Raw genomic sequence first — 144,179 nt, 5'->3', positions numbered from 1 at the left:
TAAAAATCAGCTCCTCTCCATGTCTGACAGCCATTCCATTCCAGTGTCAGTTTAATTCCAAATAGAGGACATCTCATTCTACTTAATGTGCTACTGATTAGGTGATCACCTGAACCAAATCTTATGTAACAAAGGAAAGTATAAAAAACCCTGCTCTGGTGTTCACAATCCTCTTGCAATAGGACAAGCTGGATGGCAAAACAAGTGCTGTGCTAGTATCCCAAAATTAATATGAATGAAAAAAAAATAACTTTCAGCCATGCCAAACGAGTTGAAAAGTCTTGAGTGAGGAAAAGAAGGGCTCAATTCTGGCTTTACTAGCAGAGGGATACAGTGAGCATTATGTTGCCTCCATCCTTAAAATTTCTAAGACGGCAGTCCATTACAACAATGTCATGCAGCAGACATTAAGGACAACAAAGCTACAGACCGACAGAGGGCGAAAACGACTCTCCACTGACCGGGATGAACGTCATCTTATTTGAAAACACTCAGCAACCACAGGTTGACATCAAGTGAAGAGCATGGTAAGAATAGTTTGTAACAGGCTCCTAGAGGCAGGGCTGAAGTCGTGTAAAGCTAGAAAAAAAGCCTTTCATCAATGAGAAGCAAAGGAGTGCCAGGCTGCAGTTTGTCAAAGACCATAAGGATTGGATCATAGAGGACTGGAGTCAGGCAATCTGCTCTGAGTCTAATATTCAGATTTGCCCAACATCTGGTTGTCTAATGGTTAGACGGAGACCTGGAGAAGTGTACAAGTCACAGTGTCTTGCACCCACTGTGAAATTTGGTGGAGGATCGGTGATGATCTGGGGATGCTTCAGCATGGCAGGAATTAGGCAGGTTACCCTTTGCGAAGGACATAAGAATCAAGCCGCATACAAGGTTATCCTGGAAAAACAGTTGATTCCTTCTGCTCATGCAATGTTCCTCAACTCTGAGGACTGGATTTTCCAGGAGGACAATGCACCATGCCACACAGCTATATCAATCAACACTTCTGTACTTCTGCACAAATTATTTACATTAGATACTGCGCTTTTGCATTTTTTCATATATCATCACTTTGTCCCTTCTACTGGGTTAAATGTGATCTTGTCCGCAATCTCTTCCTAAAAATGTTTGTTTCCTTGTGTCAGTATGTGTCACAACACAGCTGTCTGGTGACCCGTGATCAGTGACTCCTTCCCTGTCCCAAACACTAGGAGGCGCCTTAGCTTGCCCTACTTCCCGTGATACTTCTGAAGGTGAAGATGCCAGGGCCTCCACCCTTGCCTTATCTCCTGAGTTGGCCCCTCCGTCTGTTCTCTTCTCCCACCCAGGGAAGAGGGGGCGCTACTGTACACTGTAGTACACAAACCCGACAAACAAGGCAACACAAGCAAGGGTAAACAGAATACTCCAGGCATGCAAAATATTCACTCACATATAACAGGGGAATGCATCGGGGCATAGAGGTAGGGGAATAAACCAAAATAGAAAAGGATAGGGAATTACAACAGTCACAGATAACTCCTCCAACTCGCCTTCTCATATGAACTTTTCTCCATGCAGCAAATGCTAGCTCATACAACGATTTGTAACAGGACCCAGATTATAAGGGGGAAAGGAGTGGCTAACCGAGCTCAGCTGTGAGCACAGGGATTTATAACAAGGCCTATTAACCCCTGTTCTGCCAGAAGGAATAAACACCTTTAAAATGAAGGAGTGCTTTTTCTCAGTGCCGGAGTAGGAGTAATCAGACGCTGTGGTCTTCTGGCTCCGCACTGTCGCGGTAACCCCGTGACAGTATGTCCGGCTTGTCATGCCGTTGCTGCCGCCGCCTCTCCCCACTGCAGCTCGCCGGGTGCGCGCGCGCGTCGCATTCAGCTCTGCGCGTGCGCACATCTGATTCCTCTGTTTGCGCTCTTTCCTGTCCTCTCTGTCATCCTGGAGGACTGTAACCCGGAAGTAGCTCCCATGCTGCTATGTAAACTGCTTCCTGCTGCTTCTCTGTGCCTGATGTTCATTTGTGTTTACAAGTGCTTCTGGCCACCTGTGGTCTCTGAGCGTTCCTAGCTCTCTGACTTTGGGTCTCCTCCGCCCTCTGCAGTGCCTGCCTGTTTCCTGTGTTCCTGCCTTGTTCCCTCAGTTCCTTTTCCTCTGCGGTACCTGCCCGGCTCCTATATCTTTTCCTTGCTCCCGTCAGCCTCGGTGTCTCCATATTGTCCTGCCAGTCTCCGTGCCTCTGTAGCGTTCCCATCTTCTCCCTTGTCTCAGTATTTCCTTTCTGTTCCCTCTTTCCCTTTGTGCCTGCTGTGTTCCCATCTGTTCTCAGTCGACCCTCCAGCTTCCGTGGCGATAGTCCCTCATGGGCCTGCCCCTAACTCTCCCTGTATAGGGGGCGGTCCACCTGGTCAGCTCGTCCGAGAGGGGTTCGTCATCACGGTCCAGTGGGTCCACTCTCCGTTTGAATCTACATGCTCTAATCGGACTGCACTCGGGTGACATCCGAGTGCAGCCAGATTCTTACAGCGTCACACGGCTTTTGTGGGGTTTGGCTCCACCTGAGTTATATCTGATTTTTTTTTACTTTTAAAATATCTGGTTTTCTTGGATACACAAAGGGCGGTGATGGAGGGTGCAGAAAATTCACTTCTACTTCTTCATTAATCTTTGGAGAGTCCATTAGCTGCCAGCGGTGCTGATCATATTCACATATCACATCACTAGTTATGTCATCCATTGCCAATCTTGTGCCACCTCCAATCCCTTCATGGACCTCACTGTTGAATGAAAAATTCATTGTTATTTTTTCTTTTCCACTACATGGGATGACAGTTCGGTATTGCTGAGTCTCACTGATGGGTTCTGCTTACAGAAATCAATGTTTTAACAAACTCTCCTCTTCTTCATAGTCCTGGTTTGTACAGTACATGATCTGGATGTTAGGAATAATTTTTAGAATTGAGAGTCCTCAGTGGTTGATACATTTTAATGGCTAACTGAAAAGATGGTAACAAATTTGCTGCTTTCGAGACTACACAGGTCTCTTCATCAGGCAAAGACTAAAAGAAATTCTGAAGAATCACATATTTATGCACAACATAGCATAGAAAAAAAAAGGAAAAACCATGGATAAGACAGGTGACATGAAGTAGAATTACCATGAGTGATAAACAGTTATGTCCATAAATATTGGACCAGTTCTTAGATAAGGAATATTTTATTGTCCTCTGATTGGGGTCTGGTTCTGTTGTGATGACCCCTCATAGTCTGAGGGGCAAGATCCTCAGTTGATGTAAAAAGACATAAATCCATGCAAACCAATCGACCGTCCAACTTACCTTAAATGGGACAGTTTCCATCCAAAACACATAAAAAACTCCATTGTCTACAGCCAAGCCATCAGATACAATCGTATATGTTCCAACCCAATGGATAGGGATGAACACCTTGGTCGCCTCAGAAAGACATTTTTGAATCAGGGCTACCATCCAAGAACAATTGAAAACCAGATTACAAGAGCCACCAGAATATCAAGGAATCACCTGCTACATTACAAAGCTAAAGAATAAAATAACCGGGTGCCTCTAGTAGTTACCTACAATCCAAATCTGGAGGTGCTAAGGGGAGCTGCATGGAAATTACAATCTTTACTGCAAAAAGATGCCCGATTACAATCCATATTTCCAGACCCCCCCACAACTGTGTTTTAGGCAGCCCCCAAATCTAAGAAGCATCATTGTAAAGAGCTCCCTGTCCTCTCCAACAGCTACAGGTACCTTTTCTGCAATCAGAAAAAATGTAAAGCCTGTCCATTTATAATGACCATGGACAAGATAAAGATCCCCAATTCACATCAGGACTACAAGATCCCAGGTACTTTCAGCTGCGTCACTTCTAATGTGGTGTACTTAATTATTTGTACTAAAATGTCCAACTGGGGGTCTGTATGTAGGGGAGACAGGGCAAAAGCTTAGAACAAGAATGAATTCTCACCGCCACACAGTAAGAGAAAAAAGAATGGATCTACCTGTGGCAATACATTTTTGTCTCCCAAATCAACACATTATGGACATGAAATTACTTGTGTTAAAAGGTAACTTCAAATCTCAGAAAGACAGAAGAGTCTGGGAATATAAACTGATGACGACCTTTGACAGCCTTAGTGCAGGAATGAATGTGTCCCATGGATTTGTCTTTTTACATCAACTGAGGAACTTGCCCCTCAGACTATGAGGGGTCATCACAACAGAACCAGACCCCAATAAAACAATCCTTATCTAAGAGCTGGCCCAATATTTATGGACATAACTGTCCATCACTCATGGTAATTCTGCTTCATGTCACCTGTCTTATCCATGGGTTTTTTTTCTGTGCTATGTTGTGCATAAATATGTGATTCTTCAGAATTTCTTTTAGTCTTTGCCTGATGAAGAGACCTGTGTAGTCTCGAAAGCTTGCAATTTGTTACCATCTTTTCAGTTAGCCATTAAAAAGGTATCAACCACTGAGGACTCTCAATTCTAAATATTTTTCTATCAACTGGCTAACACGGTACCAAGATATATATCTTTCCTGTAGGAATAATTTTCTCACTCCAGTTGAAAAGTTGTAAGGGTGATAAGATTTGGTCTGATTATGTCCTCTGGAGGCTGGCCCAAGCTACAAAACGTTTCACGGGGCATCCTAAATCATCACATACACATTTGCCATGAGCTGTTGCAAAAAAGGGCCATTCGGCTTCCACTCCAAAATCTTTCTTGTGATGGCAGGCATTTATAAAGTATTTCTTATTTTTATAATGTGCAGAAGAGGCATCCGAGAAGTAGTAGACCTTGCTCAAGCATGGCAGGATGTCAGTTTTTATCACTGAAATCATTTTTTGGGGGAACAAATGAACAGCTATGAATTATAAAGTAAGCACTCCAATATTCTAAGTACACTGTTGTATTTTATTTCTGACTGTAAGCAGAGTCGGCTTATTAGTATTCAGCTAAGCAGATAACAGACCGGACGCTGCTCTCATCACACAGGGCACTGGGGGAGAGATTGCACAAGGGAGGCACTCCAGGGACCAGCCCACGAAATGAGCGTGACTGATAATGCTTTGTTTCAGGGCGGCAAACTAAGTAAGCGAAGTGTTGGGATGTCCCAGCACCCTTCAATGATGCTACATTCCAGGGGAGTGACAGCAGTTTCAGCCAGCAGATGATGAATTGTTTGAATATCCCATCATGCACTGAGGATTCTCAAACTAATCATCATAGGAAGTGGGTTTATCAGCAGAACCCTAAGTTCAGTACAGAGTGAATGGTGTGGAATTAAAAAATGACTTGAATTACAAAAGTTATTAGCTTTTAAAGATTTAATAATTGAAATTTACTTTTTTGGTTTTCGACTAATCCTTTAAGGATTATCAGCTGGTCACAAAAACGTTCTACAAAGCCTTCTGCACTTTTAGAAACAATGTCAAGAGTCCATCTGTCACCAGTTATCCACTGTTCATAAGTTATACTTTCTATCATAGAATCTTCAAAATGATTTAGTATATTTTCTTGGAGAGCCATTACTGGAGGACATTTTTTGCAGATATTTAGGGAACAGATTGAACTCTTCTGGACACATTATTTGAGACACATACTTTGTAATCACCACGGTCGGACTCGCCAATCTTAGTGTGTCATGATCCAGGTCGGGTTTTGCCACCTCACCTGTTATCTTTTTCCCGGCCCAGTCATGTGTGGGTTAACTTTCTCTGCCTCTCTTTGGTTTCTGTTTGGCTATCTCTCCCCACCGCTGCCGGCAGGCTTTGTCAGTTATAGTTCCTGCCTCTGGCTAGAGCGGCTGACCCCATTATAAATGATTCATCCTCTGCCCTGTGCTGTATTCCTGTGCCCATCCTCACCTGGTATCCTGCCCCGACTTAGTACTAATCCTCCGTGCGTTGACCCCCTGGTGTATGACTCAGCTTGCATTCTGACCTGTCTTGTTGTCTCCCGTCTTGGCGTTCTTGCTCCCGGCCAGATCTGACTTCTTTGGCTTGCTTCTGACTTTGTGTACTGTTGATTCCCTCTGATACTGCGTTTACCAACTGTTACTTACCCGGCTTGTCTGACACTTCTGCCATCTAGTTGTGACTGCGTGACATTACCTCAGGTCCACCTTTGTGAGTGCTATCTCCTCTCCTATCCCCTGGTGGTGGTTGCACGCAGCAGCCCTGCTGTTGCATTACAGTATCTTTCAGTTGACCTCCTTCAGTCATAAGCTTAGTTTTCTGGTGTGTGGTACATACGCATACTGAGTGAGCGCTACATCCCCCAGCCAGGACACAATTCTTAGGTCGTAGGGCAGCACATTGTGAAAATCCTACTTTGGCAGAAGTTGAATTTTACTTTAATTTTTAGATCTCTTTCAAATTGGCAAGAAGCAGCGTCATATGGAGATGCGTTTTGTCACGGTTCTCTTTCATAGACGCACAGTCTTTCCTGTCAGGTATAACCCGGCTCATGGCATCACTATTGTAAACACCTGTCACGTATCCACTATAGATTTATCTAATGATTTCCTGATTTACCATCAAGACAAGTCAGGAAGCAAGCTGAGCAGATCTGAATTCAAGATTTTCAATTTGACACTGTCCATATAGCCATTTTTTGAAGTATTATTCCTTTGAGATCCCAACTTGAATTTTTGTACAGATGTGGCTAGGAGCGTAGGAGGCGCATGGGAATTTTGTTACATTTTTATATTGTATAGTTTCTTTGGAAATGCTTCTCAAAATGTTGCACTTGATTCCATGTGAAATATTAATATTAATAATACCTTTTTGCTTTGATGACGGCTTTGCACACTCTTGGCATTCTCTTGATGAGCTTCAAGAGGTAGTTACCGGGAATGGTTTTCACTTCACAGGTGTGCCCTGTCAGGTTTAATAAGTGGGATTTCTTGACTTATACAGTTAGGTCCATATATATTTGGACAGAGACAACATTTTTAGAATTTTGGTTATAGATATTGCCACAATGAATTTTAAACAAAACAATTCAGATGCAGTTGAAGTTCAGACTTACAGCTTTCATTTGAGGGTATCCACATTAAAATTGGATGAATGGTTCAGGAGTTTCAGCTCCTTAACATGTGCCACCCTGTTTTTAAAGGGACCAAAAGTAATTGGACAGATTCAATAATTTTAAATAAAATGTTCATTTCTAGTACTTGGTTGAAAAACCTTTGTTGGCAATGACTGCCTGAAGTCTTGAACTCATGGACATCACCAGACGCTGTGTTTCCTCCTTTTTGATGCTCTGCCAGGCCTCCACAGCGGTGGTTTTCAGTTGCTGTTTGTTTGTGGGCCTTTCTGTCTGAAGTTTAGTCTTTAACAAGTGAAATGCTGCTCAATTGGGTTGAGATCAGGTGACTGACTTGGCCATTCAAGAATATTCCACTTCTTTTCTTTAATAAACTCCTGGGTTGCTTTGGCTTTATGTTTTGGGTCATTGTCCATCTGTAGTATGAAACGACAACCAATCAGTTTGGCTGCATTTGGCTGGATCTGAGCACACAGTATGTCTCTGAATACCTCAGAATTTATTCGGCTGCTTCTGTCCTGTGTCACGTCATCAATAAACACTAGTGACCCAGTGCCACTGGCCGCCATGCATGCCCAAGCCACCACACTGCCTCCGCCGTGTTTTACAGATGATGTGGTATGCTTTGGATCATGAGCTCTACCACGCCTTCGCCATACTTTTCTCTTTCCATCATTCTGGTAGAGGTTGATCTTGGTTTCGTCTGTCCAAAGAATGTTCTTCCAGAACTGTGCTGGCTTTTTTAGATGTTGTTTAGCAAAGTCCAGTCTAGCCTTTTTATTCTTGATGCTTATGAGTGGCTTGCACCGTGCAGTGAACCCTCTGTATTTACTTTCATGCAGTCTTCTCTTTATGGTAGATTTGGATATTGATACACCTACCTCCTGGAGAGCGTTGTTCACTTGGTTGGCTGTTGTGAAGGGGTTTCTCTTCACCATGGAGATTATTCTCCAATCATCCACCACTGTTGTCTTCCGTGGGCGCCCAGGTCTTTTTGCATTGATGAGTTCACCAGTGCTTTCTTTCTTTCTCAGGATGTACCAAACTGTAGATTTTGCTACTCCTAATATTGTAGCAATTTCTCGGATGGGTTTTTTCTGTTTTCGCAGATTAAGGATGGCTTGTTTCACCTGCATGGAGAGCTCCTTTGACCGCATGTTTACTTCACAGCAAAACCTTCCAAATGCAAGCACCACACCTCAAATCAACTCCAGGCATTTTATCTGCTTAATTGAGAATGATATAACAAAGGGATTGCCCACACCTGTCCATGAAATAGCCTTGGAGTCAATTGTCCAATTACTTTTGGTCCCTTTAAAAACAGGGTGGCACATGTTAAGGAGCTGAAACTCCTAAACCCTTCATCCAATTTTAACGTGGATACCCTCAAATGAAAGCTGAAAGTCTGAACGTCAACTGCATCTGAATTGTTTTGTTTAAAATTCATTGTGGTAATGTCTATAACCAAAATTAGAAAAATGTTGTCTCTGTCCAAATATATATGGACGTAACTGTAAATGGGGTTGGGACCATCAGTTGTGTTGTGCAGAAGTCTGGTGGATACACAGCTGATAGTCCTACTGAATAGACTGTTAAAATTTGTATTATGAAAAGAAAAAAGCAGCTAAGTAAAGAAAAACAAGTGGCCTTCATTACTTTAAGAAATGAAGGTCAGTCAGTCCGAAAAATTGGGAAAACTTTGAAAGTATCCCCAAGTGCAGTGGCAAAAACCATCAAGCCCTACAAAGAAACTGACTCACATGAGGACCGCCCCAGAAAAGGAAGACCAAGAGTCACCTCTGCTTCTGAGTATAAGTTTATCCGAGTCACCAGCCTCAGAAATCGCAGGTTAACAGCAGCTCAGATTAGAGCCCAGGTCAATGCCACACAGAGTTCTAGCAGCAGACACATCTCTACAACAACTGTTAAGAGAAGACTGTGCAGCAGGCCTTCATGGTAAAATAGCTGCTAGGAAACCACTGCTAAGGACAGGCAACAAGCAGAAGAGACTTGTTTGGGCTAAATAACACAAGGAATGGACATTAGACCAGTGGAAATCTGTGCTTTGGTCTGATGAGTCCAAATTTGAGATCTTTGGTTCCAACCACCGTGTCTTTGTGCGACGTAGAAAAGGTGAACGGATGGACTCTACATGGAAGAGGTGTGATGGTGTGTGTGGGGGGGGGCTTTGCTGGTGACACTGTTGGGGATTTATTCAAAATTGAAGGCACACTGAACCGGCATGCCTACCACAGCATCTTGCAGCGGCATGTTATTCCATCCGGTTTGCGTTTAGTTGGACCATCATTTATTTTACAACAGGACAATGACCCCAAACACCTCCAGGCTGTGTAAGGGCTATTTGACCAAGAAGGAGAGTGATGGGGTTCTACACCAGATGACCTGGCCTCCACAGTCACCAGACCTGAACCCAATCGAGATGGTTTGGTGTGAGCTGGACCGCAGAGTGAAGGCAAAAGGGCCAACAAGAGCTAAGCATCTCTGGGAACTCCTTCAAGATTGTTGGAAGAACCTTCCCGGTGACTACCTCTTGAAGCTCATCAAGAGAATGCCAAGAGTGTGCAAAGCAGTCATCAAAGCAAAAGGTGGCTACTTTGAAGAACCTAGAATATAAGATATAATTTCAGTTGTTTCACACTTTTTTGTTAAGTATATAATTCCACATGTGTTAATTCATAGTTTTAACATAGTAACATAGTTAGTAAGGCCGAAAAAAGACATTTGTCCATCCAGTTCAGCCTATATTCCATCATAATAAATACCCAGATCTACGTCCTTCTACAGAACCTAATAATTGTATGATACAATATTGTTCTGCTCCAGGAAGACATCCAGGCCTCTCTTGAACCCCTCGACTGAGTTCGCCATCACCACCTCCTCAGGCAAGCAATTCCAGATTCTCACTGCCCTAACAGTAAAGAATCCTCTTCTGTGTTGGTGGAAAAACCTGCTCTCCTCCAGACGCAAAGAATGCCCCCTTGTGCCCGTCACCTTCCTTGGTATAAACAGATCCTCAGCGAGATATTTGTATTGTCCCCTTATATACTTATACATGGTTATTAGATCGCCCCTCAGTCGTCTTTTTTCTAGACTAAATAATCCTAATTTCGCTAATCTATCTGGGTATTGTAGTTCTCCCATCCCCTTTATTAATTTTGTTGCCCTCCTTTGTACTCTCTCTAGTTCCATTATATCCTTCCTGAGCACCGGTGCCCAAAACTGGACACAGTACTCCATGTGCGGTCTAACTAGGGATTTGTACAGAGGCAGTATAATGCTCTCATCATGTGTATCCAGACCTCTTTTAATGCACCCCATGATCCTGTTTGCCTTGGCAGCTGCTGCCTGGCACTGGCTGCTCCAGGTAAGTTTATCATTAACTAGGATCCCCAAGTCCTTCTCCCTGTCAGATTTACCCAGTGGTTTCCCGTTCAGTGTGTAATGGTGATATTGATTCCCTCTTCCCATGTGTATAACCTTACATTTATCATTGTTAAACCTCATCTGCCACCTTTCAGCCCAAGTTTCCAACTTATCCAGATCCATCTGTAGCAGAATACTATCTTCTCTTGTATTAACTGCTTTACATAGTTTTGTATCATCTGCAAATATCGATATTTTACTGTGTAAACCTTCTACCAGATCATTAATGAATATGTTGAAGAGAACAGGTCCCAATACTGACCCCTGCGGTACCCCACTGGTCACAGCGACCCAGTTAGAGACTATACCATTTATAACCACCCTCTGCTTTCTATCACTAAGCCAGTTACTAACCCATTTACACACATTTTCCCCCAGACCAAGCATTCTCATTTTGTGTACCAACCTCTTGTGCGGCACGGTATCAAACGCTTTGGAAAAATCGAGATATACCACGTCCAATGACTCACCGTGGTCCAGCCTATAGCTTACCTCTTCATAAAAACTGATTAGATTGGTTTGACAGGAGCGATTTCTCATAAACCCATGCTGATATGGAGTTAAACAGTTATTCTCATTGAGATAATCCAGAATAACATCCCTCAGAAACCCTTCAAATATTTTACCAACAATAGAGGTTAGACTTACTGGCCTATAATTTCCAGGTTCACTTTTAGAGCCCTTTTTGAATATTGGCACCACATTTGCTATGCGCCAGTCCTGCGGAACAGACCCTGTCGCTATAGAGTCACTAAAAATAAGAAATAATGGTTTATCTATTACATTACTTAGTTCTCTTAGTACTCGTGGGTGTATGCCATCCGGACCCGGAGATTTATCTATTTTAATCTTATTTAGCCGGTTTCGCACCTCTTCTTGGGTTAGATTGGTGACCCTTAATATAGGGTTTTCATTGTTTCTTGGGATTTCACCTAGCATTTCATTTTCCACCGTGAATACCGTGGAGAAGAAGGTGTTTAATATGTTAGCTTTTTCCTCGTCATCTACAACCATTCTTTCCTCACTATTTTTTAAGGGGCCTACATTTTCAGTTTTTATTCTTTTACTATTGATATAGTTGAAGAACAGTTTGGGATTAGTTTTACTCTCCTTAGCAATGTGCTTCTCTGTTTCCTTTTTGGCAGCTTTAATTAGTTTTTTAGATAAAGTATTTTTCTCCCTATAGTTTTTTAGAGCTTCAATGGTGCCATCCTGCTTTAGTAGTGCAAATGCTTTCTTTTTACTGTTAATTGCCTGTCTTACTTCTTTGTTTAGCCACATTGGGTTTTTCCTATTTCTAGTCCTTTTATTCCCACAAGGTATAAACCGCTTACACTGCCTATTTAGGATGTTCTTAAACATTTCCCATTTATTATCTGTATTCTCATTTCTGAGGATATTGTCCCAGTCTACCAGATTAAGGGCATCTCTAAGCTGGTCAAACTTTGCCTTCCTAAAGTTCAATGTTTTTGTGACTCCCTGACAAGTCCCCCTAGTGAAAGACAGGTGAAACTGCACAATATTGTGGTCGCTATTTCCTAAATGCCCAACCACCTGCAGATTTGTTATTCTGTCAGGTCTATTAGATAGTATTAGGTCTAAAAGTGCTGCTCCTCTGGTTGGATTCTGCACCAATTGTGAAAGATAATTTTTCTTGGTTATTAGCAGAAACCTGTTGCCTTTATGGGTTTCACAGGTTTCTGTTTCCCAGTTAATATCCGGGTAGTTAAAGTCCCCCATAACCAGGACCTCATTATGGGTTGCAGCTTCATCTATCTGCTTTAGAAGTAGACTTTCCATGCTTTCTGTTATATTTGGGGGTTTGTAACAGACCCCAATGAGAATTTTGTTACCATTTTTCCCTCCATGAATTTCAACCCATATGGACTCGACATCCTCATTCCCTTCGCTAATATCCTCCCTTAAAGTGGACTTTAGACAAGACTTTACATAGAGACAAACCCCTCCTCCTCTACGATTTTTACGATCCTTTCTAAACAGACTGTAACCCTGTAAGTTAACTGCCCAGTCATAGCTTTCATCTAACCATGTCTCGGTTATTCCCACTATGTCAACGTTACCTGTAGATATTTCTGCTTCTAGTTCTTCCATCTTGTTTGTCAGGCTTCTGGCGTTTGCGAGCATGCAGTTTAGAGGATTTTGTTTTGTTCCAATCTCCTCACTGTGGATTGTTTTAGAAATGTTCTTACCTCCCTTCTGAATAGGTTTTCCTGGGTCGTCTTTGTTCGAGTCTAATGTTTTTCTTCCCGTCCCCTCTTCTTCTAGTTTAACGCCCTCCTGATGAGTGTAGCGAGTCTTCTGGCGAATGTGTGTTTCCCAGGTTTGTTGAGGTGTAGTCCGTCTCTGGCGAGGAGTCCATCATACCAGTAATTCACACCGTGGTCCAGGAATCCAAATCCTTGTTGTCTGCACCATCGTCTTAGCCAGTTGTTTGCATCAAGGATCCTGTTCCATCTCCTGGTGCCATGCCCGTCTACTGGAAGGATAGAAGAAAAAACTACCTGTGCATCCAGTTCCTTTACTTTCTTCCCCAACTCTTCAAAGTCCTTGCAGATTGTCGGTAGGTCCTTCCTTGCCGTGTCATTGGTGCCAACATGTATCAGAAGAAATGGGTGGACGTCCTTGGAGCTGAAGAGCTTTGGTATCCTATCGGTCACATCCTTGATCATCGCACCTGGAAGGCAGCATACTTCTCTTGCAGTTATGTCCGGTCTGCAGATGGTTGCTTCTGTGCCTCTCAGTAGTGAGTCTCCCACCACCACCACTCTTCGTTGCTTCTTGGCTGTACTTTTTGCTGTCACTTGTTGCTGTGTGCCCTTTTCTTTTTTGCTTGCTGGTATTGCTTCATTCTTAGGTGTGCCATCTTCATCCTCTACAAAGATTTGATATCGGTTCTTCAGTTGTGTGGTTGGTGATTTCTCCATGGTCTTCTTGCTTCTTTTGGTCACATGCTTCCACTCATCTGCTTTTGGAGGTTCTCTGATACTTTTTTCACCTTCTGTGACCAGTAGAGATGCTTCTGTTCTGTCTAGAAAGTCTTCATTCTCTTTGATGAGTTTCAAAGTTGCTATTCTTTCTTCCAGACCCCGCACCTTTTCTTCTAAAAGGGCCACTAGTCTACACTTCTGACAGGTGAAATTGGATTCTTCTTCTGGTCGATCTGTGAACATGTAGCACATGCTGCAGCTCACCATGTAGGTTGTCACATCTGCCATGTTGCTCCTAGATCCTGCTGACTTGCTGTGTGTTTTCCTTCTTGTGTAATCTACTCAGCCAAGCTCTCTTGCAATAATGTCCTACAGGCAAAAATTCGCGCGCCTTACGGCGCGCAGTTTGGTGATGCTTTCGAAGCAGCTGGTCCCGGCTGTACCCAACGATCTTCTAGCTTAGGGAGACTTCGCTTCTCCCAGAAGGCACCTGGAATATGCAAATTAGCCTCCTGAAGCTTGAATCCCTGGTTTGGTGATGCTTTCGAAGCAGCTGGTCCCGGCTGTACCCAACGATCTTCTAGCTTAGGGAGACTTCGCTTCTCCCAGAAGGCACCTGGAATATGCAAATTAGCCTCCTGAAGCTTGAATCCCTGGTTTGGTGATGCTTTCGAAGCAGCTGGTCCCGGCTGTACCCAACGATCTTCTAGCTTAGGGAGACTTCGCTTCTCCCAGAAGGCACCTGGAATATGCAAATTAGCCTCCTGAAGCTTGAATCCCTGGTTTGGTGATGCTTTCGAAGCAGCTGGTCCCGGCTGTACCCAACGATCTTCTAGCTTAGGGAGACTTCGCTTCTCCCAGAAGGCACCTGGAATATGCAAATTAGCCTCCTGAAGCTTGAATCCCTGGAAGTTTTGATGCCTTCAGTGTGAATGTACAATTTTCATAGTCATGAAAATACAGAAAAATCTTTGAATGAGAAGGTGTATCCAAACCTTTGGTCTGTACTTTATATATAAACAAAATAAAAATAAGATGTGAAAAAGAAATCAGAATAAGGTGTAAAAAAATCATTAATTGAGATACAGCATCTATCTATCTATCTATCTATCTATCTATCTATCTATCTATCTATCTATCGGTATACCTATCTATTTATCTATGTATGTATCACATATCTATCTATCTGTGTGTAAACATTATTCTTCAATAGAGAATGTAAAAGAAAAGGTTAGATAAGGAAATTACATCACAATTCTTTCTTTTTTTGTTAAATAATATCTCTCTATTTAGTTTACAAAAACGCATACAAACCTGCATGAAAAAAACGGATCAAGTCCGCACGGATTTTCAACTGCGTTTTCTGATGAGAGGAAGAATCCGTGCAGAAAATTCCACAAGCAAATCCGCAATGTGTGCACATACCCTAATACTGATTTCTTTATATTTCTATATTTTACAGAAAACATTGTTATGAGTGTATACACTTCCCAACAAACACTTTTCCATATATTTTATTATCCATCGCTGTTTTTTAAGCTGCTTTTATCCTTATAACTTTAGCCTATCACTTTATTCTGCATTTTTCACCCGTTGCACTGTCACTGGTGGTCTCACATCTGGCACTTTTCACGTGCATTGTTTTGTTTCCTGACAGCCCTCACTATCACTTTACCTGACTGATCGCTATCAGATGGCTCTATGACGCATTATTCATATTATTCATCTTGGTCTTACCAACAGGTTTTCAGCCTGAACCTCCTGCTTCACTTGGGATGCTGAATGCTCGCGTGGTGTGGGCCCGTCCAGTCTCCATCCAGTGTCATTCCGGACACTCCCCTTCGGTGACGCCATACAATCGGAGGTGCCCAGAGGCGGAGTTACCCGGGATGGCGTGCGACGCTGTTTCCTGGATCCCGCACATGACACACCACCCGGGGGGTCACAGATGCATTTACCCACGTGGGGTATACTTGCTCCCTGGGAGCTCTGATTGGCATTTGCCCCAGGTCATTCGGTTTACACCAATAAGCCATCAGCGGTATGTCCCAACCACTATTAGGTGTCACACCAATAACATGACCCTGTATAGGACAGGGCGGTATAAACAATAACCACCAATGTGATTGGCTTACACTGGCAGACTCAGTCATGTGTTCTATAGATGTGACCCGGACACAGCCCCAATTAGAAACACTCCCACTGTATCACAGAGTTACTCACCTTGCCTGGATTAGTGCAGGACCTTGGTTTGTTGGAAACACTTATCCATACCCTCTGAGGAAGCTGACGTGGCGAAACGCACGTAGGATGGAATAGTGGTAAATATTTCATCCTTATCTGTATACCACTGGCATGTCGTCTATAGGATTTGTAATCTCCATCTCTTGTTGGGATGTTTACTCCTTTACACTATATGGGCGGTACTGTATTCCTGGAATATTCCATATAGCACTTGCTGCACTTTATATCTCCTATTATTCCAGGAATGTAATGCACTGTTAGCGCTTTATTTTCTTACTATTTATACCCTTTGCTCTGTGTCCTCTCATTATAGAAGCTATTCATTTATAAGTGCACAGTATCTATTGACCTTATTAACTAATATCAAGTGATATATCTATAATTCATTAAAATATATCTATGTATTTATCTTATACTCAATAAATACGGTGCACTTAAAGGGAAGATGTCATAAAAAGATTTAAAAAAAATTCAGCAATTGAAAAAGTGTAAAGAATTAATGTTTAAATTTTCTTACAAAAATATAATTTGTTTATAATTTAGTAAAATGTGAAAAATAATTTGAAAAGGTTTGGTATTTCCACTTTTAAACACTAGGGGGAGAAGCTACTGAAATTTGACAAAAACCAAGTGTACAACTAGCTCACATTACTGCACTGCAGTAAATATGGGCGGGGTCTGCCGACGTGTGTGATGTCTCCTCTCCACCCCTTCTGGGTGTTTGCTAAGGGATAAGAGAGGACGACATTTAGGAACAGAGTGCGGAACCATTTTGTTGGTGACAGCAAAGTGAGGATAGCAGGCAGCAAGGATTCTGTTAGCTGGTGCTGCTCGCCTTATCACACTCACGCTGACACACTCATGCGCTTTCCGGCTCACATGCTGATGCTCTCACGCTGACGCTCACATTCACGCTGACGCTCACACTCATGCGCTCGCTCACATGCTGATACTCACTCGCTCTCTCTTATGCTCACACACACACACACACACACACACTCAAGATGACGCTCACTCACACACTGACGCTCACACTCTCCCGATGTGACTGGTCTACATGTGAGATGGCCGTGGGACACTCGGATTACCTGGACTACGGCGGACAGGGAGTATATGTTGGTTATTATTTTACATTATTTCTAGGAGACGAGGGCATTGGGGATTTAGTGTGAGGTGAGTATAGTGGGTATTGTTATGTGAATGTGTATGTAATTTTACTTTCGTTTTTGTTTTTAACTGTGAGCACAGGCAACCGCAAATTATACTACTCTCCCATCAGCGGCACCTGTGGTCACTGTTATGTGACACCAGACATAGCCCGATGGGAGCAGTAGCCTCATCTGTTTGTGCCTGCTTCAACTCTGTGGGTCACAGTCAGCTGCGGAATCACGCTGACATCTGTCAGCATGATCCCGCAGCGCTGTTACCGAAAGTACCAGTGGTAGCATTACCGCGGGTGGCAGTTACAGCTGTGGGGTCACGCTGACATCTGATAGCATGACCCCGCAGCGCTCTGAACGGCGGTCTTACCGGCAGCTCCTGTCATCGCACGCACTGAGCATTGTCCCATGCACAACCTCCATATGCCAGCTCCCCCTGTATATGCCACGCACAACCTTCTTATGCCAGCTCACCCCTGTATATGTCATGCACAACCTCCATATGGCAGCTCCCCCTGTATATGCCATGCACAACCTCCATGTCAGCTCCCCCTGTATATGCCATGCAAAACCTCCATATGCCAGTTCACCCTGTATATGCCATGCCTTACCTCCATATGCCAGCTCCCCCTGTATATGCCATGCGCAACCTCCATAAGTCAGCTCCCCCTGTATATGCCACGCACAACCTTCATATCCCAGCTCCCCCTGTATATGCCACGCGCAACCTCCATGTCAGCTCCCTGTATATGCCACGCGCAACCTCCATGTCAGCTCCCCCTGTATAAGCCACGTGCAACCTCCATATGTCAGCTCGACCTGTATATGCCACACAACCTCCATATGCCAGCTCCCCCTGTATATGCCATGCAAAACCTCCATATGCCAGTTCACCCCGTATATGCCATGCCTTACCTCCATATGCCAGCTCCCCCTGTATATGCCACGTGCAACCTCCATATGTCAGCTCGACCTGTATATGCCACACAACCTCCATATGCCAGCTCCCCCTGTATATGCCATGCAAAACCTCCATATGCCAGTTCACCCGTATATGCCATGCCTTACCTCCATATGCGAGCTCCCACTGTATATGCCACGCGCAACCTCCATGTCAGCTCCCCCTGTATATGCCACGCGCAACCTCCATATCCCAGCTCCCCCTGTATATGCCATGCACAACCCCCATATGCTATTTCCCCCCTAACACATACCATCAACCACCTCTCATATTTTCGCCTCTGTTCTAAAAGCAGTATTCCTGGCCCTTCACCTCTGCAGCCCTAATAGTTACCAATGGATGATGTCACCACCCCACTCCTGTTGTCACTGCAGCATCCCTGGTATACAGCAGGTCGTCTTGTCTCCAGTAGCTCATCGGGTCTACAGCAGGCAGCAGCTCATCGGGTCTACAGCAGGCAGCAGCTCATCGGGTCTACAGCAGGCAGCAGCTCATCGGGTCTACAGCAGGCAGCAGCTTGTCAGGTCTACAGCAGGCAGCAGCTTGTCGGGTCTCCAGGAGCTCGGCAGGTATCCTGTCCTGATCTCCTGCAGCTCCTCAACTATGCACAGCAAGACCATCCGAGACCTGTTATGCCGGAAGTGAACAGTACAGCATCCGGCATAACAGGGCTTGCAATAGAGTGTAAATGGACCTCTAATAAAATGGCGCCTGGCCACAAATACAGATGTGAATTGAGCAGCCCAGAGGCGTGCCCAGTTCACAGCTGATGTGGCTGCAATGTTAGAGATAGGGTGGCATCCGACCACTGTCTCCTAGGCCCAGGGACTGCCGTATTTGAGGATGGAAAGTGTCGTTCAGCAGCCATTACAGAGTTACGCTTAGGTGAAAACATCTTTTTAGATAATTTATTGTAAAAATGAAAATTATCAAAAATCACGGCACCTTCCCTTTAATCTCATTTCAACGTTGATCGTGACAATCTCTTAGGATACATTTTACTGTATGATTGCACTTTTGCACATAGCCACTAGATGGAGCGACATTTGCCTGAATTTTTATATCTACGTATGGTTTACACAAATTATATTTTCTTGTCTTAACGATATACTATTTATCATTATAAGCTGTGTATTTCTGTAATTATTTGTATGTATACATAATTGATTACCACTTCTATCTCTGTAAAAACAAGAACCCCTTTCCGACATCAGCCATAAATGTACGCCGATGTCGGACTCTCACCCTTTGATGTTGGCTCCAGCGCTGGGTCCACATCTTTGCTGGCACATGTCAGCAAGTGCGCCAGAAATCCTGCCCATCAGTGACCCTGTCACATGATCGTGGGTCACTGATGGGTTGGCATGACAACCAGAGGTCTCAAACAGAAGTCTATTGTTGTCACTACCTGATAGCTATGAGCACTACCCGCTAGACAAAAATGCAGGGATCGTCTTTCCGAACTCCCGCTCTCCTTTTAACATGAGCAAAACTCTACTCAGGCAACACAGGGTGAGGATAAAACAGTGTGGCAAAGCTTTATTGTACCACAAAACAGGCAGATAACACTGAACAGTCCCAGCACAGTACTCAAGATGGTGCACATTAGAGTCTCACTCTTCCACTGACTCTCCGGGATAATAGCAGCTGTGACTACAGATCTTCCAGGGTCGCTACCTCACCTGTTGCACGCACAGAGGAGGTAACGACAAGCGTAGGAAGATGTCAGTCCATACAAGGCCAGTTGATCCAAGGATCACAACCTGGCTTCATATTCCAGGGTCGGTTACTCTACCTGTGGCATGCACACAGAGAGGTGGTAACGATTGTAGGAAGATGACAGTCCATTGAGTCCATACAAGGTACAAGGACAGTTGATCCGAGGATCACAACCTGGCTTCTCCAAATGTATCCATGGTTCAGCAATGGTCAGTGCAGCTGATCTGTATTCCTCCAACCGAGGCTGAAACCCCCTAGGTTGTTTCCTATAGAATGATAGATCCGTGTCCCTCGTGATGGAGCCATGATGTGAAATGGCTGCTGTCCTGTCTCTGGTCCTTTTGAGATGTATAGATGTCTTGGCAGAATCTCTCTGGCTGTTTCTTTCTCTCTCAGTTTCTTTATACAGAGGCATGTAACCTATTTTTAGACTTAACAAGTGTCCCTCATTCAGTATTTACATAAAGGGTAAGAATGGAGATGTGATCAAGTAGCATTACCTGAATATTTAAACAACTCGATGGTGGCCTGATTCTAATACATCGGGTATTCTAGCATATGTATGTAGTTTATTTATGAAGTTTTCAGAATAATGCAATTTATACACAGTATTAGGCCGGCCGCGACCAATTAGCGAAGCGTGGTTCAAATCCCACGCCAATTCGCGGGCGGACTGCGACTGTCGCTGATTGGTCATTCCCAACCAACCGCGAACAATCAGTGAAGCCAGGGCCGGCTCTAGGTTTTTGAGGGCCCCGGGCGAAAGAGTCTCAGTGGGCCCCCCTCTTTAACACATACCTCGATTCATGATGCACAGATACAACAGAGAAATATAGCACAGGCAAGTAGAGTATAACACAGCCCACGTAGTATATAGCACAGCCACGTAGTATATCACACTGCCCATGTAGTATATAGCAGCCACGCGGTATATAACACTGCTCCAGCAGTATATCGCACAGCCCCCGCAGTATATCACGCAGCCCATGTAGTATATAGCAGCCACGCGGTATCTAACACAGCCCCCGCAGTATATCGCACAGCCCATGTAGTATATAGCAGCCACGCGGTATCTAACACAGCCCCCGCAGTATATCGCACAGCCCCCGCAGTATACCAGCCAGGATTCCGAGTACATATTAACAAAACCTGGGAAAGAGAACTAGTATGTGTGGTAATAACCCAGACACACATATACATATATTATATATATATATATATATATATATATATATATATATATATATATATATATATTCGCTCCAAATACTAAATTTAAGAAAAAGGAGGAGAACCAGGAGCAAATAGTAAGGATATAAATAAGATGATCTTTATTAATACAAAAAGATTAAAAAATCATTGGACATCAGTAATAATCACATTGTAAACCACGACATAGCATAGAAAGGGGGAGAAAAACACCCTACATCTCACCACCCCAGCATAATGTAACAGATGGTCATAATACAGCTGTAAACAACATATGGTAGAGGATAGGTACATGGGAAAGAGAGGTCACAACTATGACAGGGCCTAGCGGAAGGTAAAGAGCAGGTGCACGCTAACGGCTAGGGTAACCCCTGTGACAGCGGTGACGCCTGACCCATGTATGACAGACCGTACACAGGACCTAGCAAAAGGTATGGAGCGAGTACATAACAGCCGTAATGGCCCCTGTGGCAACGGTAGAACCTAAACTGTGTACAGCATACCATATGGCAAAAAAGGTAATGGCATGGGAAGAGGAAGTCACAACTGTGACAATACCTAGCACAGGGTATGGAGCCAGTGTGCACTGGCAGCTAGGGTAACCCCTGCTACAGCGATGAAACCTAAATTAATGCTTACCCATGCAGATGGGGGAGGGAGGTGAAGGGGTCCCGCCGGTGGGTACGCCCCGACGCGCGTTTCGCAGCATAAACACGCCGCTTCCTCAGGGGGATATGTGATCTAGTGGAGCAGGACCTGCCTATAACCTCCCTGACCTCGGTCACGTCGGGTGACCACCAATCCCAGTAGCGCTGTCGGTGCATGCGCACTGCAGCGGGGAAGCCCGACAGGAGGACCTGGCGCACAGCCAATCACGGGGGCCAGGAAAAAGTTCCATAGGGCAGCAAACTGCAGCGCCAAAACATGCAAACTTGAAAACACGAAATTTGAACTGCATTACTGCACTAGAAATATGAAAAATGAGAGCTTTTAGCACATAAAAATGGCCAATTTTATGTGTACCTCGTAGCCACTTTACGGCATCTCTTATAGCAGGTCCAATACCCCTCCACAGAGAGAGAGAATTTGAGTCCAAGAAGAGGTTTCACATGTACCCATTCAGATGGAGACGTTTATTCTCAGCGAGGTAGGTCAAGCGTAGGACCTCGTATAAGAGAGATGCCGTAAAGTGGCTACGAGGTACACATAATATTGGCCATTTTTATGCGCTACAAGCTCTCATTTTTCATATTTCTAGTGCAGTAATGCAGTTCAAATTTCGTGTTTTCAAGTTTGCATGTTTTGGCGCTGCAGTGTGCTGCCCTATTTACTTAACTATATACGAGTTGCCGACTCTGGGTTCAGCACCTGTTCACACTCAGTCTATGTTTGGATGTGCAGGTCAGGTTTTTGAAAGGAAAAAGTTCCAGACCTGCGCACAAGACGAGAAGGGCGCCAGCCCACATGTCAGAGCCGCCCGCACGCAGGGCGATGCGCACGGCCACAAGGGGGCGTGCCAAAAGGTAATGTGATAGAAGGAAATACGATAAATAGTAAGACTAAATAATAAATGTAACATCAGCGCCACAAGCCCACAGATAAATATAGCCATACTACTACAATATACAAACACCTGTGACAAAGTATATCCTGGTGTACACAATGAAAGTAACAAATCATAGACTGGTCCATCATAAAACCGGGGTCACATGACGTGTGCTGCAGATCATTCCGTAGGCTTTAAGGAGAGGCGCATGGTGATCAGTATCCTTCAAGCATGGTCCACACATATAGCAGGCACGGATGGTGATGGCAGTAGTTAAGTAACGCGAGCAAGGACAAGGAGGACCACAGAACAGGGCTCACATAGGAGTACTTACTGATAATAAAAAGGAAAATAGAACAAATTAAAAACAGAATAAAAACAAAACAGATAGCCCACCGGTGGGACTCAAATAAACAATAGAGATGGGACACACCACTAAGGGTACCGTCACACAGTGGCACTTTGATTGCTAAGATGGCACGGTCCGTGACGTTGCAGCGATATCCATACGATATCGCTGTGTCTGACACGCAGCAGCGATCAGGGACCCCGCTGAGAATCGTACATCGTAGCAGATCGTTTGAAACTTTCTTTCGTCGCTGGATCTCCCGCTGACATCGCTGAATCAGCGTGTGTGACGCCGATTCAGCGATGTCTTCACTGGTAACCAGGGTAAACATCAGGTTACTAAGCGCAGGGCCGCGCTTAGTAACCCGATGTTTACCCTGGTTACCAGCGTAAACGTTAAAAAAACAAACACTACATACTTACCTTCAGCTGTCTGTCCCCGGCGCTGTGCTTCTGTGCACTCCTCCTGCATCAGCGCCGGTCAGCCGGAAAGCACAGCGGTGACGTCACCGCTCTGTTTTCCGGCTGACCGGCGCCGACAGTGCAGAGGAAAGCAGAGCGCCGGAGGACAGACAGCTGAAGGTAAGTATGTAATGTTTGTTTTTTTAACGTTTACGCTGGTAACCAGGGTAAACATCGGGTTAATAAGCGCGGCCCTGCGCTTAGTAACCCGATGTTTACCCTGGTTACCGGGGACCTCGGGATCGTTGGTCGCTGGAGAGCTGTCTGTGTGACAGCTCTCCAGCGACCAAACAGCGACGCTGCAGCGATCGACATCGTTGTCGTATCGCTGCAGCGTCGTTTCAGTGTGATGGTACCCTAAGAGAGAAAGGCACGGTAGACTAGAGGTAGGGAGCGAAACTAAGGGACTCGTTAAGACCTTTAGGGGTCACAGTGTCAAGCATAACGATCCACCTAGTTTCAATCTGTGTTAATCTTTTTTTATTATCCCCACCTCTGACACCCAGATGGAGCACATCAATCCCCCGCACCTTAAGTAATTTCTCGTTACAGTTGTGGTGCAACTTAAAGTGGCGGGGGATAGTTTTGAGATCCGCCAACGCGGACACATGTCCCGCACATGCTCCCGTACGCGAATTCTGAGTTCACGAGTAGTAACACCAACATATATCCTGGGGCACGGATAGGTCGCATAATATATGACATTCGTAGTGCCGCAGGATATACGCTGTCTGATTTGAAATGTTCTAGATCCATCGCTGGAGGTAAAGTCAGAGCAGCACAGGACACTGGCGCAGGCAAGACAGTGCCCGCACGGGACGCATCCCAAACGAGGGCCACCAGTACCAAAGAAGTTTTTTTCGGGGGCTGGGATGTAATGGCTCCTCACCAACATATTACTAAGATTGGTGCCTCTCCTGGGGGTCATGAGGGGAAAGGAACCCAGGGCAGCACACAGGGAAGGCTCGACCTGAAGAACAGGCCAATGCTTTTTCAAAATAGACCTCATACTCTCCCATTCATGGTTGTAGGTGGATATGAATCTGATACGCTCATCTCCACCCACGGTACGACGTCGGGCATTAGAGTGCAAAAGGTCACTGCGTGGTGTATTACGAGCCCGATCCATATCCAGCTTTGATGGACCTACGGCTGTACACGCGGGCCACGAATCTATCCCTTAGGTCCGTGGCTTGCAACTCAAAGCGGGCCTCAGTAGAGCAAATCCGCCGCACCCTGAGGAACTGTCCGACCGGGACGGCCCTAATGGTGGCTCAATAGTGGACAGAGGAGGCATGTAGTAAAGAGTTATCGGCGGTCGGCTTCCTGTACACATCCGTCTGTATGCGCCGGTCAGGATCGACCTCCAGACGGATATCCAAGAAGTTGACCGCGGCCTCACTAAAATTATAAGTGAGCTGTATATTAAACGGGTTCTCATTAAGACTCATCATAAACTCCTCGAGCTGGTGGGCGGACCCCCCCCACAAAAACAGAATGTCATCGATGTAACGATGCCAGCACAGCACATGGGCAGCAAGCGGTGGGCCCGTCGCCAAAAATCTCCCTCTCCCAGGCGCCAAGGAAGAAGTCCGCATTTGAGGGCGCACACGCCGCGCCCGTGGCTGTGCAACGCTTCTGAAGGTAAAAATTGTCTTCAAAGAGAAAGAAATTGTGGGTGAGGATGTACCCCCCCAGCTCGAGAATCAGCTCACACAAAGGGCCGCCCAGGTCGGAGGCCCCCAGGAAGCGGCGGACAGCCGCCAAACCATGGGAGTGGTCTATGCAGGTATATAAGCTTTCGACGTCGGCCGTAACAAATATAGTGCCCTCGTCCACAAGGATGCCATCGACCCTAGCCAGGATGTCCGTCGTGTCTTTAACAAATGACGGTAACGTCTCTAGTAATGGTTTAAGGTAGTAGTCAATGAAACGACATACAGGATCACATACTATCGATCCCAGACACGAAAGGACGCCCCGGGGGGGGGGGGGGTCGAGGGCATCCTTATGGACCTTGGGCAACAAGTAGAAGGTTGGGACCCTCGGTGACCTAACCAGCGGGCCGTCAAACACTTGCTTGGTGATGACATTTTCATCAAGGGCCCCAACCAGAATGTTCTGCAGTTCCCGTAGGAAGGGAGCCGTGGGGTTGGAGGACAGCTTGAGGTAAGTATTTGAATCTTTGAGCTGCCGGAAAGCTTCCCGCTCATATTTAGCACACGGCCAGATCACCACGTTCCCCCCCTTGTCCGCTTATTTGAAAACGACGTCCTTCATAGACTTAAATTGTTGTATAGCTTGGCGCTGCCTGAAAGTTAGGTAGTCGAATGTCCGCCGTGCAGACAATTTCTTGAAGTCCTCACCAACCAGTCTGTTTATACCAAGGAAGGTGACGGGCACCTTTGCGTCTGGAGGAGAGAAGGTTTTTCCACCAACATAGAAGAGGATTCTTTACTGTTAGGGCAGTGAGAATCTGGAATTGCTTGCCTGAGGAGGTGGTGATGGCGAACTCAGTCGAGGGGTTCAAGAGAGGCCTGGATGTCTTCCTGGAGCAGAACAATATTGTATCATACAATTATTAGGTTCTGTAGAAGGACGTAGATCTGGGTATTTATTATGATGGAATATAGGCTGAACTGGATGGACAAATGTCTTTTTTCGGCCTTACTAACTATGTTACTATGTTATTGCCGGAGACAGGGACAAGGGGGGAAACTTGGTTGATCTGGGACGGGTGGAAGGAGGGAATTTACTTACATATGGTGTCTGTTGTTCCTCAAGCAAGTCGTCCAAATCACGAAGGGTCTCCCTCTCTATTTCGCTCATCCCCACAGTCGGGTCTCTACTGGAATGGAGTTTCTTGAGGATGAGTTTACGGGAAAATAAATGGAGGTCTTTTAACGCTGAAAAATAATCAAAAGAATTCGTGGGAGAAAAAGTCAGACCCCTACTGAGGACATATAATTGTTCCTCAGAGAGTATGGGTAGAAAGATTGAGCACTTGTAAACATCCCTGTGTACCAACCTGGGCGGCCCTCCCTGCAGAGGTCTGGGTCTTATTATACTGTCTTGTGGCCATTCTTCTGTCACCAGATCCCGAGATAACAGAACCACTGGATTGGGAGGCGGGAATGGCATCTTCATCACAGGTGGATTTGTTGGAACGGGTAGAGGTGGACCTGGATTGGAAGCCGTTTCTAGACCTGGTACGGGCCCGTCCAAACGGATTCTGCCACCTATACACCCTAGAGTGTTGCTTGTCTTGGATGTCACGCTGGAATTTTTTGGCTTTAGAGGCCTGAATCTCTTTGGCCCATCTCTGGAGCTGCACATCAACCTCGTCATTTAATTTTTTCAGGGCATCACCCATCATGTCTTTATGTAACGTGGCCTGTAACCCACAGTCTCAGCCTGTAACTCTCAGTCTCAATCAGGTCCAATGATTTTTGATTTGACTGTTTGGGGAGAACCATAAACCCCTTAGAGCAGGTGTTCATAAGGTCTTCCCATTTGCCCCAGAACTCCTCATCATCAATCGGAAAAGAGGGGAAGACTTGGATACGAAGTCCCCTCGGGATGAGATCTTTTTGAATATATTTATCAAGGAATTCATAATTCCACCAAATACGCGTTCTTTTACGCAACAAATCTTTGAACCGTATGATGACCTCCTGTAGCTCTCTGGTGAGCCCATCACTGCCCCCTTCAGTGCTGTCATGGAATACCTCATTAAGTTGTGCACGCCAGTCCATTATAGCGACGGAAAAAAACTGTGAAACACACAGAAACAATTAATACCAGCCAGGATTCCGAGTACATATTAACAAAATCTGGGAAAGAGAACTAGTATGTGTGGTAATAACCAAGATATAGATATAGATATATTCACTCCATATACTAAATATAAGAAAAGGAGGAGAACCAGGAGCATATAGTAAGGATATAAATAAGATGATCTTTATTAATACAAAAAGATTAAAAAATCATTGGACATCAGTAATAATCACATTGTAAACCACAACATAGCATAGAAAGGGGGAGAAAAATACGTACGCTACTCACCTGGTAGCAGTGTTTTTTCAGGAGCCATGACAGCACAACGAGAGAGGGGATCCGCCCTTCAGGGACAGGAAACCTCAGACACAAAAAGGGCGGCACCTCACTCCCCCGCCAGTTGGTTTACAGAGTATGAAAGGACCTTCTAGGTTAGTAGCACATAAACAATATTAATATATGGTACAATTCACCCAGTGAATAAACTTAGGAATTTTCTAAAGGAAGTGTTGAACCCATAAGCAAAGAGGGTAGGGAATATAAGGGTGCTGTCATGGCTCCTGAAAAAACACTGCTACCAGGTGAGTAGCGTACGTATTTATTCAGTCGCCATGACAGCACAACGAGAGACTTTCAGAGAAGTGAATAAAGTGACTAGGGAGGGATAATAGCCTCCAGCACCCTTCTCCCAAACGTGAGGTCGGAGGAGCCACCTAGATCTAACCTATAGTGTCTAAGAAAGGTGGATGGAGAAGACATGTGGCCACCTTACAGATGTCTTCAATCGACACTTCTGCTCTCTCAGCCCAGGATGTGGCTACCGCACGAGTGGAGTGGGCCTTTATACCTTCTGGAATTTCCACGCCACCTGTGTTATAAGCAAGAGATATCGCCTCCCTAATCCATCTGGCTAGCGTATTTTTTGATACCCTAAGCCCCTTCCTAACTCCCTGGTAGGATAAAAATAAGGAGTGATCTTTTTTCCAGGCGTCTGTTACTGAAATGTATTTGAGAAGACACCTTCGTACATCCAAACAATGAAATCTCTGTTCCTTATCGTTAGAGGGATTAGGACAAAATGAAGGTAGTACCACCTCCTGGGATCTATGAAATTTGACGCAACCTTTGGAAGATAAAGAGGGTCAGCCCTCAACACCACCCTATCTTCCCTAAATTGCATATATGGATGTTGTCTGGACAATGCCTGCAGATCACTAACCCTTGTTGCCGATGTGAGGGCAACTAAGGCTACGTTCACATTGGCATTCCGCCAATGTGCGTCGCTGTTGCGCCGGCGACGCAGCGGCGACGCGCCCCTATGTTTAACATAGGGGACGCGTGCGTTTTTTGGGTGGCGTTTTTCGACACGTGCGTCGGACGCAAGAAAATGCAACAAGTTGCATTTTCTGTGCGTCCGATTTTCGTCAAAAAACGACGAACGCGTCGCAAAACGCGCGCGTTTTTGCGCGTTTTTCGTGCGTCACGCGTTGCGTCGCCGACGCAGGGCGGCGCAACGCTAGTATGAACGTAGCCTTAGAGGGCTGTTTTGACCGACAGAATCTTGATTGGGACAGAGTCAATAGGCTCGAACGGGGCTTGTGTTAGAGCCGAGAGCACAAGATTTAGGTCCCATGGGACTATTTTTTGTTTAATAACCGGCCTGGATCTGGTAACTGCTTTGAAAAACCTTGTTATCCAGTGATTACTGGCTAAGTTAGAATTATATAGCGCCCCTAGAGCTGAAACCTGAACTCTAAGGGTGCTGGTGGCTAAGCCTAACTCTAGGCCCTTCTGTAAAAATTCTAAGATTTGAGTAATATCAGGTTTTTGATCAATTTGTGCCCCTGAACTCGATAGGAACTTCCTCCATACCCTAACATAAATGCTAGTCGTGGAGGCTTTCCTACTTTTAAGCAGAGTATTTACAAGATTTTGAGAGAATCCCTTCCCTTTCAGAAGTGACCTCTCAAGTTCCACGCTGTCAGGTGCAAGTTGGTTACTCGTGGATGCAAGACTGGACCTTGGGAAAGGAGGTCTGGAATTTCTGGGAGGATCCATGGCTGGGAAATGGACATGCTTCTCAACCATGGGAACCATGACCTTCTGGGCCAAAACGGAGCTATTAATATCACTCGGGCCCTGTCTTCACGAATTTTCCTCAGAACTATAGGAATTAGATTCAGAGGGGGAAAAGCATAGGCGAGACTGAAGTTCCAGGAGATCAGAAGAGCGTCGATTGCATACGGGTTGTCCTTTGGATCTAGGGAACAGAATTGATGAAGTTTCTTGTTTCCTCGACTGGCAAACAGATCTATCGCTGGACATCCCCACAACCGTACGATCTGATTGAAGACAGCTGGTTTTAGAGACCAGTCCCCTTGTTTGAGCTCGTTGCGGCTTAAATAATCGGCCATGGTATTTAGTTTTCCCTTTATATGAAGGGCCGTAAGGGAGAGTAGGTGATTTTCGGCCATCTGAAAAATACGATTTGTAACGTTCATTAATGACCTAGACTGTGTACCTCCTTGGTGGTTCACATAAGCAACGGTCACCTGGTTGTCAGAGAGTAGTCTAACATGTCTACCCTGCAGAGGTACAAGGAAACTATCCAAGGCGCGTTCTACCGCCATCAATTCCTTCAGATTGGAAGACGTGTCCCGCTCAGATTGGGACCACAGACCCTGAATGCAATCATCTTCCCAGTGTGCCCCCCAACCCGTGGGGCTAGCATCAGTTGTTATTACTCGTGTTATCTGATTTGTCCAAGGTACACCTCTACGCAGATTAGGGATGTGCGTCCACCAAATTAGTGAACCCGTGGCCTCTACGGATAGGGAAAAATTTTTATCAAGGTTAGCGCCCAGCCGCCGAAAATTATGCAGAACATCCCATTGCAGAGACCTGGAGTGAAACTGTGCCCACATCACCGCCGGAAAACAAGAAGTAAGTGAACCCAAAAGTGACATAGCACTTCTTAAGGAGACTACGGGATTATTAATTGCTCTGGAGGCCAGCCGATGAATAGTATCAACTTTTGAGTCTGGCAGGCGACATTCCTGCTGACCCGAAGCCAAAATAAGACCCAAAAACTGCTGTGATGTTGAGGGCTGAAGACGCGATTTTTTGAGATTGATAATCCATCCTAAGTTATGCAATGCTGCCATCACTTTCTCCAACTGCTCTTTACAGTGTAACTCTGAACGCCCAACGATCAATAAATCATCCAGGTAGGGAATTATTAGTATGTTTTGCTCATAAAGGTGCGCCATAACCTCTACCATAATCTTAGTAAAAACCCGGGGTGCGACTGCAACACCAAAGGGGAGTGCCCGATATTGAAAGTGCTCTACTGTGTCGGCAAGAGAAACCGCCACCCTGAGAAAGCGCTGATGAGTTACATGTATCGGGACATGGTAATAGGCGTCTTTCAGATCTAAGACAGCCATGAAGCAATTGTGAAAAAGAAGCTTTATTGCCGACTTCACAGATTCCATCTTAAAGGATGGGACCAGCAGGAATACATTCAGGCCCTTCAGATTGATGATGGTACGATACATCTGGCTTCTTTACCAGGAATAAAGGGGAGTAAAACCCCGTACCTTGTTCTTCCGTAGGTACTTTAACAAGAACCCCCTTTTTTGGAGATCTTGAACCTCTGACTCCAACGCCAACTGTTCTGCAGGAGAAGAACGGATAGGAGTTAATTTAAATTTGTCCTGAGGGATATGCTGGAACTGGAACTTTAACCCCTCTTTAATGATACTGAGTATCCATGGACTATTGGTGATTTTCAACCAGGCTGGGTAGAAGGCCAACAGCCTACCGCCCACCTGGGCCGCCAGTCATTGAGGCTTTTTAGAGTCTCTAGAAGAGTTAAACATATAACCTCTACCTCTTCTTCTGTAAGAGTTATATCTAGTCGATTCTCTATTTGAATCTCTGTCCGATCTTCGGCGATACGGCCCTCCTCTGTTGTAATCCCGCCTATAGAAGGGTCTTGTCAAAAGAGGGAATCGTTTTTTGCTGTCACCCGCCTTTTCTAGAAGTTCATCTAGTACTGGGCCAAACAAATGAACACCCTCACAGGGGATGCCACATAGCTTCGATCTGGCCTGTAAGTCTCCTGGCCAGCATTTTATCCAAAGAGCTCTGCGGGCTGCATTAGACAAGGCTGAGGACCTTGCGGCCAGCCTAACGGAATCTGCTGACGCATCCGAAAGGAAGGCTGCTGCATCTTGAATCATGGACATAGACGATAGGATCTCGTTCATAGGAACTTTATCCCTGAGTTGGTCTTCTAGGTGACCCAGCCACACCATCAACGACCGGGCTGTGCAGGTGGCCGCAATTGCCGGCCTTAGGGATCCCGCTGACGTCTCCCAAGCTCCTTTAAGGAACACCTCAGCCTTCCTGTCAAGCGGGTCTTTTAAGCTTCCCAAATCCTCAAATGGGAGAGAAGTTTTCTTACATGCTTTCGCCACCGCTGCATCCAATTTCAGGACTTTGTCCCATGAGGATGAAGCTTCCTCCTCAAAGGGATACCTCCTTTTAAATGCTGGTGGGAGTGATCCCTTCCTTTCGGGTTTCTTCCATTCTTTTGTAATCAGCGTTTTAATTTTATCAACTACAGGAAAGACCCTTCGGGACTTGCGATCTATGCCTTTAAACATTATGTCCTGGATGGAAAATTACGTCTGGGTTTCCTCAATGCCCATAGTGTTGTTGACGGCTTTGACTAGGTGGTTAATCCTATCCAGAGACAGACAGGCTCGGCTAGAATCCATGTCCTCTGATGATGATGATAGACGAGAATCTGAGCTTACACCACCTGTGTCTGAATCTACATCTGAGGCTGGGGATAATATCTCCTTCCTCTTTCTGGAAACTGTCTTCTGAGACCTCATGGAATCTTTGACCTCCTGTCTAACAAAGTCCCTAAGAGTAGACGTAAGGTCAGGGGCCTGCTCCTCAATTAAACGTTGTATGCAGACGCTGCACAACTTCTTTTTATGTCCATCTGGAAGTGGCTCCGTACATATGGCACACTCCCTATGTTTGGACTTGGACACAGATTTCCTCCCCTAATAAGGAGAGAGGGAATACAAGGAGGGACAGCAATCAGAAAGCGTACTTTCACGAAGCTCACTTACCCATCTCTGTAGCGAATGGTACCGTGATCGGGGGGTCCTTCCTAGCCGGAGATTCCTTACGGCCTGAGGACTTGGTTGATTTCTGAGCCACTTTAGCTCCACCAGCGCGACTACTGCCACTAGAACGTCGCTGGGAGCTTCTCAAAGGCTGCTCAAGTGGTTGCTGCTGTTCACCGCACAGCTGCGGTGTTCCCTCCAGTGACTCCATACCGGAAAAGGTGGACAGGAACAATGCTGAGGCCTCAGTGCAACGTTTAAATACATCCCCCTGGGTACCACCCCCGGATGGGGGTCAGCAGGGACATTCCTCGGTGCACCGCTGATTGGTACTGCCCCGCTTCCGACCGCTAGCCGCCTGTAGAGCGCCGGACACCCCGAGGCCAAAATCCCACCCCCGACGCCGGGCGCCGCCATTAGCCGGAACAAGGCGCCACCGCGCATGCGCGGCCGCGTCATCGCCCCGCTCGTCGCGTAATCCGGACACGCCCCTTCCGGACGCAGCTGCGGAGCTGAGAGCAGACGCGCCGAACAAGGACGGCAGCGCTCCCCAGCCACCGCAGACCCCAGCGGCGGACCGACCCTGGAGGCTCCAGCAGATGCAGCACCATGGGGCCTTACGTACCAGGTATACAGCGGCACCCTTAGAAGCCAAGCCCTCTGCTTAGGGCTGCTTCCTCCTGCTGTCACCTACACAGACAGTCCCCCTGCCGTGTGGTGCTTCCATCCTCCTGATCAGGCCGAGGTAGGGGACCCCCGCTACCTGCATCGGCCTGTCAGGAGTAGGATAACTTCTATCTTCGACCCTCTTCTCTGGGCCTGTCTGAAGAGGTTCCACTGTCAGGGACAGGAAACCAACTGGCGGGGGAGTGAGGTGCCGCCCTTTTTGTGTCTGAGGTTTCCGGTCGCTGAAGGGCGGATCCCCTCTCTCGTTGTGCTGTCATGGCGACTGAATAAACACCCTACATCTCACCACCCCAGCACAATGTAACAGATGGTCATAATACAGCTGTAAACGGTAAACAACATATGGTAGAGGATAGGTACATGGGAAAGAGAGGTCACAACTATGACAGGGCCTAGCGGAAAGTAAAGAGCAGGTGCACGCTAACGGCTAGGGTAACCCCTGTGACAGCGGTGACGCCTGACCCATGTATGACAGACTGTACACAGGACCTAGCAAAAGGTATGGAGCGAGTACAGAACAGCCGTAATGGCCCCTGTGGCAATGGTAGAACCTAAACTGTGTACAGCATACCATATGGCAAAAAAGGTAATGGCATGGGAAGAGGAAGTCACAACTGTGACAATACCTAGCACAGGGTATGGAGCCAGTGTGCACTGGCAGCTAGGGTAACCCCTGCTACAGCGATGAAACCTAAATCAATGCTTACCCATGCAGATGGGGGAGGGAGGTGAAGGGGTCCCGCCGGTGGGTACGCCGCTTCCTCAGGGGGATATGTGATCTAGTGGAGCAGGACCTGCCTATAACCTCCCTGACCTCGGTCACATGTCCGGTGACCGCCAATCCCAGTAGCGCTGTCGGTGCATGCGCACTGCAGCGGGGAAGCCCGACAGGAGGACATGGCGCACAGCCAAGCACGGGGGCCAGGAAAAAGTTCCAGACCTGCGCACAAGACGAGAAGGGCACCAGCCCACATGTCAGAGCCGCCCGCACGCAGGGCGATGCGCACGGCCACAAGGGGGCGTGCCAAAAGGTAATGTGATAGAAGGAAATACGATAAATAGTAAGACTAAATAATAAATGTAACATCAGCGCCACAAGCCCACAGATAAATATAGCCATACTACTACAATATACAAACACCTGTGACATTTCAAATCAGACAGCGTATATCCTGCGGCACTACGAATGTCATATATTATGCGACCTGTCCGTGCCCCAGGATATATGTTGGTGTTACTACTCGCGAACTCAGAATTCGCGTACGGGAGCATGTGCGGGACATTGGCGCGGCCAGGACGGTGTCCGCGTTGGCGGATCTCAAAACTATCCCCCGCCACTTTAAGTTGCACCACAACTGTAACGAGAAATTACTTAAGGTGCGGGGAATTGATGTGCTCCATCTGGGTGTCAGAGGTGGGGATAATAAAAAAAGATTAGCAGATTGAAACTAGGTGGATCGTTATGCTTGACACTGTGACCCCCAAAGGTCTTAACGAGTCCCTTAGTTTCGCTCCCTACCTCTAGTCTACCGTGCCTTTCTCTCTTAGTGGTGTGTCCCATCTCTATTGTTAATTTGAGTCACACCGGTGGGCTGTTTTGTTTTTATTCTGTTTTTAATTTGTTCTATTTTCCTTTTTATTATCAGTAAATACTCCTATGTGAGCCCTGTTCTGTGGTCCTCCTTGTCCTTGCTCGCGTTACTTACCCGTTAACTACTGCCATCACCATCCGTGCCTGCTATATGTGTGGACCATGCTTGAAAGATACTGATCACCATGGGCCTCTCCTTAAAGCCTACGGAATCATCTGCAGCACACGTCATGTGACCCCGGTTTTATGATGGACCAGTCTATGATTTGTTACTTTCATTATGTACACCAGGATATACTTTGTCACAGGTGTTTGTATATTGTAGTAGTATGGCTATATTTATCTGTGGGCTTGTGGCGCTGATGTTACATTTATTATTTAGTCTTACTATTTATCGTATTTCCTTCTATCACATTACCTTTTGGCACGCCCCCTTGTGGCCGTGCGCATCGCCCTGCGTACGGGCGGTTCTGACATGTGGGCTGGCGCCCTTCTCGTCTCGTGAGACTGCTAAGTCTTCTGGGTAATTTCGCAATGCATCTCTAGGAACGGAAGATGGCGGCCGGCGTGAGCGCATCGTCAGACGACAGAGGGTGAGAATAGCAGATTTTTTTGTTTTTTTATTATTTTTAACATTAGATCTTTTTACTATTGATGCTGCATAAGCAGCATCAATAGTAAAACGTTGGGGACACACAGGGCTAATAGCAGCGATAACGGAGTGCGTTACCCGCGGCATTAACCCTGTGTGAGCGGTGACCGGAGGGGAGTATGCGGGCGCCGGGCAGCGACTGCGGGGAGGAAGGAGCGGCCATTTTTCTGCCGGACTGTGCCCGTCGCTGATTGGTCGTGGCAAAACAGCCACGACCAATCAGCGACTTGGATTTCCATGACAGAGGCCGGGACCAATGAATATCTGTGACAGACAGAAGGACAGACAGAAAGACGGAAGTGACCCTTAGACAATTATATAGTAGACTAGATGGTGGCCCGATTCTAACGCATCGGGTATTCTAGAATATGCATGTCCACGTAGTATATTGCCCAGCCACGCATTATATTGCCCAGCCACGCAGTATATTGCCCAGCCACGGAGTAGATTGCCCAGCCACGGAGTAGATTGCCCAGCCACGGAGTATATTGCCCAGCCACGGAGTAGATTGCCCAGCCACGGAGTAGATTGCCCAGCCACGGAGTAGATTGCCCAGCCACGGAGCCACATAGTATAGAGACTTAAAAAAAATAAACATACACTCACCTATAGCCCGTTGAAGTCCTGCTATTCTCACCATCCGCCGCCTTTCTCGCTCCTCTCCACGCTCCCGGGACCACTCCATTGCCAGCGGCATCTTGTGGTCCCAGGGCTGGTGTGAGCAGGACCTATGATGACGTCACGGCAGGTCCTTGTCGCACACCAGCCCTGGGAGCGGAAGCTGCCGATTGAAATGGAGTGATTCCGGGAACGTGGCGAGGAGCGGGAAAGGCAGAGGAGGGTGAGTATAGCAGTTTTTTTTTTTTTTTTAAATTATTTTTAACATGACCTATTTTTACTATTGATGCTGCATCAATTGTAAATAGTTGGGGACACACAGTGTTAATAGCAGCAATAACGGAGTGCGTTACCCGCGGCATTAACCCTGTGTGAGCGGTGACCGGAGGGGAGTATGCGGGCGCCGGGCAGCGACTGCGGGGAGGAAGGAGCGGCCATTTTTCTGCCGGACTGTGCCCCTCGCTGATTGGTCGTGGCTGTTTTGCCACGACCAATCAGCGACTTGGATTTCCATGACAGAGGCCGGGACCAATGAATATCTGTGACAGACAGAAGGACAGACAGAAAGACGGAAGTGACCCTTAGACAATTATATAGTAGACTAGATGGTGGCCCGATTCTAAAGCATCGGGTATTCTAAAATATGCATGTCCACGTAGTATATTGCCCAGCCACGCAGTATATTGCCCAGCCACGCAGTATATTGCCCAGCCACGCAGTATATTGCCCAGCCACGCAGTATATTGCCCAGCCACGCAGTATATTGCCCAGCCACGTAGTAGATTGCCCAGCCACGTAGTATGTTGGCCAGCCACGTAGTAGATTGTCCAGTCACATAGTAGATTGGCCAGCCACGTAGTATGTTGCCCAGTCACGCAGTATATTGCCCAGCCACGTAGTAGATTATCCAGTCACGTAGTAGATTGGCCAGCCACATAGTACATTGCCCAGCCACATAGTATATTGCCCAGCCACATAGTACATTGCCCAGCCACATAGTATATTGGCCAGCACAGAGCCACATAGTATAGAGACTTAAAAAAAATAAACATACACTCACCTATAGCCCGTTGAAGTCCTGCTATTCTCACCATCCGCCGCCTTTCTCGCTCCTCTCCACGCTCCCGGGACAACTCCATTGCCAGCGGCATCTTGCGGTCCCAGGGCTGGTGTGAGCGAGCAGGACCTATGATGACGTCACGGCAGGTCCTTGTCGCACACCAGCCCTGGGACCGGAAGCTGCCGCTTGAAATGGAGCGATCCCGGGAGCGTGGTGAGGAGCGGGAAAGGCAGCGGAGGGTGAGTATAGCAGGTTTTTTTTTAATTATTTTTAACATGACATTTTTACTATTGATGCTGCATCAATAGTAAATAGTTGGGGACACACAGGGTTAATAGCAGCGATAACGGAGTGCGTTACCCGCGGCATTAACCCTTTGTGAGCGGTGACCGGAGGGGAGTATGCGGGCGCAGGGCAGCAACTGCGGGGAGGAAGGAGCGGCCATTTTTCTGCCGGACTGTGCCCGTCGCTGATTGGTCGTGGCAAAACAGCTACGACCAATCAGCGACTTGGATTTCCATGACAGAGGCCGGGACCAATGAATATCTGTGACAGACAGAAAGACGGAAGTGACCCTTAGACAATTATATAGTAGACTAGATGGTGGCCCGATTCTAACGCATCGGGTATTCTAGAATATGCATGTCCACGGAGTAGATTGCCCAGCCACGGAGTAGATTGCCCAGCCACGGAGTAGATTGCCCAGCCACGGAGTAGATTGCCCAGCCACGGAGTAGATTGCCCAGCCACGGAGTAGATTGCCCAGCCACAGAGTAGATTGCCCAGCCACGTAGTAGATTGCCCAGCACAGAGCCACATAGTATAGAGACTTAAAAAAAATAAACATACTCACCTATAGCCCGTTGAAGTCCTACTATTCTCACCATCCGCCGCCTTTCTCGCTCCTCTCCACGCTCCCGGGACCACTCCATTGCCAGCGGCATCTTGCGGTCCCAGGGCTGGTGTGAGCAGGACCTATGATGACGTCACGGCAGGTCCTTGTCGCACACCAGCCCTGGGAGCGGAAGCTGCCGCTTGAAATGGAGTGATTCCGGGAGCGTGGCGAGGAGCGGGAAAGGCAGGGGAGGGTGAGTATAGCAGGTTTTTTTTAAATTATTTTTAACATGACCTATTTTTACTATTGATGCTGCATCAATAGTAAATACTAAACATACTGATCCACTAAGCAGATATTAAGCTGCATGTCGAATCAAAAAGAGTGCCATATTTTTATTAATAAAAAGTTAGAAATTTATTGACACGAACAATACACATAGTAAAACAATGCCTCAAAACCATACACAATATAATAGAAATAGGCGTTTTATAGAATTATAGAAAAGCACTAGGTAATATATATCTAATTGAACATAATATATTTGGCACTAAAGCATGCTAAGAAAATTCTTAATAAAGTTCAATATTTATACTTTATTGCCTGATAATACCAATCCATATATTAATTCCATATCTCTAAATAATTTAATGAAGATATAGATTGTATCATTTGTATTAAAGGTATGCTAAAGAACCAACACAGGCACTTAAAAGCGCTACAGCAAAATAATGCATACAGGCACTGGGCACACTATTGCAAAACTCTGATTCACGGTATAGTTTATATCAAAATCGATACTGCCAATAGAGTGCTGCTTAATAATAACATGCATACACCATCGGAAAATCCCCTACTTCAACCCCAGCTGGTACAATAACTAATGGACTAAAGATTATATCGTCAGGACAGTCTATTATAAATAGGCATTAATTGCCATATGGGGAAATACTCCTATAATGTCATACCAGCTATTCTCAATACCGTGACCACTGAATATATACAGTTAGGGCCAGAAATATTTGGACAGTGACACAAGTTTTGTTATTTTAGCTGTTTACAAAAACATGTTCAGAAATACAATTATATATATAATATGGGCTGAAAGTGCACACTCCCAGCTGCAATATGATAGTTTCCACATCCAAATCGGAGAAATGGTTTAGGAATCATAGCTCTGTAATGCATAGCGTCCTCTTTTTCAAGGGACCAAAAGTAATTGGACAATGGACTCTAAGGGCTGCAATTAACTCTGAAGGCGTCTCCCTCGTTAACCTGTAATCAATGAAGTAGTTAAAAGGTCAGGGGTGGATTCCAGGTGTGTGGTTTTGCATTTGGAAGCTGTTGCTGTGAGCAGACAACATGCGGTCAAAGGAACTCTCAATTGAGGTGAAGCAGAACATCCTGAGGCTGAAAAAAAAGAAAAAATCCATCAGAGAGATAGCAGACATGCTTGGAGTAGCAAAATCAACAGTTGGGTACATTCTGAGAAAAAAGGAATTGACTGGTGAGCTTGGGAACTCAAAAAGGCCTGGGCGTCCACGGATGACAACAGTGGTGGATGATCGCCGCATACTTAATTTGGTGAAGAAGAACCCGTTCACAACATCAACTGAAGTCCAGAACACTCTCAGTGAAGTAGGTGTATCTGTCTCTAAGTCAACAGTAAAGAGAAGACTCCATGACAGTAAATACAAAGGGTTCACATCTAGATGCAAACCATTCATCAATACCAAAAATAGACAGGCCAGAGTTAAATTTGCAGAAAAACACCTCAAGAAGCCAGCTCAGTTCTGGAAAAGTATTCTATGGACAGATGAGACAAAGATCAACCTGTACCAGAATGATGGGAAGAAAAAAGTTTGGAGAAGAAAGGGAACGGCACATGATCCAAGGCACACCACATCCTCTGTAAAACATGGTGGAGGCAACGTGATGGCATGGGCATGCATGGCTTTCAATGGCACTGGGTCACTTGTGTTTATTGATGACATAAGAGCAGACAAGGGTAGCCGGATGAATTCTGAAGTGTACCGGGATATACTTTCAGCCCAGATTCAGCCAAATGCTGCAAAGTTGATTGGACGGCGCTTCATAGTACAGATGGACAATGACCCCAAGCATACAGCCAAAGCTACCCAGGAGTTCATGAGTGCCAAAAAGTGGAACATTCTGCAATGGCCAAGTCAATCTCCAGATCTAAACCCAATTGAGCATGCATTTCACTTGCTCAAATCCAGACTTAAGACGGAAAGACCCACAAACAAGCAAGACCTGAAGGCTGCGGCTGTAAAGGCCTGGCAAAGCATTAAGAAGGAGGAACCCCAGCGTTTGGTGATGTCCATTGGTTCCAGACTTAAGGCAGTGATTGCCTCCAAAGGATTTGCAACAAAATATTGAAAATAAAAATATTTTGTTTGGGTTATGTTTATTTGTCCAATTACTTTTGACCTCCTAAAATGTGGAGTGTTTGTAAAGAAATGTGTACAATTCCTACATTTTCTATCAGATATTTTTGTTCAACCCTTCAAATTAAACGTTACAATCTGCACTTGAATTCTGTTGTAGATGTTTCATTTCAAATCCAATGTGGTGGCATGCAGAGCCCAACTCGCGAAAATTGTGTCACTGTCCAAATATTTCTGGCCCTAACTGTATATAGAGCCGCCTGAAAAAATTTTTTTTAACACTAGCCGCCGTATGCATGGATAGATTTAAAGATGACAAACTGGCTACTATTGATACCGCAACTATAAGATTAATAATTGTAGCTACAGGGCAATTTGTTATAGATATACACCTGCTGCCATATGGATACACGGTTACTACTGATGTAGTAACCGCTTACAGTGAGGGTAAAACAGCTCTAGAATATCAAAAGCCCAATTTGGCCACACAGAATACACTAGATAGATATATCCAAACACATACCATGAGTTGATAGCATTAGCTGCAATAGACCAACCATGCAGAGCCGCTGCACACCCTAATTTCAACACCGCATGAGGTAAGTACACTCTATATCAAAGATATCCATCTATTGCTATAAACAGGCTAACAGATGATACTCAAAACTCTCTAATTTCTATAATTCTATAAAACGCCTATTTCTATTATATTGTGTATGGTTTTGAGGCATTGTTTTACTATGTGTATTGTTCGTGTCAATAAATTTCTAACTTTTTATTAATAAAAATATGGCACTCTTTTTGATTCGACATGCAGCTTAATATCTGCTTAGTGGATCAGTATGTTTAGTGTTGTATCGGAGTGTTACCCATCCTAAGTGTGTGGTAATGGGTTTGGGTTATATGTTTACATATTGTTTTTCTGCCTGCAGGCAGTATACCCGATTCCTTATAATGGATTTTTCAGCCAGAGAATCTAGCTGGCGGCAAAAAGCTTCTAATATTTTTTGTTCCAATGCTTCTCAACCCATGACTGATGCTTCTAGTACTGAAAGAGATGTGATGAAACAGTATAAGAACTTTATTCACAAGAAAACTAAAATATGGTGGACTAAGACAACTTTGGAGAACTATGTAAGTCAGAAAATAATTCCACGTGGTTTGCGGGTGCAGCTTTATCCCACGTTTGATTTGGGTGAACAACATTTAATTGATCGCTGGATGACAGCTGCTTCTGCTTGCTCTTTGGAGTTCCTCCAGATAATTATAGAGAGCAACACCTTATCTATAAAGAAAATTGAAGAGGAAATAAGTAGATTGGAACTTTCCCTTAAAAAGGATATGAAAAATGATCAATTAGAATCTTTTTTAAAAGAGATTGAAAAAGACCTCGAAAAATGGGAAAAGGATATTTGTGTGATTAAAACCAAGAAATATTTGAGGGATGTTGCTGATTATAACAGTAAGAAAATCTATAGATGGCAAAACCCACGATCTAATGATGTGAAACGTAAAGCCAGATCTGAATCATTGAGCTCAACGTCATCAGTTTCTGATGCAGGGTCATCTAATCAAGACAATGACGCCATTCCTTGGAATAAACGCACTAGATTTGGAGGAAATTCCAAGTCCAATGATTTTTTCAAAAAAAGGAACTATCAGAGAGACGATAAAATGAAGGTGATTAATCTGTCTGAACATGTTTTGACTGATATGCAGACGTCAATCCTTGAAAAAGGTCTTACTTTTTGTCCATCCTATTCCCTAGATGCCTTCACATCGGTAAAGGATGTGCATTTGTTTTCAAGGAAGTTAATACTAAAAAAATTACATTTCAAGGGGCAAACTGATGACAAGTTTGATACTGAGGAGGAGAGAGAGGCCCTTGCTAATCTGGAGGCTTTGGAGCGTGAGAGTAATTCGGTTGAGGTGAGTGGCTTTCCTGACCATCTGGTTAGCAAGTCTAAGAAATTTCCAGCATTTAGTTTATGTCCGGCCGTGGAAGTTTTCACTAGGCTGGTTACTAAGGATATAGAAGAATTATCAGCTAAGGGGTTCGGTTTGTCCAATTTTGGGCAACAGGAAAAGCAAGCATTGCAAACCTTAAAAGAATGGGATGACGTAGTATACAAGGCAGCCGATAAGGGCGGAAATCTAGTCATCTGGCCTCGCGCTCTTTATGAGAAGCAGGCCTACAAATTATTGAATGATAGAGCATGCTACAAAAAACTTGCTTTGAACCCTATGGATTCTTTTCAATCCGAACTGATTGAGATCTTAGAAAGGGCCTTTGATGAAGGCACTATTCCAAAAAGATTGCTTGAATTGATTAGAAATATGCAACCTAGGATGCCGACACTATACCTTATTCCCAAAATACACAAAAACCCCAAGGACCCTCCTGGTAGGCCGATCGTGTCCGGTAATGGTGGTTTATGTGAAGTGATTACTCAGGTGTTGGATCATTACCTCAAACCTTTAGTAAATCAACTTCCATCATTTATCAAAGACACCACGGCTGCCCTGCAGAGGTTGGATAACCTCCAGTTGAGTCCCAACAGTGTAATGGTGACTGCCGATGTGGAGGCACTCTACACCTCCATCAGACATGCTGATGGTGTTACGGCTGTGGCACTATATTTGAGCGCAAGCAATCTTGACAGTAACTTGGTTCAACTTTTGCTGGAATTGCTGGAGTTTGTGTTGTCTCATAACGTGTTTATATTCGGGCAGGGCACGTATCTGCAGTTACAAGGTACTGCGATGGGGGCTTGCTGTGCCCCCTCCTATGCAAACCTCTTTCTGGGGGCTTGGGAGAGGGAGATTTTCATGAGTAATCCCATCCCCCAGAGTGATCTCATCCAAGGTTGGATGAGATATATTGATGATGTTTGGTTTGTATGGGAGGGGGGCATCAATGATCTACATAATCTCATGGCTGACCTCAATCGCAATAATCTTAACATCAAATTGACCTTCAAATACGGAAGGTCGGTCGATTTTCTCGATTTGCAGATACGTGCCCTGCCTGAAGGGGACCTTGTTACTAATGTTTTTCGTAAGCCCACTGCCACCAATTCGCTGCTTCATGCAGAATCCGCCCACCTGCCGTCCACAATTAGAGGAATACCTGTAGGACAGTTTTTGCGGGTTAGACGTATTTGTTCCAACGATGATGATTTTTCTGTGCAGGCGGATGACCTTGCTGAGAGGTTTTTGCAGCGAGGTTATAGCCAAAAAATTATACGAAAGGGTCGAATAAGGGCCGAAAGGACTCCAAGAAACACCTTATTGTATGGCAACACCTCGAGGTTGAATAAGGATGGGGACCAAGTCAGATTGATCACCGGATACCACAATAAGTGGTTTCAATTTAAAAACATTATAGAGAAACATTGGGCTGTGTTACACACTGATCCAGTTCTCAAACAATGTTTGCCTTCTAGACCATCAATAGTAGCAAAAAGGTCGAGAAACATTCGAGATGTTTTGGTCCATAGCCATTATGAGCCACATGATCGGAGTAAGGGAACCAAACGGGATCTTATTGGCTTTTTTCCTTGTGGTCGCTGTAAAGCTTGCGCTAACTGCGTTAAAGCTAAAAAATTTTCTAATTTTGATGGATCCAGAATTTATGAGATCAGGAATTTTTTGTCATGTGGATCTAAAGGTGTGATTTACCACTCTACGTGCCCATGTGGCAAGATCTATATAGGCCTCACAACGAGGGAGTTAAAAGTTCGTGTTCGGGAGCACTGTCTTGATATAGAAAAATCTAAGGGTGTTCAGGATTTGGCCAGCCTCAAAACGCTCCCTAGGCATTATAGGAAATTTCACAACAGCGACCCAAGGCTTATGAAGGTTATGGCCATAGATCTTGTCAACATGGGGCCTAGAGGGGGTGACTTGGCTAAGAGATTGGCCCAGGTTGAAAGCCGATGGATCTATCGATTGGGAACATTAGCACCACAGGGCCTTAATGAAAACTTTGGCTTTGGGGCCTTTTTGTGACTTACATAGTTCACCCATCTCTTTCGGTTTAGTTGTATTGGTCATTTTTAATTTATTTTTGTGTCTTTGAGGTGTCTGTATATTGTTTTGTTTTAACTTGTTTTAATCCAGTTTTTACTTTTTCATAGAGCCTTGGTCCCACTGATCTTTAGAGGATGTGTGTTTTGCGGATACAGATGGCTTGTTCTACCGTGTGCCCGGGATAAAAGATGAGATTTAAGAGATGCCTTTATTTATGTGGTTGCTTACTCTTCGATGGAAAATACAGTTGTGTCACAAGCAAGCTCTCTAATTTTCATCCACGGAATTTTGGATCTGCTCAGCCATCGGAAACATTGGGTGCACTTTGAACTTTGTGGCCAATGGATAAGGAAGAGCCATTTTTGGACTGGCTAAGACTCACTTTTTGCGGGTCATACGTAAAGCAGGGCCACTCTGGACTTGTTATAATTCATGATGGGTGGTTCATGATTAAATAGGAGCCATGACGGACCTTTAACAACTTATAATGCATCCTTATTAGTGGAAATTGTTCATCTGGACACTGGACCACAATTATTGTGAAGAAGATTGTTTCACTGCTTTATTGGCTTTTATTATATAATGCACTATAAACACTTTAATTAGTTATGGATGTGTTCCACTGTCTTTAGTCTTATTTATTTTTTCTTAATTTGTTTCAATTTGTTCTTGTGATTTTCTATCACTTTTTTACTACATGAACTTTTTATTATTTGGTTGTGGATATCGGCAGATGGTCCCCACCATTGTGATGGGCTCTCTGTTGATTTTCACGGCCATTTATGGTACGTTTTTTATATTTCCTTTTGGAAATTATTTTTTTATTTTTTGTTGTTGTTTCTATTAATGATTGTATTTCACTGATCAATATTAGGTTTGGCCGTCCGGTCTAATTTTGTTAGTTGTTCACCTATGCGGGGGTTATGATGGTAGTTGGTTGCCCCTACCTGCAGTGGGAGGCTCCAATCTCCTCATACCTACCTGCACGGGTGTTCATTGTAACTATTATGGTTTATGTTTACACAGTGACATTTTATGCCGCTATGTTCACTTTTTCGTTTCAATATATATTTCTTTTCATTTTACTTCTTGGTGGATGTGAATTGGTGTTATCTTACATCTTTATTAAGGTTTATATTTACGGCATTTACTATGAATGGCGTAATTTACTCCTCAGTTCTTCTGTACTGAGTACTTGGTGGCCATGTATTTGGTATATATACTTTTTTCAATGTCTGGTTGCTATGTATTGTATATTTATATTTTTTCAGGTCTTCTCTTATTTGACACTTGTATTGATAGTGTCATTTATAAGCGATCATGGTTATTGCTGGTCTATGTGTTGTTTGTGTTTAGTTAATATTTTGTAGTCATACCTCTTCTTTGAGTCCTGTGTTCAGTTTATTATAGTCCGTTATCAGTAAGTAAACCTGGCTATAAATATTTCTGCTAACAAATACAACTGGCTTATGGATATCTCTAATACAATGAGGTTATCCAATGATGCGGTGATGTACCCGGGAATTTACTTGTATTATTGGTTCCGCGGTTGCAGTGGGCTCAGCTGATTGTCCTAATCAACACTATGTGTCGACATGGTCCGCCCCTCTAAGATTTGATTGGTCGACATGGTCCGCCCCTCTAAGATTTGATTGGTTCTTTGGTATTTAAAGCTCTATGATGCCTCTCTGTAGACACGCCCCCAGGAGGAAGCTGTCGCGAAACGCGTGTCGGGGTTTGTGGAAAGTGGCGTGCCATGTGCGTCTGGAAGGGATCAGCACTTCACATTTAGGTAATATGTATATTTGTGGGATCTGCTGTACCTATCATTTAGGCATGTATTAATGCATGCAGGTGACTGATCATACGGCAGTTCAACCTATTTAGGACCGGCTAATGGGCACACTGTCTGTTTATGTATTCATGAGTGGCTATATCGCTCTAATTAGAGTTTTGAGTATCATCTGTTAGCCTGTTTATAGCAATAGATGGATATCTTTGATATAGAGTGTACTTACCTCATGCGGTGTTGAAATTAGGGTGTGCAGCGGCTCTGCATGGTTGGTCTATTGCAGCTAATGCTATCAACTCATGGTATGTGTTTGAATATATCTATCTAGTGTATTCTGTGTGGCCAAATTGGGCTTTTGATATTCTAGAGCTGTTTTACCCTCACTGTAAGCGGTTACTACATCAGTAGTAACCGTGTATCCATATGGCAGCAGGTGTATATCTATAACAAATTGCCCTGTAGCTACAATTATTAATCTTATAGTTGCGGTATCAATAGTAGCCAGTTTGTCATCTTTAAATCTATCCATGCATACGGCGGCTAGTGTTAAAAAATTTTTTTTCAGGCGGCTCTATATATATATATTCAGTGGTCACGGTATTGAGAATAGCTGGTATGACATTATAGGAGTATTTCCCCATATGGCAATTAACGCCTATTTATAATAGACTGTCCTGACAATATAATCTTTAGTCCATTAGTTATTGTACCAGCTGGGGTTGAAGTAGGGGATTTTCCGATGGTGTATGCATGTTATTATTAAGCAGCACTCTATTGGCAGTATCGATTTTGATATAAACTATACCGTGAATAAGAGTTTTGCAATAGTGTGCCCAGTGCCTGTATGCATTATTTTGCTGTAGCGCTTTTAAGTGCCTGTGTTGGTTCTTTAGCATACCTTTAATACAAATGATACAATCTATATCTTCATTAAATTATTTAGAGATATGGAATTAATATATGGATTGGTATTATCAGGCAATAAAGTATAAATATTGAACTTTATTAAGAATTTTCTTAGCATGCTTTAGTGCCAAATATATTATGTTCAATTAGATATATATTACCTAGTGCTTTTCTATAATTCTATAAAACGCCTATTTCTATTATATTGTGTATGGTTTTGAGGCATTGTTTTACTATGTGTATTGTTCGTGTCAATAAATTTCTAACTTTTTATTAATAAAAATATGGCACTCTTTTTGATTCGACATGCAGCTTAATATCTGCTTAGTGGATCAGTATGTTTAGTGTTGTATCGGAGTGTTACCCATCCCAAGTGTGTGGTAATGGGTTATATGTTTGCTTATCAATAGTAAATAGTTGGGGACAAACAGGGTTAATAGCAGTGATAACGGAGTGCGTTACACCGCAGCCATTAACCCTGTGTGAGCGGTGAGTGGAGGGGATTACGGAGAGGGCGCTGGGCAGTGAGTGCAGGGGAGGGACTAATCGGACTGTGGCCGTCGCTGATTGGTTGCGGCAGCCATGACAGGCAGCTGCCAAGACCAATCAGCGAAGGAATAACCGTGACAGGACAGACAGACGGAAGTGACCCTTAGACAATCATGTACTTAGATAAAGCACAAACACAGCAATTCAGACAGGACATGAACAATCCGCCACATATCAGAGTAATACATAAGACCGAGCAGCAGGGGGCGCGGGTCACAGGAGCGAGCACTGAGGAGACAGCAATGTGTGTCCTGCTTCACTGAGGCCTCACTGTACAGACCTGGAGCGAGGACTGGGCAAAATATAGAGCCGGACCGCCCATCGCTACGGGAACCGCTCCGTCTCGCGGTGTTTGCTACCACTGCTTCCCGCGTTACCCGCACGTGGCACTCAGGAAGCGCTAAACAGGGAACGCTGGGAAATGTAGTCCGGCGACTCTGTCAGCGCCACGTGACGGCAGGGGGAGGGGCCTCCGGCGGCTGCGCAGTACGGGGCAGCACACTAGCTGGTGAGAGCTGGAGCCGCACAGTGCGGTCAGGACGCGACAGGGTTCTGTGCTCTCCCGGGTGAGGCTGCGCTGTATGACCGCTGCCTGCCCGTGTAATGGCGGCTTCTCTGCCTGTACTGAGTCAGGGCACGCCCCCACTGTGACACGCCCCGGAAATGACGTCACACCTGGGAGGAGCCGCACAGTCTAGAGGCTCCTTTCTCCCCGTTGATTATTCCCGGTGTGCGGCTCTGCAGGTGGAGTCTGCGCAGTCCTCGTCTTCCTCCATGTGGGGGATTCCTCCTCCTATATCGCCTCCATACTCCGCACCCTCAGTGAAGGGTGAGTGAGTCTTTTTCTTTCTTTCTTGGCTGGTGCCTGCATGCTTACAGCTTATCAGATTCAGCTAGTGAAGTGTGACTGGGAGGAGCAGTGAGGAGAGAGGGAGCTGTGGACTGTTAACCCTTAAGAGCCCTCAGACTGCAAGGATTAGTGTTAGGCTAGGTTCACATTGCATTAATGGGTTAACGCTAATGGACTGCGTTGCACGGTGAAAATATCGCAATTAACGCCGTGCAACGGGTCTGTTAGCGCACCCATTGACAGCAATGTGATTTCTGCCTGTAGCGCATCGCTAGCGATGTGCCGTTCTTTTGTGACGGACCTCGGACGCTGCTTGCAGCATCCGAGGTCTGTCCCTCGCTACCGCAGGTCGGGGATCTGTGCTAGCGGGAACGCCGACCCTAAGCAAACATTGCGTTTAACGGATTGCCCTAACGCAATGTGAACCTAGCCTTACACCATCCTTCAGTGCTGGAGTCAGGATTTGAGTTACCATAGTCCCAAATAAAGATATACTTTACTGGCCTCATCCATGGCATTACATACTGATATATATATATACACTAGATGGTGGCCCGATTCTAACGCATCGGGTATTCTAGAGAATATGCATGTCCATGTAGTATATTGCCCAGCCACGTAGTATATTGCCCGGCCACGTAGTATATTGCCCGGCCACGTAGTATATTGCCCGGCCACGTAGTATATTGCCCGGCCACGTAGTATATTGCCCGGCCACGTAGTATATTGCCCGGCCACGTAGTATATTGCCCGGCCACATAGTATATTGCCCGGCCACGTAGTATATTGTCCGGCCACGTAGTATATTGCCCAGCCACGTAGTATATTGCCCAGTGTCAGGATTCCCCTGACCGCTGCCACCAATTTGTCACGATTCACACCGTGACCGTCACCCCTACGTCACAGGTTGGGGTGACTTTAGGCCAACAGACGGCTATCACATGTGCAGGGGGGCTTATCTTAGTTATCCCTCCACTGCTAACAATGTGATGAGAAAACACACCCAAGGCTATTGACCTCTTAGTTTACAGCAGGGGCTTATTCTAGGTATCCCACTGCTTTCAATATACCACGAACTGCAGGGATTTATGTATATCCCGCTTACAGTTCCACTTAACACTTGCAGCTCTCTGGCGCCCCCCTTACTCTCAGGTCAGATTAGGTACTGCACCCTGGCTAATTAGTCGCCAGACAGACTGCCTGCTATGTACTGGCTATTGGGCACGCTGCAGCGACGCGATAACTACTCCCACTCAGGCAGGAACAATAATTATTAACGCCGCAGCCGCTACAACATAACCCAAAAGTCTGCACACTATCGGTATCACTGCCACCAGCTTCGATTAAACGGGTCCGAAGCTAATCCAACACAGTAGCGTATTTCCCTTCAGAAGACAGGGTAAGTTTAGAGCAGGATGAACGAACTAATATTAAATATTATATCCCATAAAAATAATTAGGCAGTGCTTTATCAAAAATATTTTATAAAGATGTTACAAATGAGACAATTGCAAATATGTACAAGGGTAATTGTGAAATAAACAGGGATTAAATGAGGAAAGGTAACACTCACATGTTCAAAGAATGGCAGGCAACCATACGTCCCAGCTCATTTGGACGTGCTGCTTGGCTTCAGGAGAAGTCCAGAAGAAGAAATCAAGCAGAAGAACTGAGCTGGGGATGTGTGCAGACAGTTATAGCTAAGCCTGTAGCATCCCAGAAAGGGGTTGGATCACCTCGTCCCTCCTACCTCTTCAGTTAACTCATTTTATTCTTATCTATATCTAAGTTCGATAACTCCGCTACAAAACATGTCGTAGTCCTAACAAACTCATCATTCATCTCAGATTAACGTGGGCATTCTAATGAGATCAAATATGTCCTATCTGGGATACATATTTACAGAGAAATCCCTACTACTTTACCAGATGGAGTTAGAAGCCCGAGTTTCAAGGGATGGGTAGATACACCGAGTGGGAATACGAATATATATTTTCGTGTTCTTAACGTAAACATGGTGCATAATATCGTACAAAAACCAAACAAAGAATCTTTCATGAATTTTGGAGCCATTTTTCCAGTTACAGCTGGAGGAAGATTCTAACCTGGTCGTAAATTCCTTTCGGCAATAAAACCTCTGTTCCCCCATACATTGGCAAAGCAGCTCTTGGCTGAGTGAATTGGAAGGAATTTGAAGCTACAAACTGTTGCAGCATCACTCCAAGAAGGGGGGCTTAGCCCACGCAGGCTAGCAAGAGAGCTACTTATGATATTTCATACCATATCGTGACAACCAGCCACGTAGTATATTGCGCAGCCACGTAGTATATTGCCCAGTCACGTAGTATATTGGCCAGCCATGTAGTATATTGCGCAGCCACGTAGTATATTGCGCAGCCACATAGTATATTGCCCAGCCACGTAGTATACTGCACAGCCACGTAGTATACTGGCCAGTTACGTAGTATGTTGCCCAGTGACATAGTATATCGCACAGCGACGTATACAGCACAGAGCCATGTAGTATATTGGCCAGTGACGTAGTATATTGCCGAGTGACATAGTATACAGCACAGAGCCACGTAGTATATTGCACAGCGAAGTAGTATACAGCACAGAGCCACGTAGTATATTGGCCAGTGACGTACTATACAGCCGAGTGACGTAGTATACAGCACAGAGCCACGTAGTATATACAGCACAGAGCCACGTAGTATATACAGCACAGAGCCACGTAGTATATTGCCGAGTGACATAGTTGTTATGATCTGGTGATTCAGAACCACAATGGGCCTAGTGGTTAAGAGCACACAAAGTGACCTGACAGTTACCAATAACATCGGACGAGCTCTGAGACGTGGGAACTCTGCTGACCGCAATCCCTAATCCTATCAAACCACAGTAGAGGTAGCCGTGGAGCGCTCCTGACCAGTCCTAGGCGCCTCGGGCACAGCCTGAGAAACTAGCTAGCCCTAAGATAGAAAAATAAGCCTACCTTGCCTCAGAGAAATTCCCCAAAGGAAAAGGCAACCACCCATATATAATGACTGTGAGTTGAGATGAAAATACAAACACAGAGATGAAATAGATTTTAGCAAAGTGAGGCCCAACTTACTGAACAGACCGAAGATAGGAAAGATAGCTTTGCGGTCAACACAAAACCCTACAAACAACCACGCAGAGGGCGCAAAAAGACCCTCCATACCGACTAACGGTACGGAGGTGCTCCCTCTGCGTCCCAGAGCTACCAGCAAGCGACACTAACAAATATAGCAAGCTGGACAGAAAATATAGCAAACAAAAATAACACAAGCAAACTTAGCTTATGCAGGATTGACAGGCCACAGGAACGATCCAGGAGAGAGCAAGACCAATACTGGAACATTGACTGGAGGCCCGGAGCAGAGCACTAGGTGGAGTTAAATAGAGCAACACCTAACGACTTAACCTCGTCACCTGAGGAAGGAAACTCAGAAGCCGCAGTACCACTCATGACCACAGGAGGGAGCTTGACCACAGAATTCACAACACATAGTATACAGCACAGAGCCACGTAGTATATTGCCCAGTGATGTAGTATATTGCCGAGTGACGTAGTATACAGCACAGAGCCACGTAGTATATTGGCCAGTGACGTAGTATACAGCCGAGTGACGTAGTATACAGCACAGAGCCACGTAGTATATTGCCCAGCCACGTAGTATACTGCGCAGCCACGTAGTATATTGGCCAGTTACGTAGTATGTTGCCCAGTGACATAGTATACAGCACAGAGCCACGTAGTATTGCACAGCGAAGTAGTATACAGCACAGAGCCACGTAGTATATTGGCCAGTGACGTAGTATACAGCCGAGTGACGTAGTATACAGCACAGAGCCACGTAGTATATTGCCCGGCCACGTAGTATATTGCCCGGCCACGTAGTATATTGCCCGGCCACGTAGTATATTGCCCGGCCACGTAGTATATTGCCCGGCCACATAGTATATTGCCCGGCCACGTAGTATATTGTCCGGCCACGTAGTATATTGCCCAGCCACGTAGTATATTGCCCAGTGTCAGGATTCCCCTGACCGCTGCCACCAATTTGTCACGATTCACACCGTGACCGTCACCCCTACGTCACAGGTTGGGGTGACTTTAGGCCAACAGACGGCTATCACATGTGCAGGGGGGCTTATCTTAGTTATCCCTCCACTGCTAACAATGTGATGAGAAAACACACCCAAGGCTATTGACCTCTTAGTTTACAGCAGGGGCTTATTCTAGGTATCCCACTGCTTTCAATATACCACGAACTGCAGGGATTTATGTATATCCCGCTTACAGTTCCACTTAACACTTGCAGCTCTCTGGCGCCCCCCTTACTCTCAGGTCAGATTAGGTACTGCACCCTGGCTAATTAGTCGCCAGACAGACTGCCTGCTATGTACTGGCTATTGGGCACGCTGCAGCGACGCGATAACTACTCCCACTCAGGCAGGAACAATAATTATTAACGCCGCAGCCGCTACAACATAACCCAAAAGTCTGCACACTATCGGTATCACTGCCACCAGCTTCGATTAAACGGGTCCGAAGCTAATCCAACACAGTAGCGTATTTCCCTTCAGAAGACAGGGTAAGTTTAGAGCAGGATGAACGAACTAATATTAAATATTATATCCCATAAAAATAATTAGGCAGTGCTTTATCAAAAATATTTTATAAAGATGTTACAAATGAGACAATTGCAAATATGTACAAGGGTAATTGTGAAATAAACAGGGATTAAATGAGGAAAGGTAACACTCACATGTTCAAAGAATGGCAGGCAACCATACGTCCCAGCTCATTTGGACGTGCTGCTTGGCTTCAGGAGAAGTCCAGAAGAAGAAATCAAGCAGAAGAACTGAGCTGGGGATGTGTGCAGACAGTTATAGCTAAGCCTGTAGCATCCCAGAAAGGGGTTGGATCACCTCGTCCCTCCTACCTCTTCAGTTAACTCATTTTATTCTTATCTATATCTAAGTTCGATAACTCCGCTACAAAACATGTCGTAGTCCTAACAAACTCATCATTCATCTCAGATTAACGTGGGCATTCTAATGAGATCAAATATGTCCTATCTGGGATACATATTTACAGAGAAATCCCTACTACTTTACCAGATGGAGTTAGAAGCCCGAGTTTCAAGGGATGGGTAGATACACCGAGTGGGAATACGAATATATATTTTCGTGTTCTTAACGTAAACATGGTGCATAATATCGTACAAAAACCAAACAAAGAATCTTTCATGAATTTTGGAGCCATTTTTCCAGTTACAGCTGGAGGAAGATTCTAACCTGGTCGTAAATTCCTTTCGGCAATAAAACCTCTGTTCCCCCATACATTGGCAAAGCAGCTCTTGGCTGAGTGAATTGGAAGGAATTTGAAGCTACAAACTGTTGCAGCATCACTCCAAGAAGGGGGGCTTAGCCCACGCAGGCTAGCAAGAGAGCTACTTATGATATTTCATACCATATCGTGACAACCAGCCACGTAGTATATTGCGCAGCCACGTAGTATATTGCCCAGTCACGTAGTATATTGGCCAGCCATGTAGTATATTGCGCAGCCACGTAGTATATTGCGCAGCCACATAGTATATTGCCCAGCCACGTAGTATACTGCACAGCCACGTAGTATACTGGCCAGTTACGTAGTATGTTGCCCAGTGACATAGTATATCGCACAGCGACGTATACAGCACAGAGCCATGTAGTATATTGGCCAGTGACGTAGTATATTGCCGAGTGACATAGTATACAGCACAGAGCCACGTAGTATATTGCACAGCGAAGTAGTATACAGCACAGAGCCACGTAGTATATTGGCCAGTGACGTACTATACAGCCGAGTGACGTAGTATACAGCACAGAGCCACGTAGTATATACAGCACAGAGCCACGTAGTATATACAGCACAGAGCCACGTAGTATATTGCCGAGTGACATAGTTGTTATGATCTGGTGATTCAGAACCACAATGGGCCTAGTGGTTAAGAGCACACAAAGTGACCTGACAGTTACCAATAACATCGGACGAGCTCTGAGACGTGGGAACTCTGCTGACCGCAATCCCTAATCCTATCAAACCACAGTAGAGGTAGCCGTGGAGCGCTCCTGACCAGTCCTAGGCGCCTCGGGCACAGCCTGAGAAACTAGCTAGCCCTAAGATAGAAAAATAAGCCTACCTTGCCTCAGAGAAATTCCCCAAAGGAAAAGGCAACCACCCATATATAATGACTGTGAGTTGAGATGAAAATACAAACACAGAGATGAAATAGATTTTAGCAAAGTGAGGCCCAACTTACTGAACAGACCGAAGATAGGAAAGATAGCTTTGCGGTCAACACAAAACCCTACAAACAACCACGCAGAGGGCGCAAAAAGACCCTCCATACCGACTAACGGTACGGAGGTGCTCCCTCTGCGTCCCAGAGCTACCAGCAAGCGACACTAACAAATATAGCAAGCTGGACAGAAAATATAGCAAACAAAAATAACACAAGCAAACTTAGCTTATGCAGGATTGACAGGCCACAGGAACGATCCAGGAGAGAGCAAGACCAATACTGGAACATTGACTGGAGGCCCGGAGCAGAGCACTAGGTGGAGTTAAATAGAGCAACACCTAACGACTTAACCTCGTCACCTGAGGAAGGAAACTCAGAAGCCGCAGTACCACTCATGACCACAGGAGGGAGCTTGACCACAGAATTCACAACACATAGTATACAGCACAGAGCCACGTAGTATATTGCCCAGTGATGTAGTATATTGCCGAGTGACGTAGTATACAGCACAGAGCCACGTAGTATATTGGCCAGTGACGTAGTATACAGCCGAGTGACGTAGTATACAGCACAGAGCCACGTAGTATATTGCCCAGCCACGTAGTATACTGCGCAGCCACGTAGTATATTGGCCAGTTACGTAGTATGTTGCCCAGTGACATAGTATACAGCACAGAGCCACGTAGTATTGCACAGCGAAGTAGTATACAGCACAGAGCCACGTAGTATATTGGCCAGTGACGTAGTATACAGCCGAGTGACGTAGTATACAGCACAGAGCCACGTAGTATATTGGCCAGTGACGTAGTATATTGCCGAGTGACATAGTATACAGCACAGACACATAGTATATTGCACAGCGAAGTAGTATACAGCACAGAGCCACGTAGTATATTGGCCAGTGACGTAGTATATTGCCGAGTGACATAGTATACAGCACAGAGCCACGTAGTATATTGCACAGCGAAGTAGTATACAGCACAGAGCCACGTAGTATATTGGCCAGTGACGTAGTATATTGCCGAGTGACATAGTATACAGCACAGAGCCACGTAGTATATTGGCCAGTGACGTAGTATACAGCCGAGTGACGTAGTATACAGCACAGAGCCACGTAGTATATTGCCCAGCTACGTAGTATATTGCCCTGCCAGGTTCGTCACAGGTGAAAAAATAAAAAATAAACATATACTCACCTTTCCGAAGGCCCCTTGTAGTCCACGGCAGCTTCCGGTGCCAGCGTTGGTATGAGCGCAGGACCTGTGATAACGTCGCGGTCACATGACCGTGACTTCATGGCAGGGCTTTCTAGCGCAGGCGCGCAGGGCCTGTGATGACGCCGCGGTCACATGACCGTGACGTCATGGCAGGTCCTTGGCGCGCAGGGACTGTGATGACGTCGCGGTCACATGATCGTGACGTCATGGATGGTCCTTCTACCATACCATCTTTGCCACCGGAGACTGCAGCAGAAGACGGCGGCCGGCGGGAGCGGCTCAGTGGACTACAGAGGGTGAGTATAGCAGGTTTATATATTTTTTAAAATTATTTTTAACATTACGTTTTTTTACTACTGATGCCACGGAGTGTGTTACCTGCGGCATAACGCAGTCCGTTACCGCCGGCATTAACCCTGTGTTAGCGGTGACCGGAGGGGAATATGCGGGCGACAGGCACTGACTGCGGGGAGTAGGGGGCGGCCATTTTTTTCCGGACTGTGCCCGTCGCTGATTGGTCACGGCAGCCATGACAGGCAGCTGGCGAGACCAATCAGCGAATGAATAACCGTGACAGATAGAAGGACAGACGGAAGTGACCCTTAGACGATTATATAGTAGATGGAGGGACTCAGCAGATTGTTTGGTAGCATAGTATGTCAGGACTGAGGAGGATTCAGGACAGGAACATACAGGGAGGAGGATGGATGATGTCGTTTGTTGCTGCTGAGGGTAATATAAAGTGAATTTAGGCAGAACCTGTGGAGAGATCTAGCACAGCTCCAATCATTATATAGTGTTACGCTGGTTTCACACCTGCATATTTCGCATTGCGTGTGACAATGGCTGCACACGGATCCGTTTTGGTCTCCATTGACTTTCAATGGTGATGGATGGGACTTGCGTGTGCATCCAGTTGTCACCGGTTTCCCACAGATCCGTGTGTCTCCATATTTTACCAGACGCAGAAAAATGCAACTTGTTGCAGCTTTGTGTCATCTGAAAAACACGCAGACATAGGGACCCGCACGGACTCGTGGCTACACGTCTGGAGTTACCATGGAGCTCTATTTAGCACGGGTCCGTTATGTGGGACTGAGCATTCTCGGAAGCAAGGGATGTGTTGTATGGGGAAGTGATGACCCTGTATGGGAACAGTATGCAGACATAATGGAGACTATGCCTGCTGTGCCCTATGTTATAGTGTGACAATGGTAATAACATGGATTGGGGGCCTGTATATAACATCGGGGCACCTGGTTAGGGACTGCACGGGTGGCTCTGCGTTCACACTAGCGCTTTGGTACGGTGCGTTGTGATGTGGATCAATCCTGATCTAGATTGCATCTCTATACTTAACATAGGGACGCATGGACCTGCGTCTGCATCAGGATCAAGATGCATCAGGATTTGTCATGTGCTCCCAAAACGCAGCTTGTTGCGAATTTTGGGTGTTAAAAAATCTGCAGACATCCTGGTACGTGGCAGCGCATCCAAAAAACATATAATTGTCAATGTAGACGCCTCCGAATCAGGATGACTGCGTCCAATCTGTATATGGATGTCATGCTACGCAGGCTCCGAGCCTAATTTTTCTTTTCTTTCACTTTCACCAGTGCTTGTAACATGCCTTTATTTTTATGAATTATAATCTCATACAGCGCCAGTACATCACAGGACTTAGTAATTCAGAAAGGACAGGTACAAAAAAATGCCACATATTAGAAAGTAATACATCAGACTACAACCGAGTAGCAGGGCCCTGTTCATAAGAGCGAACAATCTGAGGAAATAGCAATGCTAAAAAACAGTCTGTACTGCTTCACTAGATCCGTATACAGGGGTATAATGAGGCCTCACTGTACAGGGAAACACCTGGAGCGAGGACTGTGGAAAACGGATTTTTATTTTGAAGAAGAGCTGGTTCGCGAGCCTAAAGAGCCGACTCTTTATGGTGAGCTGAGCCGAATGAGCCAGATCACCAAAAAGAGTCGGACTGCCCATCACTAGTCAGTGACTTGTACGGAGCATCTTATGGGGCCATAACACTTGTGCAGCACTATATAGGGCAATATCTCTATGAAGCATCTTATGGGGCCATTATTAACCTTTATGCAGGATTATATGGGGCATATTTTAATATGGAGCATCTTATGGGCCCATCAAACTTTATGGAGCATTATATGGGGCTCCTGATTCAATATGGATATTCAAAAACACTTAACCTACTGATGTCTCAATTAATTTTACTTTTATTGGTATCTATTTTTACTTTGGAAATTTACTGGTAGCTGCTGCATTTTCCACCCTAGGCTTATACTCGAGTCATTAAATTTTCCCAGTTTTTTTGTGGCAAAATTAGGGGGGTCGGCTTATACTCGAGTATATACGGTAACTGGATTTGCACTGCTAGGTTTTGTTTTTTATTATAAAACTCCAGGGTCAAGTGCCCGCCCTCCTCCCTCCCTCCTTCCCGCCCCCCTCTCCAGCAGGGAGGCTAGGTTCACCCCTGGCCCCCATATATTACTACTGGCCCCTGTGTACCCCCATATATTACTACTGGCCCCTGTGAGCCCCCTTATATTACTACTGACCCCTGTGTGCCCCCATATATCACTACTGGCCCCCGTGTGCCCCATATAATACTACTGGCCCCTCTGTGCCCCCATATATTACTACTGGCCCCCGTGTGCCCCCATATATTGCTAATGGCCCCCGTGTGCCCCCATTTATTACTACTGTCCCCCGTATGCCCCCATATATTAGTACTCTCACCTGTGTGCCCCCATAGATTAGTAATGTCACCTGTGTGCCCCCATAGATTAGTAGTGTCACCTGTGTGCCCCTATAGATTAGTAATGTCACCTGTGTGCCCCATATATTGTCACCTGTGTGCCCCCATAGATTAGTAATGTCACCTGTGTGCCCCATATATTGTCACCTGTGTGCCCCCATAGATTAGTAATGTCACCTGTGTGCCCCATATATTGTCACCTGTGTGCCCACATAGATTAGTAATGTCACCTGTGTGCCCCATATATTGTCACCTGTGTGCCCCCATAGATTAGTAATGTCACCTGTGTGCCCCATATATTGTCACCTGTGTGCCCCATAGATTGGTAATGTCCCCTATAGATAGAAGATTTCAGTGGCGGGAAACCTAGACGGCCGGTGGTGATGGAGTCAGTGACCGACTCTGGCCAAATATGTTTCTAGAGCCGTAGTTGCATGCAAATATTTCCTTGAAAAGAACAATCTAGCCACAGAACCAACACTGCAATTTATCAGCAGTGTATGGGCCGCTCCATGGGAAGCAAAATGTCCCCTCAATATGCTAACCTATTTATGGCGAAACTGGAGGAAGAATTTTTGTCACCTTGTTCTGTTAAACGCTTGCATTCTTCCGCTACATTGATGATCTGCTAATAATATGGACAGGCTCGAAAGCTGATCTACTCACCTTCCACAATAACTTCAACAAGTACCACCCAACCATCAAGCTCACCCTCAACTTTTCAAAGACCCAAATACAAATACATTTTCTGGACATGACCATAAACATCAAGGACAATGCCATACAAACATCAATTTACCATAAGCCCACCGGACGTCCGTCTTATCTCAGATGGAACAGCTTTCATCCAAGACACACAAAAAAATCCATCATCTACAGTCAAGCTCTGAGGTATATTCGGATCTGTTCAGACAGCAAAAACAGGGAACTACAGCTCCGATCACTGAGGAACATATTCCTATAACAAGGATCCCATCCACTGGTAATAGATGAGCAGATCCACAGGGCTACAAGGATCCCAAGAAACAGCCTCCTGGATTACGAACTGAGAGAGGATAACAACAGGGTACCTCTTGTGGCCACATACAACCCCCACATGGGCATCCTAAGGAAGATTGGTGCTGATCTCCAACCCATATTCCACAGAGACCACAAATTGAAAGACCTTTTCCCAGAACTACCACTTCTCTCCTATAAACAGCCCCGTAACTTAAGGAATCTCCTTGTCAGAAGTGTCCTCTCATCACCATCAGTGACTGGCACACTCCCCTGTAACAATAAAAAATGCAAAACTTGTCCCGACATATTATCAACAGATATAGTCCGTGTAACAAACACAAATCAGGACTATAAGGTCACGGGTTCCTTTTCTTGTACATCCTCCAACGTGGTGTACATGATACAATGTACGAGGTGCCCTGGAAGTATCTACAGTACAGAACAAAAGTTTGGACAACTCATTTAAAGATTTTTCTGTATTTTCATGACTATGAAAATTGTACATTCACACTGAAGGCATCAAAACTATGAATTAACACATGTGAAATTACATACTTAACAAAAAAGTGTGAAACAACTTAAATTATGTCTATTCTAGGTTCTTCAAAGTAGCCACCTTTTGCTTTGGTGACTGCTTTGCACACTCTTGGCATTCTCTTGATGAGCTTCAAGAGGTAGTCACTGGGAATGGTCTTCCAACAATCTTGAAGGAGTTCCCAGAGATGCTTAGCACTTGTTGGGCCTTTTGCCTTCACTCTGCGGTCCAGCTCACTCCAAGCCATCTCGATTGGGTTCATGTCTGGTGACTGTGGAGGCCAGGTCATCTGGCGTAGCACCCCATCACTCTCCTTCTTGGTCAAATAGCCCTTACACAGCCTGGAGGTGTGTTTGGGGTCATTGTCCTGTTGAAAAATAAATGATGGTCCAACTAAACGCAAACCGGATAGAATAGCATGCCGCTGCAAGATGCTGTGGTAGCCATGCTGGTTCAGTGTGCTTTCAATTTTGAATAAATCCCCAACAGTGTCACCAGCAAAGGACCCCCATGCCATCACACCTCTTTCTGGCTAACACGGTAACATAATGCAATTTGTTATTGTGCATCGCGGAAAGCAGGGCCGTGGAGTCGGAGTTAGTTTTGGTCGGAGTCGGTAGAAATGTACCGACTGCGGCTTTAAAAAAAATATTAATATTTCATAATTGAACTTTCATATGCATTTTATAAATGTTACTCAAATATATATGTTCTATCAAACTATGAACAACAGTGATAAGCAGTTCTGCTGGAGATAGAAAAATATTTAGAATTGAGAGTCCTCAGTGGTTGATACCTTTTAATAAGGCTAGGTTCACATTGCGTTAATGGGTTAACGCTAATGGACTGCGTTGCACGGCGAAAAAAATGTCGCAATTAACTCCGTGCAATGGGTCCGTTAGCGCACCCATTGACAGCAATGTGAATTTTATCTGTAGCGCGTCGCTAGCGCATGCCATTTTCGGCACGCGCTAGCGATGTGCCGTTCTTTTGTGACGGACAAAAATGAAATAGTTACCAAGACATTGGCAGTAAAAGACACCAAAGCTCATCACACCAGTGATTTTCCCCAGGTCTTGGTGGAAAAGGTTCTGCAAGACTATGAACTTAAAAAAGAGCAAGTTTTTTTCTGTCGTAACTGACAATGCTTCAAATATGATAAGTACTATTAAGCTAATGAATGAGAGTAATGATGGTGACCAGCAGCTAGAAGAACATTCTGGGTCCACAGACACAGAAATGTTTGAAATAGAGGAACACAGTATTGTAACTGAGGAGCAAACTGAAGTTGCTTCAGATGAACAGCAACATGATAGTTTAGATGATCTTGTTGAAACTGTGTCAATATGTTCTTTCATTCATCACATGCGCTGTGTTGTGCATACGCTACAGCTGGCTATAAGAGACAGTCTGCAAGAAGGACATGCTGCTGCACTGATTGGCAAGATGAGAACATTGCCTACTGTTGCCAGAACCCCTAAAGTTGACTCAATTTTGAAGAGACGTGCTGGAAAAAGGGGCAATTATTGATCAAGCCACACGATGGGGCAGTACTTAATGATTCAGCGCTTGGTTGAACTGAAAACCTTTCTTGTAGACATGGCTAACTGTTGTGAATTCCGCTCTTGGGCTCCCTCCGGTGGTTGTAAGTAGCATTTTTGGGAGTTCTGCTCTTGGGCTCCCTCCTGTGGTTTTGAGTGGTATGGCTGCTTCTTGGATTTAGCTTCAGCAGCTGTTTTCACTGATCGTCTTTCTGGCTTGGCTATATTAGTCTGGCCTTATCCCTCATTCAATGCCAGTTGTCAATTGTTCCTGCCTGGAGTTATTGCTCTTTGGATTTTCCTGACACTCTGACCAGTTCAACAAAGCTAAGTCCTTGCTTGTCTTTTTGCAGTTCACTTGTTGTGGACTTTTGTTGTTCAGCACTTTCTATGTTTTGCTCATTTGTCCAGCTTATCAGTATGGATCTATTCAGCTAGGCTGGAAGCTCTGGGCAGCAGAGTTTGCCCTCCACACCTTTAGTTAGGTGTGGGGATTTTTGCATTCGTCTGCGGTGGACTTTTTCTAGGTTTTATTACTGACCGCACAGTGCTCTGTCCTGTACTATTTCTATCTAGCTAGAAGTGGCCTCCTGTGCTAAATCTTGTTTCATACTACGTATGTCATTTCCTTCTCCTCTCAGTCATTATATGTGGGGGGCTAATCTATCCTTTGGGGATTTTCTCTGAGGCAAGATAGTTTTCCTGCTTCTATCTTTAGGGGTAGTTAGCTCTTAGGCTGTGACGAGGTGCCTAGGGAGAGTTAGGAGCATCCCACGGCTACTTCTAGTGTTGTGTTGAGCTTAGGGACTGCGGTCAGTATAGTTACTACCTGCTCAGAGCTAGTCGCATGTTGCTCCTTAATCACCAGATCATAACCGCTAACCCTCAACTGACGCTAAATGAAAGTCAGTGGAATCAGGTGACTGAGCTGGAAAAATTGCTAGAGCACCCATTTACAGAGACTAAAAAATTACAAGCAGAGGAGTTAACTCCAGGTATTTTCTTAAAGGAGTGGAAGAACCTGATGTTTCGCCTGTCCCAAAGAGGAGGGTTAATTGCAAGTGGCATTGCTACATCAATGAAACGGAGAGAGGAGCTCCTATTACAAAATAACATTCTTTTGGCAGCTGTTTATGTAGACCCAATGCATCGGATTCTTCTAGATCAGTGTTCCCCAAGTCCGGTCCTCAAGAGCCACCAACAGGTCATGTTTTCAGGATTTCCTCAGTATTGCACAGGTGATAATTGCATCACTTGGACAGGCAAGCATTCATTGACCTGTGCAATACTAAGGAAATCCTCAAAACATGACCTGTTGGTGGCTCTTGAGGACCGGAGTTGGGGAACACTGTTCTAGATGATCAACAGCTAACTAAAGGAAAAGAATAGCAGTAAGGATGAAAGGGTTGCAGAACAGTCAGGAGGAACAAGAAGAATTTGGTCGTCCTGCCACATCTTCACCCTCATCAACTGATGAAGAATTTAATTTCGAAAAATATTTGGATCACAAGGACCGTGCAAAGCGTTCCTGCATAGAAGAGTCATCCCCATCAAAGAACACAGCCAGGACATTTCAGAAGAATTTTTCATGTGCACTAAAAGAAATTGAGAAATTTGACCGTTCATCAAAAATAACAGTGCAACAAGCGATTCCTCTGTATCCGGACATTGTCAGAGATGTTGCCCGAGTGGTTACTGCTTTGCCTCCAACCCAAGTTAGTGTAGAGAGGTTGTTCTCTGCTCTCAAAATAATTAGATCAGATGAGGGCATCCATGAAGGAGGATCTGACAGAGGCAATACTTTTTCTGAGGACAAATTTATAGATTTCTTCTTATTATCTGCATAACAGTGTTTATTGCATATTTACTTACAAGAGTTTATAAAAGTTATTTGCTATATTCTAATTGTATTCTAATAAATATAGTTTTCGCTCTAAGTGGTCTGATTACTTATATGATGGTGAGAAACTGAATAAGCACAATGTTAATATTTTATAACAGTAAATTTATTGTTATGAATTGGCCATTTATGAAGGAGCCGGAGTCGGAACCTGATAAAATCCAGGAGTCGGAGTCGCAACTGTGGCTTACTGACTCCACAGCCCTGGTGGAAAGGGAAAGAAATGGAGTACGTTTATTACCAGTGGTTAGTCGTACCTTCTGTTCACTTCTGGCATATTTCTGCTGTCATCCTTTTAGAGCCATCCTTACAGAGACAGACCTGCGGCTCTGAATTTATAACAGGCTAAGTGCACATGAAATAGGCAACGTGTGATCAGGAGGGAGGCTAATCACAGACACAGGAGGGGAGAAATTAGAAGTCAGAAGGGAAAATGCAAAAGGAAATAGAATCAAATGGAAAGATAAAGCCAACTGTGTGTTGGCATCAAAGAATTATGGTGGGAAAACATGCAGGAAGGAAAAGAAATACCAGGAATAGCAGACAGATACAGGGCAGGAGGGATCAGGAAAGATGGGTGATGGTGATGATATTACAGCCACTGAACATACCAGGAATAGCAGACAGATACAGGGCAGGAGGGATCAGGAAAGATGGGTGATGGTGATGATATTACAGCCACTGAACATACCAGGAATAGCAGACAGATACAGGGCAGGAGGGATCAGGAAAGATGGGTGATGGTGATGATATTACAGCCACTGGACATACCAGGAATAGCAGACAGATACAGGGCAGGAGGGATCAGGAAAGATGGGTGATGGTGATGATATTACAGCCACTGAACATACCAGGAATAGCAGACGGACACAGGGCAGGAGGGATCAGGAAAGATGGGTGATGGTGATGATATTACAGCCACTGGACATACCAGGAATAGCAGACAGATACAGGGCAGGAGGGATCAGGAAAGATGGGTGATGGTGATGATATTACAGCCACTGGACATACCAGGAATAGCAGACAGATACAGGGCAGGAGGGATCAGGAAAGATGGGTGATGGTGATGATATTACAGCCACTGGACATACCAGGAATAGCAGACAGATACAGGGCAGGAGGGATCAGGAAAGATGGGTGATGGTGATGATATTACAGCCACTGGACATACCTGAGGATGAAGCAGATCGATTGTCAGAATGATAGCAATAATGAAGCATAATAATGATGCATCTATAGCAGGGGGTTATTTTTCTGGCATATTTCTGCTGTCATCCTTTTAGAGCTATCCTTATATAGACAGACTACGGTGTCATGAAGTACCGTAGTTATTTCTCATGTCGCGTGTAATGAATATCTCCTGCAGTATTGCTAATGCCGATTCCAGGGTCGGTAAATGAGACGAGAATTAGCGTTATGGAAGATGAGTCTATGAGAAACGTATTCAGCTGCCGACTCCGAGGAAGAAACTGCTTGTTGTCTGTGGCCTAAATATATAGGATTTATTAGTAGATGTAAAGAAGGAAACTAAATACCGTATATACTCGAGTATAAGCCGAGATTTTCAGCCCAAATTTTTGGGCTGAAAGTGCCCCCCTCGGCTTATACTCGAGTCACGGTAGTGGTGGGGTCGGCGGGTGAGGGGGTGAGGGCGCTGAGGTATACTTACCTAGTCCCAGCGATCCTCGCGCTGTCCCTGCCGTCCCACGGGCTTCGGCGCTGCAGTTTCTTCCTCTCTTCAGCGGTCACGTGGGACCGCTCATTACAGAAATGAATAAGCGGCTCCACCTCCCTTAGGGGCGGAGCCGCTTATTCATTTCTCTAATCAGCGGTGCCGGTGACCGCTGATAGAGAAAGAAGCTGCGGCACCGAAGACAGGAGGGGACAGCGCGAGGATCGCCAGGACTAGGTGAGTATAGCATATTCACCTGTCCTCGTTCCAGCCGCCGGGCGCCGATCCATCTTCCCGGCCGGCGCCTCCATCTTCCCGGCGTCTCTGCTCTCTGACTGTTCAGGCAGAGGGCGCGATGACGCATACAGTGTGCGCGGCGCCCTCTGCCTGATCAGTCAGAGCAGAGACGCCGGGAAGATGGAGGCGCCGGAACGAGACGCCGGGAGCTGCAATCAAGGGAGGTGAGTATGTGTTTTTTTTTCTTTATTGCGGCAGCGGCGGCACAAATTTATGTGGAACATCTATGGGGCACAGTGAACGGTGCAGAGCACCGTATATGGCACAGCACAGCTATGGGGTACAGTGAACGGTGCAGAGCACCGTATATGGCACAGCACAGCTATGGGGCACAGTGAACGGTGCAGAGCACCGTATATGGCACAGCACAGCTATGGGGCACAGTGAACGGTGCAGAGCACCGTATATGGCACAGCACAGCTATGGGGCACAGTGAACGGTGCAGAGCACCGTATATGGCACAGCACAGCTATGGGGCACAGTGAACGGTGCAGAGCACCGTATATGGCACAGCACAGCTATGGGGCACAGTGAACGGTGCAGAGCACCGTATATGGCACAGCACAGCTATGGGGCACAGTGAACGGTGCAGAGCACCGTATATGGCACAGCACAGCTATGGGGCACAGTGAACGGTGCAGAGCACCGTATATGGCACAGCACAGCTATGGGGCACAGTGAACGGTGCAGAGCACCGTATATGGCACAGCACAGCTATGGGGCACAGTGAACGGTGCAGAGCACCGTATATGGCACAGCACAGCTATGGGGCACAGTGAACGGTGCAGAGCACCGTATATGGCACAGCACAGCTATGGGGCACAGTGAACGGTGCAGAGCACCGTATATGGCACAGCACAGCTATGGGGCACAGTGAACGGTGCAGAGCACCGTATATGGCACAGCACAGCTATGGGGCACAGTGAACGGTGCAGAGCACCGTATATGGCACAGCACAGCTATGGGGCACAGTGAACGGTGCAGAGCACCGTATATGGCACAGCACAGCTATGGGGCACAGTGAACGGTGCAGAGCACCGTATATGGCACAGCACAGCTATGGGGCACAGTGAACGGTGCAGAGCACCGTATATGGCACAGCACAGCTATGGGGCACAGTGAACGGTGCAGAGCACCGTATATGGCACAGCACAGCTATGGGGCACAGTGAACGGTGCAGAGCACCGTATATGGCACAGCACAGCTATGGGGCACAGTGAACGGTGCAGAGCACCGTATATGGCACAGCACAGCTATGGGGCACAGTGAACGGTGCAGAGCACCGTATATGGCACAGCACAGCTATGGGGCACAGTGAACGGTGCAGAGCACCGTATATGGCACAGCACAGCTATGGGGCACAGTGAACGGTGCAGAGCACCGTATATGGCACAGCACAGCTATGGGGCACAGTGAACGGTGCAGAGCACCGTATATGGCACAGCTATGGGGCACAGTGAACGGTGCAGAGCACCGTATATGGCACAGCACAGCTATGGGGCACAGTGAACGGTGCAGAGCACCGTATATGGCACAGCTATGGGGCACAGTGAACGGTGCAGAGCAACGTATATGGCACAGCACAGCTATGGGGCACAATGAACGGTGCAGAGCACCGTATATGGCACAGCTAGGGGGCACAATGAACGGTGCAGAGCACTATATGGTTCACACCTATGGGGAAATATGAACGGTGCAGAGCACTATATGGCACAGCTATGGGGAAATAATGATCTATTTTTATTTTTGAAATTCACCGGTAAATGCTGAATTTCCACCCTAGGCTTATACTCGAGTCAATAAGTTTTCCCAGTTTTTTGTGGCAAAATTAGGGGGGTCGGCTTATACTCGGGTCGGCTTATACTCGAGTATATACGGTACTGCAAAATAATAAATCTCCTCATATGTTTCCCTTATTATCTCCAGTAATTGTATTATTACAGGATTCTTATGATGTTACATCGGCTCATCTTCTCATTCAGGTCTCTACAATATCGGATTCTCTCAGTGAAGATCTTCTACAAAAGAACATTTCCTGATTTACCCATCAAAGATGGATATGGACAGAGACAAGATGGCGGAGAGGATATTACACCTCAGCCTAGAGATCCTCTTCCGGCTTACTGGAGAGGTGAGAGATTCTGATGACGTCACATTACATCATTCTTATCTATGGAATAACAGATGGACAGAACTGGAGAGGTGAGGACTCTGGAAATGTCTGTAGTGAGATTTATTAATTTGTCTCTCCATTACCAGGATTACACAGTGGTGAAGAAGACCTCTAGTGATCGCTGTCAGGACCCTGTGTCTGAGGGATGGGGAAGACCCCTGAGCCCAATCACGGGGCCTCCACCTCACCCCCTGATCCATGAGGACATCAATGACCAGAAGACCCTAGAACTCATCTACAAGATGATTGAGCTGCTGACTGGAGAGGTGACACTGCTGGGAATGCTGGGACATTATACAGTAACACTATGAAGGGATCGGGGGATGACGGTATCATTGTATGTGTCAGGTTCCTATAAGGTGTCAAGATGTCGCTGTCTACTTCTCCATGGAGGAGTGGGAGTATTTAGAAGGACACCGAGATCTGTACAAGAACGTCATAATGGAGGTTCCCCAGCCCCTCACATCTCCAGGTAATAGACAGGACTAAATACACACGGCCTATAATTATCTGTATGTAAAGAATGAATTCACTCCCTGTATGTGTTTCCTCCAGATCTATCCAGTAAGAGGACAACACCAGAGAGATGTCCCCGTCCTCTTCTTCCACAGGACTGTAACCAAGAAGATCCCAATGCTCCTCAGGATCATCAGGTAGATGGAGAGAAGGTGTCAGGAGATCTCCCCTATGATGTGTAGACGCCGGTGAAGGTCTTGTGCTCAGTCTTGTTTTATCCACCAGTATTATATGTTTTATACTTGTGTAATGAGAGCGGTGGAGATGGCAGGATTAGAGCTAATCATAGATGGGACTTCTCCATCTGTCGGTGACTTTTATAATATTTGTTTCACACAGTATAATGTTTCCACAGTACTGGGATCACTCGTAAAAAAGGTATTTTCACACTACCGCCATACCCCCACACACAGTATAATCTTCTCATAATACCGCTATACCCCCACACACAGTATAAAGTTCCCACAATACCATTATCCCACCACACAGTATAATTTTCTCATAGTGCCGCCATACTTCCACACACAGTATAATGTTCTCATAGTACCGCCATACCCCCACACACAGTATAATGTGCTCATAGTACCCTTTTACCCCCACAGACATAGTATAATGTCTCATAGTACCCTTTTACCCCCACACACATAGTATAATGTTCCTACAGTACCTCCATCCCACCACACACAGTATAATCTCATAGTACCGCCATACCCCTACACACAGTATAATGTTCCTACAGTACCTCCATCCCACCACACACAGTATAATCTTCTCATAGCACCGCCTTACCCCCACACACAGTATAATCTCACAGTACTGCCATACCCCCACACACAGTATAATCTCACAGTAGCGCCATACCCTCACACACACAGTATAATGTTCATACAGTACCGCCATACCCCCACACACGGTATAATCTTCTCACAGTACCGCCATACCCCCACACACACAGTATAATGTTCGTACAGTACCGCCATACCCCCACACACAGTATAATTTTCTCACAGTACAGCCATACCCCCACACACAGTATAATGTTTCTACAGTACCTCCATCCCACCACACAGTATAATCTTCTCCTAGTACCACCATACCCCCACACACAGTATAATATTCTCACAGTATTGCCATACCCCCACACACAGTATAATGTTCTCATAGTACCCTTTTACCCCCACACACATAGTATAATGTTCTTACAGTACCACTATACCCCCACACATAGTATAATCTCACAGTACCGCTATTTGCCCCACACACAGTATAATGTTCCTACAGTACCTCCATCCCACCACACAGACTTATATTATGCATTTTCCTCACAACTCCCCCTTTTGGTCTGCGCTACGGAGGCAGAACCCCTCGGTATGCCTCCATGCGCACCTCAGCAGGTTCCCCCTGGCGGGACAGTCCATCTGCATTTCCATGCTCCCTGCCCGTCTTGTGTTCAATGGTGAAGCCATACTGCTGAAGGGCAAGGCTCCAGCTTAGCAACCTGCCATTGGTTCCGCACATTGCGTTTAGCCAGCGCAGAGGGTTGTGGTCGGTCACCACGGTGAATGTGCGACCGTACAGGTAGGGCTGCAAGCGCTACAGGGCCCAGACAATGGCAAGGCACTCCTTCTCGATGGTGGAGTAGGCCACTTCCCTCGGCAAAAGTTTCCGGCTCGGGCGTGGCCTAGCGAGCGATGTGAGCGGACGTGCGACGGATCTCTCTCCCCGCACCGCTCCTTAATACTCACCTTTTGAAGGCGCCGCCGAGCGCCGAAAACCGGGCGGAGACGTTCCGCAGGACCCTTGGGCACGGAGGAGAGTACCGAGGCAGCGAGAAGAGAAGGGCGGCGATGCCGCGCCGAAAACAGTCGGCGCCCCCGGCTGGCGCGAAAATCCAAGATGGCGCCGTGGCAGAGGAGGAGGCGGCCAGAGCCAGAACTGCATACCGCCGGAGGCTTGAGGTAATCGCCCGGCTGGAGCGGTTTGCTCGGACGGAGGAGGGGGGTGCCCTGCTGCTGGGCTCTGAAGGGCCCAGAAGAGGAGGAAGTCCTGCAGAGGCAGAGGAGAGGAAGGGAAGATTCCCTCAGTGTGGTGGAGGAGCAGCTGTCTCCAGGGAGGATGCAGGAGGTGCACGGTGCTAATAATGACACCTGCTGCCAGCCCAGTACAGGCTAAGGACTCTGAGGGTGCACAGCAATCAAACGTGGGGGAACCTACATTGCAGGACATTTTCTCAGTCGTTATACACTGCAAATCTGCCCTGGCCGCGCTAAATCTAAGGGTGGACGATTTAACAGTTGAAATGAAGTCCCTTAATTCTGCTATGCGTAAAGTGGAGAAAAGAGTGGAGGTGGTGGAGGAGCGCGTGAGCAGTGTGGAAGATCAGACAAATGAACTGTTAAAAAGAGAAAAGAGATACATTCAGCGCATTGCGGAACTGGAATTTAAAACAGATGACCTGGAAAACCGTTCCCGAAGGAACAATCTAAGAATAATTGGGGTGCCGGAGAAGGTGGAGGGGAATAACCCTACTGAATACATTGAGGCATGGCTTAAAAACTCGGTGGGAGGAGCAGACCTTACTAACCACTTCTCCATGGAAAGGGCCCATAGAGTCCCCACACGACCCCTGCCGCCTGGATCTCCCCCTCGAGCCCTGCTGGCAAAAATCTTGGACTATCGGGATCGGGAAACCCTACTAAGGAAGGCCAGGATTAGTGACGGCCTGAGTATAGACGGAAATCGGATCTCCATTTATCCGGATTATTCGGCATCGGTGCAAAAACTAAGAATGAAGTTCGGGGAAGTCAAGCGACGGCTCCGAGACTTGGATCTAAAATATTCGATGCTAAACCCGGCCAAGTTCAGGGTGGTGGCGCTGGACCGTGTTCATTTTTTCCAGAACCCAGAGGAGGCTATGCACTGGCTGGATACTAATACCAAGAAAATTGGCGCGGATCGGAACTGATGAGACTGACGCTGAGATTTCGTCACTCGTCTGGCTATACCCCCTGATTGTGATTTTTGAACTTGATTTGTGTCTTTAGACAGAATGCACCCAAAAGTTTAAAACAGTGTGCTCGGCGGCGCAAAAAATATTTCATGTTGTTAGCGGTGGGAGGGGGAGAGATGGACTGCAAAGGGCTTAGTTCTAGGTTGTATCAAGAGCTCTCAGTTCTCATACAGAGAAAGAAAGTTTGTTTTAGTTGAATTCCATTGAGTTTCAGATGGGGGAGTTGGGGAAGGGGGAGGGGAGGAGGTGGGGGGGATCAGGGGAGACCTGAAGGAGACTGCTCTAACTTATTATTTTGTTTCTAGGAAATGGGAGGGGATGTTAAGATTATAAGCTGGAATGTTAGGGGACTAGCGGATGCCACTAAACGCGCGGCAATATTTCAGTATTTATTGAAACAGAGGCCCTCGGTGATCTGCCTGCAAGAAACCCATCTAGTGGAGGAAAAAGTTGATATGTTACAGAAACGATGGGTGCGCAAGGCGTATCACGCGACGTTCTCTGGGTACGCGAGGGGAGTGTCAGTCTTTTTTTTTTTAATCAAATATTTTTATTAAACAGTAAGAAAAATATAAGTAGATTACATTACTGTAAACAGTACATACATATGTTCTGCATTTTCAATAAACTTTTTAATCCCAAACCAGCTTCCCTCCCCTCCCCTCCCCCCCATCCCCGGAGACCCAAGAAGAACCACTCCGATCCTCCCAAACGTCTATCCTTAACCAAGAACAAGAAGGTGTCATGTCAATACTGCTCCCACGGGGGCAGAGTACCCAAAAAACTAGAAAACAATCTCCAGATCACGCCGACTTGAGCCAAGGATTCCACAACTTGTTGAAAAGGTCCATCTTGTTTCTTTTAGAATAAATGCTCTTCTCCAATGCCACGATATAGTCCACTTGTGTCATGAAATCTCTTCTCGTTGGTGGCTCTACCCTTATCCAAAACTTAGCGATCAACTTTCGAGCAATAAACAGCAATCTTGCAATGACTGTTTTGTACGAGTTATCAGTTACAATCTCCTCTACGTAACCCAATATGCATACCAAAGGATCCCGTGGTATCGAACATTTGTATGTTAGTCCCACTTTATTTAGCACCACGATCCAAAACGAGGATAACCTGGGGCACTGCCACATCATATGGAGGATACCCGCCTCGGACTGCGAGCACCTAGGGCATTCGGAGTTAGGTCTTAGACCAGCTTTATACAACATGTCCGGAGTTCTATAAGCCCTATGAATGACCAACAGCTGTGACAGCCTCCCAGGCTCACTCATCGAGATCCTGGGCACGTATTCCAATATTGAGTCCCACTGATCGCCGTCAATCACCCCCAGGTCTGCCTCCCACTTTGCTCTAGCTCTGATAGGGTGCCCCTCTAAAAAGGAAAATAGAAGAAATTCATATATTCCTGAGATCACCCCCTTCGTGCCTTCCCCTATGAGGATAAAATCTAGCATTAGATCCACCTGGATCTCCATAGGCCCCTTCTTACATTGTGCCCGATATGCATGAGAGATGCGGTTGTATTGGTACAATTCAGAGCTTGGCAGCTGAAATTCCTCCTGTAGTGTTTCAAAATTCTTAATTCTACCTTGGTGCAAAACTTGGCTTATCCGAGAAATTCCCGCTCCCTTCCAAACATGGAATCCCTCCATCTGTCTAAACTCCTGCAAGAGACAATTATTCCATATGGGCGAAAACCTAGTAAGTGCCCTCACACCCCTAATTCCTTTAACTTTGTCCCAAACCTTATGGATGAGCCTAACAGTGCAAAATTTAGTCCCCTTCTCTCGGAAATGCCCACCCTCCAAACCCTCAACTAGTACCCTTGACCCAATCAGTTTCCTCAGACTGCAGGGTGTCCGCTCCCAACCCGATTCCACACCCCATCCCCTAAAATGCTGACATTGTGAAGCCAAAAAATATAACCATGGGTTGGGCAGTGCCACTCCCCCCTCCGTCTTTGGTCTTTGTAGGATTTCCTGTTTAAATCTAGGACTTTTCCCTCCCCAAATCAGCTCGCCAAATAGAGATCTAATCCTCCGAAATCTATTCTGCGATATCCATATAGGGGAGTTGTGCAGCACGTAGAGAAGTTGCGGCATCACAATCATCTTTATTAGATTTATTCTACCAATGACCGATAAGTGTAACTTTTTCCACGCCTGAACCTTAATACGTATCTTCCGCAATAGTGGCGCCAAATTTAGTTCCTCAAAACTCGTCAGAGGCAACGCAATCTGAATCCCCAAATATTTAAATTTATCCACCAACCTCAACTTTGCATGAGATTCCCTCATAGCACTATTCTCATAATCCCCATCCACTAACATCATATTGGACTTTTCCCAATTGATTCTCAGGCCAGAGTAGCTCCCAAATTCTTCAATAATGGCCTCCGCCCCTGTCAGGGACTCCCCCGAATCCTCCAAGAAGAGCAAAATATCATCTGCGTATAACGCTACCTTCTCTTCCGAATCCCCGTACATAAATCCCCTCACCTCCCGGGAACCTCTAATTTTTGCAGCAAGGGGTTCCACCGCCAGGGCAAAAAGCAGTGGGGACAAAGGACAGCCCTGTCTAGTCCCCCTAGACAAAGAGAAAGTCTCAGAGAGGACGCCATTCACCCTTACCTTTGCCACCGGGGAAGAATACAGCAGCCGCACCCATGAGATGAACCTAGGTCCAAACCCCAAACGTTCCAACACTGTCCACAGATAACTCCACTCCACACAGTCAAAGGCTTTGTGGGCGTCCAAAGATGCCACAACCCGTTTGCCAGCATTATCTGAAGGGATTTGTAAATTTAAGAACAACCTTCTCAGGTTGATTGCCGTTGACTTGTTAGGCATGAAGCCTGACTGGTCAGGGTGCACCAATTTGTCTATCACCCTACTCAACCTATTTGCCAAGGCTTTTGCCAAAATCTTAATATCGGCAGTCAATAGTGAAATTGGTCTATAGGATTCTGGCATCAGTGGATCTTTATCAGCCTTAGGGATAACCACCACTATAGCCTCTCTCATCGACAAAGGCAACTCCCCTCTTTCCAGCGAGCTATTGTACACCCCCACCAGCCTGGCCAACAGAGTTTCTTTCAAGGTCTTATAAACCTCAGCTGGAATGCCGTCCGCTCCCGGGGCCTTACCCCCCGCAACACCTGCCAAAGCCACCCCCAATTCCTCCTCCCCAATCGGTTCCTCCAATAATTCACACTCCTCTCTACTCAACCGGGGCATATCAATTTCTTCCAAGTACCTCTCCATATCCTCGGATCCCTTCTCCACACTGGACGTATATAATTTTCCATAAAATTTCCTGAACACTTCCAGGATCTGCTCCCCCTGAGTAACCAACGTTCCCTCCTCCGTCTTAATAGAGTAAACATGTGAAGAGTCTCTTTGCGCGGATGCCACTACCGAGAGCAAGTGCCCCACTTTCTCCCCCTCCGAGTAGAAAGTTTCTCTCTGGAAGGCCCTCAACCTCTCCGCCTTTTTCAAAAATAACTGATCGACCTCCCGCTGAGCAGCCCTCATACGACTCTGAGATTCCCCGGTACGATGTTCCCCCAATGCCGCCTCTGCTGCTTTCAACTCCTCTAAAACGCCCTGATCCCGCTCTTTGGTCCTTGTCTTATGTCTTGAGATATCCCTAAACAAAATTCCCCTTAAATAAGCTTTCATGGTGTCCCACACTACATGGCATTCCGCGCTCCCTTCATTAATTTTGAAAAATTCCTCTATCTCTACTCCCACCTTTGCCATGTCCAAAATTTGTAGCCAGACTGGGTGAATTTTCCAACCCGCCCTCCTCAAACCAACCTGACCTGACAACTTTAGAGAGACCCGAACTGGGCTATGGTCTGATAAAATCCTGGGATTATATTCCACCCCGTTTAACAGTTCGTTCATCCTATCGTTACCCAAGGCAACATCAATTCTTGACATCGAGCCGTATGTAGTCGAGTAACAGGAATAGGAATATGTATTGGCATTGCGGACCCTCCATAAATCAATCCAACCAATTTCTCTGAGATAGTTACCAAAGGGAGTGTCATTACCGTCCCTGCGCTGTGATGCGTGGTTACTCTTGTCCCAGTGGTCATTTGCTATATTGTTTACATCACCCACCACCAGAAGGGGGATCCCATCCCAACCTCTTATAGCCTCCAATATGTCCTGGATCTTCCTTCCAGAGTATGGCGGAGGTATATACAATGATACTATGCACATTAAACAGTCAAAGATTTTACACACTAGCAAAACGTATTAACCATCCGTATCAATTTTAACCTCAACTTCCTCAAATGGGGTATTAGTGTGAATTAAGACTGATACTCCCCTCGCGTAACTAGAGAACGTCGAATGATACGCCTTGCGCACCCACCGTTTCTGTAATATATCAACTTTTTCCTCCACTAGGTGGGTTTCTTGCAGGCAGATCACCGAGGGCCTCTGTTTCAGAACATACTGAAATATTGCCGCGCGCTTAGTGGCGTCCGCTAACCCCCTAACATTCCAGCTTATAATATTAACGTCCCCTCCCATTTTCTAGAAAAAAAACAATGAGTTAGAGCAGTCTCCTTCAGGTCTCCCCCGACACCCCACCACCACCTCCCATCCCCCTTTCCCAACTTCCCCATCTAAAACTCAATAGAATTCAACTAGTACAAACTTTCTTTCTCTGTATGAGAACTGAGAGCTCTTGATACAACCTAGAACTGAGCCCCTTGCAGTCCATCTCTCCCCCTCCCACCGCTATCAACATGAAATATTCTTTGCGCCGCCGAGCACACTATTTCAAACTTTTGGGTGCATTCTGTAAGACAAGTTCAAAAATCACCATCAGGGGGTATAAACAAATGAGTGATGAAGTCTCAGCGTCAGTCTCATCGGCTCCGATCCACGCCAATTTTCTTAGTATTGGTATCTAGCCAGTGCATAGCCTCCTCCGGGTTCTGGAAAAAATGAACACGGTCCAGCGCCACCACCCTGAGCTTAGCCGGGTATAACATCGAATATTTTAGGTCCAGGTCTCGGAGCCGCCTCTTGACCTCGCCGAACCTCATTCTCAGTTTCTGCACCGATGCCGAGTAGTCCGGATAAATGGAGATCCGATTTCCGTCTATGCTCAGTCCGTCACTGATCCTGGCCTTCCTTAGTAGGGTTTCCCGGTCCCGATAGTCCAAATTTTTTGCCAGCAGAGCTCGAGGGGGGGATCCAGGCGGCAGGGGCCGGGTGGGGACTCTATGGGCCCTTTCCACGGAAAAGTGGTTGGTAAGGTCTGCTCCTCCCACCGAGTTTTTGAGCCATGCCTCAATGTATTCCGTAGGATTATTCCCCTCCACCTTCTCCGGCACCCCAATTATTCTTAGATTGTTCCTACGGGAACGATTTTCCAGGTCATCTGTTTTAAATTCCAGTTCTGCAATGCGCTGAATGTATCTCTTTTCTCTTTTCAACAGTTCATTTGTCTGATCTTCCACACTGCCCACACGCTCCTCCACCACCTCCACTCTTTTCTCCACTTTACGCATAGCAGAATTAAGGGACTTCATTTCAACTGTTAAATCGTCTACCCTTAGGTTCAGCGCAGCCAGGGCAGATTTGCAGTGTATAACGACTGAGAAAATGTCCTGCAGTGTAGGTTCCCCCCCGTTTGATTGCTGCGCACCCTCAGAGTCCTTAGCCTGCACTGGACTGGCGGTGGGTGACATGTTAGTTGTCTCTTGCATCTCCTGCCTCTTCCCTGGAGAAAGCCGCTCCTCCACCACACTGAGGGTGTCATCCCCTCCTCTCTCCTGTCTCTGCGGGACTTCCTCCTCATCTGGCCCCTCAGGGCCCAGCAGCAGGGCACCCCCCTCCTCTGTCCGAGCAAACCGCTCCAGCCGGGCGATTACCTCAAGCCTCCGGCGGTATGCGGTGCTGGCTCTGGCTGCCTCCTCCTCTGCCACGGCGCCATCTTGGATTTTCGCGCCAGCCGCGGGCGCTGACTGTCTCTTGCGCGGCATTACCGCTCTTCTCCTTTCGCTGCCTCCGGCACTCTCCTCCGTGCCCAGGGGTCCTGCGGAGCAACTTCGCCCGGTTTTCGGCGCTCGGCGGCGCCTTCAAGGGTGAAGATTTAGGAGCAGTGCGGGGAGAGAGATCCGTCGCACGTCCGCTCACATCGCTCGCTAGGCCACCAGTGGGAGTGTCAGTCTTAATTCATACTAATACCCCATTTGAGGAAGTTGAGGTCAAAATCGATAAGAATGGTCAATATGTCTTGTTAGTGTGTAAAATCTTTAATCGTTTAATGTGCATAGTATCACTGTATATACCTCCGCCATACTCTGGAAGGAAGATCCAGGACATATTGGAGTCTATAAGAGGTTGGGATGGGATCCCCCTTCTGGTGGTGGGTGATGTAAACAATATAGCAAATAACCATTGGGACAAGAGTAACCACACATCACAGCGCAGGGACGGTAATGACACTCCCTTTGGCAACTATCTCAGAGAAATAGGTTGGATTGATCTTTGGAGGGTTCGCAATGCCAATACATATTCCTACTCTTGTTACTCGACTACATATGGTTCGATGTCAAGAATTGATGTCGCCTTGGGTAACGATAGGATGAACGAAGTGATAAATGGGGTGGAATATAATCCCAGGATTTTATCAGACCATAGCCCTGTGCAGGTCACTCTAAAGTTGTCAGGTCAGGAGGGGTTACAGTCTGCTTACAAATTTTGGACATGGTAAAGGTGGGGGCAGAGATAGAGGAGTTTTTTAAGATCAATGAAGGGAGCGCAGAATGTCACGTAGTGTGGGACACCATGAAAGCGTATTTAAGGGGAATTTTGTTTAGGGACGTCTCAAGACATAAGACAAGGACCAGAGAGCGGGATCGGGATGTTCTAGAGGAATTGAAGGCAGCTGAGGCGGCATTGGGGGAACATCGTACTAAGGAATCTCAGAGTCGTATGAGGGCGGCTCAGAGGGAGGTTGACCAGTTATTTTTGAAAAAGGCGGAGAGGTTGAGGGCCTTCCAGAGAGAAACCTTCTACTCGGATGGGGAAAAGGTGGGGCACTTGCTCTCGGTAGTGGCGTCCGCGCAAAGAGTCTCTTCACATGTCTACTCTATTAAGACGGAGGAGGGAACGTTGGTCACTCAGGGGGAGCAGATCTTGGAAGTGTTTAGGAAATTCTATGACAAATTATACACGTCCAGTGTGGAGAGGGGATTCGAAGATATGGCAAGCTATTTGGAAGAGATTGATTTGCCCCGGTTGAGTAGAGAGGATTGTGAATTATTGGAGGAACCGATTGGGGAGGAAGAACTGGGGGCCGAATTGGTGGGTGTTGCGGGGGGTAAGGCTCCGGGAGCGGATGGCATTCCAGCTGAGGTTTATAAGACCTTGAAAGAAACTCTGTTGGCCAAATTGGTAGAGGTGTACAATAGTTCGTTGGAAAGAGGGGAGTTACCTTTGTCAATGAGAGAGGCTATCGTGGTGGTTATCCCTAAGGCTGACAAAGATCCACAGATGCCAGAATCCTATAGACCAATTTCACTCTTGACTGCCGACATTAAGATTTTGGCAAAAGCCTTGGCAAATAGGCTGAGTCGGGTGATAGACAAATTGGTACACCCTGATCAGTCAGGCTTCATGCCTAACAAATCGACGGCACTCAACCTGAGAAGGCTGTTTCTAAATTTACAAATCCCTTCTGACAATGCTGTTAAACGGGTTGTGGTATCTTTGGACGCCCACAAGGCTTTTGACTGTGTGGAGTGGAGCTACCTGTGGTCAGTGTTGGAACGTTTGGGGTTCGGACCTAAATTCATTTCATGGGTGCGGCTGTTGTACTCTTCCCCAGTGGCAAAAATCCGGGTGAACAACGTCCTCTCTGAGACTTTTTCTTTGTTTAGGGGAACTAGACAGGGCTGTCCTCTGTCTCCACTGCTTTTTGCCCTGGCGGTGGAGCCCCTTTCTGGGAAATTAGAGGTTCCCGGGAGGTTAGAGGATTTATGTACGGGGACTCGGAAGAAAAGGTAGCGTTATACGCAGATGATATTTTGCTATTTTTGGAGGATTCGGGGGAGTCCCTGGTAAGGGCGGAGGCTATTATTGAGGAATTTGGGAGCTACTCTGGTATGAGAATCAATTGGGAAAAGTCCAATATAATGTTAGTAGATGGGGATTACGAAAATAGTGAAATGAGGGACTCTCCTACAAAGTTGAGGTTGGTAGATAAATTTAAATATTTGGGGATCCAGATCGCGTTGCCTCTGACGAGTTTTGAGGAGCTAAATCTGGCGCCACTTTTGTTGAAGATACGAATCAAGGTTCAGGCGTGGAAAAAGTTGCATCTATCGGTTATTGGTAGAATAAATCTAATAAAGATGATTGTGATGCCGCAACTCCTCTACGTACTGCACAACTCCCCTATATGGATATCGCAGAATAGATTTCGGAGGATTAAATCTCTGTTTGGCGAGCTGATTTGGGGAGGGAAAAGTCCTAGATTTAAACAAGAAATTTTACAAAGACCAAAGACGGAGGGAGGAGTGGCATTGCCTAACCCATGGCTATATTTTCTGGCTTCACAATGTCAACATTTTAGGGGATGGGGAGTGGAATCGGGTTGGGAGTGGACACCCTGTAGCTTGAGGAAATTGATTGGGTCAAGGGTACTGAGCGAGGGTCTGGAGGGTGGGCATTTCCGAGAGAAGGGTGCTAAATTCTGCACTATTAGGCTTATCCAAAAGGTTTGGGACAAAGTTAAGGGAATTAGGGGAGTGAGGGCACTTACTAGGTTTTCGCCCATATGGAATAACTGTCTCTTGCAGGAGTTTAGACAGATGGAGGGATTTCATGTTTGGAAGGGAGCAGGAATCTCTCGGATGAGCCAAGTCTTGCACCAAGGTAGAATTAAGAATTTCGAAACATTACAGGAGGAATTTCTGCTGCCAAACTCTGAACTGTATCAGTATAGCCGCATCTCTCATGCATATCGGGCACAATGTAGGAGGGGGCCTATAGTGATCCAGGTGGATCTAATGCTAGATTTTATCCTCATGGGGGAAGGCACGAAGGGGGTGATCTCAGGAGTATATGAATTCCTTCTATTTTCCTTTTTAGAGGGGCATCCTATCAGAGCCAGGGCGAAGTGGGAGGCTGACTTGGGGGCGATTGACTGCGATCAGTGGGACTCAATACTGGAGTATGTGCCCAGGATCTCGATGAGTGAACCTGGGAGGCTGTCACAACTGTTTGTTATACATAGGGCTTATAGAACTCCGGACATGTTGTTCAAAGCTGGTCTAAGACCTAATTCCGAGTGCCGTAGGTGCTCGCAGTCCGAAGCGGGTATCCTCCATATGATGTGGCAGTGCCCCAGGTTGTCCTCGTTTTGGATCGTGGTGATAAATAAAGTGGGACTAACATACAAATGTTTGGTACCACGTGATCCTCTGGTATGCATATTGGGCTACGTGGAGGAGATTGTAACTGATAACTCGTACAAAACAGTTATTGCTAGATTGCTGTTCATCGCGCGAAAGTTGATCGCTAAGTTCTGGATTAGGGTAGAGCCACCAACGAGGAGAGACTTCATGATGCAAGTGGATCATATTGTTGCATTGGAGAGGAGCATCTATTCTAAAAGAAACAAGATGGGCACTTTCAACAGGCTGTGGAATCCCTGGCTCGAGGCGACGTGATCTGGAGACTTTGCTCTTGTTTCTGGGTCCTCTGTTCCCGTGGCAGCAGTGTTGATATGACACCTACTCGTTCCTGGTTATTGATGGTCATTTGGGTAGATCGGAGCGGTTCTTATTAGGTCTCTAGAGGTTGGGGTGAGGGGGGGGGGGCGGGAGGCTGGTTTGGGGCTAAAAAGTTTATTGAAAAAGTAAACACATATATGTATTGTTTGCAGCAATGTAATCTGCATATATTTTTCTTACTGTTTAATAAAAACATTTGATTAAAAAAAAAGTTTCCGGCTCAGGTACAACACGGGGTGCTCTTGGTCCTCCGAGTCAACCTGGCTGAGCATAGCACCGAGGCAAAACTCGCTGGCGTCGGTCTGTACCAAGAACGGTTGACTGCTTTCAACACAGGGGCTTTGCACAGTGCTGTTTTCAACGCCTAGAAAGCCCCCTCACAGCCATCGGTCCAGTTGACGATGTGGGGTAGCGTCTCCCTGTTGAGGTCCGTCAAGGGATTTGCCCGGCTACTATAGTGCTGTACGAAGCGCCTATAGTACCCTGCAGTGCCCAGGAAGGACAGCACCTGTTTCTTGGTCCCGGGAGTGGGCCAGTTCACGATCGCTCCCACTTTCTTAGGCTCTGGCTTTAGGGTGCCTCCGCCTACCCGGTGCCCCAGGTAGTGGACCTCACTCATGCCCATCTGGCACTGTCCCGGCTTGATAGTCAGTCCAGCTCGGTGAATTCGCCTGAGCACCTCCTCGAGATGCTGCAGGTGTTCCTTCCAGGAGGAACTGAAGATGGCAATGTCATCCAAGTACGCCACTGCGTACTTCTCCAGTCCCTGAAGCAGGAGGTTGACCATCCGCTGGAAAGTGGCTGGGGCATTCTTCATGCCGAAGGGCATGACCGTGGACTCATACAGTCCAAAGGGCGTGATAAAGGCAGACTTCTCCTGCGCCTCAGGGCTCAGGGGAATCTGCCAGTATCCTCGACTCAGATCCATTATTGTTAGGTAATCTGCGCCAGCTAACCTCTCCAGCAGCTCCTCGATGCGCGGCAGTGGGTGCGCGTCAGAGGCTGTGATGGCGTTGAACCCCCTGTAGTCCACGCAGAACTGGGTGGTCCGATCCTTCTTTGGCACGAGAACTACAGGTGAGGCCCACGCGCTCTTTGACCGTCGAATCCCCCCCAGATGTAACATCTCATCGTTCGCTTGGCGCATAACCTGCTGCAACTGGTCGGAGATTCGATAGGGTGTTCGACGTAGTGGGGCATGATTCCCTTGTGGACTGCTAACTCTGTCCTTCCAGGTCGGTTGGAGAAAACGGCTCGGAAGGGTTCCAGCTTGGTACGCATCTGCGACCGCTGGGGTTTGGTTAGTGAGGCGCTTACCTCCACGTCTTCAATGGACCCACCGGCCTTTGCTTGGGCCAGCATGTCCAGGAGGGTGTCTTCCTCCCCATCTTCGGGTAAGCTGAAGACCGGTAGGACAAAAGGTTCACGTTCATGATGAGCCTTCATCATGTTGACGTGAAAGGCCTTTCGCCTACCCCGAGCGTGGCCAAGTGTGACCATGTAAGTGACCGGGTTGAGCTGTTGGTGGACGACGTACGGGCCCTCCCAGGCTGCCTGAAGCTTATCCGTTGGCACGGGGACCAGCACCCACACCTTTTGACCCACGTGGTAGGTCCGCTCCCGAGCGTTCTGGTCGTACAAACCAGTGCTTCTGATCAGCCTGAGCCTGTGTCATGTTGTCATGCACCAACTGCGTCAAGGTCTGCATCTTGTCACGGAAGCCCATGACATACTCCACTATGGACACTTCAGAAGGGTTCAGCTCCTCTTCCCAGGATTCTCTTACCAACCCAAGGGGTCCCGGACTTGCCTGCCGTACAGGTGCTGGAAGGGGGAGAACCTTGTCGAGGCCTGCGGAACCTCTCGGTAAGCGAATAGCAGGTGTGGGAGGTACCGCTCCCAGTCACGCCCTTGGGTCTCAACCAGCATACGTAGCACCTGTTTGAGGGTACCATTGAAGTGTTCACACAAGCCATTGGTCTGTGGGTGATACGCACTCGATACCAGGTGCTTCACCTGCATTCTCTTACAGAGAGCCTCCATTAGGTGAGACATTAATTGGGTCCCTTGATCAGTAAGCATCTCCCTGGGAAATCCTACACGTGAAAAGATAGCCAACAGGGCATCCGCCACCTTATCTGCCCTAGTTGACGACAGAGCTACTGCCTCTGGGTACCGGGTAGCGTAGTCTACCACAGTAAGGATGTATTGCTTTCCAGAGTTGCTGGGGATGGCCAGCGGGCTCACAATGTCCACCGCGATCCTCTGGAAAGGCTCCTCTATCACTGGCAAAGGGATCAGGGGAGACTTAAGAGCAGGCCCGCGCATTGCCCACTCTTTGACAGGTGATACAGGAGCGGCAGTAGTTTGACACATCTGTCCCCATCTTAGGCCAATAGAAGTGTTGAGACAGCCGGGCCTTAGTTTTGCTGATCCCCAAGTGTCCAGCTAGCAGGATCTCATGGGCAATCCATAACAACTCACCCCGGAATTGCTGCATGACGACCAGCTATCTTTCCCTCAACCACTCCTTTTGCGATTCTCCGGGTACTGTCTCCCGGTACAACCTTCCTCGTTCCCAGAACACCCTCTCCTTATCAGTCACGGAGGTGGATGTCTCGGCGAGTTATCTCAAACTCTCTAGGCTCGCATCTGTGCGCAGAGCGGCATGAAACTCCTGGCTAGGGGAATCCAGAAGTGATGTCAGGGTCCCTTCCCCACAGGCACCCTCTTGGACCTGCTCTGGGTCCACCTCTGGTTCAGTCACAATGATGACTGAGGAGGGTCCGGAAGGCAGACTGTTATCTGCGTTCCGGGCACTCTGACTGCGGGTGACAGCAGCTACGTAGGCTGTCTCCCCAGGGATTTCTACAGACCCATCAGCCGGCGCTGCTATGGGCTCTACCTCCCCATCCATCCCCAACACTCCAGGGGCAGTGCTACTTATGGGCCAGGTACCTTCCTCTGTGACACTGGTCAATTTCATAGCATCACCTTTCTCACGGTTCCAATGCTTCTCCCCATTTCCTGTAGCACCGAGACTTGCCCTTGCTAGGGGTTCCTCAGCCGTCTCACTCCGCAGAGCGACGTGGCTGAGCACTCCTGTACTTATGGACACATTAACCTTTGCAGAAAAATCATTATTAGGGTCAGTTGGCACAGGTATAACATTTTCACCATCAATCCTAGGGAAAAAATGGTTATTAGATGCATCATTACATGATAAAGCATGGTCAGGTAACACATGCGATTTCCCATCATCATCATCAGGGTTAACGTTACCCTCATTAGCAGAATGTCAGGAACGTAGTATGCAACCATCCTCCCCAAATCAGTCCCCAACAAAACATCAGTGGGCAAATTTTCAGACAGCCCCACTTCCTTCACCCCGCTCCCGGCACCCCAATCAATATAAACTCGGCCCATTGGCAAGGGACAGCTGATGCCCCCAAACCCAATGACAGTTAGGGTTTTCCCCGGAATGATTTCTTCAGGGGCCGCCAGTTCGGGTCGGATGAGGGTTCGTTCAGCCCTGGTGTCCTTGAGGCCTGTAGCGACATGGCCTCCCACGGTGACGCTGTACGTTGTCACACACCCTCCCAGCCACCCCACCCACCAAAAGAACTGCTGTGTTAGGCCCTGGGGCCTTGGCTGCGGGGTTCTTCTGCTTGTCTGGACAGTGGGGACTGATATGACCAGTCCGCTTGCAGAAGAAACACTGGCAAGGTTCGGTGGTAGGTCTGGTGCTGTTGGCCACGGGGACAGGACCTCTGGTGTGTTGGCAGGCAGGGGTACTGGCGTTGGTTGCAGGCTTACTCCCTCTCCAGCTGGTGGTGACTAGCTTCCGCACTTCCGATCTAATGTTGGCCTCATAGGCATCGGCAATCTGCGCTGCTTTGGGTTCTCTGTCCATCACGAACTGTCGCACCTCAGCTGGGCAAAGATGTAAGAACTGGTCTTTGATCATCAGGTCTCGCAGCTGTGCAAAGGTGGTCACTGACAGTCCTTGGATCCACTGGTTAAAGTGGGTCCTGAGTCCATGCACCACATCGCCGTAGCTGTCGTGTGGGCCACGTTGGAGGTTCCGGAACTTTCTACGGTAAACCTCAGGTGTAAGCTGGTACTTTATCAGGGCCTGCTTGATGGCCTCATAGTCACCATCTTGTCCTTGAGGGAGGGCAGCAAACGCCTCCAGAGCTTTGCCTCGCAGCCCTGGTGTCAGGTATCGTGCCCATTAATCTGTAGGCAGCTGGTACTGTCTGCAGGCTTTCTCAAAGGCCCGCAGAAAAGTGTCCAAGTCCCCGTCCTTTTCCATAACAGGAAAGTGATCGGGCCGGGGCTTCGGTATCTGAGCGCTGCAGGGCTCACGGCTCCGGACGGTGGAGGGCATCCCCCCCCTGCCAGAGCATCTCCCGTTCATGTTCTCGCTGGGCTTGGCGCTCTGCTCGCTGGGCCTCCCGCTCGGCTCCCTCAGCCTCTTCGAATTGCAGGACCAGCTGCAGACGTCTCTGTGTCATCTGCGGAGCATTGTTGCAGAGCCAGCTGCAGGCGGAGATCTGCGCTCCCCTGGTTGCAAGTAGGGCTGGCATTCAGTGGTTGAACCTCTGCGGCAGCACAACCTCTGCTTGTGCTGGCTTCTGCGGCCTTTGGGCTCTGTGGCCTGGCTTGGTCTGCTTCAAATTGCACCAGTTCAGCGACCATTTGAACCTTGGACTTGCCATGGGAGTTCAGGCCATGGTACGTGCATATCCCAGCAAAAGTGTCCTCCTTCTGCTGGGCGTACCAGGCTTCTCCTTTAGCAGCCATGGTTGCCAAATAAAAGATAGGATAGAAAGACGTAGAGAAAGGGAAGGGATAATTACACCAGTACACACAATTGTCTCAGGGCTAATAAACACTGAGTCCGTTCTCCAAACTTATTTGCGCAGAGTCCTCGCAAGATCTTTGCAAGTTTTTAGTGAGAGGAATGATCACTCAAACCAAATCACTAATGCTCTAAGATCCCACCGCTTTGCCACCAATATGTCACGATTCACACCGTGACCGTCACCCCCATGTCACGGATTGGGGTGACTTTAGGCCAACAGATGGCTATCACGTGTGCTGGGGGCTTATCTTAGTTACCCCTCCACTGCTACATTGTGATGAAAAAACACACACAAGGCTATTGACCTCTTAGTTTATAGCAGGGGCTTATTTTAGGTATCCCACTGCTCTGCAATATACCACGAACTGCAGGGATTTATGTATATCCCGCTTTACAGTTCCGCCTGAACTTGCAGCTCTCTGGCGCCCCCTTACCCTCAGGTCAGATTAGGTACTGCACCTAGGGTAATTAGTCGCCAGAAAGGCTGCCTGCTATGTACTGGCTATTGGGCACGATTCAGCAAGGCGATATAACTACTACCACGCAGGCAGGAACAATAATTATCAACGCCGCAGTCGCTACAACGACTCCAAAAGGCACAGCACACGGTATGCTGCCACCAGCTTTGATTAAACGGGTCCGAAGCTAACCCAAAACAGTAGTGTAATTCCCTTCAGAAGACTTAGGGTACGTTTTAGAACAGGAAGAACGAAACTAGTATTTTATGTATTTTACTCCGTTAAAATTAAGGCAGTGTTTATAAAAAGATGTTACAATATGAGACAATTAAAATATGTACAAACTAATTATAAAATAAAGGGATTAAATGAGAAAAGGTAAAACTCACATGTTCTCAGGTCATTTCAGGCAAAACCATGCTGATAGGCAGTGCTCCAAAATATCCCAATGCATAGTACAGCTCCTCAGGCAAAAAACTCAGACCAAATTCGGACTGCAGGCTGGGTTAAGGGTAGCGACTTTTAAACCCCAGCCTCGTGACCTCACAAAAGGGCTGGTTAATGATATTCCCTGAGGTCAGAGATCTTTACGTTCTCAGACCCTGGAGACAAAGAAATTCCTGACTGAGAAGAGAGAGACGACAGGTGGCTTTGCAGGATTGGTCACCTGCAGTTTAAAGCCACACCCTGCTCACACACAAGCTTCAGGTTACCCAGTGTCTGCCATAGGGCTGGTTTGTTGTATTCAGGGGGGGGGGGGGGGGGGGAGAGGGGGTGTTTTACAGCTGCTATGTGTTTTTCAGGACCATGGTTAGAAGTGCAAAAATCCCTCAGCTAAACACAGAGTGAAGGGGGGTCAACGCCCACCCTATGGTGCTAACAGGCAGAGAAACTAAAACTTATATTATACATTTTCCTCACAACCACTATACCCCCACACACAGTATAATGTTCTCATAGTACCCTTTTACCCCCACACACATAGTATAATGTTCTCACAGTACCACTATACCCCCACACATGGTATAATGTTCTCACAGTACCGCTATACCCCCACACACAGTATAATGTTCTCATACTACCGCTATACCTCCACACACAGTATAATGTTCCTACAGTACCTCCATCCCACCACACACAGTATAATCTTCTCATAGTACCGCCATACCCTGACACACAGTATAATGTTCCTACAGTAACTCCATCCTACCAAACACAGTATAATCTTCTCATAGTACCGCCATACCCTGACACACAGTATAATGTTCCTACAGTAACTCCATCCCACCACACAGTATAGTCTTCTCATAGTACCGCCATACTCCCACACAGTATAATGTTCTCACAGAACAGCTAAAGCCCCACACACAGAATAATGTTCTCATAGTACCCTTTTACCCCAACACGCATAGTATAATGTTCTCACAGTACCGCTATACCCACCACACACAATATAATCTTCTCATAGTACCGCCGTACTCCCACACATAGTATACTGTTCTCATAGTACCGCCATACCACAACACACAGTATAATCTTCTCATAGTACCGCCATACCCCCACACACAGTATAATTTTCTCATAGTACCGCCATACCCCCACACAGTATAATGTTCCTACAGTACCGCCATACCCCCCCACACAGTACAATGTTCTCATAGTACCGCCATACCCCCACACACAGTGTAATGTTCCTACAGTACTGCCATCCCACCACACACAGTATAATCTTCTCATAGTACCGCCATATCCCCCCACACAGTATAATGTTCCTACAGTACCTCCATCCCACCACACACAGTATAATCTTCTCATAGTACCGCCATACCCCCACACAGTATAATGTTCTCATAGTACCTCCTTCCCACCACACACAGTATAATCTTCTCATAGTACCGCCATATCCCCCCACACAGTATAATGTTCCTACACTACCGCCATACCACTACACACAGTATAATCTTGTCATAGTACCGCCATACCCCCACACACAGTATAATGTTCCTGCAGTACCTCCATCCCACCACACAGTATAATGTTCTCATAGTACCGCCATACCCCCACACACAGTATAATGTTCCTGCAGTACCTCCATCCCACCACACACAGTATAATCTTCTCATAGTACCGCCATACTCCCACACAGTATAATGTTCCTACACTACCGCCATACCACTACACACAGTATAATCTTCTCATAGTACCGCCATACTCCCACACAGTATAATGTTCTCACAGTACCGCTATACCCCCACACACAGTATAATGTTCTCATAGTACCCTTTTACCGCCACACACAGAGTATAGTCTTCTCATAGTACTGCCTTCCCCCCACACACAGTATAATCTTCTCATAGTACCGCCATACCCCCACACAGTATAATGTTCTCATAGTACCTCCTTCCCACCACACACAGTATAATGTTCCTACACTACCGCCATACCACTACACACAGTATAATGTTCCTACAGTAACTCCATCCCCACCATACACAAGTATAATCTTCTCATAGTACCGCCATACTCCCACATAGCATAATGTTCCTACAGTACCGCCATACCCCCACACACAGTATAATGTTCCTACACTACCGCCATACCACTACACACAGTATAATCTTCTCATAGTACCGCCATACTCCCACACAGTATAATGTTCTCACAGTACCGCTATACCCCCACACACAGTATAATGTTCTCATAGTACCCTTTTACCGCCACACACAGAGTATAGTCTTCTCATAGTACTGCCTTCCCCCCACACACAGTATAATCTTCTCATAGTACCGCCATACCCCCACACAGTATAATGTTCTCATAGTACCTCCTTCCCACCACACACAGTATAATGTTCCTACACTACCGCCATACCACTACACACAGTATAATGTTCCTACAGTAACTCCATCCCCACCATACACAAGTATAATCTTCTCATAGTACCGCCATACTCCCACATAGCATAATGTTCCTACAGTACCGCCATACCCCCACACACAGTATAATGTTCCTACAGTACTGCCATCCCATCACACACAGTATAATCTTCTCATAGTACCGCTATACCCCCACACACAGAATAATGTTCCTACAGTACCTCCATCCCACCACACACAGTATAATCTTCTCATAGTACCGCCATACCCCGACACACAGTATAATGTTCCTACAGTAACTCCATCCCACCACACAGAGTGTAATCTTCTCATAGTACCGCCATTCCCCCACACACACACAATATAATGTTCGTACAGTATCGCCATACCCCCACACACAGTATAATTTTCTCATAGTACCGCCATACCCCCACACAGTATAATGTTCCTACAGTACCGCCATACCCCCACACACAGTATAATGTTCCTACAGTACCGCCATACCCCCACACACAGTATAATGTTCTCATAGTACCGCCATACCCCCACACACAGTATAATGTTCCTATAGTACCTCCATCTCACCACACACAGTATAATCTCATAGTACTGCCATACTCCCACACATAGTATACTGTTCTCATAGTACCGCCATACCCCCACACACAGTATAATGTTCCTACAGTACTGCCATCCATCCCACCACACACAGTATAATCTTCTCATAGTACCGCCATACCCCCACACACAGTATAATGTTTTTACAGTACCTCCATCCCACCACACACCGTATAATCTTCTCATAGTACCGCCATACCCCCACACACAGTATAATGTTCCTACAGTACCGCCATACTCCCACACACAGTATAATGTTCCTACAGTACCTCCATCTCACCACACACAGTATAATCTCCTCATAGTACCGGCATACTCCCACACAGTATAATGTTCTCACAGTACCGCTCTACCCCCACACACAGTGTAATGTTCTCATATTACCCTTTTACCCCCACACACATAGTATAATGTTCTCACAGTACAGCCTCCCCACCACACACACTATAATCTCATAGTACCGCCATCCCACCACACACAGTATTATCTTCTCATAGTACCGCCATACCCCCACACACAGTATAATGTTCCTACAGTACCGCAATAACCCCACACACAGTATAATCTTCTCATAGTACCGCCACACCCCTACACACAGTATAATGTTCTCATAGTACCTCCATACCCCCACACACAGTATAATCTTCTCATAGTACTGCCATACCCCCACACACAATATAATGTTCTCATAGTACCGCCATACCCCCACACACAGTATAATGTTCTCATAGTACTGCCATACCCCCACACACAGTATAATGTTCTCATAGTTCCGCCATACCCCCACACACAATATAATGTTCTCATAGTACCGCCATACCCCCACACACAGTATAATCTTCTCACAGTACCGCCATACCCCCACACACAGGATCATGTCCCCACAGTACTGCCATCCCCCCACTTTCTAATGTTCCCACAGTACTGCCCCCTACATGCACAATATGGTACCATCAACCTCACTGACTACCTCCGACCACCGACAATTAATAAATTCTCACTTAGCCTCATTCTTGGTGCAAATACTAATGAACCCAGGATCTATGAGATATTTCCATACGATAGTTGGATAGGCAGGAGTGTATCATCCATAAAGGTAGCCCACTCGGTTGCTATGGTGCCTATGAATTGACAGGGCTCGGTGGGGTGTGGTATTGGTCGCCCTCTCCTTCCCATCATCACAATGTCAGCGATATCCACATTCCCATGACGGTGATACCGCTGAATAGATTAGTGAATCAGGGAGTGGAAAGCTCCTGATCCACCATTCAGCCATATACCGATCATACATCCTCCATCCCATAGTCCAGTGCCCATATACCCATCACACATTTTCCATCCCATAGTCCAGTGCCCATATATCCATCATATCCTGCATCCCATAGTCCAGTGCCCATATACCCATCACACATCCTCCATCCCATAGTCCCGTGCCCATCAGGAGGGCGTTAAACTAGAAGAAGAGGGGACGGGAAGAAAAACATTAGACTCGAACAAAGAAGACCCAGGAAAACATACTCAGAAGGGAGGTAAGAACATTTCTAAAACAATCCACAGCGAGGAGATTGGAACAAAACAAAATCCTCTAAACTGCATGCTCGCAAAAACCAGAAGCCTGACAAACAAGATGGAAGAACTAGAAGCAGAAATATCTACAGGTAACATTGACATAGTGGGAATAACCGAGACATGGTTAGATGAAAGCTATGACTGGGCAGTTAACTTACAGGGTTACAGTCTGTTTAGAAAGGATCGTAAAAATCGGAGAGGAGGAGGGGTTTGTCTCTATGTAAAGTCTTGTCTAAAGTCCACTTTAAGGGAGGATATTAGCGAAGGGAATGAGGATGTCGAGTCCATATGGGTCGAAATTCATGGAGGGAAAAATGGTAACAAAATTCTCATTGGGGTCTGTTACAAACCCCCAAATATAACAGAAACCATGGAAAGTCTACTTCTAAAGCAGATAGATGAAGCTGCAACGCATAATGAGGTCCTGGTTATGGGGGACTTTAACTACCCGGATATTAACTGGGAAACAGAAACCTGTGAAACCCATAAAGGCAACAGGTATCTGCTAATAACCAAGAAAAATTATCTTTCACAATTGGTGCAGAATCCAACCAGAGGAGCAGCACTTTTAGACCTAATACTATCTAATAGACCTGACAGAGTAACAAATCTGCAGGCGGTCGGGCATCTAGGAAATAGCGACCACAATATTGTACAGTTTCACCTGTCTTTCACTAGGGGGACTTGTCAGGGAGTCACAAAAACACTGAACTTTAGGAAGGCAAAGTTTGACCAGCTTAGAGATGCCCTTAATCTGGTAGACTGGGACAATATCCTCAGAAATAAGAATACAGATAATAAATGGAAAATGTTTAAGAACATCCTAAATAGGCACTGTAAGCGGTTTATACCTTGTGGGAATAAAAGGACTAGAAATAGGAAAAACCCAATGTGGCTAAACAAAGAAGTAAGACAGGCAATTAACAGTAAAAAGAAAGCATTTGCACTACTAAAGCAGGATGGCACCATTGAAGCTCTAAAAAACTATAGGGAGAAAAATACTTTATCTAAAAAACTAATTAAAGCTGCCAAAAAGGAAACAGAGAAGCACATTGCTAAGGAGAGTAAAATTAATCCCAAACTGTTCTTCAACTATATCAATAGTAAAAGAATAAAAACTGAAAATGTCGGCCCCTTAAAAAATAGTGAGGAAAGAATGGTTGTAGATGACGAGGAAAAAGCTAACATATTAAACACCTTCTTCTCCACGGTATTCACGGTGGAAAATGAAATGCTAGGTAAAATCCCAAGAAACAATGAAAACTCTATATTAATGGTCACCAATCTAACCCAAGAAGAGGTGCGAAACCGGCTAAATAAGATTAAAATAGATAAATCTCCGGGTCCGGATGGCATACACCCACGAGTACTAAGAGAACTAAGTAATGTAATAGATAAACCATTATTTCTTATTTTTAGGGACTCTATAGCGATGGGGTCTGTTCCCCAGGACTGGCACATAGCAAATGTGGTGCCAATATTCAAAAAGGGCTCTAAAAGTGAACCCGGAAATTATAGGCCAGTAAGTCTAACCTCTATTGTTGGTAAAATATTTGAAGGGTTTCTGAGGGATGTTATTCTGGATTATCTCAATGAGAATAACTGTTTAACTCCATATCAGCATGGGTTTATGAGAAATCGCTCCTGTCAAACCAATCTAATCAGTTTTTATGAAGAGGTAAGCTATAGGCTGGACCACGGTGAGTCATTGGACGTGGTATATCTCGATTTTTCCAAAGCGTTTGATACCGTGCCGCACAAGAGGTTGGTACACAAAATGAGAATGCTTGGTCTGGGGGAAAATGTGTGTAAATGGGTTAGTAACTGGCTTAGTGATAGAAAGCAGAGGGTGGTTATAAATGGTATTGTCTCTAACTGGGTCGCTGTGACCAGTGGGGTACTGCTGGGGTCGGTATTGGTACCTGTTCTCTTCAACATACTCATTAATGATCTGGTAGAAGGTTTACACAGTAAAATATCGATATTTGCAGATGATACAAAACTATGTAAAGCAGTTAATACAAGAGAAGATAGTATTCTGCTACAGATGGATCTGGATAAGTTGGAAACTTGGGCTGAAAGGTGGCAGATGAGGTTTAACAATGATAAATGTAAGGTTATACACATGGGAAGAAGGAATCAATATCACCATTACACACTGAACGGGAAACTACTGGGTAAATCTGACAGGGAGAAGGACTTGGGGATCCTAGTTAATGATAAACTTACCTGGAGCAGCCAGTGCCAGGCAGCATCTGCCAAGGCAAACAGGATCATGGGGTGCATTAAAAGAGGTCTGGATACACATGATGAGAGCATTATACTGCCTCTGTACAAATCCGTGAATTCAGCAGGAAAAAAGAAAGAAACCAGAACGTATCGTTCCTAATCACGTCTGACCACTTTTAACTAACAACCCAGCATAGCCAGCCACTAGACTCTAAAACTTAACATTTAATATGTATACCTCTAAAATTATGTGTACTTTAAAAACAATTTGGTGCTCATGTTTAAACGTGCACTAGACAAGAAAAATGGCATGATCTCACCCAATTGCTGTCTCTCTTCTTGTTATAGATTCTTGTGCTTATTGAGAGCACGGCATGGGACGGAGACCAGTAGACCTTTTCCAATGGGAAAAGGTCTACTGGTCTCCGTCCCATGCCGTGCTCTCAATAAGCACAAGAATCTATAACAAGAAGAGAGACAGCAATTGGGTGAGATCATGCCATTTTTCTTGTCTAGTGCACGTTTAAACATGAGCACCAAATTGTTTTTAAAGTACACTCTGTACAAATCCCTAGTTAGACCGCACATGGAGTACTGTGTCCAGTTTTGGGCACCGGTGCTCAGGAAGGATATAATGGAACTAGAGAGAGTACAAAGGAGAGCAACAAAATTAATAAAGGGGATGGGAGAACTACAATACCCAGATAGATTAGCGAAATTAGGACTATTTAGTCTAGAAAAAAGACGACTGAGGGGCGATCTAATAACCATGTATAAATATATAAGGGAACAATACAAATATCTCGCTGAGGATCTGTTTATACCAAGGACGGTGACGGGCACAAGGGGGCATTCTTTGCGTCTGGAGGAGAGAAGGTTTTTCCACCAACATAGAAGAGGATTCTTTACTGTTAGGGCGGTGAGAATCTGGAATTGCTTGCCTGAGGAGGTGGTGATGGCGAACTCAGTCGAGGGGTTCAAGAGAGGCCTGGATGTCTTCCTGGAGCAGAACAATATTGTATCATACAATTATTAGGTTCTGTAGAAGGACGTAGATCTGGGGATTTATTATGATGGAATATAGGCTGAACTGGATGGACAAATGTCTTTTTTCGGCCTTACTAACTATGTTACTATGTTACTATACCCATCACACATCCTCCATCCCATAGTCCCGTGCCCATATACCCATCATACATCTCCTCCATCCCGTAGCCCAGTGCCCATATACCCATCACACATCCTCCATCCCATAGTCCAGTGCCCATATACCCATCACACATCCTCCATCCCATAGTCCTGTGCCCATATACCCATCACACATCCTCCATCCCATAGTCCCGAGCTGGGTGGCGCTGAGCAGGGAGTTCCTGGAGATGTGCTGTTATGTAACCTGGCAGTGCGGCTCTGTGTGCGGCCGCTGATGATGCAATTTTCTATGCCGGTAATAATAGAGCGCGGCAGTAATAGAGGAGGGGGATTCATTTCTGTCATGTGCTCTCTGCTCCTTTCTGGGGGGCAGACAATGGCTGGAGCTTATGTTCCCGGGGATGATAGATTTCTCCCATCCGGTCAGTGTCTGCTGAGGTGTTGTGGAGCGGGAAAACCGCTGCTCATGGCAACCAATCACAGCTCAGCTTCTTTTAAACAGCTCTGGTAAAATAAAAGATGATTAGTGATTGGTTGCTATGCTATGTAGAATGGGCGTGGCTTGACACATACATACATACACTCAGCTTTATATATATATATAGTTTTTTTTTCTTTACGTTGGAGGGCCCAATTCCAGCTATTGCTGTCGGACCTGTGATTTCTATCTCCTCCACTGTGTATAGGATAATAGAGTATAATAAAGTAGTTATGGACGAGACTTAACTAACATTGTGCAGTGACTCTGCTTTCCATATAGTGATGGATATTTCTTGTAGCTGAAACTATGATGTTTTTCACTTTAACCCTTTGTTAAACCCCTCTGATCAGTGCGACCATACAACATACAAGCCTCTGATGGCTCCAGTGATGCCCTGTGCTACTGTTACGTGATAGAAGATTACAGTGCGGGGAAACCTTCATATAGACGGCCGGTGGTGATGGAGTCAGTGACCGACTCTGGCCAAATCTGTCTCTAGCGCCGTAGTAGAAGATGAAGATGTCGTCCTCATCATGAAGTAGTTATTTCTTATGTCGCGTGTAATGAATATCTCCTGCAGTATTGCTAATGCCGATTCCAGGGTCGGTAAATGAGACGAGAATTAGCGTTATGGAAGATGAGTCTATGAGGAACGTATTCAGCTGCCGACTCCGAGGAGGAAACTGCTTGTTGTCTGTGGCCTAAATATATAGGATTTATTAGTAGATGTAAAGAAGGAAACTAAATACTGTAAAATAATAAAATAATAAATCTCCTCATGTTTCCCTTATTATCTCCAGTAATTGTATTATTACACAGGATTCTTATGATGTTACATCGGCTCATCTTCTCATTCAGGTCTCTACAATATCGGATCCTCTCAGTGAAGATCTTCTACAAAAGAGAATTTTCCTGATTTTCCCATCAAAGATGGATATGGACAGAGACAAGATGGCGGAGAGGATATTACACCTCACCCTAGAGATCCTCTTCCGGCTTACTGGAGAGGTGAGAGATTCTGATGACATCACATTACATCATTCTTATCTATGGGAATAACAGATGGACAGAACTGGAGAGGTGAGGACTCTGGAAATGTCTGTAGTGAGATTTATTAATGTGTCTCTCCATTACCAGGATTACACAGTGGTGAAGAAGACCTCTAGTGATCGCTGTCAGGACCCTGTGTCTGAGGGATGGGGAAGACCCCTGATCCATGAGGACATCAATGACCAGAAGATCCTAGAACTCATCTACAAGATGATTGAGCTGCTGACTGGAGAGGTGACACTGCTGGGAATGATGGGACATTATACAGTAACACTATGAAGGGATCGGGGGAATGACGGTATCATTGTATGTGTCAGGTTCCTATAAGGTGTCAGGATGTCGCTGTCTATTTCTCCATGGAGGAGTGGGAGTATTTAGAAGGATACAGAGATCTGTACAAGAACGTCATAATGGAGGTTCCCCAGCCCCTCATATCTCCAGGTAATAGACAGGACTAAATACACACGGCCTATAATTATCTGTATGTAAAGAATGAATTCACTCCCTGTATGTGTTTCCTCCAGATCTATCCAGTAAGAGGACAACACCAGAGAGATGTCCCCGTCCTCTTCTTCCACAGGACTGCAACCAAGAAGATCCCAATGTTCCTCAGGATCATCAGGTAGATGGAGAGAAGGTGTCAGGAGATCTCCCTTATGATGTGTAGACGCCGGTGAAGGTCTTGTGCTCAGTCTTGTTTTATCCCCCAGTATTATATGTTTTATACTTGTGTAATGAGAACGGTGGAGATGGCAGGATTAGAGCTGATCATAGATGTGACTTCTCCATCTGTCGGTGACTTTTACAATATTTGTTTCAGGGTGAAGATCTGACCCATATTAATACTACAGAGACATATGTGAGGGGGGATGAGTGGTGTAAAGAGGAGATTCCTACATATGACTACCCAGGTGAGTAGTGACCACTAAATACAGAGAGGTCACAGATTCTTCTCATCAGCGGCTGTGGCTGCTTTATCGGTGGTGTAGTCCGGCCGTATTACCATGATCACCATTTTACCTCTAGACCACAACATTCTCCTTCTATACACTGACCTGAGAGACTTCCTGATCATCACTGCGCATGACAGGAAGCCTCTCAGGTCTGGAGACCCGGATGTAGTCATGACTACATCAGGTCTCCATGGCAGCGATCGAGACCACACGTCATGCCACGGGGTCTAGGATCCAAAGGCAGAGGGGCTGTCGGCCCATGTAGTGAGGGATCAGTGACCTGTCATAACCCAATACAGATGGATATGTAATCAGAGCACCACATAAAGCCCCGCCCACAGCCCCGCCCCAGAGCACCACATGAAGCCCCGCCCACAGCCCCCCCCCAAGAGCACGAGAGTCTCATTAATGAAAACTACAAATACATATTAAACAACAACCACCAGACGGATTTCATCACCAGGTATCAGTGTAATCAGTATAACGGCACCGACCTGACAGTGTCTGTAGTCACTGAGCACAATCCTGCTGACAGGTTCCCTTTAAGACATCTCTGCTCTGCACTATTATACGCAGTTCTCTTTAAATGTGTAATATTTCTTCTTCCGATAGATTGTGAAGTCACCGAGCCCCGTGCTCTAATTCCCCCAGAGAGGTTTCACCACTAGCTGCTCATTTATTACTCATGGAGACTGTTCAGTTTGAGCATTTCAGTAGATGTTATTGTCTATAGTCAGTTTTTGATTACAGTAGTGTCCAGAATCCTCTGATTTATCCTCTTCCAGTTTTGGGTTCTTAATCCGGCCCCATTTTTACAATCTGACGTGTGTCACTTTATGTGGTGATAACTTTGGAATTATTCACAAAGGATAATAGAAAACAAATGGATCTTACAAATTATTTTCCATCTTCTCACAATACCCTACATACGATTGTACACTACTCTCTGGGCACATGGCCGTGTTCAGAAGGGAAGGAGCGCCATTTAGCTGTTTGACTGCAGATCTAGCTGGAATAGTTTGCAGACACAATGTATTGGGAGCACTGTTCATGGTCAACTGGCAGCTCAAAAGATCTCCACCATGAACATGCTTGGCGCTATCTTCTCTGCTTTCCATATCCCAAGGATTGCCTTACTCTTCGCCCTTTATCACCATTACATGGATCTGGACTTACACTGGGACCCCTAGGCTTGGACCATGGTGTTACCTGCTATTCTGTGGTATTAGATGGCAAGAAGAATAGTCAGGAAGCTGGGTCAGAACCGGAAGGACAGAATACAGAATCAGAAGACACAAGTGTTGTCAGTAAACGGGCCACGGTCACAACAGAAAACATACACAAGCCGCAAGCTGAGCACAGAGGACTGAGCCAGAGGAGAACAACGCTGTTTCTGGCAGATTCCGGCCATGTGCTTTGAGCTTTAGTAGGGTGTGGTACTTTCCAATTGACTGAAGTAGGGAGCAGATTACTCCAGCTGGACAGCAGGAACAGATTCCAGATGAGATTGGACACACCATATGCAGAAGCCCTAATATGACTAAATGGCAGAAAACTAAAATAGTCGAAATCTCCATAAAGTGATTCCATTTTATAAATTATTAACTGAGGGTTATAATCTATACATATGTGGTCAAAATTGTTGGTACCCCTCGTTTAATGACTGAAAAACCCACAATGGTCACAGATATAACTTGAATCTGACAAAAGTAATAACAAATAAAAGATCTATGAAAATGAACAAATGAAAGTCAGACATTGCTTTTCAGCCATTCTTCCACGGAATTAAAAAAAAAATAAAACTCACAAAATAGGCCTGGACAGAAGTGATGGTACCCCTGAAAATAATGTGACAAAGGGACATGTTAAATCTCAGTGTGTCCACTAACTAGCATCACAGATGTCTACAATCCTGGAATCAGTGAGTGGCCTGTATATAGGGCTACAGATACTCACTGTGCTGTTTGGTGACATGGTGAGTATCACACTCAACATGGACCAGAGGAAGCGAAGGAAAGAGTCGTCTCAGGAGATTAGAAAGAAAATTATAGAGAAACATGTTAAAGGTGAAAGTTCTAAGACATCTCCAAGCAGCTTGATGTTCCTGTGACTACAGCTGCACATATTATTCAGAAATGTAAGATCCATGGGGCTGTAGCCGACCTCCCTGGACGTGGCCGCAGGAGGAAAATTGATGACAAATCAAAGAGACGGATAATACGAATGGTAACAAAAGAGCCAGAAAAACTTCTAAATAGATTTAATGTGAGCTTCAAGCTAAAGGAACATCAGTGTCAGATCGCACCATCCGTCATTTTATGAGCCAAAGTGGACTTCATGGGAGATGACCAAGGAGGACAACATTGTTGAAAAAAGAATCATAAAAAAGCCTGACTGGAATTTGCCAAACTATATGTTGACAAGCCACAAAGCTTCTGGGATAATGTCCTATGGACTGATGGGACAAAAACTAAACTTTTTGGCAAGGCACATCAGCTCTATGTTCACAGACGGAAAAATGAAGCATAACAAGAAAAGAACACTGTCCCTACTGTGAAATATGGAGGAGGCTCTGTTATGTTCTGGGCTGCTTTGCTGCATCTGGCACAGGGTGTCTAGAATCTGTGCAGGGTACAATGAAATCTCAAGGCTATCAAGGGATTCTAGAGAGAAATGTGCTGCCCAGTGTCAGAAAGCTTGGTCTCAGTCGCAGGTCATGGGTCTTGCAACAGGATGACTAAAGACACCCAAGAATGGCTAAGAGGGAAACATTGGACTATTCTGAAGTGACCTTCTATGAGCCCTGACCTAAATCCTATTGAGCATCTTTGGAAAGAGCTGAAGCATGCCGTCTGGAAAAGGCAACCTTCAACCACGAGACAACTGGAGCAGTTTGCTCTTGAGGAGTGGCCAAAATACCAGTTGAGAGGCGCAGAAGTCTCATTGACAGTTACAGGAATCGTTTGATTGCAGTAATTGCCTCAAAAGGTTGTGCAGCAAAATATTAACCTTTTGGCGCCAGAGTCCTGTTTTTGCCTTCGTGACCGGGCCAATTTTTTCAATTCTGACCAGTGTTTATTTATGAGGTCATAAGTCTAACGCTTCAATGAATCCTGGTGATTCTGAGAATATTTTCTTGTGACACATTGTACTTTTATGATAGTGGTAAAATTTATTTAATATAACTTACGTTTATTTGTTTAAAAAAATGGAAATTTGGCGAAAATGTTTGCAATTTTCAAAATTTTTATTTTTATGCTCTTAAATCAGTCATATCACACAATATTGGAAACACATTTTTTTTTGTTAGGAAGCTATGAGGGTTAAAATGTGACCAGCAATTTCTCATTTTTACAACAAAATTTGCAAAACCATTTTTTAGGGACCACCTCATCACATTTGAGGTGAGTTTGGGGGGGTCGATATTATAGAAAACACCCAAAAGTGACACCATTCTAAAAACTGCACCTCTTGAATGTGGTTTTGAGCACCTTGAGAAGTTTATTAACCCTTCAGTGCTTCACAGGAATGAATGGAATGTGGAAGGAAAAAATGAACATTTACTTTTCTTTTACAAATTTTCCTTTAGACCTAATTTTTTTTACTTTTGTAAGGGTAACAGGAGAAAATGGACGATACATTTTGGTTTGCAATTTCTCCTGAGCATGCCAATACCCCATATGTGGGGGAAATCTACTGTTTGGGTGAACGGCAGGGCTTGGAAGGGAAGGAGCACCATTTGACTTTTGAATGTAAAATATGTTGGAATAATTACCGTTTGCCATGTAGCGTTTGGAGAGCCCCTGATGTGTCTAAACAGAGGAAACTCCCCACAAGTGACACTATTTTGGAATTTATCTGGATGTGTATTGAGCATCTTGAACCCACAGGTGCTTCACAGAAGTTTATAATGTAGAGCCGTGGAAATAATAACAAAAAAAAATTTCAGAAATCATTTTAGGTCCATATTTTGCATTTTCATAATGGTAATAGGAGAAATTGCTGCATACAATTTGTTGTGCAATTTCTCCTAAGCACGCTGATGCCCCATATGTGGGGGAATACTACTGTTTGGGCGCATGGCAGGGCTTTAAAGGGAAGGAGTGCCATATTGGAGAGCAGATTTTGCTGGAATTGTTTGTGGGTGACATGTCACCTTGTTAGAGACCCTGACGTGTCTAAACAGTGAAAACCCCCAACAAGTGACATCATTTTGGAAACTATCTAGATGTGTGATGGGCACTTTAAACCCCCAAGTCCTTCACAGAAGTTAATTACGTAGAGCTGTGAATATAAAAAATAATATTTTTTCACAAAAAATTATCTTTTTGTCCTTAATTTTTTTCCAAAGGATAACAGGAGAAATTGGATGCCAAAAGTTTGCAATTTGCCCTGATTATGCCGACATCCCATATGTGGGGGTAAACCACTGTTTTGGCGCATGGCAGAGCTCAGAAAGGAAGGAGCGCCATATTGGAGAGCAGATTTTGCTGGAATTGTTTGTGGGTGACATGTCACATTGTCAGAGCCCCTGAGGTGCCAGAACAGCATAAGCCCCAAAAGTGACTGCATTTTACAACATACTTCCCTGAATGAATTCTTCTAGTGGTGCAGTGAGCAAACTGACACCACAGCTGTTCCATTGAAAATTAATAACATTTTCACCATTAAAATGTTGTTTTAACCCCAGATTTTACATTGGAAAATAGGTAGATAGGTAAATGGTCACTACACCCATAGATGAATTCCCAGAGGGGTGTCATTTCCAATTCCCAGAGGGGTGTCCTTTCCAAAATAGCGTCACTTCAGGGGACATTCTGCTGTTATCTGTTATGGCACTTTGGAGAGCCACTAAGTGCCAGAACAACAGAATCCCCCCTGAAGTGACCCCCATTTTGGAAATGACACCCCTCTGGTTATTCATCTATGGATATAGTGACCATTTTCACTACATGGATGATTTCCTGAAACACGTAGTGGAAGTTTTAGACCAAAAATGTAATTGTAGTCCGCAATATATTGTGTCCAGCTTGTGTCTCTGGAGACATCCCCCCACCTACCCCCGGAAATTGTTAATTCTGCTCTACTCAGATGTGTCTGTCACTGAATAAACCAAATGTTTGAATGTCAAAACAGTTTAAAAACGTGGTTCTGTGTGGAAGATTGTAAATCAGTCAAGAAAGGCCGTACTGGGCCCCTGGCCCTTGGGGGAGGCCGCCATGACTGGGTGACGTGGGGCAATAGGGAGCTCATAGGAATGCTGGGGGTATAGGGTTAACAGGAGCTGATGGGAGGGACGGAGTTTTTTGGATTTGAAAAGGAAGGAGGGGTCGGGGGCAGGGTAGAGGGGACTTTATAAAAGGGGGTGGCCACGATAGGGGGGGCAACCATTTGGGTACTCACCGGCCAGAGATAGAAGCTCCGTTGTACCCACGCGATGGACGTTGAGGCCTTGCTGCAACAGCTCCGGGACGCAGCGGGCACCCAGGGGAGAGACTGGCTGCAGGCTTCGGTTAATAGCCTGCTTCAAAGGTCGGTAGCTGGAGCCTCCATCGCCCCTCCAGCAGGACTCCGGCCACGGAGGTCCCGTCCCGCCTAAGGGACCCTCCACCCCAACGGCGGGACCTATGACAGGGGCCGGGGTCTCCCCCCCCCCCCCCCTGCTGCACAGAGGCGAAGGGATCCGGGACCAGGAGCGGCAGGCGCCAGCGTTCGGGCTGGCCCTGCTCGGCGTGGAGGAGCACGAGGAGCCTGGGGGCGGGCCCCTATGCGTCGGCGGCCCAGCGGCCGGCAGCCCGTCTGGCCTGTCTCCTAGCACGCCAGATGGAGCGGCACATGGAGGGTCTTCGGGCCGCGTTGCGGTGGGGGCGGCTCCGGTGAGCAGCGGGCAGCGATCGGCTGCCTCGTTTAGCAGCGCTGCAGCGTCGCCGCTCGGCCGGGATCTTCACCAAGATGGCGCCGCAGCAGGGAGCATGGCGCCACGTGACCGAGGACTACGGCAAGATGGCGCCGGATCATGGAGCCCTGCACCTGCGCACCAGGACCAGGGACCTCCCCAAGATGGCGGCGCCCTGTGGACCACGGCGGCAGCTCCGAGGGGCCCTGCAATACTTGCCAATTCGCCTGCTTCTGGCGGTGGGCAGCTGGTAAGGTAGGTTGACCCAGGAGCTGTGGAGCCAACAGCAGATGGATTCAGCACGGGACCAGCACACCTTGGCCAGGACCCAGGACCTTCGGCTGCTGGGTTCACAGCGCCCAGGCAGCCAGGTGAGAGACAGCAATTTCCTATATTTAACCCCTGCTTAGCTCCTAATGAGGTTAGGGAATGGGAGTCATTTATGGGGGGCGCTAGCAGGGGGATGGGTTTAATACTACATGGCCTTAGAAATTTAGCTAGAATATGGTACGGGAGCCTTCAGGGGTGGGTCACCTGCAGCGGCGTGGTTAGGGAGCGCGCAAAGGTCAGCGGGTATAGGGAGGTTAACAAGCTCCGAGGTAGTGTTGCAGTGTGGGGGTCAGGGTACAGCGGTCTCAGCTGCGTCAGAAGGGGGCGGCAGTGAAGCTGAAAGGGGGACGGGGTCAGCCGACTTGGGAGGTGCGACCCATAGTGCAGGGGCTAGCAAAGAAAAGGAAAACGAGGAGACGGTGCGTTTGGATGATTCAGCTAGGAGTGAAGTATATGTATGTTTTGAGGGACCGCTGGGGTTACATTTAAAGGAGGAAGTGAAGGAAAAGATCTGGAAAGGGGGTTATGTGGATATTTTTTCATTATTACCTTTAGAGAGATTCAATCTTGATAGGTTAAGAAGAGACGATTCCAAAAAAGATGACGAGGAGAGGAGGAGGTACCGTCTGATCCCTCGTTCATTTTTTAATTGGTTGCAGGCATTTGCTATATTGGCGAGCGTGATAGGCGAAAAGTCACTGGAAAATTGTTCAGGACTCTTTTGCTATATGGACGCGATTAGGGAGGCTTACTGGGTATATGGCGGGCAAGGCTGGCTGAGATACGATGAGCAGTTCAGGCAGCGCAAGGCGGTCCGACCGGGCATACGTTGGGATCATAAGGACATAGCATTATGGATGAGAGTTATGGCACCGGTTAGAGCAAATCAGGGAACCCAGCCATTTCAAGGGGGCGCCGGGAGTTCAGGGCAGTCAGGACACTCGGTCGCAATGCAGAAGGGGCTGTGTTTCTCCTTTAATGAGGGGACCTGTAGGTTTGGGAGCAAGTGTAAATTCAAGCACGAATGCTCAGGTTGTGGGGGCACACATGGGGCGGCTAGATGTTTCAGAGGGGGAAAAACAAGAGGGGGAGACGGTGCTGAAAAAGGGGAGACACCGCTGCGGCTGGACGTGATGGAAGTGTATCTAAATAGATACCCAGACATAGCAGCAGCGTCACTTTTGAGGGAAGGTTTTGGTTATAGTTTTAAAATCCCGTTTGTTGAGCACAATGTTTGTTTGTCAAAAAAGAACCTAAAATCGGCATTGCAGTTTCCTAGCGTGGTTTCAGAAAAATTGAAGAGGTTGATCTGGGTAGGATGGCGGGACCTTTTGCAACGGCTCCAATCAGTAATTTGAGGGTGTCACCGCTAGGAGTGGTTCCGAAGAAGGAGCCTAACAAATTTAGGCTTATTCATCATTTATCCTTCCCCAAAGGTCTGTCAGTGAACGACGGTATCGATCCTCAACTGTGTGCAGTTTCTTACATGTCGTTCGATGTTGCAATGAATGTGGTAGGAGGGCTTTGATGGCGAAAACTGATATCGAGGCGGCGTTTCGCCTGTTACCAGTGCACCCTGAGAGTATGCACTTGTTAGGTTGTTTTTGGGACGGAGGTTTTATCATTGATCGTTGTCTTCCCATGGGCTGCTCGCTATCGTGCGCCTATTTTGAGACGTTTAGTACATTCTTGGAATGGGTCTTTAAGGATGTATCTGGTTTAAATTCTTGTTTACATTACTTCGACGATTTTTTGTTTGTAGGCCCCCCACAGTCTGCAGTTTGCTCGATTCTACTGCAAACAATGGAGAGGGTAGCAAAAGATTTCGGAGTTCCGTTAGCGGCTGATAAAACTGTCGGGCCAGCGACGACACTGAGTTTTCTAGGCATAGAAATTGATACTGTGGCGATGGAATGTAGATTGCCTGATGACAAGCTAGTCGCTTTTCGGGAGGAAGTTAGTAAAGCAAGTACACGGCGCAAGATAACGCTACACGATTTACAATCTTTATTGGGCAAGCTGAACTTTGCTTGCAGGATTATGCTGATGGGCCGCGCATTTTGTCGGCGTTTGTCTTTGGCAACGACGGGAGTAAAGTCTCCCCTACATTTCATCGGATTGACAAAAGATTTGAAGCAGGATTTGAAGGTGTGGGCTCTTTTCTTGGAGGAATATAATGGCAAATCCATTTGGATTCAGACAGTTGAAAATGCGGTGGATTTAGGTTTTGTCATTAACGTGATTGAGAAGCGTGGTTTCAATTTGCAGTATCGCGGTCAGGGGTTAGTGGCAGAGTGGCCACTCAAGTGGCGAGAACAAGGTTTGTTACAAAACCGGATTTTGCTTCAGTTATTTCCTCGAGTAGTGGCGTTGTCAGTGTGGGGCGAGACGGTGATGAATAAGAAAATCTGTTTTTCTTGCGAGCATGCGGGTGTCGTGGAAGCCATCAATACATTATCTGCGGCGTCTCCAGAAGTCGTCAGGATACTGCAGCATCTGGTTTTCTTGGGCCTAAAGCTTAACTTGTGGATCGTAGCGGATTGTAAGGCAACTGTGCATACTAATGCTGATGATGTCCTTTTCCATTCACAGTGGCATCAGTCTCAGGGGCCGAGGCCTTACTTGGATTCAGCGGGCTGGGAATGTCCAGCGGAGCTGTGGAACCTGCCTTTAGAGCCGTAAGGGAGTTGTTTGCTAGATCGCTGTCAGAAAGGTCTTGGCTGCAGTATGATCAGGCTTGGAGGACATGGGAAAATTGGAAGGTGTCCTACGGGTCTGTGATGGATGATGAGAATAGGCTGTTGTTGCTAGTAGGGCATGTGTGGGAATCGGGTTGGTCGGTATCCAAAGTGAGTAAGTTCCTAGCTGGTTTAGCGTTCGGTTTTAAGGCTAGAGGTTTGCGGGACGAGACAAAATCATTTATGGTGACGCAAATAGTAAAGGGCTGGAAAAAAGGGCAGAAGTCGTTGGACGGCAGACGACCGGTCTCCTTCGAAGTGCTGTTAAAAATTGGTAGGCAATTACGGGTTGTTTGTTTTTCAGATTGGGAGGTGATTTTATTTCAAGCGGCTTTTTCATTGGCGTTTTTTGGGGCATTTCACCTGGGGGAGTTGGTTAGCCCTTCCAGATGCAAGGGAGGCGGTTTACGGAGGGAAGACGTGGATGTTACGTCAGACAGGGTGGTTGTGTTCATTCAGTCGTCAAAAACGGACTTAACCGGGAAAGGTTGTAAAGTAGTGTTATTTCAAGTTCCAAATTGTCCATTGTGCCCGGTAACCTGCGTGGATAAGTTAATGAGAAGAGGGGGTGTATTATCCGCCCCACTGTTGGTTCATGCAGATGGTTCTTTCTTGTCGCGCTTTCAATTTGTTTCAGTATTTCTGAGGTGTTTGGAGACGGGGGGAATTTCACCGGCAAAGTACAGTGGGCATTCATTTCGTATAGGGGCTGCAACGGAAGCAGCCAGGAGAGGATTGGGGGATGAGGTGGTAAAAAGAATTGGACGGTGGGAGTTGGAGAGATTCCGGTCTTATGTTCACCCGGGTTTGGTTTAACTTCATGGTTTACGTATTCGGGGGGTTTTTCTTGAATTGATCGGTGTTATTGTTTATTCTCTTACAGAACACGACAAAAGGCTGGTTTGGATTATGGGACACTCGTTCGTGTTATGGGCGGCGCAGAGGGCAGCGGTTCGTCCGGATGGCCGGCAGTTGGGTTTTTCGCGCGCAACACTGAGATGGATTGGAAAAAGGGGGATGACTTGGAGTCAATTTTTGCCCGAGTTTCATCGTTTCGTGTGCTGGGATCAGGTCCCACAAATTTTAGTTATTCACTTGGAGGGTAATGACTTGGGGAAGAGGCTGTGTAGAGAACTTATAAAAGACATTAAGTTTGACATGTTGAGGTTGTGGGCAATGTTTTCCAAGGTCTTGGCGGTTTGGTCAGACATCGTCCCGCGGAAGGTTTAGCAGGGTGCTAGGTCACCGGAAGGGGTGAACAAAGCAAGGATCAAGGTGAACAAAGCTGTTTCGCGTTTCATGGCAAGGAACGGAGCGGTAGTGGTGCGGCACATAAATTTGGAGTCCGGCACAGGAGGTTACTGGAGGTTGGATGGGGTGCACTTCAATGCGGTTGGTACCGATATGTGGTGTTTGGCGATCCAAGAAGGCATCGAAACAGCTTTGAGAGTGTGGAGGGACATAAATGTCTAAGGGGTTAGAACATTTATGTTTGTGGCAGGGGGTGGTGGTCCTCGAAGTTGGTGGAAGTGGAAAATGGCGGATTGATGGGGGGGATCTCGATAGGTCCTGGACTCCCTGGGGTGATTAAAAATCGTCAAAGGGGTATAGATAATCCCATGGAGGGGATTATTAGGGGAACCACAAACAGGTGTGCGGTTTTGGCCTGGCGGGTGGAGTTTGCCTCCGAGCTGGTGCATAGCGGCTGGGGGTAAGGCGGATATAAGGCCAAAATAGGTGGGACATTTGGATGGAAAATGTTCGATATATGTTTTGGGCTTCGAGGATCATCCACTTCCGGGGTTTATTGTTACAATATTGTTGTATGTTTAAATGTTAATAAACGGCTGCTGTGGCCAATTAATCCAACCTAATTGTTGTGTATTTAGTAGGGGTATTCTCTTGCCGCAGGAGAAGGGGGAGGTGGCCGTTATCTCGGGGGTGATATGAAGTAAGATAAAGGGTCTTACATTAGAGCTCACAGGAGTCACGGATACCCGTTGTCAAGAAAGGCCGTTCTGGGCCCCTGGCCCTTGGGGGAGGCCGCCATGACAGGGTGACGTGGGACAATAGGGAGCTCATAGCAATGCTGGGGGTATGGGGTTAATAGGAGCTGATGGGAGGGATGGAGTTTTTTGAATTTCAAAAGGAAGGAGGGGTCAGGGCAGGGTAGAGGGAACTTTATATAAAAGGGGGTGGCCACGATAGGGGGGCAACCATTCGGGTACTCACCGGACAGAGATAGAAGCTCCAACCCACCCTCCCTTTGTTGTTTAAGGTTTAAAGTTAAAATCAACTGTTATTAGTTATGGGTTCAGGGCTAGGGTTGCTAGCATTACGAAGGTATTTATGTACATTTACGTATGGAAGATCATCTGTCGCGGCAGCGTGGCAGGGGGTGGTGGTCCTCGAAGTTGGTGGAAGTGGAAAATGGCGGATTGATGGGGGGGGGGGATCTCAATAGGTCCTGGACTCCCCGGGGTGATTTAAAATCGTCAAAGGGGTATAGATAATCCCATGGAGGGGATTATTAGAGGAACCACAAACAGGTGTGCGGTTTTGGCCTGGCGGGTGGAGTTTGCCTCCGAGCTGGTGCATAGCGGCTGGGGGTAAGGCGGATATAAGGCCAAAATAGGTGGAACGTTTGGATGGAAAATGTTCGATATATGTTTTGGGCTTCAAGGATCATCCACTTCTGGGGTTTATTGTTCCAATATTGTTGTATGTTTAAATGTTAATAAATGGCTGCTGTGGCCAATTAATCCAACCTAATTGTCGTGTATTTAGTAGGGGTATTCTCTTGCCGCAGGAGAAGGGGGAGGTGGCCGTTATCTCGGGGGTGATATGAGGTAAGATAAAGGGTCTTACATTAGAGCTCACAGGAGTCACGGATACCCGTTGTCATGGAGGCATGAGGCTGGCAATGATGGGCATTGTGGGCAGTAATAGCGGGTATCATGCCTCATTCCTCTCTTGAAACATACACGACATCTTCTCTGGGGGGATCTTTCTTGTTTCAGTTGCTGGAATGAGGGCAATAAAATGTCGCTCTGTGAGTCTTCTGACATCTTCAGATTCTAAAGGATTGGCGGGAACAAGATTTTCAATGAGATACCAAGAGGTTGCAGTCCAAAAAGCTTTATTGCAAAATCTTCATTAAAAGCATGGACAACCGACAGTAGAAAAATGGCATAAATAGCAGGGGTCCCAGACACCGGTTTACACATTTCAGGGCCAAATATGCCCCTTAGTCATAACCTAGTGTTATACCAGTGAGTCAGGGTTTATATAAAATGCCCCATCACTTGGTTCAGTTATTTCACACCCACAACATTAAATATTTTACCAGTAAAAAAAATACAACCTTAAACCCAACAGGCGCCGGGGACAATAATGCAGGAAGAGGAGGCAGCGCGCACAGGCCCGGAGTGATGGCTGTGCTGTGTCTCATTACGAAGGAAAGTCCCGCCCCTGGGACGGATTCAGGGTATGTGGGGGCACATTTTATAAGTGTTTATTTCAGCATGTACAGGCGTTTGTAACTAAATGAGCCATCTTGTCAGAATGCAGCATTAGTGCTGCATAAGGTGGCTCTTTTAGTTACAAACGCCTGAGGGGGGTGACAGGTTCCCTTTAACCCCTTTCTGACCTCGGATGGGATAATACGTCCGAGGTCAGATCCCCTGCTTTGATGCAGGGCTCCGGCGGTGAGCCCGCATCAAAGCCGGGACATGTCAGCTGTTTTGAACAGCTGACATGTGCCCGTAATAGGCGCGGGCAGAATCGCGATCTGCCCACGCCTATTAACTAGTTAAATGCCGCTGTCAAATGCAGACAGCGGCATTTAACTACCGCATCCGGCCGCGCGGCCGGAAATGACAGCATCGCCGACCCCCGTCACATGATCGGAGGTCGGCGATGCTTCAGTATTGTAACCATAGAGGTCCTTGAGACCTCTATGGTTACTGATCGCCGGCAGCTGTGAGCGCCACCCTGTGGTCGACGCTCACAGCACACCTGATTTTCTGCTACATAGCAGCGAACAGCAGATCGCTGCTATGTAGTAGAGCCGATCGTGCTGTGACAGCTTCTAGCCTCCCATGGAGGCTATTGAAGCATGGCAAAAGTAAAAAAAAAAAAAGTTTAAAAAAATGTGAAAAAAAATATAAAAGTTTAAATCACCCCCCTTTCGCCCCAATCAAAATAAATCAATAAAAAAAAAATCAAATCTACACATATTTGGTATCGCCGCGCTCAGAATCACCCAATCTATCAATTAAAGTATTAACCTGATCGTTAAACAGCGTAGCGAGCAAAAATATTAGAAACACCAGAATTACATTTTTTTGGTCATCGCGACATTGCATTAACCCCTTTACCCCCAAGGGTGGTTTGCACGTTAATGACCGGGCCAATTTTTACAATTCTGACCACTGTCCCTTTATGAGGTTATAACTCTGGAACGCTTCAACGGATCCCAGTGAATCTGACATTGTTTTCTCGTGACATATTGTACTTCATGACAATGGTAAAAATTCTTTGATAGTACCTGCGTTTATTTGTGAAAAAAACGGAAATTTGGCGAAAATTATGAAAATTTCGCAATTTTCCAACTTTGAATTTTTATGCAATTAAATCACAGAGATATGTCACACAAAATACTTAATAAGTAACATTTCCCACATGTCTACTTTACATCAGCACAATTTTGGAACCAAAATTTTTTTTGTTAGGGAGTTATAAGGGTGAAAAGTTGACCAGCAATTTCTCATTTCTACAACACCATTTTTTTTTAGGGACCACATCTCATTTGAAGTCATTTTGAGGGGTCTATATGATAGAAAATACCCAAGTGTGACACCATTCTAAAAACTACACCCCTCAAGGTGCTTAAAACCACATTCAAGAAGTTTATTAACCCTTCTGGTGCTTCACAGGAATTTTTTGAATGTTTAAATAAAAATGAACATTTAACTTTTTTTCACAAAAAATGTAATTCAGCTCCAATTTGTTTTATTTTACCAAGGGTAACAGGAGAAAATGGACCGCAATCATTGTTGTACAATTTGTCCTGAGTACGCCAATACCCCACATGTGGGGGTAAACCACTGTTTGGGCGCATGGCACAGCTCGGAAGCGAAGGAGCGCCATTTGACTTTTCAATGCAAAATTGACAGGAATTGAGATGGGATGCCATGTTGCGTTTGGAAAGCCACTGATGTGCCTAAACATTGAAACCCCCCACAAGTGACACCATTTTGGAAAGTAGACCCCCTAAGGAACTTATCTAGAGGTGTGGTGAGCACTTTGACCCACCCAGTGCTTCACAGAAGTTTATAATGCAGAACCGTAAAAATAAAAAAATCATATTTTTTCACAAAAATTATCTTTTCGCCCCCAATTTTTTATTTTTCCAAGGGTAAGAGAAGAAATTGGACCCCAAAAGTTGTTGTATAATTTGTCCTGAGTACGCAGATACCCCATATGTGGGGGTAAACCACTGTTTGGGCGGATGGGAGAGCTCGGAAAGGAAGGAGCGCCGTTTGACTTTTCAATGCAAAATTGACAGGAATTGAGATGAGACGCCATGTTGCGTTTGCAGAGTCCCTAATGTACCTAAATAGTAGAAACCACTCACAAGTGACACCATTTTGGAAAGTAGACCCCCTAAGGAACTTATCTAGATGTGTGGTGAGCGCTTTGACCCACCAAGAACTTCACAGAGGTTTATAATGGAGAGCCGTAAAAATAAAACAAAAATTTTTTCCCACAAAAATTATTTTTTAGCCCCCAGTTTTGTATTTTCCCGAGGGTAACAGGAGAAATTGGACCCAAAAATGTGTTGTCCAATTTGTCCTGAGTGCGCTGATACCCCATATGTGGGGGGAAACCACTGTTTGGGCGCATGGGAGGGCTCGGAAGGGAAGGAGTGCCATTTGAATGCAGACTTAGATGGAATGGTCTGCAGGTGTCACATTGCGTTTGCAGAGCCCCTAATGTACCTAAACAGTAGAAACCCCCCACAAGTGACACCATATTGGAAACTAGACCCCCCCGGGAACTTATCTAGATGTGTTGTGAGAACTTTGAACCCCCAAGTGTTTCACTACAGTTTATAACGCAGAGCCGTAAAAATAAAACAAAAATTTTTTCCCACAAAAATTATTTTTTAGCCCCCAGTTTTGTATTTTCCCAAGGGTAACAGGAGAAATTGGACCCCAACAGTTGTTGTCCTATTTGTCCTGAGTACGCTGATACCCCATATGTTGGGGTAAACCCCTGTTTGGGCACACGGGTGAGCTCGGAAGGAAAGAAGCACTGTTTTACTTTTTCAACGCAGAATTGGCTGGAATTGAGATCGGACGCCATGTCGCTTTTGGAGAGCCCCTGATGTGCCTAAACAGTGGAAACCCCCCAATTATAACGGAAACCCTAATCCAAACACTCCCCTAACCCTAATTCCAACGGTAACCCTAACCACACCTCTAACCCTGACACACCCCTAACCCTAATCCCAACCCTATTCCCAACTGTAAATGTAATCTAAACCCTAACTGTAACTTTAGCCCCAACCCAAACTGTAGCCCTAACCCTAGCCCTAACCCTAGCCCCAACCCTAGCCCTAACCCTAGCCCTAACCCTAACCCTAGCCCTAATGGGAAAATGGAAATAAATACATTTTTTTATTTTTCCCTAACTAAGGGGGTGATGAAGGGGGGTTTGATTTACTTTTATAGCGGGGTTTTTAGCGGATTTTTATGATTGGCAGCCGTCACACACTGAAAGACGCTTTTTATTGCAAAAAATATTTTTTGCGTTACCACATTTTGAGAGCTATAATTTTTCCATATTTTGGTCCACACAGTCATGTGAGGTCTTGTTTTTTGCGGGACGAGTTGACGTTTTTATTGGTAACATTTTCGGGCACGTGACATTTTTTGATCGCTTTTTATTCCGATTTTTGTGAGACAGAATGACCAAAAACCAGCTATTCATGAATTTCTTTTGGGGGAGGCGTTTATACCGTTCCGCGTTTGGTAAAATTGATAAAGCAGTTTTATTCTTCGGGTCAGTACGATTACAGCGACATCTAATTTATATCATTTTTTTATGTTTTGGCGCTTTTATACGATAAAAACTATTTTATAGAAAAAATAATTATTTTGGCATCGCATTATTCTCAGGACTATAACTTTTTCATTTTTTTGCTGATGATGCTGTATGGTGGCTCGTTTTTTGCGGGACAAGATGACGCTTTCAGCGGTACCATGGTTATTTATATCTGTCTTTTTGATCGCGTGTTATTCCACTTTTTGTTCGGCGGTATGATAATAAAGCGTCGTTTTTTTGCCTCGTTTTTTTTTTTTTTCTTACGGTGTTTACTGAAGGGGTTAACTAGTGTGCCAGTTTTATAGGGCGAGTCGATACGGACGCGGCAATACTAAATATGTGTACTTTTATTGTTTTTTTTTTTTTTTATTTAGATGAAGAAATGTATTTATGGGAATATATTTTTTTTTTTTTTTTTACACATTTGGAAAATTTTTTTTTTACTTTTTTACTATGTCCCAGGGGGGGACATCACAGATCAGTGATCTGACAGTTTGCACAGCACTCTGTCAGATCACTGATCTGACATGCAGCAGTGCAGGCTTCACAGTGCCTGCTCTAAGCAGGCTCTGTGAAGCCACCTCCCTCCCTGCAGGACCCGGATCCGCGGCCATCTTGGATCCGGGACCTGGAGCAGGGAGGGAGGGCGGCAAGACCCTCGCAGCAACGCGATTATATCGCGTTGCTGCGGGGGGCTCAGGGAAGCCCGCAGGGAGCCCCCTCCCTGCGCGGTGCTTCCCTGCACCGCCGGCACATCGCGATCATCTTTGATCGCGGTGTGCCGGGGGTTAATGTGCCGGGGGCGGTCCGTGACCGCTCCTGGCACATAGTGCCGGATGTCAGCTGCGATCGGCAGCTGACACCCGGCCGCGATCGGCGCCGCTCCCCCCGTGAGCGCTGCCGATCGCATATGACGTACTATTGCGTCCTTGGGAAGTAGGGCCCACCCCCCATGGACGCAATAGTACGTCTGATGGCAGAAAGGGGTTAAAATGCAATAACGGGCGATCAAAAGAACGTATCGGCACCAAAATGCTATCATTAAAAACGTCATCTCGGCACGCAAAAAATAAGCCCTCAACCGACCCCAGATCATGAAAAATGGAGACGCTACGGGTATCGGAAAATGGCGCAATTGTTTTTTTTTTGTTTTTTTTTAGCAAAGTTTGAATTTTTTTTTTCACCACTTAGGTAAAAAATAACCTAGTCATGTTAGGTGTCTATGAACTCGTACTGACCTGGAGACTCATAATATCAGGTCAGTTTTAGCATTTTGTGAACCTAGCAAAAAAGCCAAACAAAAAACAAGTGTGGGATTGCACTTTTTTTGCAATTTCACCGCACTTGGAATTTTTTTCCCGTTTTCTAGTACACGACATGGTAAAACCAATGATGTCGTTCAAAAGTGCAACTCGTCCCACAAAAAATAAGCCCACACATGGCCATATTGACGGAAAAATAAAAAAGTTATGGCTCTGGGAAGGAGGGGAGTGAAAAACGATCACGGAAAAACGAAAAATCCAAAGGTCATGAAGGGGTTAAGTTTGTATTTTTGTACTGGAAAGAGTTTTAATATTGTGGGTGTGAAATAACTGAACCCTGTGATGGGGCGTTTTATATAAACCCTGACTCACTGGTATAACACTAGGTTATGACTAAGGGGCATATTTGGCCCTGAAACGCGTAAACCGGTGTCTGGGACTCCTGTTATTTATCCCATTTTTCTATTGTCGGTTGTCCATGCTTTTAATGAAGATTTTGCTATAAAGCTTCTTGTAGTGTAACCTCTTGGTCCTGGATTTTTTATTACTTGTTGGATTTTCCTGGGATGGCAGCCATGCATAGATTGGAAAGGTGAACTGTAAGGACTTTTTTTATTTACTTAAGATTTTCAGTGACCTTTTCTTGATAATCAAGGAAAGTATCTGCATTTCTGGCTTTTTGTATAACACAAAAGAATTATATGTGGCCACCTGAAACAAATAAATGACTAACTTTTTATACCAGGTGTATGATTTTCTTGATACCTGGTATGGCAGTAGAACCTGATCTGCAAGGTCCACACCCCCCATATATTTGTTGCAGTCAATGACAGACACAGGTTTTGGAGTAGTGGATCCCTGTTGGTCTGCAGTGGCCCTTGTGGCATCTGTGTGGATCAAGCTCAGGATAAAAATATATTTATCCTTATACTTGGAGGCAAGCAGCTCTCCATTGTGTAAAGCCCCCTGACTGCCCCTTTCAGAACTTTTTTTGACCAATGATTGCGGAAACCCCTGATAGTTTTTGAGAATGGTCCCACAAGCCCCCATGTTATGTTCAAACAAACTTTTAAATGGGGGTATGCTGGTGTAGTAGTTGTCAACATACATTTTTTAGCCTTTCTGTAAAAATGGAATTATCAGCTCTCAAACGGTTTTCCAGATGTCCCAAGAAAAGTAGGGCATCCTGGTGGGCTTACTTGGCTATCTTTCCCCTAATAAGTGCGAAAAGCTGATGTGTATCCGGTTGAACTGTCGCACATTTTATAGAGCTTTATTCCGAACCTTGCCCTGTTAGAAGGAATAAATTGCTTGAGGTGCGCCGGAGGACAGACACAGAAGGTAAGTATGTAGTGTTTGTTTTTTTTACGTTTACACTGGTAACCAGGGTAAACATCGGGTTACTAAGCGCGGCCCTGCGCTTAGTAACCCGATGTTTACCCTGGTTACCAGAGGACTTCGGGATCGTTGGTCGCTGGAGAGCGGTCTGTGTGACAGCTCTCCATCGACCAAACAGCGACACTCCAGCGATCAACATCCTTGTCGGTATCGCTGCAGCGTCGCTTAGTGTGACGGTACCCTAACACTGTTTCTCCTCTAATCTCTCACTGACAGGAGATCTGAGGAGAAAGTGTTTTTATGAGGCAGATCCCCCGGGAAAGTTCGTTGCTACAATAAACTTTCCTAGTGATTGGTCTCATTGGCTGGTGTGACGCTGATGTCATCAGGACCTGAACCAATCAGGTCTCGATGAGGTCGGGGGTCACAGGAAGCGTTGTGCTCCAGAATCCCATCGTTATAAGGTACATGGGGGTCCCGATGAGCACAAAACCGCTGACCGTTGACAAACGTTGGCGCTGCACAAAGCGCCGATATTTATCTACAGTTGGCGGTCACGAAGCGCTTGAGTTAAGGGTACCATCATTTCTATCCAGGCCTATTTCATGAGGTTTTTAAAAAAATTCTATGGAAGCATGGTTGAAAAGCAATGTCTGACTTTCATTTGTTCATTTTCATAGATTTTTTATTTATTATTTTTGTCAGTTTCAAGTTTTTTCTGTGACCATTGTGGGTTTTTCTGTCATTAAACGAGGGGTACCAACAATTTAGACCACGTGTGTAGGTGGAATGAATATTTTGACTCCACAGCCACTTTCTGGAAATTAGCACAAAGTGGATGTTGGGGAGTGAAAATTACACATTTGCCATTTTATTACCCAGCACATAGTGCCCAGATTGTGCTCCAGGAGACGCACACCGCAAATTACGTGGATTCTTCTCACTATATAATATTGCTAAATACAGGGATACTAAATGTTGTTTGAGCACACTGCAAGACTCAGAAGTGAGAGTGGATTTTGCTGGATTGGTTTATTGAAACTGTTGCTTTTCATCTGCCTTTGAGCCACTAATAGTGTTGGAACCTCTGTTTTTCCATTGACAAATGATGGACCTGAGTGGGGACCTGTTTTTGTGAGATGAGAATTGGTATTATTTTCGCCTACGTAACATTGATTGGTTTCTTTATACTCAATATTTGGGAGGGAGAATGAACAAACAGTTTAACACCACGCACTACTGGTTCATCCAACACTGTTTTCTGTTAGACTGTGAACTCTCATGGTCTTGGTGAATAATTAAAGTTTTTACATAGCTTGCTATTTTAATGGGCAGTTTGAGTAGAAATGTTCAAAAATATAAAACTCGAGGATATTTTATTAAAAAATAGTAATTGTTTTTTTTTTTTTAATCTTAGCAGATGACTGTGCCAGGAGATCAGAGGGACAGCTGACATCTTCAATTTTTAAATCTGATGATCTTGAGATGCTACAAGATACAACTGAAGTAATTGCTGTTACTCCAGATACATCATCATCCATTCACAGCAAAGATCTGTCATCTGATTCTATGAAACAGGTCCCATCTTCTGATTCATTACTGACTACTAAGGAAAATCAAAGTCACAAAAGAGGCATTAAAAAACAAACTGCTGCTAAAGCAAATAAGTCATTTTCATGTTCAGAATGTGGGAAATGTTTTAACAAAAAATCAGATTTGGTTACTCACCATAGAACTCACACAGGAGAGAAGCCTTTTTCCTGTTCAGAATGTGAGAAATGTTTTAACAAGAAATCATATTTGGTTATTCACCATAGAATTCACACAGGGGAGAAGCCTTTTTCCTGTTCAGAATGTGGGAAATATTTTACCTACAAAGAGAGTCTTGTTAGACACCAAATAACTCACACAGGGGAGAAGCCTTTTTCATGTTCAGAATGTGGGAAATGTTTTAACCAGAAATCATATTTTGTTAGACACATAAGAATCCACACAGGGGAGAAGCCTTTTTCCTGTTCAGAATGTGGGAAATGTTTTAACCAGAAATCATATTTGGTTAATCACCATAGAATTCACACAGGGGAGAAGCCTTTTTCCTGTTCAGAATGTGGGAAATATTTTACCTACAAAGAAGGTCTTGTTATACACCAAATAACTCACACAGGGGAGAAGCCTTTTTCATGTTCAGAATGTGGAAAATGTTTTGCCTACAAAGATAGTCTTGTTAGACACCAAAGAATCCACACAGGAGAGAAGCCTTTTTCCTGTTCAGAATGTGAGAAATGTTTTAACCATAAATCAGATTTAGCTAATCACCATAGAACTCACACAGGGGAGAAGCCTTTTTCCTGTTCAGAATGTGAGAAATGTTTTAACCATAAATCAGATTTAGCTAATCACCATAGAACTCACACAGGGGAGAAGCCTTTTACCTGTTCAGAATGTGGGAAATATTTTAACCAGAAAGGGAGTCTTGTTAATCACTATAGAACTCACACAGGGGAGAAGCCTTTTTCCTGTTCAGAATGTGGGAAATGTTTTAAACAGTTAGGGCATCTTGTTAGTCACCAGAGAACTCACACAGCGGAGAAGCCTTTTTCCTGTTCAGAATGTGGGAAATGTTTTAATTGGAAAGCGCTTCTTGTTAGACATCAGAGACGTCACGTAGGGGAGAAGCCTTTTTTATGTTCATAATGTTGGAATAGTTTTAACCAAAATTGAATTTTCTTAAATGGGTTGTCTCTTGTCATTCCTCATGTTTGCTGACAAAAGGATAAAACTGAACTTTATTAATTCCAAATGTAAAACTATACCCATAATTCACTCCCTGAAGTTTAGTCAGTAGGTGACTAATAGAAAAAACATGTACCCCACAGTTCAGTATATAGGGTGAGGTGACGTATACACACTCACTCTCCAAGTCTCTCATTTCTACCGGTTTCATCGTCCTCACCAAAGGCGACTCATCAGGAGACTATTTAATAATGACCTATATTCAAGCGAGACTAGACAAAAAAACTAAAATCATGTATCATGTTATGCGAAACAGTGAGAAAACCAGCCACATATTGGCAGATCCCAGACCTCAAACTATATACTTCATAAGTGTATAAGCCACTCCAGTGTCAGGAATAGATAGTATGTGACAATACCGTATAATTCTTGTGTTTTCCTCCTATAGGGACTGCCCTAGTTTGGTATTGTAACAGCTGTTAATTAGTAGTACAGACAAATTGTCCTAGACTAAACTCAGTTTTCAGACGGCCCATTATGTACCACTCAGGGAAACTTACCTGCTCCAAAGATCAATAGCAGCTTCTAACTAATGGCCATGCTGCGGTCTGTCAAGGAATGAGTGCAATATCGTTATAAAGACTAGGGATGTGTGCAATCATAATGTCTGGAGGATCTGTGCCATTATTTAGTATGAATATGGAGATTATCTCTGAAAGTGAAGTGTTCCCTGAGCGGTATATACTGTATTGTCACATACTATCTATTCCTGACACTGGAGTGGATTATAAACTTACAAAGTATATAGTTTGAGGTCTGGGGTCTGCCAATATAGGATTTTTTTTTTAAATGACTTCAACACTCCAATTAACTAATACAAACTATAGAGATATTGATATTGGTTTCATTATATAATATTTAGTATAGCCTTACTGTATGGAGTCCACAGAAGGTCATTTAAGGTACCTTCACACGAAACAACTTCACAACGATATCGCGAGCGATCCGTGACGTTGCAGCGTCCTCGCTAGCGATATCGTTGTGTTTGACACGCAGCAGCGATCAGGCCCCTGCTGTGATGTCGTTGGTCGGAGCTAGAAGGCCAGAACTTTCTTTCGTCGCTGGACCTCCCGCAGACATCGCTGAATCGGCGTGTGTGACACCGATTCAGCGATGTCTTCACTGGTAACCAGGGTAAACATCGGGTTACTAAGCGCAGGGCCGCGCTTAGTAACCCGATGTTTACCCTGGTTACCATCGTAAAAGTAAAAAAAAAACAAACACTAGATACTTACCTTCAGCTGTCTGTCCCCAGCGCTCTGCTTCCTGCACTGGCTGTGAGCGTCGGTCAGCCGGAAAGCAGAGCGGTGACGTCACCGCTCTGCTTTCTGGCCGCTGTGCTCACAGTCAGTGCAGGAAGCAGAGCGCTGGGGACAGACAGCGGAATGTAAGTATGTAGTGTTTGTTTTTTTTACTTTTACTATGGTAACCAGGGTAAACATCGGGTTACTAAGCGCGGCCCTGCGCTTAGTAACCCGATGTTTACCCTGGTTACCGGGGACCTCGGGATCGTTGGTCGCTGGAGAGCTGTCTGTGTGACAGCTCTCCAGCGACCAAAGAGCGACGCTGCAGCGATCGACATCGTTGTCGGTATCACTGCAGCGTCGCTTAGTGTGAAGGTACCTTTAGGCTTAAACGACCCTTCAGCCAGATGGTCAGTCTAAACAAAGGAATGTAAATGACCCGGTAATTTACACTTCTCTTCAAAGATGAGTGCCAACTGAAAAGATCTTCACAGGAGATGTTTATGCTAATTGGAGGCTTCAGTACACATACCATGGTATAGATGAAAGCCTTCAGATAACGTTGAATGGACAGTTTTTAACCCCTTTCCGACCTCGGACGGGATAGTACGTCCGAGGTCAGATACCGCGCTTTGATGCGGGTTCCGGCGGTGAGCCCGCATCAAAGCCGGGACATGTCAGCTGTTTTGAACAGCTGACATGTGCCCATAATAGGCGCGGGCAGAATCGCGATCTGCCCGCGCCTATTAACTAGTTAAATGCTGCTGTCAAACGCAGACAGCGGCATTTAACTACCGCATCCTGCCGGGCGGCCGGAAATGATGTCATCGCCGACCCCCGTCACATGATCAGAGGTCGGCGATGCTTCAGAATGCTAACCATAGAGGTCCTTGAGACCTCTATGGTTACTGATCGCCGGTAGCTGTGAGCGCCACCCTGTGGTCGGCGCTCACAGCACACCTGATTTTCTGCTACATATCAGCGAACAGCTCCGGCAGCAGCAGGAAGCCGGTGGCTGACGCGCACTACTGAAGAGCAATAAATACCTCTCTGTGCGCACAGTCCCTGTGAGTACTCCGGCAGCTGTGCTCTGCTTGTGAGGTCCCTGCCATTTGGTGCTCACAAGCATAAAGCAGCTGCTGGCATCGAAGTAGGATGCTGCAAGGGAGCGCTGGGTAGGTAAGCATCATGTTTTTTTTTTTTTGTAATTTCTATTTCCCCCATGACGGCACCACGGAGAGAAGGATCCGCCCTCGGGGACAGGAAACCTACAGGTGAAAAAGGCGGTACCTCTCTCCCACATCAGTTGGTTTCCTGTCCCTGATGGGGAACCAACAGCACGTACCTTGAGATCATCGTGGGATGCCGGGGGCCTATCCAGTGCGATTTAGGCAGCGGGGCTCCCTGCCTCGGCTGGAGCGGTTGTGTCCTCTTCCCCGAAGTGCCACTGCCAGGGCCGGAGAACTTTGAGGGTGAGCAGGGAGAGGCAGTGAAGAAAGGACCGAGTCTGCCTTTCCCGAGAGAAAGAAAAAAAATAATCTCCATGGCGGTGAATGACGGCGGTCACTTGGGGAAGATTCCCCACCGGAGCATCTTCAGGATGGTGTGAGGGTGACGGTGGTCACCTCATCTTTGCACGCCGCAGGCCCTATGTGGAGCTCGGGTGAGGTGCTGGGACGCACGTGCGTGCGAGACCCACTATGACGTGAGTGGCACAAGGCATCACTGGGAAATCAGTAGTGCGCATGCGCGAGGGGCGTTTCCGGCGGGGGCGCGGTGCATCACTGGGAAATCAGTGATTGCGCGGCGCCGCATTATCTGAGGGTGGGAGAGGGCCTGGAGAAAACAATTTAAACCCTGAAGGGGGGTAGAAAAGTGCCTAGTCACCATGAGTGGACACGAGCAGCCGGAGGAGCTGGACATCTAGGTGCAGTCCCCCAAGCAGATTCAAAGGCAGAGGCACCCGCAGCGACAGCAGCGCAAGGGAGATACTACTCCCCAGCAGCGTAGCAGCAGCGGTCGTTCAGGGTCTCGGTGCAGCAGACGCTCCGGCAAAACGTCACGGCCAGAAGTGGATCCAGTTGTGGACATAATCCCTAGGCCAGAGACGGTATCTCTCTTACTACAGGAGGGTGAGTGATCTTCGTGAAAGTCCACTCTTTAATTAGGGGTTGTTATCTTTTTTTCTAGGGGGAAGAAATGTGTAGCCAAATCCAAACACAGAGCGTGTGCTATATGCACAGAAGAGCTGCCCACTACGTGGAGGAAAAAGCTCTGCGCTGCATGTATAGAGCAAACAATCCAAGAGGAATCCCTGAGTTTTTGCATTAGACCTTAAAACACTGATAAGAAGTCAGGTAGAATATGCATTAAAAGGCATTAAAAGCTCAAAGAAAAAACATAGGGCCAGACATAGATCTCCTGAATCTAGTGTTAGCGAATCAGAGAGTGAACTGTCCGATTCAAGTAATTCATCATCTTCCCAGTCTTCCTCATCATCCTCAGAAGGGGGTTGCAGCTGCTTCCCGATTGAAGAGGCTGACGCCCTCGTAAAAGCTGTAAGAACAACTATGGGGCTTGTAGATGAACGGCCTAATAAAACGGCCCAAGACCTGATGTTTAGTGGGTTGGAGCAAAAAAATCGGAGGGCTTTCCTAATAAATGAAAAAAAAAAAACTTCCTAATCAAAATAGAGTGGATTAGACCAGATAAAAAGGTTCTCCTGACCCCTAAAAGGAAGTATTCCTTTGATGACCCAGCATGCTCTCCCTATGGGGAAAGTGCCGAAGCTAGACGTAGCCAAAGCCTCCAAAAAATTTGCCCTGCCCTTCGATGACATGGGGACACTAAAACACCCCATGGATAAAAAAGCGGAAACTTTTTTAAAGGGTTCCTGGGAAGTGGCAGGGGGAGGATTGAAACCAGCCACAGCAGCCACGTGTACTGCCTGAGCCTTAATGGTATGGCTAGACCATTTAGATTCTCAATTGAAGGGGAAAGCCCCAGAGAAGCCATTCAAAAATCAGTCTCTGTAATGAAAGGAGCAGCCGCATTTTTAGCGGACGCATCGGTTGACTCGGCCAGGTTGGCAGCCAGGTCCGCCTCTTTCTCAAATGCTGCAAGGCACACCCTATGGCTCAAATGCTGGGCGGGAGAAATGCAAACTAAGTCTAAATTATGCTCCATCCCGTGTGAATGCGAGTTCCTGTTTGTTTCAACTCTGGATGACATCCTGGACAAAGCAGGAGACAAGTAAAACCTAAGCCAGTCATACAGATGGCCTTTTCGGAGCAAAAGATTCATGCGGCAAAAGCTCCCAAAAGGAAATAAGTATGGAGGGGAGGATAAAAGAAATAAAAGCAAAGGATTCATGTTCAATAAACCCCCTGATAACAAAAAGCCACAATGAAGGTGTTCCCCTGGTCGGAGGAAGATTGACCTACTTTTTCCCGGCCTGGGAAAAAATATCCGGAAGTTCATGGATCCTGAACATAATAAGAGAAGGCCTAAAATTGAAATTCCATGCCCTTCCAGACAATTCCATGCTAATAACCCCCCAAAAAGCAGCAGAAGAACAGTTAGCTCTTCAAGGAGAAATCTTGAATCTGATAGAAAAGGAAGTGTTACAAGAAGTCTCCTACCAGGAAAGAGGCAAAGGTTTCTACTCCCCTCTTTTTCTCCGGAAGAAACCAGAAGGGACGTACAGGACAATCATAAATTTAAAAAAATTAAACAAATTCCTAGAAACCCAACATTTCAAAATGGAAACAATAAAATCCTGTGTAAAAATGCTTTTTTCCATTGTGCTTCATGACTGCATTAGACTTAAGAGATGCGTACTATCATGTACCCATCCACAGGGACCACCGAAAAAATTTCTCAGAGTAGCAGTAACGATTAAGGGGGAGGTAAAACATTACCAGTTCAGAGCACTCCCCTTTGGCCTGGCCATTGCTCCAAGATTATTTACCAAAATAATGGCGGAAGTTATGGCCCACATAAGAGAACGAAACATTCTAATAGTCACGTATCTGGACGATCTCTTAGTAATAGGCATCTCCTCACATCACTGCAAACAACAGTTGGACATAGTCATGAGGTCTCTAACGAGTCTGGGATGGCTGCTGAACTTACCCAAGTCCAGAATCGTACCGAGTCAGGTACAGGAGTACTTAGGGATAATCCTAGACTCGAACAAACAAAAATGTTATCTCCCACCGGGGAAGATTCAAAATATGGTATAGATGGTATCACGCATAAGAGACTCTCCGGTCACTACCCTGAGAAAGGCGATGTGCCTGCTGGCATCAATGACCGCCTGTATCCCGGCAGTCCAGTTGGCACAAAGCCATACTAGGGATCTACAATTGGAAATATTAGATGCAGGCGCTTCCCTAGACGGGAATTTAGAGGCGCGGTTAAGCATCTCATCAATAACAGTACACTCCATGGCATGGTGGGCAGAGTCAGTCAATTTACCCAGGGGGGTTCGCTGGGTATGGCCAACATCCAAAACTCTAACCACGGACGCAAGCCCTTGGGGGTGGGGTGCACACCTAGAAAATCAAATAGCGCAGGGCCTTTGGTCACAGGAACATAAATTGGCCTCCAACAAACATGAAAGAATTACAGTTAAGTCCATGTATATTTGGACAGACATTTTTCTAATTTTGGTTATAGACATTACCACAATGAATTTTAACCCCTTCATGACCCAGCCTATTTTGACCTTAAAGACCTTGCCGTTTTTTGCAATTCTGACCAGTGTCCCTTTATGAGGTAATAACTCAGGAACGCTTCAACGGATCCTAGCGGTTCTGAGATTGTTTTTTCGTGACATATTGGGCTTCATGTTAGTGGTAAATTTAGGTCAATAAATTCTGCGTTAATTTGTGATAAAAACGGAAATTTGGCGAACATTTAGAAAATTTCGCAATTTTCACATTTTTTTTTTGTAAAATAGATTTTTATTGAAAGCAAACATGAACAATACATTTTATGCATTTTCCAGTATATTACAAAATTTTTACATTTTCCAAACCCCCAACAATCCCAACAAATCCCAACCCCCCCCCCTCCCCTGACAGCTCCTTCCCAGTTATACTTTGGTTACCAGTATTGATGTCTCTTTGAGCCCTTTGACTCTCTTATGTCCGCTTATTCCTCTAGCACTCTCTTCCTTTCAGAGGCCCTCATCCTCCCATTTCCCATAACTACTCATCCCAGCTCGAGCCACGGAGACCACATTCTGTCAAACGTTTCTATTTTCCCACGTCTTTTGTAGACCCCCTTTTCCAGATTGAGACCATGTTTAACATACTTCAGGAATTCACCCCTTGTAGGCGGCTCCTCCTTGATCCAGTTCCTTGCTATTACCTTCCTAGCCATATATAATAGCCTAGCTATTGCTATCTTCCAGGTGTTATCCACTCTAATTTCCTCTACATGTCCCAGTAGACACACTATCGGATCTCTCGGCACTCTGCATTTGTACGCCCTTTCCACACGGCTCATTACCACCAGCCAGAAAGCAACCAGTCTTGGACATGTCCACATCATGTGGTATATTCCTGCATTCTCAGTCCTACATCTCGGGCATTCAGAGTCAGCACGCAACCCTGCTCTGTGCAACACTTCCGGTGACTTATAGACTCTGTGCAAGATGTACAGCTGCGAAAGTCTATACGGCTCACTCAGTGACACTCGTGGAACCCACTCCAACACCGACTCCCAGGTTTCATCCTCCATTGGGCCTAAATCTGTTTCCCATTTCGCTCTCGCTTTTAGAGGGAAGTCTAGCAAATATGCATGCAGAAGGTCCTTATAAAGGGTAGTAATGACTCCCCTTGTGGACCCTTCCCCACACACGTATTCCAGAACTATGTCCTCCTGGATCTCAATACCACCGCCCTTGTTTTGAGCTTTAAAGGCGTGTTTCATCTGAGCATATTGATACTCCCCAGTCGGTCTTAATCCAAACTCCCCCTTCAGCTGCGAAAAGGACTTTAACCCTCGTTGTTGAATTATCTGAGTAACCAAGTGGATTCCTTTAGCCTGCCACTCTGCCAGCACTCCAAGAGCCGCAAACTCAACCAAATTATTATTAAGCCATATCGGTGTAAATTTAGTCAGCCCCGTAACCCCCCGAATCTGTCGCAGTCTGGTCCATAATTTATATATCAAAAACATAGTTGGGTACAATTTCCCCAATACTCCCAAGGAGCCATCCTACAGACACTGCGCCACCGGTCGTCGGTTTGTCACCCTCTCCATCAAGTGTTGTACCGCACTGGAAGACGCCTCCCGCGCCCAGCCCTTCAAATGCTGGCTCTGGGCTGCAAGAAAATATAACTCAGGATTGGGTAAAGCCAATCCTCCATCTTCCTTGGGTCGCTGAAGCGTCTCCAGGCGAATACGTGGGTACCGCCTCCCCCATATCAGGCTTCTAAAAAGAGCATTAATCTGCCGGAATTTCCCACGTGGAATCCAGATTGGTGCATTATGTAGGACGTAAAGTATTTTGGGCATCAGAACCATTTTAATGAGATTAACCCTACCCACCACGATAGGTGCAATTTATTCCACGCATCTACTTTTGCTTTAAGGGCGCCCATGAGAGGAGTCAAATTCCTATACAAAAACTCTGTAACTGGCATCGAGATCCATATTCCCAGGTATTTGAAAAGGGATGCCACCTTAAGCCGCCCCTCTCCCAATGTCTCACTTCTGCTCTCCTCCACCCCGTCCACCTCAAAGAGGACCGATTTATCCCAGTTTATCCTCAGTCCCGACAAGGCTCCAAATTTCCCAATGATCTCGATAGCCCCTTTCAAGGCGTCATCCAGGTCCGCCAGGAACAGTAAGATGTCATCTGCATATAAGGCAATCTTCTCCTCAACACTCCCATATCTGAACCCAGGGACCTCATCCGACTGTCGGATTTTGGCGGCCAGTGGCTCCACAGCCAAGGTAAACAGAAGGGGCGACAGTGGGCAACCCTGCCTCGTACCTCTGGCCAACTTTATAGGCTGAGAAAGTTCCCCATTCACTCTAATTCTAGCTGTTGGTAGTGAATATAACAGTTGAGTCCACGCCACAAATTGCGGTCCAATACCCATACACTTTAACACCCGCCATAGATATCCCCACTCCACACTGTCAAACGCCTTATGGGCATCCAAGGATGCAATAACCCTTCGGCCACAGTTGTCAGATTTCAGCTGCAGGTTCATATGCAGCCTCCGCAGATTAACCGCTGTAGACCTGTCAGGCATAAAGCCAGACTGATCCGGATGTATGAGATTAGCAATGACGCTGGACAAACGGGTAGCTAACACCTTGGCCAAGAGTTTGACATCAATGGTTAACAGAGAGATTGGCCGATATGACTCCGGTTTCCCCAGATCCTTATCCTCCTTCGGAATAACCACTATAATAGCCTCCCTCATAGATGCTGGGAGATACCCTTGGCATCCAGCCTCCTCCAGTACTAACTTTAATCTGGGAATCAACACTTCCTCCAAACTTTTATAGATTTCGGCTGGTAACCCATCAACCCCAGGTGCCTTCCCATTGGCCATAGACTTCAGCGCCCGACTCAGTTCCTCCTCAGTGATAGGGGCATCAAGGCTCACCCTATCCTCCTCACTCAATTTCGGAAGACCCAGACTCTCAAGGAAAGTCTCCGTATCTCCGACTGACTCATTGACCCTGGAGGAATATAAGTCCGCGTAGAAGTCCGCAAAGACCTTTATAATTTCAGGTGTTTCAGATACCCTGCTCCCCCCATCTGATACCAACGAGTGTACATACGAGGTACTATGCTGAGCAGCGGCTACCACCGATAGCATGTGTCCCACTGTTTCTCCCTCCTGGAAATAAGTCACCCTTTGAAACTCCCGCTTCCTTTCAGCTTTTCCCAGCAGAATCTTTTCCATACAAGTTTGCGCTGTTCTCAACCTTTTCTCTGCCTCGGAAGTCCCCAGCACTACCATCTCGTCCTCTGCAGCCTTCAGCTCCTCCACCGCCACTCTCTCCGCCTCTCTTGTCTTCCGCTTGCACCTACTGATGTCTCTAAATAGTAACCCTCTCAGGTACGCTTTCATTGCATCCCAAACAATTAGGGCATCTGCACTCCCATCATTTAAAACAAAGAATTCCGTCACCTCCTTCCCTATACCCTCCAAGTCAATGCTCTGTAACCAATTAGGGTGGATCTTCCATTCTCTCCCGCTTGCGTTCCGTGTCCCCAGCAGCCTGACCTCTACCTCAATTGGGCTGTGATCCGAAAGAGCTCTCGATAGATAATGCACCTCCCCCACATAGTAACATAGTAACATAGTAACATAGTTAGTAAGGCCGAAAAAAGACATTTGTCCATCCAGTTCAGCCTATATTCCATCATAATAAATACCCAGATCTACGTCCTTCTACAGAACCTAATAATTGTATGATACAATATTGTTCTGCTCCAGGAAGACATCCAGGGCTCTCTTGAACCCCTCGACTGCGTTCGCCATCACCACCTCCTCAGGCAAGCAATTCCAGATTCTCACTGCCCTAACAGTAAAGAATCCTCTTCTATGTTGGTGGAAAAACCTTCTCTCCTCCAGACGCAAAGAATGCCCCCTTGTGCCCGTCACCTTCCTTGGTATAAACAGATCCTCAGCGAGATATTTGTATTGTCCCCTTATATACTTATACATGGTTATTAGATCGCCCCTCAGTCGTCTTTTTTCTAGACTAAATAATCCTAATTTCGCTAATCTATCTGGGTATTGTAGTTCTCCCATCCCCTTTATTAATTTTGTTGCCCTCCTTTGTACTCTCTCTAGTTCCATTATATCCTTCCTGAGCACCGGTGCCCAAAACTGGACACAGTACTCCATGTGCGGTCTAACTAGGGATTTGTACAGAGGCAGTATAATGCTCTCATCATGTGTATCCAGACCTCTTTTAATGCACCCCATGATCCTGTTTGCCTTGGCAGCTGCTGCCTGGCACTGGCTGCTCCAGGTAAGTTTATCATTAACTAGGATCCCCAAGTCCTTCTCCCTGTCAGATTTACCCAGTGGTTTCCCGTTCAGTGTGTAATGGTGATATTGATTCCCTCTTCCCATGTGTATAACCTTACATTTATCATTGTTAAACCTCATCTGCCACCTTTCAGCCCAAGTTTCCAACTTATCCAGATCCATCTGTAGCAGAATACTATTTTCTCTTGTATTAACTGCTTTACATAGTTTTGTATCATCTGCAAATATCGATATTTTACTGTGTAAACCTTCTACCAGATAATTAATGAATATGTTGAAGAGAACAGGTCCCAATACTGACCCCTGCGGTACCCCACTGGTCACAGCGACCCAGTTAGAGACTATACCATTTATAACCACCCTCTGCTTTCTATCACTAAGCCAGTTACTAACCCATTTACACACATTTTCCCCCAGACCAAGCATTCTCATTTTGTGTACCAACCTCTTGTGCGGCACGGTATCAAACGCTTTGGAAAAATCGAGATATACCACGTCCAATGACTCACCGTGGTCCAGTCTATAGCTTACCTCTTCATAAAAACTGATTAGATTGGTTTGACAGGAGCGATTTCTCATAAACCCATGCTGATATGGAGTTAAACAGTTATTCTCATTGAGATAATCCAGAATAACATCCCTCAGAAACCCTTCAAATATTTTACCAACAATAGAGGTTAGACTTACTGGCCTATAATTTCCAGGTTCACTTTTAGAGCCCTTTTTGAATATTGGCACCACATTTGCTATGCGCCAGTCCTGCGGAACAGACCCACCATTGTGTCCATCAGACAGTTACCCAACGCCATATCAATTCTGGATAACGTAGCATGTGCCGGTGAGTAGCACGAGTACCCTCTCTCCCCAACATGTCTAACTCTCCATAGATCAATCATGCCTATTTCACGCACATAGGTACCAAATGTTGTAGTGTGCCCCTCCGACCTGTTCTGGGTGTTCTTATTTTTATCCCAAAAGTCATCACAGATATTATTCAAATCCCCAATAATTAAGAGTGGTAGTGGTTCCCATCGTTCCAGCTTCTCTAACACCTCCCTGATCTTCTTACTTGAATATGGAGGTGGAATATACATTGCCGCAACACACAATCTCACTCCATACAATATACATTGTATCACCACGTACTGACCCTCAGCATCCACGCATACTTTCACCTCTTCATACTGCACTCCCACCGGCACCAACACTGACACACCTCTTGAGTACGTCGAAAAGGTAGAATGATACCCTTTCTGTATCCAACGTCTATTCAGTACGTCCACTTTCTCCTGTATCAAGTGCGTCTCTAGCAAGCATATCATAGAAGCCCGCTGATCCTTCACATACTGCAAGCTCGCAGCTCGCCTAGACTTATCCGCCAGACCTCTCACATTCCAACTCAATATCTTAAAGCGGTCCCCTATCATGTGACTCATCATCTTTAGTTATGTCTTTATTCCCGGTTCTAAGCTGTCTAACTTCCCTCCCATCCCTTACCCCCACCCCCCTCCCCCCCACCTCCCAATACTATACATTCTGCCTCTTATCAAGAGTGGGGCACCATCACCCATTGCGAACACTCTTGTTAACGTAACCTTCTCCTCCCGCCTCCCGCTACCATTTATTATAGAATTCGGCATAGAAAAAGAAAACAAATTATTTCAACATGTGTTAACTTACAACTGCAAGAACCTAAATAAACTTTTAGTACGCTGCACACCCTTCCTCCCTCGTACTTCTCCACCGCATCAGCACTCCCAGTGCGTTCCCTGAGTAATGCCCAGCTCCACCCTCCAACCTTCACATTTCAATTACCAATATACAGTCAGTCCATCTCTATCTCCTCTTTTTAAAAGAAGTAAAATACCTCCCAACTAACCCACCCCACATTTTCAATCTCCTTTCCCTTTAAGCTTTTTGGCGTTAAGATCTATCCACTGGGTAGCGTCCTCCGGTGTCTGGAAGAAATGAATCTTATCCAACGCTACCACTCTCAGTCGTGCCGGAAACATCATGGAGTATTGCACTCCCAGTTCCCTCAGCCGTCTCTTGATACCCGTGAACATCATCCGTTGTTTCTGTACCAGGGCGGAATAGTCAGGGTAGATAGCAATTCTTTGACCTCCAATTGTCAGATCCGTCATGTCTCTAGCCTTCCTCAGGATAATGTCTCTGTAGTTTAGGATTTTGGCAAGCATGGTACGGGGACTTGCTCCAGGGACAGGTGGTTTCGGTGGGACCCTGTGGGCTCTTTCTACCGCAAATACTTTTGTCAGTGCTGCATCACCAAAAGTCTCAAGGAGCCAGCTTTCAATATACTCCGTGGGATTCCTCCCCTCAGTTTTTTCAGGGACACCCACTATACGAATGTTATTCCTTCTGGACCTATTTTCCAGATCCTCATTTTTTGCAGCTAGCTCCGATATTGCCTGAGTAAACTTCCTCTCCGCTTTCTGCAGCTGCACTATATGGTCCTCTGCCGTGCTCACTCTTTCCTCCACAGCCCCCACACGTTTGTCAATCTTCTGCAGGGCTGCATTTATCTGGGCTGTATCCCCCTTGACCTCCTGTAGCTGCTGGGTCAGGGATTGTTTGCATGATGATACCAGTGCAAAAACATCTCTAAGGGTGGGCTCTGCACCTGGCTCCTTATCTTCAGATCCCCCTACTACCACCGCCATGTCACCATCCCTGCTCCCCTGTTGTACCTCCTGCTCCTCTGCTGGGCTTTCCTCCTCTCCTTCTGTGTCTGTGTCTGCTCCGGCGTCCTCCTCTGCTTTTCCTGTGTTCCCTGCGGCCTCCACTCTAGCAAACTGCTGGAGCTTTGCCGCCACCGCCATTCTCTTCTGGCATGCAGCGTTGTCCTTCTCCGCCTTCTCCCTGGCGTCGGCGCCATCTTGGCCGGTCCCAGCCTCGCCGGCTCCTGCATCTCTCTGCCTCCTCCTGGTCATCCCTGCTGACCTCGGAGCCGCTTCTATTCACCGCCGCACTCCCGGGAGTCTCCTGCAGCCGGTAAGCGCCTTGAATCGCCGCTCAGCTGCGGCTTATAAGGATAAATACAACGTTAGCAGCGGAAGCGCTCTGTCACACGTCCGCTCACATGGACGTTCAGGCCACGCCCCCGCAATTTTCACATTTTGAATTTTTATTCTGTTAAACCAGAGAGTTATGTGACACAAAATAGTTAATAAATAACATTTCCCACATGTATACTTTTGGAAACAAAATTTTTTTTTGCTAGGAAGTTATAAGGGTTAATATTTGACCAGCGATTTCTCATTTTTACAACGAAATTTACAAAACCATTTTTTTTAGGGACCACCTCACATTTGAAGTCAGTTTGAGGGGTCTATATGGCTGAAAATACCCAAAAGTGACACCATTCTAAAAAATGCACCCCTCAAGGTACTCAAAACCACATTCAAGAAGTTTATTAACCCTTCAGGTACTTCACAGCAGCAGAAGCAACATGGAAGGAAAAAATGAACATTTAACTTTTTAGTCACACAAATTATCTTTTAGTAACAATTTTTTTATTTTCCCAATGGTAAAAGGAGAAACTGAACCACGAAAGTTGTTGTCCTATTTGTCCTGAGTACGCTGATACCTCATATGTGGGGGTAAACCACTGTTTGGGCGCACGGCAGGGCTTGGAAGGGAAGGAGCGCCATTTGACTTTTTTAATGAAAAATTGGCTCCACTCTTTAGCGGACACCATGTGACGTTTGGAGAGCCCCCATGTGCCTAAAAATTGGAGCTCCCCCAAAAGTGACCCTATTTTGGAAACTAGACGCCCCAAGGAACTTATCTAGATGCATAGTGAGCACTTTGAACCCCCAGGTGCTTCACAAATTGATCCGTAAAAATTAAAAAGTACTTTTTTTTCACAAAAAAATTCATTTAGCCTCAATTTTTTCATTTTCACATGGGCAACAGTATAAAATGGATCCTAAAATTTGTTGGGCAATTTCTGCTGAGTACACCGATACCTCATATGTGGGGGTAAACCACTGTTTGGGCACACGGCAGGGCTCGGAAGGGAAGGCGCGCCATTTGACTTTTTGAATGGAAAATTAGCTCCAATTGTTAGCGGACACCATGTCGCGTTTGGAGAGCCCCTGTGTGCCTAAACATTGGAGCTCCCCCACAAGTGACCCCATTTTGGAAACTAGACCCCCCCAAAGAACTTATCTAGATGCATATTGAGCACTTTAAACCCCCAGGTGCTTCACAGAAGTTTATAACGCACAGCCATGAAAAAAAAAAAAATTGTTTCCTCAAAAATGATTTTTAGCTTGGAATTTCCTATTTTGCCACGGGTAATAGGAGAAATTGGACCGCAAATGTTGTTGTCCAGTTTGTCCTGAGTACGCTGATACCCCATATGTGGGGGTAAACCACTGTTTAGGCGCTCGGAAGGGAAGGCACGCCATTTGGCTTTTTAAATGGAAAATTAGCTCCAATCATTAGCGGACACCATGTCACGTTTGGAGATTCCCCACAAATGACCCCATTTTGGAAACTAGACCCCCAAAGGAACTTATCTAGATGTGTGGTGAGCACTTTGAACCCCCAAGTGCTTCACAGAAGTTTATAATGCAGAGCCGTGAAAATAATAAATACGTTTTCTTTCCTCAAAAATAATTATTTAGCCCAGAATTTTTTAATTTTACCAAGAGTAACAGGAGAAATTTGACCCCAATATTTGTTGTCCAGTTTCTCCTGAGTACGGTGATACCCCATATGTGGGGGTAAACTACTGTTTGGGCACATGCCGGGGCTCGGAATTGAAGTAGTGACGTTTTGAAATGCAGACTTTGATGGAATGCTCTGCGGGCATCACGTTGCGTTTGCAGAGCCCCTGAAGTGGCTAAACAGTTGAAACCCCCCACAAGTGACCCAATTTTGGAAACTAGACCCTGAAAGGAACTTATCTAGATGTGTGGTGAGCACTTTGAACCCCCAAGTGCTTCACAGAAGTTTATAATGCAGAGCCGTGAAAATAATAATATACGTTTTCTTTCCTCAAAAATAATTATTTAGCCCTGAATTTTTTATTTTCCCAAGGGTTACAGGAGAAATTGGACCCCAAAATTTGTTGTCCAGTTTCTCCTGAGTACGCTGATACCCCATGTGGGGGGCAAACCACTGTTTGGGCACTCGTCGGGGCTCAGAAGGGAAGTAGTGACTTTTGAAATGCTGACTTTGATGAAATGGTCTGCGGGCGTCACGTTGCGTTTGCAGAGCCCCTGGTGTGCCTAAACAGTAGAAACCCCCCACAAGTGACCCCATTTTGGAAACTAGACCCCGAAAGGAACTTATCTAGATGTGTGGTGAGCACTTTGAACCCCCAAGTGCTTCACAGAAGTTTATAACGCAGGGCCATGAAAATAAAAAAAATATATATTTTTTCAAAAATGATCTTTTAGCCTGCAATTTTTTATTTTCCCAAGGGTAACAGGAGAAATTTGACCCCAAAAGTTGTTGTCCAGTTTCTCCTGAGTACGCTGATACCCCATATGTGGGGGTAAACCACTGTTTGGGCACACGTCGGGGCTCGGAAGTGAGGGAGCACCATTTGACTTTTTGAATACAAGATTGGCTGGAATCAATGGTGGCGCCATGTTGCGTTTGGAGACCCCTGATGTGCCTAAACAGTGGAAACCCCTCAATTCTACCTCCAACACTAACCCCCCCACACCCCTAACCCTAATCCCAACTGTAGCCATAACCCTAATCACAACCCTAACCACAACCCTACTTCCAACCCTAACCCTAAGGCTATGTGCCCACGTTGCGGATTCGTGTGAGATTTTTCAGCATCATTTTTGAAAAATCCGCGGGTAGAAGGCACTGCGTTTTACCTACGGATTTACCGCGGATTTCCAGTGTTTTTTGTGCGGATTTCACCTGTGGATTCCTATTGAGGAACAGGTGTAAAACGCTGCAGAATCCGCACAAAGAATTGACATGCTGCGGAAAATACAACGCAGCGTTTCCGCGCGGTATTTTCCGCACCATGTGCACAGCGGATTTGGTTTTCCATAGGCTTACATGGAACTGTAAACCTGATGGAACACTGCAGTGAATCCGCAGCGGCCAATCCGCTGCGGATCTGCAGCCAAATCCGCACCGTGTGCACATAGCCTAATTCTAAAGGTATGTGCACACGCTGCGGAAAACGCTGCGGATCTGCAGCAGTTTCCCATGAGTTTACAGTTCAATGTAAACCTATGGGGAAACAAAAATCGCTGTATACATGCTGCAGAAAAACTGCACGGAAACGCAGCGGTTTACATTCCGCAGCATGTCACTTCTTTCTGCAGATTCCCCAGCGGTTTTACAACTGCTCCAATAGAAAATCGCAGTTGTAAAACCGCAGTGAAATGCGCAGAAAAACCGCGGTAAATCCGCCATAAATCCGCAGCGGTTTAGCACTGTGGATTTATCAAATCCGCAGCGGAAAAATCCGCAGAGTAACAGAATTTGTGTGCACATACCGAAACCCTAATCTTAACCCTAACCCTAGCCCTAACCCTATTCTAACCTTAGTGGAAAAAAAAAATTCTTTATTTTTTTTATTGTCCCTACCTATGGGGGTGACAAAGGGGGGGGGATCGGAGCACGGGGGGGTGGATCGGAGTGCAGGGGGGTTGGATCGGAGCACGGGGGAGCGGACAAGAGCACGGCGGGACCGGAGCACAGGACGGAGCGGTGCATAGCACTGATCGGAGGACTGGGGGGGGCGATCGGTGGAGTGGGGTGGGGGCACATTAGTGTTTCCAGCCATGGCCGATGATATTGCAGCATCGGCCATGGCTGGATTGTAATATTTCACCAGTTTTAATAGGTGAAATATTACAAATCGCTCTGATTGGCAGTTTCACTTTCAACAGCCAATCAGAGCGATCGTAGCCAAGGGGGGGTGAAGCCACCCCCCCTGGGCTAAACTTCCACTCCCCCTGTCCCTGCAGATCGGGTGAAATGGGAGTTAACCCTTTCACCCGATCTGCAGGGACGCGATCTTTCCATGACGCCACATAGGCGTCATGGGTCGGATTGGCACCGACTTTCATGACTCCTACATGGCGTCATGGGTCGGGAAGGGGTTAAACAAAACAATTCAGATGCAGTTGAAGTTCAGACTTTCAGCTTTCATTTGAGGGAATCCACATTAAAATTGGATGAAGGGTTTAGGAGTTTCAGCTCCTTAACCCCTTTACCCCCAAGAGTGGTTTGCACGTTAATGACCAGGCCAATTTTTACAATTCTAACCACTGTCCCTTTATGAGGTTATAACTCTGGAACGCTTCAACGGATCCCAGTGATTCTGACATTGTTTTCTCGTGACATATTGTACTTCATGATAGTGGTAAAATTTCTTTGATATTACCTGCGTTTGGGGGGCGTGGCCTGGACTGCTATGGCGTAGGTTGTGCGGTGCTGGAGCTCCTGAGGAAAATCCTCTATAATCAACCAAAATCGCCTAAAAAACGTTTTTATTGTCAAATCCTTGGTTGGATCTTATCCAGTGCCTCATCTGGGTCACTATGATCCGAAAATTATTTTAATTGTACCACAAATTTTAGAAATCAGCCCTAGAAAAGTTTGGGCCTTCAAACTACAGGGTTGAGGTAATCCAGCCTCAGGAAGCTAATACCTTCTAACAAGCGGCTCAGCTAATAAGCCAAAGGACCTGAGGTAAAAAACATCAGATTTTATTATAAACTCCCTCTTTGGCTTTGGTAGTGAGGAGGAGGGAAGTGACAGCTACAGGCACACACTATGGAACCGTCTCTGCACAGCTGCTGCTCCCTCCCCTATTGCCTGGGGATATACCGCCCTGTGCTCATTAGCATAAAGTGCTAAGCCTCCCCGGATTGAAAGACGGAGGCAGAAGAAAGCGATCCAGAAGCATCGGGGAAGACCCGGAGCAGTGACGTGATATCAGCTCCACACAGAAGCCGACGCTGACACTCCCCCAGACCTTGGAACAAAAGGCGGGAAAAGACGGCTGCCATTTTATTGGTGGACGGCGACAGATCAGAAGGCGTGAGAGACCAGAGTACACCAGCGACAGCAAAGAAGAAGATCTGCGCTGGTCAACACATCGCAGGCTCCGGATCCAAGCACCACCGGACTCAAACAGCGGTAAGTTCCGGCCCCCTGCTGGGAACGAAAATACACCGGCGGTCCAGCGGGGAAGACAGCGACGACCGACGACTCCTGTGCAAGACAACGGTGGAACCACACAGACAGCCATCTCTGCAGGAGCGACAGGAAGACTCCAGTGCAGCATAAACTGTTGTTGAAACAGCTAGGAGCCCTGCAGGGCTCACAAACCAAAAGAGCTACTATATCAGTCTCTGGCAGGATCTAATCCAGGTAACTGGCTATTTTAGTGAAGCTGACTGGGAAGTCCTAAATCCAGTCATATTATTTGGAGAGTTTTATTTCTACCCTGATTCCTTCCTTATTAGCACATGTCTCTAGGAGAACAATCAGTTCTTGAAAGATATTTGTTTGTTTTGGGGAATTAACCTGCACCCTTTAACTAACAAACACAAAGTGTTATATAAGCATGCTCTGTTAGGAAAAATCTATTTGTATGCCCCAGTGATTTAATCTGCACTTTTTAATTCTCAGGTGCTAGCTATTATCTAAGCATATTCTTCTGTAATTACTGTGAAACTATATATGCCACCTGTTGACACAGCTAATTGCTTGTTTATATTCGTATGATTTCTATTACCACACTCAAAGGGGTATTTCTATAGTTGCTCCACTTTTGCTATTTGAGACCACTTTGTGGGGATTTTTTATACACCAGGGCCAGCCTCACCAGGATTAACCTGAGATCAACATAGAGGACATTGTCTACAATTCCAGCTTTGCTTGGGGCTACTATTTGTGGAAAATCTTTAATCTTTATTCTGAGACCGTCCTAAGTAGACACTCTCTGCAAATCAGGCTATTGCTTGGGGATAACAATGAGCAAGAACTCGTCTAAACCCCAATTCTTAAACATGGCCTCATCTATACCTCAAAAACCCCAAAGGTACAAAGGTTCTGGGCGCAATCCATCAAAGGACTTAATAACCACAATAAGTCCCAATAGATCCAGGTCTCCATTAAAAGACGATGAGGAATTAGACTATGATAAACTCCCCAATTCAAACAGAGTAAAAAAGACCCTCCCAAACACTTTTGTAGAGATGGACTCATCTACATCTTTAAAGAGGAAAACTCCAGGGGCTATAGGAGAGAAATACACCACTCCTAATGATTCATCTAACGAGGTCTCAGAGATATTCTCTCCTAATACAAGCCCCTCCAAGCCAAAACCAAAAAAAAGTAATCCAAACCCCGACAATACTCAAGGATTTGATATGAATTCTGTTGGGAAACTTCTGTCTAATTTGACAGAAAAAATGGATAAGTTTGAAAACAGCATGAACGAAAGGTTTGATAAGCAAAATAAAATGTTCAAAGAATCATTATCCCTCCTCAGCAATAGGATGGACAAATTTGAAGATAGAATTAAAAAGATAGAGGAGAGGCCAGATAATATATCCAAAGTAAATAACGACATCATCAGAGAGATGCATAAGCTAAAGCTTAAGGTAGCAGATCTGGAAGACCGGAATCGGAGAAATAACATCAAAATTAGGGGGATTCCTGAGAATATAGGCCCAAATAAATTGGAAGAGTACACCAAGAAGTTATTCAGAAAAATAATCCCTACCCTGACTGATCAAGAACTCGAAATAGACAGAATCCACAGGTTGCGAAAACCGCCCACTATTCCTAAAGATCTACCTAGAGACACGTTAATGAGAATCCACTTTTTCAAAACAAAAGAAAAAATTCAAAATTACTTTAAAGAAAATAAAAACTTCCCTGAACCATTTGAAAAACTCAAATTATATGCCGATCTCTCCAGAGATACGATCGAAGGGAGGAAAGCTTTCCAGAATATCACCATACCTCTCAGAGACAATGAGATCTCTTATAAGTGGGGATTCCCGCTAAAATTATTATTAAATTACAGAGACAATGTTATCGCCCTAAACTCCCCAGAGGAAGGCAGGGACTTCTTAAAATCCATCAATATCCCATTATATTCACGACACAAAGTTCACCCTGATTCTGACAGCAAGACATGAAAGGGTTTTGATATATTTATATTGAGTGATCTAAATGGGAAAACACCCGGGTACAATGCTATACCTTGCCCTAGGATGTTTAACTATTCTATTAATCTGTTATTGTTAGTAACGAGTTTATGTATTTAATATATTGAGTTTATGTTCATCAACAAAGAGGATGTTGCTCGGGAGCGAGTAACACGGACTTTTTCCCCCAACAGGTGAAGTCAGGTTCACTGAAGTGAACCCCTTCAAGTGGACATTCCAGTTTATTATTTATTGTTACCACTTGTATTAAACACTTATAGGTTTGTTAAGATTTTCTTCACAGGTTTGCAAAATAGACTTCCATATAATTTAGATCATAATGAGTTTAAAACTACTATCCTACAATGTAAGAGGACTTAATAGTCCACACAAAAGACACTTTGGAAAGAAATAAGTAAAAGTCAAGCTGAAATAATTTGTATACAGGAATCCAAATTCAAAGACAAGGCCAACCCAAAATTCTCACATAAAAATTTCCCATATATTTACAAGTCTGACAATGTGAAAAAGAAAGCCGGTGTAATCACAATCATCAAAGGCACAATTTCATTTGAATTCATAGAGGAGGTCAAAGATGTTAAAGGTAGATTCCACATTCTTATTTGTTCATTAAACAACCAGGTATGCACAATTATCAATATCTATGCCCCCAATACGGGTCAAATAAATTTCCTTTACAAAATAAATAAAAAAAGTCATGTCAGTTAAGAGAGGTGCCATGATTTGGCTGGGAGATTTCAATCTGGTCCCAAACGCAAATATGGACTCCTCCACCCCAAATAGATACAGACCAAACAATTTAGACAACTGGATCCATCATAATGAATTATTTGACATCTTTAGGTGTCTTAACACCACATCAATCGAATTCTCCCATTTTTCTGACCCTCGCCAATCAGCGTCACGTATTGACTTAATTTTATCAGACATTTTTACACTTCCCAAGTTCCATAGAATTAATATAGAAAGGAAAACCTTCTCTGACCACTCTCCAGTATCAGCTGAAGTACAAATAGGCCACACAATTAACAAAAATTCATTATGGAAATGCGACTCTAATCTGTTACACCACCCTGAATATAGATTACCAATAGAAAAATCATTAATACATTATTTTACAGAAAACTCCCCTACAGATACAACCCCATTCATAAATTGGTGTGCCCATAAGGCGGTTATAAGAGGTACCATGATACAGATCTCTGCCAAAAGGAAAAGAAAATTTAGGACTCCGATTGAGGACCTTCAAAATAAGATAAAAGACAAGGAAAACGAGCAAATAAATTTAAATTCCCCCTCTACACAAATCAAAATTGATTTACTAAAACTCAGGCTGGATCTCAAAAGAATCATATTTTCATCATACCATACCATGGTCAAAAACTCCAAAATGAAGCAATACTCTTCAATAAATAAGCCAACACGATACATGGTTAATAGATTGAAAAAGACTAGACAATCAAATAGGATCAACAAAATAAAGAACCAAAATGGAATAACGGTATCTCATCCTCAAGACATAGCGAATTCCTTCGCTGATTTTTATAATAAATTATACAATTTACAGTCACAAACTTCTACCCGAAAACCCAATACCTCTGACATTGAAAAATTCTTGTCCACAATTGAACTCCCCAAACTGACCCATGACGATTTAGAAAACCTAACTTCCCCATTCTCCCAAGAAGAAATTGAAAAGACCATTCTTCAACTCAAAGATTTTAAATCACCAGGCCCGGACGGTTTCGGGAATGAATACTACAAATCCTTCACCAAAATACTTTCCCCACACTTACAAAAAATCTTTAATATAGCTAGTTCCTCAGGAAATTTCCCAGAAGAAATGTTAGAATCCACAATAATATTGATCCCCAAACACAATTCCGACCTGACTCTTGTAAATAATTACAGACCGATTTCCCTCATAAATGCAGATTTGAAGATATATTCCAAATTAATAGCGAATAGGCTCAAATCCTACCTACCATCATTGATAAATGGGGATCAGATCGGTTTTATCAAAGGTCGTCAAGCGACAGATGGCACTAGAAGACTGATTAATTCAATCAAACTGATACACTCCTCTAAATTGCCAACGGTAATTATAACTTTAGATGCCGAAAAGGCTTTTGACCGCCTAAATTGGCTCTATCTAACATCAGTTCTAAGTAAATTTGGTTTTAATGAAAAATATATTAACAGCATCATGGCACTTTACTGTAGGCCAAAAGCCAGAATATATACTAACAATTATTCTTCTGCACTATTTGACATATCAAATGGTACTAGACAAGGTTGCCCCCTTTCTCCACTTCTTTTTATACTGTCAATGGAACCATTGGCGCAATCGATCAGACAAAACAATAACATAAAAGGTTTGAAAACACAAACACGTCAGTATAAGATTGTCCTTTTTGCCGACGACCTGATATTTACCCTGACTGATCCTTACAAATCAATCACAGAACTGCAAAAAACCCTTAAAACGTTCTCAAATATTTCCTTTTTTAAGATTAACGAAAATAAATAAAAAATCTTGCCATTTTATTTGAGCGACTTAGAAACAAAGAAAATTGAGAATATATCTTCACTAAGCTGGTCAGAGGGGGGCTTAGAATATCTAGGCACGATCATCTCAAAAAACCTTGAGGCAATAATGAAGAAAAATCTGGACAAACTCTTAGAGACAATTATCAATGACCTTAATTTCTTTGGTACAAAAGACCTATCATGGTGGGGTAGAATATTGGTTATCAAGATTTTTATCATCCCAAAAATCTCTTATATACTAAGAACACTCCCCCTAAAAGTCAACACATCTTATCTAACCAGTATACAATCCACAATTAATTTGTTCATCTGGAATAAAAAAAGGGCCCGAATACCCACAAACATATTATATAAGTGCAAAGAATTTGGGGGTATAGGCTTACCCAATATAACCGCCTTATACTTATCGAACCTTATCAAACAAAGCCAATATTGGTTCATGCAAGAGGACTATCCAAATTGGCTTGATCTAGAAATTACCCACAATCATAATAAACCTCCCAAAGAATTAGTCTTCAACCATATTCTAAACAGAACCAACAATATTCACGTTAAACACCCTATTTTCTCTCCCATTATATATGCATGGGACAAACTTTCTAAAAGGAAAAGAGGATCCAACAAGAAAATTCTTCTCTACAATACCCCTATAGATATTATTACGCTTACCCAAAACGCTGACCCCTCTCCCATGTGGCGAGAAAAAGGGATCCTAAAATTAAGCGATATTCATGATGGGGTTAAATTTATCAGTTTCAGCTCCTTGAAAGAAAAATTTAACATTCCCTCCTCAGCCTTTTTTCCTTATATGACACTGAAAGAACAAGCCCAAAATTTTATCGTTAAAAAAACAAAAATCTCCGAAGCTACTACTAATTTATTAAAAAACCCCAAACATTACTTATTTTGGAGTAATAAGCAAATTTATCGGTGGTTCAACAACGACACAAAATTTGACAAGTCATCTTACATGAATAAATGGGAAAATGATTTGAACACGACATTTACTCCAGAACAGTGGGAAAACGCGATCCATTTCACCTATGCATCAAATATTTGCATGACACTACAAGAAGCATATTTTAAAATCATCACAAGGTGGTACTTCACTCCGGCTCGCCTCTCCCACCTACCATCGGGAGGGTCTCCCCTGTGCTGGAGAGAATGTGGAGAATACGGAAGTTTGCTACATATGTTTTGGAAGTGTCCAAAGGTGAAACCCTTATGGAGACAGGCCACAAAACTAATCAACAAAATATTAAAAGATAACATCATAGTTACCCCAGCAATGGCCTTGTTGTCTTTACAATGGGAAAGCATTGACACAAATGCGAGACCTATTATAATCCACATTTGTTTAGTGGTTAAACAAATTATAGCATTCCATTGGAAAAAATCCAATTTTACCAGCCTTTACTGAAATCATAGACCAAATTAACCTACATAAAGCATATGAAGGAAACTTTGCAATAGCAAACAACTATTATAAGAAATATGATAGGAAATGGAAGAAATGGGTTGAGGTATATCCCAACTTACCACATTAAAAGGAAAGGTGACAATTAATGTATACCTGTGAAGGTAATATATGTTAACCTGTTAATAATTAATCAAATTCTGTTATGACTGGACAGCATGTCCGCAATTTTTCTCTTACCCTTTTCCCATTCCCACTTCCCTCACCTCCCGCCCTCTCCCCACCCTTATTTCCTTGAAAGTTGAATATATAATTATCTACAAAACACAATATTAAATTTCAAAATGCTTAATAAAAATTATTTGAAAGGTTATTACCTGCATTTATTTGTGAAAAAAATGGAAATTTGGCAAAAATTTTGAACATTTCGCAATTTTCCAACTTTGAATTTTTATGCAATTAAATCACAGAGATATGTCACATAAAATACTTAAGAAGTAACATTTCCCACATGTCTACTTTACATCAGCACAATTTTGGAACCAAAATTTTTTTTTGTTAGGGAGTTAAAAGGGTTAAAAGTTGACCAGCAATTTCTCATTTTTACAACACTATTTTTTTTTAGGGACCACATCTCATTTGAAGTCATTTTGAGGGGTCTATATGATAGAAAATACCCAAGTGTGACACCATTCTAAAAACTGCACCCCTCAAGGTTCTCAAAACCACATTCAAGAAGTTTATTAACCCTTCAGGTGTTTCACAGGAAATTTTGGAATGTTTAAATAAAAATGAACATTTAACTTTTTTTTCACAAAAAACTTACTTCAGCCCCAATTTGTATTATTTTACCAAGGGTAAAAGGAGAAAATGGACCCCAAAAGTTGTTGTACAATTTGTCCTGAGTACGCTGATACCCCATATGCGGGGGTAAACCACTGTTTGGGCGCATGGGAGAGCTCGGAAGGAAAGGAGCGCCGTTTGACTTTTCAATGCAAAATTGACAGGAATTGAGATGGGACGCCATGTTGCATTTGGAGAGCCACTGATGTGCCTAAACATTGAAACCCCCCACAAGTGACACCATTTTGGAAAGTAGAACACCTAAGGAACTTATCTAGATGTGTGGTGAGCACTTTGACCCACCAAGAGCTTCACAGAAGTTTATAATGCAGAGCCGTAAAAATAAAACAAACATTTTTTCCCACAAAAATTATTTTTTAGCCCCCAGTTTTGTATGTTCCCAAGGG

General features: G+C 45.5%; 1 protein-coding gene across 2 annotated transcripts; it reads left to right on the top strand.

The window, feature by feature from the left end:
- Positions 1-47,042: 47,042 nt before the first annotated feature.
- LOC138662963 (zinc finger protein 250-like) lies at positions 47,043-119,573 on the top strand. 2 transcript variants are annotated; one of them, XM_069748985.1, is made up of 11 exons: positions 47,043-47,997; positions 67,276-67,424; positions 67,553-67,732; positions 67,815-67,938; positions 68,022-68,119; positions 95,876-96,025; positions 96,155-96,301; positions 96,385-96,508; positions 96,592-96,689; positions 96,888-96,978; positions 117,112-119,573. In XM_069748985.1, the coding sequence occupies exons 2-11, from the start codon at positions 67,347-67,349 to the stop codon at positions 118,386-118,388; spliced, it is 2,367 nt and encodes a 788-aa protein (XP_069605086.1). In that variant the 5' UTR covers positions 47,043-47,997; positions 67,276-67,346; the 3' UTR covers positions 118,389-119,573. The 2 variants fall into 2 exon arrangements, with proteins under 2 accessions (XP_069605086.1, XP_069605087.1); XM_069748986.1 differs by having other exon boundaries at positions 47,842-47,997; positions 117,115-119,573.
- Positions 119,574-144,179: the final 24,606 nt, after the last annotated feature.

The sequence above is a fragment of the Ranitomeya imitator genome, chromosome 2 (assembly GCF_032444005.1).
Source record: "Ranitomeya imitator isolate aRanImi1 chromosome 2, aRanImi1.pri, whole genome shotgun sequence".
NCBI lineage: Eukaryota > Metazoa > Chordata > Amphibia > Anura > Dendrobatidae > Ranitomeya > Ranitomeya imitator.
Note: the sequence above shows the minus strand (reverse complement) of the source record. Positions and strands in the feature narration are given on the sequence as shown.

Excerpts from the sequence above, each read along its gene's own strand:
- LOC138662963 (XM_069748985.1), top strand. The coding sequence starts at position 67,347 with ATGGATATGGACAGAGACAAGATGGCGGAGAGGATATTACACCTCAGC. Across the intron at positions 67,425-67,552 it reads TCTTCCGGCTTACTGGAGAG|GATTACACAGTGGTGAAGAA; the intron begins GTGAGAGATTCT and ends CTCCATTACCAG. Across the intron at positions 67,939-68,021 it reads CCAGCCCCTCACATCTCCAG|ATCTATCCAGTAAGAGGACA; the intron begins GTAATAGACAGG and ends TGTTTCCTCCAG.